The sequence below is a fragment of the Rhinoderma darwinii genome, chromosome 3, assembly GCF_050947455.1.
Source record: "Rhinoderma darwinii isolate aRhiDar2 chromosome 3, aRhiDar2.hap1, whole genome shotgun sequence".
Lineage (NCBI taxonomy): Eukaryota > Metazoa > Chordata > Amphibia > Anura > Rhinodermatidae > Rhinoderma > Rhinoderma darwinii.
The window spans coordinates 360,967,858-361,112,036 of record NC_134689.1 but is presented as its reverse complement, the minus strand read 5'-3'; the positions used below and the strand labels follow the sequence as shown (position 1 = coordinate 361,112,036).

The window sequence follows — 144,179 nt, the reverse complement described above, 5'->3', positions numbered from 1 at the left end:
TGCGGCCTCGCTGGCCATGTCGTGCGTCTGTGTCCCCAGAGGCCTAAGAAACCCCAATGTCTGGGATTGGTTGGAGAGACAATCCTGGGCGCTACTGCACTTGATAGAGAATTCTCGTCCAAGCTGTTCATTCCGGTGACCATTGTCGCTGGCGGGAGACCTCATCCAGTCTCTGCCTACCTGGACTCTGGCTCCGCAGCCAATTTCATCCGTCAAGACCTTGCGGATCTTCTTCAGTTGCCCACTGTTTTGCTGGAGAGACCATTGATCGTTGCCTCGGTAGATAGACTGCCTTTGCCTGACCCAGTATTGTCTGTGACCAAGCCGTTGAGACTCCAGGTGGGAGCTCTTCATTCCGAGCTGATCTCTCTGTATGTCCTGTCCAAGGCCGTCAACCCCGTGCTGCTGGGCTTGCCTTGGCTCCGTCTTCACGCCCCAGTCCTGAATTGGAACTCTGGAGAGGTTCTTCAGTGGGGTCCCAAGTGTCTAGACCGCTGTCTGGGTCATGTCCTTCCATCCCAGCCTTCTTCGCCTCAGTCATCGTCTGGGCTACCTCCTTGTTACTCTCAGTTCGCTGATGTCTTCGACAAAAAGGAGGCAGAGATATTGCCACCACATCGTGAATACGACTGTCCTATCGACTTGGTTCCTGACTCTTCTCCTCCTCGCGGTAGAGTATACCCTCTTTCCTTGCCAGAGACCCAGTCTATGTCGGCCTACATTAAAGAGAATCTAGAGAGGGGCTTCATACGAAAGTCTTCATCCCCGGCCGGAGCCGGGTTTTTCTTTGTCAAAAAGAAGGTTGGATCCCTTCGACCTTGCATTGACTACCGGGGTCTCAATCAGATCACGGTGAAGAACAGGTACCCCTTGCCGTTGATTTCTGAGCTCTTTGATCGTATACGGGGGGCGAAAATTTTTTCCAAGCTTCACATGCGGGGGGCCTACAATCTAATCCGGATCCGTCAGGGAGACGAGTGGAAGACTGCCTTTAACACACGTGATGGACACTATGAATATTTGGTCATGCCCTTCGGCCTGTGTAACGCTCCCGCAGTATTTCAAGAATTTGTGAATGACATATTTCATGACCTCCTCTATGTCTGTGTTGTGGTGTACCTTGATGATATCTTGATTTTTTTCCCCAGATCTTGTGACTCATCAGGGCCATGTCTGCCAGGTGTTGTCTAGATTAAGAGAGAATCATCTCTACGCCAAGTTGGAGAAGTGTGTGTTCCAAGAAAAGTCTCTTCCCTTCCTGGGCTACATTATCTCTGATCAGGGTCTCAAGATGGATCCTGAGAAGGTCAAGGCTGTCCTGGAGTGGCCACGTCCCCAAGGCTTAGGGGCCATACAACGCTTCCTGGGATTCGCCAACTTCTACAGACTATTCATCCCCAACTTCTCTTCTCTGACAGCTCCCATCTCCACCCTTACTAAAAAAGGGTATGAATGCCAAAGTATGGACTCCAGAGGCGGAGATCGCATTTGAAACCTTAAAGAAAGCCTTCACGTCTGCCTCCATTCTGCACCATCCTGATGTGTCTCTGCAGTTTTCGTTAGAAGTGGACGCCTCCTCTATTGGTGCCGGGGCTCTATTGTACCAGAGGGGTTCGAAAGGCAAGACGGTGGTATGTGGTTACTACTCCAAGCTGTTTTCTTCTGCAGAGCGCAACTACTCGATTGGGGACCGGGAGTTACTGGCCATCAAGATGGCTCTGCAGGAATGGAGACACCTACTGGAAGGCGCAGCTCATCCTATCCTGGTCTTCACGGACCACAAGAACTTGACCTATCTACAGACGGCTCAACGACTGAATCCTCGTCAAGCCAGATGGTCATTGTTTTTTGCACGGTTCCAGTTCGAACTCCACTACCGACCTGCCGACAAGAATGTGAGGGCCGATGCCTTGTCTAGGTCTTTTGAAACAGAGGACACTGTGGAGCCCCCACAGAATATTATCGATCCCTACTGCATCTACCCTGTCAACCCTCTGCAGGTTAGAGGCATTCCCCCAGGAAAAACTTTCGTACGGCTGGCAGACAGAGGAAGAATCCTTCGCTGGGGTCACTGTTCCAAGCTGGCAGGACATGCGAGTGCCCGTAAGACCCGAGACCTGATTGCCCGTCAGTTCTGGTGGCCCACGCTGCCCAAAGACGTCATAGACTTTGTCTCCTCCTGTACGGTGTGTGCAGCCAACAAGGGTTCCCACTCCAGACCAGCCGGTCTGCTCCAACCACTGCCGGTGCCCGAGGCCCCCTGGCGGCATATTGCTATGGATTTTGTTACGGATCTGCCTCCCTCTGCAAGATGCAGTGTGATCTGGGTGGTGGTGGATCGTTTTTCAAAGATGGCTCATTTTGTTCCCCTGACTGGCCTGCCTTCTGCTGCTCGACTGGCTGACCTCTTCATGCAACACATCTTCCGTCTGCATGGATTACCTCTGCATATTGTCTCGGATCGAGGGGTCCAGTTCACCTCTAAGTTCTGGAGAGCACTCTGTGGCCTACTCGGGGTAAAATTGGACTTCTCCTCAGCTTATCACCCTCAGTCTAATGGGCAAGTTGAGAGGATTAATCAAATTATGGAGAACTACCTACGGCACTTTGTTTCCAGAAGACATGATGACTGGGTGCAGCTGCTGCCGTGGGCGGAGTTCTCTTATGATAACCATACCAGTGAGACCACCACTTCCAGTCCGTTCTTTATAGTCTATGGCCAACATCCTCGAATACCCCTGCCCGACTCTACTATGTCTCAGGTGCCTGCAGCCGATTCTACCTTCAGGAACTTTCTGCAAATATGGCAGCAGACACGGTCTTCTATTCTGCTGGCGGTGGACCGCATGAAGAGAAAGGCAGACACTAGAAGACGAGAACCTCCCCAGTTTCTTCCAGGTACAAAGGTCTGGCTGTCTTCCAGGAATATCCGGCTAAAGGTGCCATCTTGCAAATTTGCCCCCAGGTTCCTTGGACCCTTCGAGATTCTGCTGCAGATCAATCCCGTGTCGTACAAGCTTCGACTGCCTCCTACCCTCAAGATCCCTAATTCCTTCCACGTCTCCTTGCTAAAACCCGTGGTTCTAAACCGCTACTCCAGGATTCCCAGTTCCGCAGTGGCTCCTGGCAGTTCATCCGGAACTTTTGAAGTGAGGGAGATCCTGGCCACCAAGAAAGTAGGAGGCAGGACATTTTACTTGGTGGATTGGAGGGGATTTGGCCCAGAGGAGAGGTCTTGGGAGCCAGAGGAGAATATCGATGCCCCGGTCCTCGTGAAGAAATTTCTTTCCCGCTCTGGTCCCAAGAGGAGGGGGCGTAAGAGGGGGGATACTGTTACGTCCATGGCCGTGGATCGCCGTTCTAACTCACCCCCTGACGATCTCGGCCATGGACACCTCTCTGCTCGGCGTCCTCCTCCCTCTTGCAGGCGCCGGCACTGTCTTCCGGGTCCTCGCGCTGTTCCCAGCAGGGCGCGCGCGCCCGCGCGTGCACGGCCTTAAAGGGCCAGTACGCGTCCAGCTGCCAGTAATCAGTTATTAGCCCAAATGGCTGCTGGACTATAAAAAGGAGCTCTGCCCACTGGTTCCTTGCCTGAGCGTTGTTGTATACCCTAGTCTGTCTTGCTAAAGGTCTCCCAGTGTTTTCCAGTTCCCAGTGTTGCCCGTTCCTGCTGCCTGTACCCTGTATCCCGTACTATCGTTACCAGCTGTGAAAGCCAAGTCGTGTCTTCCGCCGCATCCGCGGCATCACCAGCTGTGAAAGCCAAGTCGTGTCTTCCGCCGCATCCGCGGCATCACCAGCTGTGAAAGCCAAGTCGTGTCTTCCGCCGCATCCGCGGCATCACCTGCTGTGAAAGCCAAGTCGTGTCTTCCGCCGCATCCGCGGCATCACCTGCTGTGAAAGCCAAGTCGTGTCTTCCGCCGCATCCGCGGCATCACCAGCTGTGAAAGCCAAGTCGTGTCTTCCGCCGCATCCGCGGCATCACCTGCTGTGAAAGCCAAGTCGTGTCTTCCGCCGCATCCGCGGCATCACCTGCTGTGAAAGCCAAGTTGTGTCTTCCGCCGCATCCGCGGCATCACCAGCTGTGAAAGCCAAGTCGTGTCTTCCGCCGCATCCGCGGCATCACCTGCTGTGAAAGCCAAGTCGTGTCTTCCGCCGCATCCGCGGCATCACCTGCTGTGAAAGCCAAGTCGTGCCTCTCCGCGGCGTCACCTGCTGTGAAAGCCAAGTCGTGATCCTGCCACTGTCTACTATTGCCTCAGGTACCCGTTTTGAACTATAGACATTGTTTTGTACCTAGTTGGCCAGCTGCTACCCTGCTACGCGGTACGGCCCAGTGGGTCCACACCCCGCGTCGTGACACACATAAAGTGACATATGTGAGATTTTAAAAATGGGCTCTGAGCCTTAAGGCCCAAAATAGGCTCGGTCCTTAAGAGGTTAAGGGACTATTTCAGGCTTATACCATATTATTTGGTGTGTTTCTTGGGAGGGGGATAGAAGATTCATTCACTTCTCTTCTTAGGGGTTAAACCACCATCGACGTTCTGCTATATGATAGCGGGCAGCGGTGGGCCTAACAATGGCCTCTGGCTATGCCATCTACGGAAGCCTAGTGGATCCTGACAAAGTCACGACGCACTATGCTTCCTGTCAGCGAGTAGATGACAGCTCTAATATCTCTCTCATTGTTAGGCCCAGTGTATTAGAATTGTGATCAGGGCCTCCTGCCTTCAAGTCCCCTAGTGGGACAAAATAAAAAAGTTGTCTAAAAATAATTTTAAAAAAAGTTTGAAAGTATTAAAAGTTAAAAATTGCCCTTTTTCCCTTATCTGTCCTTTATTATTAAAAAAATTACATAGATAAATAAACTATACATAATTGGTTTCGCGGTATTCGTAACGGCGGTGAACACCATAAAAGATAATAATAATAAACCATACCAGAATCACAATTTTTTGGTCATGTAACCTCCCGAAAAATGGAATGAGAAGAGATCAAAAAGTCGCATGTACCTAAAAATACTGATCAAAACTTCAGTTCGTTACACAAAAAACAAGCCCTCGCACCACTTTCTTGATGGAAAAATAAGAAAGTTATGGCTCTTAGAATAAGGCAACACAAAAAGTAAATTATTTTTTATAAAAAGTATTTTATACTTTAACGCCATAAGACATAAAAAAAAACTATAAACATCTGGTATCGCCGTAACCATATTGACCCGCAGAATGAAGTGAACATGTCATTTTTGGCGCACGGTGAACGCTGTAAAAAAAGGAATAAATATCAATAGTAGAATTGATGTTTTTTAGTCACCACGTGTAACGTCTATGGCCACGGTCCATCGTTCGGTCATTAACCTCGACGGCTGTGGCCATGGACAGCTTACCTCGTTGCAGCGTCGTCCTCCTGTCAGGCGCCGGCACTCACTTCCGGATTCCGAGTGTCTCCGGCGGGCGCGCGCGCACGGCCTTAAAGGGCCAGTGCTCGCATTTTTGCAGGAACTCTGCAATCTAGCCCAGAATGCCCTGGGCTATAAAAAGGGCTCTGCCCTCTTGCTCTTCGCCAGAGCGTTGTTTGTTACCCATTGTTTGATAACCCCTGCCTCTGGTCCCGGAGACATGCTCGGGACCTAATTGGTTCAGGTCCCGGTCATGTGATCGCAGGGAAAGTTTGTTGTAGCAACGAACTGGAAAGTTTGTTACTATAACAAACTGGAAAGTTTGTTGCTACAACAAACTTTCCCAGGGACCGATTGCGGGTGCTGCAGTCGGTTACAAGGTAAAACCGGGGGCCATATAACAGCCCCGGGTCTGCCATGCACGGCAGCCTATGAGAAACAACCGGATGCTGGTTCTCATAAGCTTCCTGTCAGTGTGACTCTCAGCGTCACACTGACAGTTTATAATACGTTACACTACCTAGGTAGTGTAATGTATTATGGCAGCGATCAGTGCTGCAGGTCTTCAAGTAAAACAAGTAAAAAAAAAAGTAATAAAAATGTTTTATAAAAGTGTAAAAACAAGTTATAAAAGTTACAAAAACAAAAAATGCTTTTTTTCCTATAAGTCTTTTATTATAGGAAAAAAATGAAAATGTTAAAAAAAAGTACACATATTTGGTATCACCGCGTTCGTAACGACCCAAACTATAAAACTATAATATTATTTTTCCCGCACGGTGAACACCGCAAAAAAATTATTAAAAAACAATGTCAGAATCACTATTTTTTGGTCATCAACCCTCCCAAAATATAGAATAAAAAATTATCAAAAAGTCGCATGTACCCCAAAATAGTACCAATAAAAACTACAACCCGTCCCGCAAAAAACAAGCCCTTATACAGCTTTTTTTTACTGAAAAATAAAAAAGTTATGGCTCTCAGAATATGGTGACACAAAAAATAAATAATTTTATCGAAAAGTGATTTTATTGCGCAAACGCCACAAAACATAAAAAAAGATATACATATGATATCGCCGTAATCGTATCGACCCGCAGAATAAAGTAAAATGTCATTTATAGCGCACGGTGAACACTGTAAAAAGAAAAAACAAAAAACATTGTCAGATTTTATGTTTTTTTGTCACTTTGCTTGCCAAAAAAATCTAATAAAAAATGATAAAAAAAATCACATGTACCCTAAAATGGTACCAATGAAAACTACAGATTGTCCCGCAAAAAATAAGCCCTCGCACGGCTCCGGTGAAGAAAAATAAAAAAAGTTCTGGCTCTCAGAATATAGCGATAGAAATTGTGCAGTGTCCAAAAGCAGATAAGATCGGGCGCCATTTATCAGTGCGACATCGGCCACATATCTGCGGATTATTTATTTACCAAATTATTATACCCTCTTATTATGTCCTGATGTACTCCGCACAGGTTACATATGCCACCACATTATAAACCGAAATACCAGCAAAACCCCAAACAGAACAGTTACCAAGCAAAATCTGCGCTCCAAAAGCCAAATGGCGTTCCCTCCCTTCTGAGCCCCACAGCGTGCCCATACACCAGCTTACGTCCACATATATGATATTTTATATCCGGGAGAACCCGCTCAACATTGTATGAGGTATTTGTCTTCAGTGGCACAAACTGGGCACAACATATTGTGCATTAAAATGGCATATCAGTGAAAAATGTTAATTTTCACTTTGCACCAGCCGCTGCGCATTAACGCCTTCGCGCACCACAACTTAATGGCATGTCGTGGTGCGGTGGGGTTATATATGGAGCGGGCTCATGCGCTGCGCCCGCTCCATATTCTGCAGGTGTCAGCTGTGTATTACAGCTGACACCCGGAACTAATGGACAGGATCGCGCTGTTAAAAATGATATTATACTAGTGTATTGTACCAGCGACCTAATGATCACTCGTTCCAGTACCCTAAAGGGACTTTTAGGAGGTTTCCACTGTTTTGGTACCTCAGGGGCTTTGCAAATGCGACATGACACCCAAAAACCATTCCAGCTAAATTTAAGCTAAAAAAGCCAAATATTGTTCCTTCCCTTCTGAGTCCTGCCGTGGGTCTAAACAGCAGTTTATTACCACATATGGCATATTGCTGTAATCAGGACAAATTGCTTTACAAATTTTGGGGTGATTTTTCTCCTTTATCCATTGTAAAAATTAGACATTTCTATGTTTTTTCAGAAAAAAAGTAGATTTTCATTTTCACTGCCTAATTCCACTAAATTCAGCAAAGAAACTGTGGGGTAAAAATGCTAACTATAGCCCTAGAAAAATTCCTTGAGGGGTGTAGTGTTCAAAATGGGGTCACTTTTGGGCGGTTTCCACTGTCTTGTTCCCTCCAGGGCATTGCAAACGCGACATGGCGCTGAAAACCAATCCAGCAAAATCTGCGCTCCAAAATCCAAATGGCGCTCCTTCCCTTCTGAGCTCTGCCGAGGGTCCAAACAGCAGTTTAGTACCACATATCAGGTATTTCCGTAATCGGGAGAAGTAGCTTTACAAGTTTTGGGGTTCTTTTTATTCTTTATTCCTTGCAAATATTATTTTTTTTAATATTTTTTCAGAAATAAAAGTAGATTTTCACTTTCACAGACAAACTCCAATAAATATAGCAAAAGACCTGTGGGGTCAAGATACTTACTGTACCCCTAGATAAATTCCTTGAGGTCTGTAATTTCCAAAAACGTGTCACTTTTGGGGGATTTCCACTGTTTCGGCACTACAAGACCTCTTCAAACCTGACATGGAGCCTAAAATATATTCTAAAAAAAGGAGGCCCCAAAACCCACTAGGTGCTCCTTTGCTTCTGAGGCCGGTGTTTCAGTCCATTATCACACTAGAGCCACATGTGGGATATTTCTAAAAACTGCAGAATCTGGGCAATAAATATTGAGTTACATTTCTCTGGTAAAACCTTCTGTGTTACAGAAAAAAATGTATTACAAATTAATTTCAGCAAAAAAAAAATAAATTGTCAAATTCCCCTTTACTTTGCTTTAATTCCTGTGAAGCGCCTAAAGGGTTAATAAACTTTCTGAATGCTGTTTTAAATACTTTGAGGGGTGCAGTTTTTAATGTGGGGTGATTTATGGGGTCTATCTAGTACATAAGGCCCTCAAAGCCGCTTTAGAACTGAACTGGTCCCTGTAATAATCGCCTTTTGAAATTTTCTTGAAAATGTGAGAAATTGCTGCTAAAGTTTTAAGCCTAGTAACGTCCTAGAAAAATAAAATAATGTTCAAAAAACGATGCAAACATAAAGTAGACATGGAATATGTGAAATAGTAACTATTTTGTGTGGTATTACTATCTGTTTTACAAGCAGATACATTTTAAATTAGAAAAATCATAATTTTTGCAAATTTTCTCTAAATTTTGGTGTTTTTCACAAATAAGGAATGAATTTATTGACCAAATTTTTCCACTAACATAAAGTACAATATGTCACGAGAAAACAATCTCAGAATCGCTTGGATAGGCGAAACCATTCCAGAGTTATTACCACATAAATTGACACATGTCAGATTTGAAAAAATGGGGCTGGTCCTGAAGGCCAAAATGAGCCCGGTCCTGAAAGGGTTAAGTGAAATGTATAGACATATGAGAAACAATTAGATGCCTAGAGTCCGCCTGCTTCTCATGTGGTAAAATGCTGAATATTATAGGGTGAGATGGTGCTCGCTGCAGATGCCAGTGTCCTATTTCACCAGCAGTAACTTGTACTATTTACCCACTGTCCTCTACAAGCCATTAGTATATTATTTCTGTCACGTCGGTGGGTATGTGGACTCACTAGGCCACACCACCGTAGCGATGAGGCAGCTGGCCAAACAACAGAGCAGCCCAGCAATACAAAGTCCCGCACTAGGGTACCTGAATAGTCCAGACAGTGGCCGAGGCTTTGGCACGGATGGAGGTGGGTGCAGCGGGTTACGCCAGACGTTGTGGATGACAGCAGGTGCCACAGGTTGCGCCAGACGTGGCCGATCACACTGGACGTGGAAGATGACACTGGACGTGGCAGACGACACTGGACGTGGCAGACTACACAGGACGTGGCAGACACTGGGCATGGCAGAAGACACTGGACGTGGCAAACGACAGCATGAGCAGTAGGACACAACTCCAACACTAATAGGCTCAGGAACAAGAACACAGCACGGGATACAGGATACGGGTAACAGGGCACGGGTAACAACTGGAACGGGATAACACTAAGGAACCATTTGCAAGACTGAAATGGGATAAACTAACAACACTCAGGCATGGATCAGAAGAGCAGGGCCCTTTTTAGAGCCCAGGAAATCATGTGCAATTGATGATGATGATTCTCCACATGTGCGTAAGATGGCCCTTTAAGACCAGGCACGAGTGTACGCGCTACGGGACACGGAACGGAGCGGAAGTGAGCTCTGGCGTCTCCTAGGAAGGAGATGCAAGCCAGCGCTCACAGATCCATGGCTGTGGCCATGGACGCTACAGTATCCCCCCTCTTACGCACTCTCTTCTTGGGGCCAGAGCAAGAGAGGAATTTCTTAATGAGAGAAGGGGCACTGAGGTTCTCTTCTGGCTCCCAGGACCAAGCCCTCTCCAGTCCACCAAATAGAAAGTTCTTTCTCCTACCCTTTTGTAGTCCAGGATCTCCCTCACCTCAAACACATCAGATGAACCACTGGGAGCAACTGTGGAACTGGAAGTCTTACTGTATCGGTTCAGGACCACTGGTTTCAGGAGGGACACATGAAAGGAGTTGGGGATTCTGAGGGTAGGAGGCAGCCAAAGCTTATAGGAGACAGGATTTATCTGTTGCAAAATCTCAAAAGGTCCGAGGAACCTGGGAGCAAACTTGTATTAAGGCACCTTTAAAGGGAAGGTGTCACGAAAAAAAATGTTTTATATGTTTTTGATTTTAGTATGTTATTAAAATTAATTTTATTTATTTGTGTTTTTGTGTTTTTCCTTTTTTCTTTTTTCTGACTTTTACTTCTGTATGGGGGCTGCCATTTTTTTTTAAATCTCTGTATGTGTCGATTAACAACACATACAGAGATGGAATACGGCACATACATCCCCATAGTGAATGCGAACGGGAGCCGTTCCATTCACTATAGTGTATGCCGTCTGTGTGGGAACGGCGCATGCACAGTCCATTTTCCCACACAGTCAATTTTCACGTGGACCGGAAGCTGCGGCCGGACAGTAAGATGACTACTTCCGGTCACGGCTTCCGTCCATATGTTCCGAAGAAAGAACTAGGAGCGGAGGCAGCGGACGGAGCGGAGGCAACGGCGGCGACAGGAGCTGGTAAGTCAAGTTTGTGTATGTTCGTGTAATAACCACTGTATCTAATCCTCCTACACTGTGCATTCGCTCAAAAAATGGCGGCACGCAGTGTAGGAGGTTTGAACATTCGACCCCCTCCTTTCTCCTGGCACTAGCCAGGATAAAGGAGGGGGCATTGTTTGAGCACACTAGAGCGAGTGTGTCTTCTCCAATTTTGCAGCATAAAGCAATGAGGTTGCTTTACCACATGCCAATGCTGCAATTTAAACGAATGTTCCGTGAGGACAGCCAGACTTTGGTTCCTGGAAGATACTGAGGCGGCTCTCCTCTTTTTATATCCACTTTTTGCTTCATGCGATCGACTGCCAGCAAAATAGAGGACCAGGTCTGTTGCCAGATTTGCAAAATGTCCCCAAATGCAGAGTCAGCAGAGGGTACCTGAGATGTAGTCGACACAGGAAGAGGGACTCTAGGATGTTGATTGTACTCAATGTAGAATGGAGAGGAAGTGGTGGACTCACTTGTGTGGTTATTATACGAGAACTCGGCCCATGGAAGAAGCTGTACCCAGTTATCATGCTGCTGATGAAGTGGCAGAGATAATTCTACATGATCTGGTTGATCATCTCAACTTGCCCATTGGACTTGGGGTGAAAGGCTGAGGAAAAGTCCAATCTCACATCCAGGAGTTTACAGAGGGCTCTCCAGAATTTTGAGGTAAATTGAACCCCCCGATCGGACACAATGTGAAGGGGCAAGCCATGCAAGCGGAAGATGTACTGAATGAAGAGACTCGCCAGTCGGGGAGCAGAAGGCGGCTGGTGAGTGGGATAAAATTTTCTGTCTTAGAGACAAAGTCCACATCTTTGGGTAGCGTGGGCCACCAGACGTGACGAGCAATCAGGTCTTGGGTCTTACGAACACCAGCATGCCCAGCCAGTTTAGAGCTGTGTCCCCAGCGGAGAATTCTTCTCCTGTCTGCCAACCGAACAAAAGTCCTCCCCAGAGGGATGTCTCTAACCTGCAAAGGATTGGCAGTGACAATGCAGGATGGGTCAGGATGATGGAGGATCGGGGCTGAAGTGAAGGCTTTCTTGAGGCTAATAAATGCGGATTCTGCCTCTGGAGTCCACACCTTGGCGTTCACACCCTTGTTGGTAAGAGTAGAGATGGAAGCCGACAGTGATGAAAAGTTTGGGATAACTGCCGGTAGAAATTGGCAAATCCCAGGAAATGCTGTATGGACTTCAGGCCTTGAGGATGTGGCCATTCCAGGACAGCTTTTACTTTCTCAGGATCCATCTTGAGACCTTGATCTGAGATGATGTAGCCCAGGAAGGGCAAAGAATTATTTTCAAAGATGCTTTTCTCCAGCTTGGCATATAAGCGATTCTCCCTTAATCGTAGTAAAACTTGATGGACATGCCTCCGATGAGTCATCGGATCTGGGGAGAAAATTAAAATATCATCGAGATAAATGACAACACAGACATAGAGGAGGTCTCGAAAGATATAATTGACGAATTCCTGGTAGACCGCTGGGGAGCGTTACACAGTCTGAATGGCATCACCAAGTAGTCGTAGTGCCCGTCTCAGATGTTGAACGCCGTCTTCCACTCGTCCCCTTGACGGATTCGGAGCAAATTATAATCCCCACGCAAGTCTGATTTTGAAAAAATTCTGGCATCTCATATACAGTCAAACAGTTCAGATATAAGAGGCAATGGGTATTTGTTCTTGACCGTGATCTGGTTGAGACAACGGTAGTCAATGCAGGGTCGAAGAGATCCGTCTTTCTTTTTAACGAAGAAGAACCCAGCCCCGGCTGGGGAGGAAGACTTTTGTATGAAACCCCTCTCCAAATTCACCTTGATATAGGCCGACATAGATAGAGACTCTGGCAAGGAGAGAGGATATACCCGTCCACGGGTGAGAGAGGCAATATGAACCAGTTCAATGGGGCAGTCATAAGTCCGATGTGGAGGCAGCATCTCAGCCTCCCTCTTGCTGAAGACATCTGCAAAATGGGGGGGGGGCAGTCCCGCCAATGACTGAGGCAGAGGAGGCTGGACAGGGTGGATCTGTAACAGACAATGACCCAGGCACTTGGAGCCCCATTAGAGAACCTCTCCAGAACTCCAGTCCAGGACTGGGGCATGCAGTCAAAGCCAAGGAAGGCCCAGCAGAACAGGATTGATGGCTTTGGGCAAAACAAGAAATGAAATTAGTTCGGAATGAAGGGCTCCAACTTGGAGCTTCAGCTGCTTGGTTTTAGATACGATCAGATCGGGCAGAGGCAGTCCATTCACTGAGGCAACATCCAAAGATGTCTCCAGGGGAACTGTGGGAAACTGGAGATGATCCACTAGTTCCTTTTGGCTGAAGTTTGCCGCGGACCCAGAGTCCAAATAGGCAGAAACCCGATGCATCCTCTCGCCGGATACTATGGTCACAGGAATAGTCAACTTGGAACAGAATGCTTTATTTGGTACCGTTCCACCTAGGGTTGTCCCTCCAACCAATTCTAGGCACTGGGGTCTCTCTGGCCTCCGAGGCCGCAATACAGACCAAGTCCTGAAGTGCGTCTGCGTTGTCTCTCCTGGGTAGACAATTTGACTCGGTTCATCTGCATAGGATCCTCTGGTAGGACGACTGAGGAGGATAGTAGGAATTGCTGGAAAGTAGAATCCAGCCTAGGAAATCCTCTCTCCTGGGGAACCTCTTGGGAACACTCCCGGATCCTCATGTCAACCAGGGTGGCAAGTAGGATGAGATTGTCCAGGTTAGGTGGCAGATCGCGAGCGGCCAGCTCGTCCTTAATCCCAGAAGACAGTCCCTGCCAGAATGTGGCCACCAAAGCCTTGTTGTTCCAAGTTAATTCAGCAGCCAGGGTACAGAACTGAATGGCATACTCGCCCACGGAGTTGTCTCCCTGGTGTAGGGTCAGCAGGGATGCAGCAGCCAAAGAAACTCTCCCAGGTTTCTCAAATATCGAGCGTAAAGTCCGTAAGAAGCACTGCAAGTCACAGGTCTCTGTTGTTCCCACAGAGGATTTGCCCATGCCAGGGCTTTGCCAGTAAGGAGAGAGATAATGAAGGTGAACCTGGCGTCATCAGAAGAGAAGGCCCTGGCATGTAGTCTGAAGTGGATCTGGCATGGATTCAGAAATCCCCTGCAGGTCCTTGTGTCTCCGTCATAGCGAGGAGGTAGCGGCAAGAAGCATAGGGGATCGGCACTGGTACAGACAGGAAGTGTAGCAGGAGGAACAGCAGAAATGGGTGAGGTGACGACTGTGGTTGGAGCAACGAGCCAATGAGCAATAGCGTTCACTGATAGGAGGAGTTGGTCTTGCCATCTCAGTCAGCTTGGCATGTGTCATCAAGGTCTCAGGTTAACCAGCGGGGTCCATGGCCTGAGCGTACTGTCACGGTCTGTGGGTATGTGGACCCACTAGGCCGCACCACCGTAGCGGGGAGGCAGCTGGCCAAACAACAGAGCACCTCAGCAATACAAAGTCCCGCACTAGGGTACCTGAATAGTCCAGACAGTGGCCAAGGCTTTGGCACGGATGGAGGTGGGTGCAGCAGGTTACGCCAGACATGGCGGATGACAGCAGGTGCCGCAGGTTGCGCCAGGCGTGGCAGATCACACTGGATGTGGAAGATGACACTGGACGTGGCAGACGACACAGGACGTGGCAGACGACACTGGACGTGGTAGAAGACACTGGACGTGGCAAACGACAGCAGGTGCAGTAAGACATGACTCCAACACTAATAGGCTCAGGAACAAGAACACAGCACGGGATACAGGATACGGGTAACAGGGCACGGGTAACAACTGGAACGAGATAACACTAAGGGACCATTTGCAACACTGACTTGGGATAAACTAACAATGCTCAGGCAAGGATCAGAAGGGCAGGGCCCTTCTTATAGTCCAGGATATCATGTGTAGTTGATGATGATGACTCTCCACATGTGCGCGCGCTGGCCCAGGAGACTGCGGACCGGAGCGGAAGTGAGCGCTGGCGTCTCCTAGGAAGGAGATGCGAGCCAGCGCTCACAGATACATGGCTGCTGCCATTGGGGGGTGGGTAACCCCGATGGCCCGTGGCCATGGATGCTACAATTTCCTCTGAGTCATATATTCCAGATTTAATAAAGAATATACTCCTTTTGTTTTTCCACTGTGTATACATTCAATGTACTTACAATGACTTCCAAATGTATTCACTACTCTAACAAGTACTACAGTTCTGGAACACATTTTATGTGTATGGCAAAATCTGGACTTTATTGTATTCCTATTATAGAAGCTGTTCCCTACATGAATACAACTCATGTAATTTCCTTTTTATGCCAACTCTTAATTTCTCACTCACACCTCTCTTTCCCTTAATAAAACCAAGAGCCTTTTCCAAATACTATCTATCTCTGTATTGCCATTGACATTTCACTAAGTAAATAGAGGGGTAAGGTTGAACAGGAGTTGGGGAAACCTCTTAAAACATTAAAGACCATTGCAGTGTATTTCTGGGGATTTGAACAAGAACTGTTCAGGATCTGTGTCTATAAACTCTTAATTTCAATTGAAACCCAAGTAAGAAGAGAAGCTAGCTACTTCCTCCCTCACTGATGTCAAAATTAAACTATACTTCCCAGCATTCCTTATTTTTTTAATTTGTTGTAATAACCTTTTATCTCCTTAGGTTATCAATAAGGATGGCACATTTGGTCACGGTAACCATTTCATGTTTCACACTCTCATACACACTTTAGTGATGTGAGGGGGAGGATTCTCTCACATTGAGTGACTACCGGGAAAAAAATGAGTGAAGGATGAAGATAGTGCTTTGGATAACCCGGTAACATTACAAAGAGCAGCAGCTACTTTCTGTCCCAGGCACAGTTACTACATGTAAGAATTGTGGAGCAAAGTAAAGTTTTCATCGTTGGTCGGAGGTATAAATTAAAACACAATTTGGATTTTATTAATAATTCAGGCCAGATACATTGGACTTTTTCGGCATTTTCTAATTAATAAGGGACAACTCTTCTAATTATACAGCTGTGTTAGCCACACCCTTTGCAAACAGGTGTTTAAATTCAAGCACACAGCCATGCAATCTTCATTGACAAACATTGGTGGTAGTAGTATCGGTCATACTTCGGTGCTCAGTGACTTTAAATGTGGCACCATCATAGGATGCTACCATTGTTGCAAATAGGTTTTTCTTAAATTTCTGATCAGCTAGATCTTCACCTAGGAATAACAACAGCTCAAAGAGTGCATGTGGTGTAAAAATCACCTATCCTCTGTTATATGACTCACTAGAGTTACAAACTGCCTTAAGAAGAACAGTGCGTCTGGAGCTACATGAAATGGGTTTCCATGGTCGCTGGCACAAGCCTAAGATCATCATGCACAATGCCAAGCATCGGCTGGAGTGGTCTAAAGCATGCCGCAACTATACTCTGGAGCAGTGGAAAAGTGTTCTCTGGAGTGATGAATTACGTTTCACTATCTGGCAGTCTGATGAATGAAACTGGGTTTGGCAGATGCCAAGAGAACGCTACCTCCTGGAATGCATAGTGCCTACTGCAAAATCTGGTGGAGGAGGGACAATGGTCTGGGGCTTCTTTTCAGGGTTTGGGCTATGCCCCTTGTATCCAAAGAAGGGTAAGGTAATGCTACAGAATACAAAGATATTTTAGCCAATTGTATTCTTCCTACTGTGGGACATAAATTTTGCCATTGTTCTTTTTTTTGTTTTTACAGCGTGCGTTATGACATGTTAACTTTATTCTGTGGCCATAGCAAATGTAGTTAATGTACGTAGTAATGTTGCTATAGGGAGGGGGCTGCATGGGCGACGTATCCTTCTATATACCTATAGAGGTGGAATAAATTGCAGCCTTCCGTCGAAAGGTATATGTCAGAGGTAAATGTGAGGGATTGTTTTTGTAGGACAAGTTGTGTTTTTTTAATGGCCCCATGTTAGGGAACACATAATTTATTTATTAACGTTTAACTTTTTTAAGGGGTAATGACAAAAAACAACTGAAATTTCGCCATTCTTTTTTGTGTGTATACATAACATAATAACTTTGTTCTGCGGGTCGTTACGATTACAGCGATACTCAATATTTAGAAAAAAAAAGGTATTTGTTTTTGTGTCGCCATATTCTAAGAGACTTTTTATTTTTCCACCAAGGTGGCTGTATGAGGACTTATTTTTTACAGGATGACTTGTAGTTTTTATTGGTAACATTCTGGGGTAAATATGAATTTTGAGCTGTTTATTGCATTTTTTGGAAGGCAGGATGAACGGAAAACAGCAATTCTGGATTGTTTTTTTAGTTTTTTTTTTACGGGTTATGTAACATAATAAAACCTATTGGTACATTCAGGATAAATCTTGCCAACGTACATAGAATAAAGTGTCCATTATTAACCACATGGAGGCAAGAACATATTCAAACCAAGTATGACTTGGTGCATTGTCCCACAATAATCCGTATATGACCTACAAAAACAGGGTACAATTAACACAAGAAGTATAGAAAAATGCTAACTTTATTGGAATACAAACAATTAAAAGAGGCAAGCACATCTTATTTGTTATACCCTCCCACATTTGCCCGATTGGACAGACTCATCTTAAATTGAGGCCTCCGCTGGAGAGACGCCACCCCTGGACGAAGGCATTCCGCCGAAACGCGCGTCGGGTCTGACGTCTCTCTCTGCAGGAGCATCATCATGGGTATGTTTCCATCCTCTTTATGCATATCTGTTTAGGCCCTTGCTTCCATGTTACAGTTGCTCACACTTGATTGTCAATTATATACTACATTTGTATTTCCATATGTGGGTTTAACCTTTATCTAGGCTCTCCCATGGCCTTGCAGATACACACATACGTGTTTTGTCTCCATTTGCTGTGTATTTTATGCCCCTGTTGCATTATTGCTTATACATGCTCTCTGCATAGACAGACGTCTTTTTCATGCTTTGCATGACTCATCTTTTAATTGTTTGTATTCCAATAAAGTTTGCATTTTTCTATACCTCTTGTGTTAATTGTACCCCGTGTTTGTAGGCAGGGTTTCCAATCGTCCGTAAATTTACGGACAGTCCGCAAAAATGGGTGCTTTTTTCTGCCATCCGTAGCACCGTCCGGGATTTTCGGCAGTCTCCCGGAATTTTGTACTGCGCATGTGCCAAAATTCACATGCACAGTGCAAAGGAATAGTAGGCCGCGGCCGGGCATATTTTCATATTCTGTGGAATCTGAAAATATGAAGGCCGGCTGCTGCCAAGTGAGGTCGGTGCTGGGAGTGGACCAATCCAGTCACCTGACATGAGGTCAGGTGACTCGGGTCAGGTGACTGATCTGGTCCAGTCCTGTGCCGTCGCTGACCCTATTCAAAGTGATCCTCCGCCGCTTTGCTTCGCTGCATGACCACCTCCTCCTCCTGACGGTGAGTGGTGTCAGGCAGAGCGGAGAGTGGTAGCGTTAGGCTACCGCTCTCCGCTCTGTTTGCACGAAGTACAAGGGAAGGGGGGGGGGCACTGTGTGTGGCTACAAGGGGGAGCTGTGTGGCTATCTACAAGGAGGAACTGCGTGGCTATCTACAAGTTGGGCGCTGTGTGTGGCTACAAGGGGGAGCAGTGTAGCTATCTACAAGGGGGGCGCTGTGTGTGGCTACAAGGGGGCGCTGTGTGTGGCTATCTACAAGGGAGAGCAGTGTGGCTATCTACAAGGTGGGCGCTGTGTGTGGCTACAAGGGGGAGCAGTGTGGCTATCTACAAGGGGGGCACTGTGTGGCTATCTACATTGGGGGAGCTGTGTGGCTATCTACAAGGGGGAGCTGTGTGGCTATCTACAAGGGGGAGCTGTGTGGCTATCTACAAGGTGGGATGTGTGGCTATCTGCAAGGGGGAGCTGTGTGGCTATCTACAAGGGGGTAGCTGTGTGGCTATCTACAAGGGGGGAGCTGTGTGTAGCTATCTACAAGGGGGAGCTGTGTGGGGCTATCTACAAGGGGGGAGCTGTGTGTAGCTATCTACAAGGGGGAGCTGTGTGGCTATCTACAAGTGGGGAGCTGTGTGGCTATCTATATTGGGGGAGCTGTGTGGCTATCTACAAGGGGGGAGCTGTGTGTAGCTATCTACAAGGGGGAGCTGTGTGGGGCTATCTACAAGGGGGAGCTATGTGGCTATCTACAAGTGGGGAGCTGTGTGGCTATCTATATTGGGGGAGCTGTGTGGCTATCTACAAGGGGGGAGCTGTATGGCTATCTACAAGGGGGAGCTGTGTGGCTATCTACAAGGGGGAGCTGTGTGGCGCTATCTACAAGGGGGGACCTGTGTGGCTATCTACAAGGGGGAGCTGTGTGACACTATATACAAGGAGGCTATTTGTGGCGCTATATACAGGAGGGGCTGTGTGTGGCGCTATATACAGGGGGGCTGTGTGTGGCGCTATATAAAGGGGGCTGTGTGTGGCACTATATACAGGGGGCTGTGTGTGGCGCTATATACAGGGGGCTGTGTGTGGTGCTATATACAGGGGGGCTGTGTGTGGCGCTATATGCAGGGGGGCTGTGTGTGGTGCTATATACAGGGGGGGCTGTGTGTTACGCTATGTACAGGGGGGCTGTCTGTGGTGCTATATACAGGGGGGCTGTGTGTGGCGCTATCTACAGGGTGGCTGTGTGTGGCGCTATGTACAGGGGGCTGTGTGTGGCGCTATATACAAGGGGGGGCTGTGTGTGGCGTTATTTACAAGGGGGATCTGTGTGGCTATCTACAAGAGGGACTGTGTGTGGTGTTATCTGCAGGGGGCATGGTTACTGATGAGGCACTTTTATTGTGTCAAGCACTGAGGGATCATTATTACCATCTGGGGCACTGTGGATTAGGAGTTTGTTTATAGGATGGTTATAGGTAGGAGGTGCTGGAAAAACGAGAAACCAACACGTCTGTGTGTCACATTCTGCAGAGATGAGCCGCGGCTGGAATAAGTTGTCACAGTGGTCTGGGCCGGATGGAGAAACAAAGGGAAAGTGAACGACTAATCAGAGAAAATATCACCTAAGTTAGCGGGGGAAAGCTACAAGTGGAGCTGTGATTGGTGAGCCACTCCTAGAACACTGCACAGGCAACAATTTTGTAATGTGTCCGTAAACATTTTGGTCTGTCCGTGAATTTTAGCTGTTGTCCAGAAATTTCTGAAGTGGAGGTTGGCAACCCTGTTTGTAGGTCATATATATGTAACATAATAGTTTTATAATTCAGATCGTTATGGATGTGAGGATACCAATTATGTGTAGCTTTTTTAATTGTTTTACGTTTTTTTTTCATAATAAATCATTTTGGAAGGTGGAAAAATTTGTTTTTAATTTTTTTTCATTTGGGAATTTTTCATTTATTTATTAGTAACTTTAATAAATTATTTGTAACTTTTTTTTAGTCCCAATATGGGACTTTACTATGTGATCATTTGATTGCTATTATAATACACTGCAATACCTCTGCTGCACCGGAAGTCAATTTTCGCACTTCTTTTCTGTTTATTTTGCTTCTGCAGCTTTCGGATGAGAATTGTTTTCAAATCTCATCCACTTTACTGCTACAGTAATGAAAAAATCAACAGAAAAAAAGGGGGGAACTGAACTGCAGTGCGAATTCTAAATCAGCAGCATGTCAATTTCTGTTGCAAAAAACAAAAACGCTGCATAATTTCCGTACAGAAAATCCGGTCGGAAATTCCACAGTGTTTATTGAACATGTGAACATACCCTAAAAATGTGTGAAACCAAGCAGTGGTTTTATTAGGAGTAGAAGGTTTATTAGTGCTTCCAGTGTAATTTGGAGGATTACTGTGTTGTCTTAAAGTGTACCTATAATTACATTTTCTAATGAATCAGCAGTACATATTTATTAATGATATAGTTGATGAGATTAAAAGCACAGTTTCTATTTTTGCAGAGGACATCAAGCTATGTAATATAGTACAGTCTATGGGAGATGTTCAGAAATTACCAGCCGACTTGGATACACTGGAACAGATTTATTAATAATGTATTAAAGATATACTGTATAACCTAAAGCTAGACGTGTCAGACTGAAGATGGGCCAATTTTTTTTAATGATGTGCACGCTATTTTATAGATTTGGCGCTTCTTGCCGTATCTTTAATTCATTTTCCTTCTTTAAACCACCTATTGGGTGGCATATTATTGACCAGTATTTAGAGCAACAAAAGTAGGGCATGCAACTGATAAATCTAGGTGCACACATTAATAAATTCGGCCAACAATATATGCACCAAGCATAATGGCGCACGAAGCGCCGGTACCGAGGCACAAAGATAATAAAAAATCTGCCCCACTGAGTGTTTTGGCATCAACTTGCCAAATTAAGTTTAATTTGGATAAATGTAAAGTTATGCATCTGGATACTAATAATCTGGACGCATCATATCTCCTAGGGGAGCTACACTGGGGGAGTCACTTGTTGAGAAGGATCTGGGTGTACTTGTAGATCATAGACTAAATAACAGCATGCAATGTCAATCAGCTGCTTTAAAGGCCAGCAGGATATTGTCGTGTATTAAAAGAGGCATGGACTCGCGGGACAGGGATGTAATATTACCACTTTACAATGCATTAGTGAGGCCTCATCTAGAATATGTAGTTCAGTTCTCGGCTCCCGTTCATAGAAAGGATGCCCTGGAGTTTGAAAAAATACAAAGAAGAGCAACTAAACTAATAAGGGGCATGGAGAATCTAAGTTATGAGGAAAGATTAAAATAATTCAATTTATTAAGTCTTGAAAAGAGACGTGTAAGGGGGGCATAATTGGTTTGTATAAAAATATGAATGGCTCATACAAGAAATATAGTTAAAAGCGGTTTCATGTAAAATACCCTCAAAAAGACAAGGGGGCACTCCCTCTGCCTGGAGAAAAAAATAATCAATTTCCCCAGGCGAAAAGATTTCTTTACCTTTAGAACTGTGAATCTGTAAAATAGCCGACCGCAGGAGCTGTCACAGCAGGGACAGTAGATGGCTTTAAAAAATGCTTAGATAATTTCCTAGAATATCAGTGTCTATATAATGTATAGAATTCTTGTTTGAATGTTGATCCAGTCTGATCACCACTTGGGATCAGGGGAGAATTTTTTTCCTTTTTAGGGCAGATTGATTCATATCCTCAGGACGCAGATACAATTAAATATTATGGCAGAGCGGACACTGCCATCTAATTTTTGTTTGCCCTTCAGGCTGGAAAGGGAGCAATGCGGGATGACTGGAGCGCTTGGTTGAATGGTGTGTGCGCGTGTGTTCTTTTAGTTGTTCTTAGGCATTTACTGTGGTCAATTATTCTGATCCTGATTAACAGCAAAGTATATCCTATGTTGTGATACTCCTTTATTTGTTCACTGCCTTCTCTGAACTTTGAATGTCTTGTATACCATGGTGCCTTGTTGTTACCAACTAGTTTTCGGGTTGGTGATTATGTTGTATTTGTATTTACTTGTAAAATTAAAAAATAAAACCTTTTAAAAAAAAAATATTATGGCAGAGCAGGAAACTATCTGCTCTCTGCTCTGCTATTCCCTCTTTCTGGATCGGAATCCCCGGTCAGAGTGTTGCCAACACACTGCCGGGTATTCTGCTCCTAGAGGGAGCCACTGACGTTCCTTTCTATATGTGTGGCGCTATTTACAGGGGGCTGTGTGGCATTATCTACATGAGGAGGTTGTTCATTATGTCACCATATAGTCTCATTAGCCTCAGTTATACAATCTATTTGTCAGGCACACTGAACTCTTTATTTTCTTTTGATTTATTTTTATGTTAACTCCCTTATACAACTATTTTACTTTGAAATTTGTACAAATGGTTTTATGTTGGGAAAGCAGTTGGGGAGGGGCAAGCTGAATCATTGCCCCGGGTGCAGGAGAACCTAGCTAAGCCTCTGTATTAAGGAAAAGTGACATATTCATCCAAAAGCTCTCCTTTCCCTTCCAGCAAGCTCTGTTAATGTTCATAAACCTAAATGTGATTAATAACACAGTATATAGTGGACAGGGAGGAGGGGGATGCAGCTGCAGTTTTTATCTTTCTCTGTCAGACTTCACGCTGTAAGAATGCAGAGGGAACAGAAGTGGAATTAAATCTGATTGGTGCAGAATGCTGAGCACAATAGGAGCTTTACACAAGTAAGAGCCAAACCTGCATGCAGAGGGATGGAAAAAGAGAGACCTAAAAATAAATCATTGGTTAAACACATCATTTCTGACTGCCTAATTATTATTATTTTTTACAATGCTTTAAAAATAAACAGTGGTTAATAAAACGACGTATTTCCTGGCTACTGTCCAGAATAGGAATACTGTATAAATTTAAGAAGTCATTTTCCCTTTTGAGGGACTAAATTGTGACATAAAGTATATTAGTAATTAAATCATTTCCAGTTTTGTGACTGAGGCACCTGCAAGACAATAAACCATTTGGTTTCTTAGTCACCACCTTGTATTTCTCTGAAATGTCACATACGATAGTCATAGCGTCTATAAAATAAGCACTATGACTAATATGACTCGTGAAGATGTTTTAGCATTGTCATTTAGTTACTATAAAGTTCAAGAGCCTTTCCTCAAAAATAAAATGTGAAAAAAAATATATCACCTGTCACGATCCTACTTATATATCAATATATAACAGCTCTCATATTAGTCTGTGATGAGATAACCTTTTAAGAGGCTGGTCATTTGCATATGTTGCGGGTATTATTTAGGAGGGTATACACATTGTGCGGTTTTCCTGTGGTTTTTGCCACACGGCCAAAAACCATTTAGGTCCTCTAGCAGACTATGTCAACTTGTACATGGATATGATTGCACCCAATGGGAGACAGACGGTTTCTTAGGAGGTTTCCCGTTTGAGAGAATAGTATAGAACATGAAAATCCTATACAAAATATTGTATATTTAGTAGGAAGAAGATCCATTACTAGGCCCAAAAGGCTAGTCTCTGGAGAGCACACTCTAGGGAAATCCAATGTACGTCAGACCAGTAGGACCTAATAACTGGGGATTCCCAGACCATGTCAATTAGGGTACCCCTTAGACTATTACATCGAGTGCAGAGGTTACAAGCAAGTCTACACATCCGTACCAGTTTTACAGGCGTCAGATGCACTCCATGGAGACACTTACCCAATATAAGGGTGAAGCCACATATGGCCCATTTGATATGTATTTCCGCAGCGTAAAGATAAAACTTTACAATGTAAGTCTATAGCAAAAATATTACGCAACTCCGTTTTCTCAATTGAAGAATATCTTTCCCATAGGATTGTGCTGCGGAAAGACAAAGGGAATATGCCAAGTGAGACTGCACCCTAAGCTGATCTCCAGCACTGATCACATTAGATCTCTAAGCGGTAATCAGTTTCTCCACCTGGTGATCCTTCAGGGCTAGAATATCTATTTTCCATTTGTTGAATTACCTTTCCAGTACGGACACCTGTTTCACAATAATAGCTTTATAATAGGAAGACAGAGGTTTTTGGAGGTCTTCCAATCCAGCAACCCATTTCAAATTGCCACGATATAGTGTAATAGGGCTCTTGCCAAGTTTTTAATTGCAGACATGCCGCAACTGGATATAACTAAATAAACCAGTCTGCAGAAGATTAACCTCCTACCTAAGATCAGCAAATGACCTAAAAGATACCTTTGACATACGGTTGGGACAGTATTTGATGCCCCTTTGAGGCCAGAACTCATAGTCCGGTAGATGTAGAAATTCTGGGAGTTTGGGGTTTCTCCAGAGGTATATAAATTGGCCATTCCCCTCCTCCGACCCTTCTCTCCATAAAACATGCAGACAATGTCATTAAGAACTATCTTCAGCGTAAAGAAGAACAAGGAGCCCCGGAAGTGATGATATGGCCCCTACAGAGCCCTGATCTCAACATCATCGAGTCTGTCTGTTATTACATGAAGAGACAGAATGAGTTGAGGAAGCCTAAATCCACTGATGATCTGTGGTTAGTTCTCCAAGGTGTTTGGAACAACCTCCCTGCCGAACTCCTTCAAAAACTGTGCAAGTGTACCCAGAAGAATTGATGCTGTATTGAAGGCAAAGGGTGGTCACACCAAATATTGATTTTATTTAGATTTATCTTCTGTTCATTTACTGTGTATTTTGTAAATTGATTAAAAAAAAAAACAATTAACACTACTTTTTTTGAAAGCATTATTACTTTTCAGCATTTTTCCACAACTGCCTACAACTTTTGCACAGTACTGTATATATTCGACGGAAGGCTGTGACGTATGCCACTTTACAGGCATAAGTTGTCAATAGGCTCCAATTTAAAAAAAAACAAAAACAAAACATATGCTGCACCGTATACTCTTTTTTTATAATGTATACCTCTCTTTAGAATAGCAGAGTCTGCTACGCTACTCTGAATAGGGGGGAAAAAAAGGTATGTTAACGCCTAACGGCTCAAGGTTGTTCTTTTGGCATATACTGGATGAATGTGGCCCTATGGATATGTTTGAAGCTATCCCGGCGTAACAGAATACACAAACGTGATGCAACAGAGCCTAAATGCTGTGGTTTCCAAGCTGTGTTTTTGCGCAAATGTCTGAACAGAGCTCTTAAGGTGGCCAAACCCTTTAGATAGCTGTCGTTCAGCCAACAGCTGTTTTCCCCAACACCCCCATACGCACGCACACTCGTCCGAGCATGAATGTGTATGTAATGGGGAGGAATAAGCTGCCGTTAAACACCTTTGGCGAAGGCTCCGCAAGTGAAAACAAAGGATTAGACATGTTGAATATCAACATGCCCATCAATATGCCTTTTATTTTTCCAGGACTTCTGCTGCTGGGGTACAATTGGGACGCCCCTGTACACATTAGATCGTCTGACAGTCCCACTGAAATACGGGAGTTCGGTCAACGTTGTTTAAGGCCCCATGCACACAACCGTAATTTTCGTCCGTAATTACGGACCATTTATTTCAATTGGTCACAGACACCTTTCCGTATATTTACGGGCCATAGAAATGATCTGCAGAATATAGAACATGTCCTATTTTTGTCCGCAATTGCGCAGACTCACCCATAGAAGTATTTAGGCGCTTGGCTACGGATGTGTATCCATATTTGCGGCCATTTAAAACCCTTACGGTCGTGTGCATGAAGCCTTAATGTGCATGGGCACCTTGACGGTGTATATGTCACAAAGCTTCACATGATTACTTATACATTAGTGTCTTAAAGCCAGCAAATAACTAGAATGCCTGTAAAAAAATATTTTTTTTGGGGGGGGGGGGGGGTAGTTTCTTAGCTTCATTAATTGTTTATTAGTTTTATTTTGAGGTGATTCTTATGAAATCTGTACTTTCAAATGTGAAATGTTTTCTACTTCAAAAATAATAAAAAGTGTGAATATTTCCACATTTGTATGCTTTATTATAGATCTGTCTTTTCCTTGGTAATTTCGGGATAAAGTGTTATATACTCCGTAAAACAAACACATATAGCTGTTTTTCCTTTTACAATTGTACACGTAGGCTAAAGACATTGTAGTATCGTATATTTATTTGCGTTGAAGTAGAAACGGACTATATATTTTGTTGGCATTAAGAACACCGCAGGACGCATTCCCGCACGATCTATCGCTAAAGATTAGGCGCCATTTTAGCTTTTTCCTAAAGCAAACAAGGCAATGAGGGCGGGAAATTAATGAATCCGACCCTCTCTATAAGCCATTCATCCTATTGGTTTCTCATCCTATCAAGCTCACGAGCCGTCCGCCTACTGGACGTTTCCTCATATGATTGGTGAACGTACCTATCAGTCAACGATAAACGTCTGTTATGATTGGCTATGGTTCTCCCGCTGACGCGGTGTGATCACACCCACTCATTAGCGGGCCGTGTGCAAAAGCAAGCTGAGGGGCCTTGGGAGGGAAACAGCCGTTAAGTGAAATGGGCGGGATTACACAGGCACCAGGAGAAGAAGACATCACCCAATTGGTGAAGACGCGGTTTCAAACCAGGAAGGCATGCCGTGATTGGTTGTACTGCGTCCTCTCGATCGGGCCTGACGGGCAGGGGGGGGTTATTGTGTGTGTGTTTGAGACTGAGAGTACGCGGTACCGGCACCAGTGAAGAGCGTAGGCAAGGGGGCAACGGTATCCGGATTCTCTAACGGCGACGCTTCAAGTTCCGCAACATGGTAATTATCTTAGATTACCTTAGTCGGGAATATTAAGAGGCTGTAGAAATTCCCGGTAGGGTGAAAAGGCGGGAAGAGCGATATGCTCCAACATATTAGTGAGATTATATAGTGTCGTCCGAAAGGCTTCTCGGTGTACTGAGCCGACCGTGCCACCCCTGCCGAGCGAGCCTTCGTGTATGTACTACCCACAACACAGGCTCACCTCGGGGCAATGTCAGTGGTATTGTTCTGCCCATAGCCGCTGTCTTTATGTAGACCGGGAAAGTAGCGTCCTGCTCGGTGGAGATAATAAACCGCTCCAGCTGCTGTATGTGAAGCTTGTAGTTTACTTATAACCGCCACGAAAACAAACAACGCCACTGCTGAGCGAGGATTACATTATTTATAAAGCGCAAAACACAAACTAGACTCGTAGGAAAAGGGAAAAAAAAATAGTCTGAAGCCCCCCCCTGTAGGGAAGAATTCTCGGCTTAACCACAATTGCATGAAATGTCGCACTGTGAATGGGAATATATCGCACGATCCCACCTCTGACATTCCTATAAATATCACTGTACAGGACGAGCAGATCTAGATTTTGCCTGGAGTTCTACGATACATGTTTACATATTACTAGGTGTCAAGCAGATGACAGGCAGATGTGACAGTAGAATAGACACGTCCCGCACCAATGACAACTTTATCCATTACCGCTGTATGTTTACAGAAACAAGTCACGTCCAGCCATACCCAAAAAATAATCATTTGTATTATAAAGATCCTACCAAAGACTAAATACCTTTACTTCTTCCCCCTTATTAGGACATGTAATACATCATCATTCATTTGTCTAAGAATTATCTTCTGCATTGTCACGATTACCCCCATGATAAAGATTGTCCCGTTTGTTTAGCTCTAAGTGGATTGTATAAAGGGGTCAACATCCTTCTGCACTCCAGCTGTTTTGAAACTACAACTCCCAGCCTGCCCTGACAGCTGAAGGTTTTATTATTCCAGGCGAAGGCTGTCCGGACATGCTAGGAATTGTAGTTTACCAGCAGGCATGCCAGGAGGTTGCTGACCCCTGCTATAGCCTGGCTACTGTCATCCTTGTGATCAGCTGACATTGACAGGTAGATGTCGTTTCCTATGACAGAGCATCCACCGAAAACTATGAGAACACAGGGAGTCTTCAGATCCCTAAACACTTGCAAGTTGCCCAAGATGTAAAAATAAAACTAAAAACATTCTAATGTACTAAACATTTAATTCAGTGATGTTCCCATGCGGGCCCCCCACCGCTTCCTGTTATCATGTGGAAAAGGCAGCCAATCACTACACAGCAGCCACATTACATTCAATTGTGGTAAACATCAGATGTATCAGAAATCACTTTACAGCTCCTAGTCTCAATGTAAAAAAAATGTAATAGCCAACTGTGTTTTACCAGAAGTATTTCAATACTACAATACATTTGTCTATTGCTAGAAAGTCAAGCTGATGACACAGTTAGATGTGGCCCCCCCCCCAGCTTTTCTCCATTACTGCTCTATGTTTACAGGATGGTCATGGGTAGGTTCAGAATAAAATGCACTATGATTGGTAGATTTTACTATATAGAGTTTACGGTCAGGGACAAGGGTTTGTGACGGGCCAGTATTAGCAGTGTCTGCACCGAAGGATATTCTTGTAGTTGAAAATGACATCCCCATATACAGGCATAGTAGGATTGTACAGCAGATGTAGCACAGTATGCTTACTATTAACCCCTTCCCTCCATAGCAGTTTTTCATCCAAGCCATACATTTATTTTTTTTAATTTCAGTCGATAAAGCCATGAGGGATTGTTTTTTGTGCAGGACAAGTTGTATTTTTTTTTTTACATCACCGTTTATTGCACCATATAATGTATTCGGAAACTGGAAAACAGTTTTTTTTGTGGGGCAGAATGGGATAAAACAGATTTCTCCTGTTTTTTTTTTTTTTTTTGCCGTTCACATTGCGTTAAAAACGACGTTAACCATATTCTGCAGGGCAAGATTACGGCGATACTAAATTTATAGTTTATTGCTCTCACAATATGGCAACACAAAACAAATTATTTACAAGGGAAAAACCTAATTGTTCATAAAATTTGTTTTTTGTCACTATATTGTGAGAGCCATAACTTATTTTTCCTTTTTATTGAGCAGTATGTGATCCTTTTTTTGCAGGATGAGCTGTAGTTGTTAATGGTATCATTTTGAGGTACATATGACTTTTTATTCCATTTTTGGGGGGAGATGTGACCAAAAAACTGATTCCGGCATTTTTAAATTTACTTTTTTTTTTAATTTTTTTTACTGCATTTACTGTGCGGATTAAAAGTGTTATACTGTGTATATATATCTCTATATATCTTATGAAACAGCACACGTGTAATAAAGTGATGGGTGCAAAGCAACTAGGGCTAAATCCACAGTTCAAGCTACCATACAAGAAAAAAAAGATTGCAGCACTCCAGCAAGATCCAGTAAGAATCTGTGGTTTTATTCGAACATGTTTCTCGAAAACCTAGCGAACGGAGGCAAATAGAATCCAACTGAAAGAAAAGAATTACCATTTAAATAAATGGAAATTCAAACGGAAGCGATGATTTTAGTGTGGATTTTCGGGCAATTCTTCCTCTGAGGGAAGAACCCTAAACAGGAGACAACGGTAGTGTGAACTTCGCCTAAGTTGATAGAAGTCAAATGAAAAAACGTTTGCCAGTCACATCATTTGATAAAAAAAAAAAAATTACATATCCTTTAAACCATACACAAAATTTTCATCAGCCAGAATGTGTCCAATCAATCCCACCAGCAACAAGACAGACTTAAAGGGAATGTGTCGCTAAAATGTTTTGTTTTTTTTTAGTTAAACAATTAGTATTTAAATGATTACACATTGTTTTAATTTTTTCATAAGTCAGGAAATAATATAAATTAGATTCTAATTTATAACATTTCCATGTGCTGGCCACTAGAGGGAGCAGTTCCCAAAATTGCAGCATGGTCAATGTGGTAAAGCAACCTCATTGCTTTATGCTGCAAATTTGGGGTAGACACTCTCTCTAGTGTCCTCACACAATCCCCCCTCCCTTATTCTGGCTAGTGCCGGGAGAAGGAAGGGTTTGAATGTCTTCAAACCTCCTACACTGTGTGCCCCCATTTCCTGAGTGACTGCACAGTGTAGGAGGATTAGATACAGGGCTCAGTAGACAGTATAACACGAACATAATAAACACATCACATACACAAACATAAATTACCTGCACCTGCCGCCGCCTCCACTCCTATTCCTTGCGCCTTCGCTTCCTTGACCATATGGCCGAAAGCCACGGCCGGCAGTCATCTTACTGGCCGGCAGCGGCTTCCAGTCCACAAGAAAATGGCGCCGGATTTCGCTCTGCGAACGAGCTTTGTTTTGGGCTGTGTGAGAGCGGCGCATGCGCTGTTCCCACACACACAGTGTACGCTGCAGAGAATGGAACGGCTCCCGTTCGCATGCTCTATGGGGATGTATGTGCCGTATTCAATCTCTGTATTTGTCATTAATCAACACACAGATGAAAAAAAAAATTGCAGCCCCCATAGAGAAGTAAAAGTAAGTAAAGAGTAGAACACAAGAACACAAAATGTATGTTAATATCATATTAAAAGCAATATGATATAAAAAATAATTTCATGACCCCTTTCCTTTAACCAACCTATCAGGAGTCTTTTTTTAAAAAAAAACAAAAAAAAACAGTTTGTTTGCGCAAAGTAGCCTATCATGCTATATACACTTGTATTTTCAGCCAACCATGGCTGAAATAATCCAACCTGACAGATCACATAGGCTACGGTCAGGCATTGCAAACAATCATTTGCATATAAATTTTCAAACAATTGTCAGCCGAAATAGCCAAAATCGGCCAACGTTTATCTTGTGTGTATGGGCAGTTTTAGGCTGGGTTCACATGGAGTTTTTAGCAGGCGGAAAAACTGCCTCAAAATGCCACTTGGAATTTTGAGGCAGATTTTCCTCTACCTGCATGTTGATTTTCACAGCGTTTTTCGCCCACGGCCATTGAGCGCCGCAGGCATAAAACGCCGCGAAATACGCATTCTCTGCCTCCCATTGATGTCAATGGGAGGTCAGAGGCGTAAACGCCCGAAAATAGTGCATGACCCGTCTTTTTCCCGCGAGCCATTGAAATCAATGGGAGGCATTTTCGGCCGTTTTACCGCGCTGTTTCCACATAAAAAAACCTCCCCCTTAGGGTATAGACACGGGTGGCAGATTTTTTCGACGGTCACTCATTTGAATGGGGCCTGCAGAATTCCATGCGCACGATGCAAAAACAACCCCATTCAGATACATGGAATAGGCCTTCAGTTGCACAAAACTCTGCAACAAATCTGCCGTGTGTATCCTTTTTATTTTTAATAGATGTGCTCCACATAAGAAAAAAAACAAAAACTATAGGATGTTAAAAAGGTTTGCCCTGATCAGCGCTTCATGTAAATGTACTGCAACAAATTCCAGCAGTCATATGAAGCCATTCTCTAATGCTAGGTACCACTGGACAAAACGGGATGATGTCTCGGCAAACCTCTTCACATAGGATATATGGAAAGGGGTTGTCGTCATGAGACCTATTAAGATCATATCCAGAAAATAGTTCCTAGTTCAGACCTTTTTTTTTTTTAAATATGGATGTCTGTGGGAGTCAGTAGCCAAACATAAAAAAAAGTGACTGCTCCTGCCTTTAATACAGTAGATGGCACGAAATTAGGGTTCAAGAGTGAAAACTTCTTGGTAGCTATACATAGGGACTTTCTACATGCACTACCACCATAATGTACGCAAGATAACGGTGTCAAGGTGGGTCATCCCCTTACATTTGCTGCCAACCCTGCAGGCAACGCTGTGAAAGTCACTAATGTACCTCTAGCTAAATACACCTGAAAAAACACCAGCTTTGTAACCCAATATCACATGTGAATCCAAACATATAGGGGGTAAAGTAGGAAGAAAAAAAAAATAATATGCCCCAGGTTAGCCTATGTTCACATCTGCATCAGGGCTCCATTTCTTCAGAGCTTTCTGTCGGAAAGGAGCCCTGACTGACACAAACTGAAACCATAGGTTTCCGTCACCATTTATTTCAATGGTGACGGATCCGGTGCCAATGGTTTCAGTTTGTCTCCGTTGTGCAAGCAGTTCCGTCGTTTTGACAGTACGGTATTCATTACGTCAAAACGATGGAACCCTTGCACAACGGAGACAAACTGAAACCATTGGCACCGGATCCGTCACCATTGAAATCAATGGTGATAGAAACAATAGGTTTTAGTTTCAGTCAGGGTATGTTCACACGAGGGCGTCCGTTACGGCTGAAATTACGGGGATGTTTCAGCCTGAAAACACGGGGATGTTTCAGCCTGAAAACATCCCCGTAATTTCAGCCGTACCGGCATGTGCAGGCGCTTGAACGCCGCGTCGATTACGGCCGTAATTAGCGCTGCTATTCATTGGAGTCAATGAATAACGGCTCCAATTACGGCCAAAGAAGTGACAGGTCACTTCTTTGACGCGGGCGTCTATTTACGCGCCGTCATTTGACAGCGGCGCGTAAATATACGCCTCGTGTGAACAGACAAACGTCTGCCCATTGCTTTCAATGGGCAGATGTTTGTCAGCGCTATTGAGGCGCTATTTTCAGACGTAATTCGGGGCAAAAACGCCCGAATTACGTCCGTAAATAGGGCGTGTGAACATACCCTCAGGGCTCCGTTCCGACAGAAAGCTCTGAAGGAATGGAGCCCTGATGCAGATGTGAACGAAGCCTATTGCATTAAATAACACGCTTAAGCCCCATGCACGCGACCTTATTTTTCATCCATAATTACGTACCCATTCATTTCTATTGGCCACAGACGCCTTTCTGTATTTTTACTGATAAGTGTCTGTGCTGAAAAAAATGATAGAACAGGTCCTTTTCTTGTCCGTAATTATGTCACGGACTCTCCCATAGAAGCCTATGGGCGCTTCCGATTTGCACCCATAAACCATCTGTATTTAAGGAAGCGTTGCTATGCGACATGTTGGTGACATAATTTGCAGCCACTACGGACCGTATTTGCGGATACCGTTCCGTATACTCGGATAAGTTATGGATGACTACGGATCCGTATTTCCGTATAGATGAAAATACGGTCGTGTGCATGGAGCCTTAGCCTGTTGGCTTCATATTTGGAACAGTGGGGAAAAAAACATGGGATGGAAGCAGATATGCAGCAAGTTGTTTTTGATAGGATTAGATAGTTGGGTGAAGATTTCAAGCCATTGTTTTATTGGAAATAATAGAACACTCCAGGCAAAATTGGTGTTACTCAGCACCCCCTTGGGCCCTGCACTAGGCACAGTATCATTTATGCCTGGAGTGTTCCTTTAATATTAAACATTTTCACCAACCACATTGAGAACACTAAATAATATAGGGAAATCTTAAAGTGTAGCTAAACGTTCAACAAACGTCTGACATGTCAGAAGTTTGGATTGGTGGGGGTCCGAGCACGGAGATCCCACCAATCGCTAGAACGAAGCAGCTGAAGTTCTCGTGAGCGCTCAGCTGATTAGTTTCTCTTCGGCTTTTTCCGGAAAGCCGATGTATTGGAGTACGGGCTCGTTGAGTCCGTACAACAATAAATTTATTTCCAGAAAAAGCCAAACAGACACGAAGCGGCTCAGCGCTCACACGAGACCTTCAGCTGCTTCATTCTAGCGATTGGTGGGGGTCTCCGTTCTCGGACCCCCACCAATCCAAACTTCTGACATGTCAGACGTTTAGCTACACTTTAGGAATTTTAAATGATAACTTCCACCAACTGAACTGGAAAAGCATGAAAGGTGTACAGATAATATTTTGTAGACGATACCAAAAAAAGCGGTCATCAACAACGTGTGTGTGTGTGTGTGTGTGTGTGTGTGTGTGTGTGTGTGTGTGTGTGTGTGTGTGTGTGTGTCTTTTTCACATGCCAAATATAACATTATTTGAAAAGTCACAGATAGCTTTGATTCAGAATAATCCTCCACATTTGTCTTGTATCACGCTTTGATGGTTACAATACCCATGTCCTTGGTCCTCATCTGAAAAAAAATGTAAAAAAAAAAAGACAGACAAAACACAGGAACCAGGATTCCACTGTAAGTTTCAAAACAAATGCATACAAACCATAAAAAAGTAGGGCTTTATGTAGTAAAACATGCACACAGCATAGGGATTTGACTGCATTTTTTAGACTCCATAATTCTTTAGCGGGAAACTACAGTACTAATACAGACTAGGAATAAAACATACTGCATATTTGTAATACAGACATTTCACTAACCATAGCTCCTAATTCAGCAACCTCCAACCACGGAACTAATACAAACATAAAAAGATGCTTGTGTGATGGATGTCTTATGATTAGATCAGAGAATTATGGAATCATATGAGGCCCGTGCACGCGGGACAGAAAAGCAGCAGAATTTCCGCAGTGTATTACAGTAGCAGCAAACTGTATGAGATTTGATCAAATATCATCCAAACGCTGCAGGAAAAATCCACAGAAAACAAGTGCACAAATTGGCCTGGGATTCTCATTCTGCAGTATGTGCATTTATTTTGCTTAAACGCTGCAGAATTTCTGCCAATGCAGTAGGCCTTAGGGCGTGTTCACACATCGTGGTCAAATGTTATTTTTTGTTTTATCTACACCGCAGTGTGTGAACGGTGTACACCCTAAGTTAAGTTGAATTTCACATTTTCTGCTACTGCCCTGCAGGTGCTGTTAGCAAAACACAGGTAATGGTATAAGCAGCCTGTATTCTCTATTCAATGCTGACAGAGAATGACATGATGCTCCTCGGTGGGTCAAAGGGACTTGTGTCACCACAGCATAGCAGCAATAGTTTATATGAAAGTTACAACAGCCATGTATAGTTTGAGATTTTACCATTTACAAAAGGGAACAATATCACAATTAGGAAAGTCCTAGTCATGTAATTCCCTAAAGCGGTGGATTCACACGCATCAGATTTTGTTGCAGAAATTTCTGCAACTGAATATCCATTCCATTCATGCAGATTTTTGAGCCAAAGCCGGAAGAAGTTTCAAAAGGAATGGGAAATATAAAAGGAAGAACTTGTACATCTCCTGGATCAACATCTGGCCAAAAAATCTGCAACACATACGCGATATGCGAGTCCAGCCTTACGAAGAAACAAATTATAACTAGTCGTCCCCTTGCAACTGGTAGGACCACAGTCCGTACCACACGCACCAACCACGGGATCACCTGTGCACAATATTGATGGCCATTTTGCAGATCCTGGCTCTAAACCAGAGAGGTAAAAGGTAGTTTAGTATTAAATTTCAACAGGTCATACGAGTTAAAGAAGAGCTGTCACCTCTCCAGACATGCCTGTTGAAGTAAATAATTATATTCCCCATGAAATAATTCTGCGGAGTCTTTTCTTAGAACTTTGCACTGTACCGTTCTTTTGTTATTCCTTCTACAAATTATGAGTAAGGGCTTGTTCACATCAGCGTTGGCCACCTGTTCCGTCAGAGTTGCCGTTTGCAATACCATTGGTTTCAATGGGATTTTTTGTTTGTTTGCCTCAGTTCTGCTAGGTTTCTCTTTTTTTTATCGGAAACAATAGTGTAGTGTAGTGTAGTGTGCTGCGCTATTGTCTCCATGAAAAAAACAACACAGAAACCTAGTGGAACGGGCAATCTGAAACCAAGAAAATACCATTGAAACTATAGTTTCCATTTGTCTTTCTCGTGCATCTGTTCCTCTGACAAGAACAGATAAACAGAAGGCCAACACGGATATGAACAGGCCCTAAATTGACAACAGGGTGTGACCAGTTGGGGGGGGGGGGGGGGGTGTCCCGAGTTAACAGATATTGTAATCAGGGCAGACCAGGTGAAACTAAGGACACACCAATTTGACATGGGGAATTGTAACACCCAGTTGTAGATTCATTCATATATTTCTAGATGGAATAACAGAGAAATGGCAACAATGTAGAGCTCTTAGAAAAGAGGTTCCAAAATTGTTGTTTCATGGAGAATACAAGTATATAATATTTACTAAAGCAGACATGTCAGGAGAGGTGACAGGTCCTATTTAAGGCTTAGACCTCATGCACACGGCTGTACTGTAGCTGTGTGCAGAGTCAGTGATTGCGGCACGGACGAGCAGCGGAGTCATCCGCGGCCCGTCCGCCATCACAGGCCATACACACACAAAATGTGCATGGTTTTCAAGGAGCGCAGACTGTATGATGACGTCCTAATTTTTTTTGCATGGACGTGTGCATTGGCACATAGGTTAGCGTGTGTTTTATACTATCCGCAATTGCAGATATTATATGGCTGCAAATGCACGGTCGTGTGCATGAGGCCTAAGGCTCCAGGATTTTGCTGCAACTTTAATATTTCTCTCTGGGGGGAAAGTTACAAGTGACCCTTTGAAACTTTTTCCCCATGGGGAAACATTGAGGTTGCAACATGGTAATACCAAGAGCGATACTGTGGAGTCCTATGCTAATAGCAGTCAGACTTTTTAAAGGACATATTAAAATTATGCATACTCACTAAGGCCCCATGCAGACGAAGGTGCTTTTGTGGCCGCAACTCCCCTGAAAATACACGGGAGAATTGCAGCCCCATTCATTCCTATGGGGCCATGCAGACGACCATGGTTTTCACGGTCCGTGCATGGCCCGGGAGACTGAACCGCAGAAAGAACGGGCATGTCTTATTACGGCCGTGTTCTGCGGTCCAGGCTCATAGCAAATAATGGCCAACCCGAAAATCACGGCCGTGCACAATGCTACGGTCAGGTGCAGGAGGCCTAATACAGGACTTTCCAGAATATAGTACACCTGTAAAGCGAAGTTAAGATGCACTCCCTCGCTGAAGTTTTGAATGCCGGTAAAGCTGCATCATAGGTTATATAACTTTCATTTTCTTTTATATAGGCTGGTGGTAAGGCTGGGAAAGACAGTGGGAAGGCGAAGGCCAAGGCTGTATCTCGCTCACAGAGAGCAGGACTGCAGGTAAGATCTTATTTGCTTAGGATTTGGACTGAAGAATCTTTTGAAGTTATTCTTCAGTAATGTTAAGCTACAGCCTTGACATTAACTCTGAACTACAAAATAAAAACACAGATTTAGTATTACTTTTTAAGAATGAACTTTACCTTTCCATATATACATGAATGTTTATCACCTCTTGTATTATAAACTTGCTACAACTTACCATTAGTATTTAGTGCCATCTTAAAAGGGTATTCCCGTCTGACATTTATGGCATAGCCACAGGATACCGATAGATTTGGGTTCCACTCTGGGAACCGCACCTCTAGAACGGAGTCCCATGACTCCGGTCCTACACTCTGGTGCTGGGCCTTTTACAGAAACACTTGAGCCCGTTTTGCTATGCTTTTTCTGGAACTCCATAGAAGTGAATGGTAGTTCAGGAAATGGCACACTACACTGTATCTACAGAGTTCCTGAAACGGCGTAGCTCGCTGTGCCTCGCGGTTTCCGCAACTTTTATTCACTTCTATAACCGTTCCGTGAACGGAGCTTAGCAGCAGTAGAGCTAGGTGTGGCTCCCAGAGGTGCTAAAGATGTGATTTGACAGTGGCGCAGGTGGCTTATATGGCATCAGTACATCTTATATGGCATCAGTACATGCTTTATAACATATCTGTTATAGTTCCCAGTGGGTCGTATCCACAGACACTTGAAGACACGCACTACAAGCCACGGAAGAGTTGGTGCTACCGCAGCAGTGTACAGTGCTGCCATTCTGGAATACCTTACTGCTGAAGTAAGTTTCTCTTTTATACAGTAGATACCAAACAAGTTTAATATTCTAGTCATGAAGCATTTGTGACTCTTGAGATTACTCAAACACTTTCTATCTGAAATTGTATAAACAGGTGTTGGAGTTAGCAGGAAACGCCTCTAAAGATTTGAAGGTGAAGCGTATTACTCCTCGTCACTTGCAGCTAGCCATTCGTGGTGATGAAGAGTTGGACTCCCTCATCAAGGCCACCATTGCAGGAGGAGGTAGATTTCATGATATATTAGATATGCTTATTGCACTGGTATAAAGCGCAGCATCGAGTATTTTACACATTGGGGAAGATTTATCACAACTAGTGAAGCAGAAGTTTTCCATATCGATCAGATTTTAATTCTTATTTCCTTTAAGGAAATAAAAGTATCTGCCCGATCTGTAGCTATATGCAAATCTTCCACTCTGCCGTTGCGCTACTAACTGCATTTATTACATTTCCTAAGATGCTCTATCAAACCACATTATTGTTCTGACTAAGAGACAGAAGAAACTATATTGAACAATCTGTAGCAGTTTTGTTGTGTTATATGCTTAGTATACAATAGACAAACACCTCAGTGGACATGCACCTGGTATAAATTCTCAACTAGACAAATAATAAAGGCTCATTATTGAATTATAATAATTGAAGGCCCTCCTACATTAGCGTAGATTCCTGCCTTTTAATATTAAAGGGATCTGTTAGAATTTTATATGTGGCATGTTGATGGACTGTACAGATAAGTGATTTTCTGCCTCTTTTTTTTGCAGGTGTTATTCCCCACATCCACAAATCTCTCATTGGAAAGAAGGGACAGCAGAAAACTGCATAAAGTACATAACTTGCTGCCCTTTACCATTGTACTGTAACTGGGACAGAAGAAAATGGGGATATGTGGAATTTGTTTTGTTTATTTTCGTTGAAAATTTTACTTTTTCTAAAAGAAATAGATAAATGGAGGGTAATAGAGTGTAGACTTAAAGGAAAACCTTTGTATGTTCTTTAGGTTCAAAGTTTCACAAAAAAAAAAAAAAAAGTTCCTGAAGTCTTGTAAATGAAATCTGTGTGTTGATTGGCTTAGGTTTCTCCCGTGTGTTTTATACAAAAATGGAACCGATAAACCATTTTTTACATAAGCTCGAGTCTGTGTGATAACTCTTATCTGGGCCATGGGTCCTCTTCGTCGAATAAAGTTTTTAAGCCACAATTTCTTCACAATCTGCTTATTCCAGTGGCCTTTTTATATAAAACCATAATTAAAGATGTAATATTGTAATTGGCAGCATTGGAACAGAAACAAGAGCTGTGTAAAAGCTTCATAAATCACCTTTATCTCCATAAAGTTTGCATGTGTTTGTTCAGATGAGGAATCAATAAGGGTGCCCACATACAGATAAGTACTGTGCCATGCGGCAAACTGCACGCGGTTCTACTGCAAATTGCTGTTGTTTCGCAATGTGTTTTGTCCGTGCTGCAACCTTTAAAGGAAATCTGTCATTGGGTAGTTAAAGACATCACTACAATCATCAAAGCTAAAGCTGGCAATAACATTATATAAGTGTCGGGCAAACCATCAGATTTCGGTGGGATCGGCCAACCATCTAATGTGTATGGTAACATCCCGACTCTCCCCTGGTGGCAGATGTATAGGGAGAGAAGGGTCGGGCATGTTGAATTTCAACATGCCAAATCCTTTTGTTCAATAGTAGACAAGCCACTGCCATAGAAGTCTGGCAGCGGCTTTCGTTCTTCTCATGGAAAACACATGTATTTTTGGCATGAGCATGCATGAGAATGGGGGTCAGGTGGAGTAGCGGTCAGCCTCACAATCATTCAGCCGACTGCTATCTACAGTGTATGGCCACCTTAAAGAGGCTCTGTCACCACATTATAAGTGGCTTATCTTGTACGTGATGTGATCGGCGATGTAATGTAGATTACAGCAGTGGTTTTTGTTTAGAAAAGAGTTATAACCTATATTAGCTTTATGCTAATGAGTTTCTCAATGGACAACTGGGAGTGTTTTACTTTTTGGCCAAGTGGGCATTGTACAGAGGAGTGTATGACGCTGACCAATCAGTGGCCAATCAGCGTCATACACTTCTCCCCATTCATTTACACTGCAGATAGCGATATAGCTATATCGCTATGTGTAGCCACATAAACACACTATAACATTACTGCAGTGTCCTGACAATGAATAGACATTACCTCCAGCCAGGACGTGATGTGTGTTCAGAATCCTGACCACTTCTGTAGCGTCTCTGTGATTTACAGCAAGGCACAAGCGAGATCTCGCTGTAAATGACAGTTTACAGCGTAATCTCGCGAGACTACGCCTGCTATGCTGTAACTCACAGAGACGCTACAGAAGTGGTCAGGATTCTGAACACACATCACGTCCTGGCTGGAGGTAATGTATATTCATTGTCAGGACACTGCAGTAATGTTAGTGTATGTGGCAGCACATAGCGATATAACTATATCGCTATGTGCTGTGTAAATGAATGGAGAGAAGTGTATGACACCGATTGGTCAGCGTCATACACTCCTCTGTACAATGCCCACTTGGTCAAAAAGTAAAACACGCCCAGTTGTCCATTGAGAAACTCATTAGCATAAAGCTAAAATAGGTCATAACTCAGTCAAAAATTATAGTTTTTCTTAATAAAAAACACTGCTGTAATCTACAGTACAGCGTCGATCACATCATGTACAATATAGGCCACTTGTAATGTGGCGACAAAGCCTCTTTAATTAAAGGGGTTTTCGAGATAAAATGACAATGTTTGGAATTTATTAATGTAAATAAATTTGTAATATACTTACATTTTCCAAATTGGCCCCGTTTCCAGTTGCTGCCGTGGGGTACTTGATGGGTGACGTCACTCTCTGGCTGCTGTGTTGATCTTCAATTATTTTCCGGGTATACGACATCACTTGTAACATGCTGTGTATGGGCTATTCTGTTGTACGGCCCGTAACGCGCATGCGCGGTCCCTGCTGTTATCTCGCATGCGCGTTACAGGCGGTACAACAGAACAGCTCATACACGGCACGTCACAAGTGACGTGTCTTATACCTGGAAAAGAATTAAAGATCAATACAGCGGCCAGAGAGTGACGTCACCCATTAAGTACCCCACGGCAGCATCCGGAAACGGGGCCATATTACAAATGTAGCATTAACAAAGTCATTTTTATCTCGGAAAACCCCTTTAAGGTCATGGGAAAATAGCACCCTCTAAAGCAGGGGTCTCAAACTCGGCAGGGTAAGTGGGCCGCATATAGAAAAAATGGGAAGTTAACGGGCCGCATTACTTTCAAATTTGATACAATACAAAATTATTGTTAATAAATGACTTATTTGAACTACGATACCAATACTACATTACTATAAAATAAATACTACATTACTATAATAATACCGCTAGGTTTAAAATGAGATATTTCTCCACGTGCTTATTTCAACAATCCAGTTTAAGTGTCGCTAAATGCAGTCCGGCGGCTCAGTTAGCAGCGTTTGGCAGACACACGTCTAGATTGGGCAGCCCCTTTTTGGATGCTGCCGCAGTGCCCTCTGCGGATGCTGCCGCAGTGCCCTCTGCGGATGCTGCCGCAGTGCCCTCTGCGGATGCTGCCGCAGTGCCCTCTGCGGATGCTGCCGCAGTGCCCTCTGCGGATGCTGCCGCAGTGCCCTCCGCGGATGCTGCCGCAGTGCCCTCCGCGGATGCTGCCGCAGTGATGTCAGGGGCTTGCCCAGAGCTGGAGTCCCGGAGCAGAGCCGCTTCTAGCACTCTGCCTGGGATTCCAGCTCTGCTCCTGACATCACTGTCCATATATGGACAGTGTGTCAGGGTCTTCCCCAGAGCTGGAGTCCCGGGCACAGCGCTAGTAGGCTCTTCCTGGGACTCCAGCGGTGGTCCTGACATCACTGGGACTCCTGCTCTGGGGAAGCCCGACATTGTTGATGTATGGACAGTGATGTCAGGGAATTCCACAGAGTGCCGGAGCAGAGCTTATACTAGCGCTCTGCACTGGACTCCGGCTCTGGGGAAGCCGCAGACATCGCGCGTCCAAACATGGACACCGATGTCGGAATTCTACAGAGTCCCGGAGCAGAGCAGAGCCGATACTAGCTCTCTGCCCGGGTCTCCGCTCTGGGGAAGACCCTGACACACAGTCCATATATGGACAGCGATGTCAGGGAATTCCACAGAGTTCTGGAGCAGAGCCTGTACTAGCGCTCTGCCCGTGACTCCGCTCTGGGGAAGACCCTGACACACTGTCCATATATGGACAGCAATGTCACGGAATTGCACAGAGTCCTGGAGCTAAGCCTGTACTAGCGCTCTGAACGGGACTCCGGCTCTGGGGAAGCCCCAGACATCGCTGTTCATACGTGGACAGCGATGTCAGGGTATTCCAGAGTCTCGGAGTAGAGCCCATACTTGCGGCTCTGTGTCCCACGGGCCGCAGATGACAGCCCCGGGGGCCGCATGCGGCCCGCCGGCTGCGTGCTTGAGACCCCTGCTCTAAAGGGTCCCCTGAGAACTTTTAGGTTGTATTGTCATTTGACCCCTCTTGGCACTTTGTGGTGAGGCTATTTAGTTGCTACCATTACACAAATTAGTTCAGTATTGTTTGGTCATCCAGTCCAGTCCCCAGGGCCACAACACTTTGCAGCGCGATCGCTCCATTTAAAATTGAGACAAGTTGCAGTCTATAGAAATACATTGAGTTGCATTTACATGCAAATGACATTCTCTATGGACTGGATTGAAATATCTGCCATTGGCTGTCAGTCCTATAGAGAATGAATAGAAGGGTAGTGCACATGCATGACCACCGCTCCTTTCGAATGGGGGACGCGGGACTTGTGATCACAGGGGGTTCCAGCAGTTGGGCCTGCAGCGATCACACATTTATCACCTATCCTGTGGATAGGTGAGAAGTAATTTTTGCGTGACAATCCCTTTCAAGAGGTTATCAGGGATTTTAAAATGAATGGTCTATTCTTGGTATAGGCCATTAATATTGGATCGGTGGGGGTCCGAACCAGATTGAAACCGATGTAAACAATGAAGAGGCTGCAGCTATTGCATGAGCACTGCGGCCCGTTCAAACAGCTGATTGGTGGGGGTGCAGACAATCAGACCATCACCCATCTAATATTGATGGCCAATCCTAATAACCCCTTTAAAAGGACAGTATTGCGGAATCATCATCTGACTGCAATAGTTACAGGTCAAGCATGATGAATGCCCAATTGTGGCAGTTACTGTTACATAGTCTTGGTCTACGCTACAAGCAATATTTTACTCAGAAACCAAATTTTAAAAATAATTTAATAAAACGTTTTTTTTCAGTGCACATTGATACAAACTGGTACCTTGACAAGGACACATTCTGCTACAATCTTAACAGAGATAATCAGGCATTTCTGTATGAAGGAGGCACATACTGCAAACCCAGAAGTTCAAATATGTCTTCCTCAGAAGTCGCTGGGATGGAGCATTTCTACAACATAAACATTGCATGTTAGGACAGATCCCCTCTGGCACAGGGTTTTTCTTATTACTATTGGGGTATTCTTATAAAACTTCTGACCACTTGCTGTATGAATTCCTCAAAGTTTTTACGACCTCTGCTTGCAGTTATTGAATAGGACCCTTTATTGTTTACTCCGTGTGGATAAAATCTGTCTTGGTTATGGGATAGAAAAAAATAGATCCGGAGTTTGTATATATAAAATATAACTTTTACGGTGTTTCCTTTTTTTTAAAAAAATAGAAAACTACTAACAAACATCAAATGATTCCATATGCCGTGTATTCATACATCATCATAGGTCACATTGTATCTCGTATAACGTGTATCTAGAACATTATTTTTCGAGACTTTTGATCAAACTAGACAGCAAGATATTCACCCAATAAAGGGTTATTTAAACATGTTGCTTTTTAAGAGAGACGTTCACAGACCTTTATTTTTGTGTTCCCTTAATACGGTTGACTATTGGTCATGGAATATGGGGGAGGGGGTCACCCGTTTAGATGCTGGATAATATCCACTGTTTACTCAGTACAAGGGGATCGGGGAACCTCTCTCCATAAAAAAATCCTCCCGACGCATAATACACATACACAGTGTCAGACGCCAGGAACAGGCGCCGATATTTGAAACCCAAAGACTATGGGTAAGACTAAGTGTGCGCTCTTTGAAAAGACAGCCATAATAACCTTTTCCAGCGCCTATGGAATCTGGGTAAAGCTGGTATTGGCCCATCTCCCCTGAGGAATCGTTTGGCCGAGAGGAATCGTGTCGGGAGGATTTTCTTTTATGGAGAGAGGTTCCCCGATCCCCTTGTACTGATTAAACAGTGGGTGAATATCTTGCTGTCTAGCTTGATCAAAAGTCTTGAAAAATAATGTTCTAGATACACGTTATACGAGATACAATGTGACCTATGATGATGTATGAATACACGGCATATGGAATCATTTTATATGCATGTTAGTACTTTTTATATTTTATATATGCAAACTCCGGATCTATTTTTTTGTCTTTATATAATATGGAGGACTGTTAAATCTAAGTCTGGGTGGTGGACGTCTAAAGGACACCAATATTTATTGGTTATATGATACACAGGTGTTCGCGTAGTTAGTTATAGCACATTTAGGCGGTGTTCACACGTTGCGCTCAATCTGCCTTTTTTTCTGCAAAACAGCGGCAAAAAAAATCTAATTGACCACGATGTGTCAATAGGGTAATAACACATGTAGCAGTTGAAAACCGCATGACCGCATGGTTTTTGACTGAAGTGCAGCCACTTTGTATCCTTCACCTTATTAGAGTTGCGTCTTGTAACAAGCAAGCACCTGTGTCCATCACATGACCAGGACAGATCTTTATCCACTGAAAGTACACTATGAAACTTCCCATTGCATGACAGCAAGCAGACTTCTTGAAAACTCAGAAATTACAGAAAGTATATTGGAAAAAATAAAAAAAATAAAACATTTTAATATATACGAAGAATAAATTTTTTTGTCTCTAAAAAGGTATTCTGGTTTCAAAGGAAAGATCCACCTAAAATGAAATATTACACTGAATAGACAGAAGTTTTTTTGTTTTTTTTACTAAGAAAAGATCATATGAAGAAAACAAGTTACCAGATCATAAACAGTGGATGATGCCAAATGCACTATTTTAGATTATGTATATAGATGTAAGGTTATGTATCAAGGACATGAGAACAAATTCCACCACTAGACCGTAATTACGAACATTACTGGGCAAAACCAACATAAAAAGGACTTGGCAGTATTAGTGAATGGAAAAATCATCTTTAGCAAAATCAGAGCCAGGCTGCTGCGGTCAGAGCAAGTTAAGTCATACGATGCTTTAAAAAGGAAAATCCACGGCAGGTAACAAGAGAGAAGCAAAAAACGTTGATCCAGCGCTGATGCAGTGTTTTAAAAGGGAATCGGAGTTCCCATGTTTATTGTAATCAATACGTTAAAAGTAGAATGAGCTGAAGACGCGTTTCGAACACTCTCGGTCTCTTAGTCATGGCTATTATCTTGCTAGATGTAGCAGCCTCTAGGCGTTACATTTGATATGTAGAATTATTGGCAGCCAAGATAAATGGTTATCCATGTAATGTATAGATATGCCATGTCCACCAGAGTGGCGCAAAGAGGGGGTTCCCAAGCAGGGGGGTCCTCCGCTCCCTCTAGGAAATCGATATGGAAGGGACTTCTCATTGTGAGACAAGCCATTAGCGGGCTGAGAAGTACTCAGCGGAGCTACTCTATTTAGATGAATGCCAGTTCGTAAAAGTATTATAGGAAAAAGTAAAAAGAAATTCAAACATTCAGACAATTCCAAATGCAGCAGATCAGGGGGCGTGCACCTTGTAATAAATTAGGTGCAAATCTCACCAACTACGCATCATTGTTAATAAATGTGGGCCATTGTTTTGCCTGATTTTTGACTAACAATGCAGGATAACAGATTGTACTAGATGGATGTTGTGTCTTTTTTCACTCTTCATAACCAGGTAGCTTCTATCAATTTAAAACAATTACCAAACGGTCTACTGTTTAAAAGGGGTTGTCCACTACCGGACAACTCCGTATATGATCTGTGGGTGTCCGACACCCGGATCCTGCACCGATCAGCTGCTCCGGTGGCCTGTGGTACCGGATGTCGTTGCACAGTATGCAATGTACAGAGCCGGAAGCAGTTGGCTCTGTACATTGCATAGCGGCCTTGCTGCAGGTCTGCTCCTGTTCACTGCAGCTCGGCCGCTATTCTGTGACCGGAGCCAACTGCTTCCGGCATAGACGTCTTGTGAATGGAGGCCACCGGAGCAGCTAATTGGTGCGGGGTCCATGTGTCGGACCTCCACAGATCATATACCGTTGACCTATCCGGTGGATAGGTTATCAGTTGTCTGGTAGTGGACAAGCCCTTTAACTTCGAATTTACTTTTTATGGACTGAAGAGATTAGTTCACAATTGACCGTAACGTGGTAGAAATTAAGGCTGCTCTTAAAGGGACCATGTCAAGTTGAACTTGGAGGTCCTATCGGCAGGCAGCATGGTATATAGTGGAGGAGCTAAGCAGATTGATGTATAGTCTGGTGGAAAAAAGATAGTCAACTTATTTATTAATCTAAATCCCTGCTTATTCCAGGCTTAGGAGTCCAGTGGGCGGTCCTACTCAGTGATTGACAGTTCTCTTTTTATTCACACTGATATAAGGAAAGCCTTCAAGCATTGCAAGGATCTAAATCAATAAATGACAAAATATACTGAACTATTTCCAACAAAACTTGATATTAATCTGCTCAACTCCTGCTCTATACAAAAACATGGTACCATTTAATGGGGAGTTATTTGAAGCCATGACAGCCTCCTTGGAGAGACAGCGTACCCCTGTAGAATATAAAAACCTCCTCAAGTCATGGCTTCAAGAAAATCCCATTACCAGTACTAGTCAACTTTTTTCCTTCTAATTTGTGACACCACCCCTGAAGCGTTAACGTAAAACATTTTTTTTAGGAAGGACTACTGCTTGAAGAACTTTCCTCATAAAAGCTTCAATCTACACTATAGGGTGACTCTAGTGACTGGCTTACACATCAACTCAATAGAGACATGTGCCTCCCATGGGGGAAGCTGTAATACAGTGCCCCACTGCTATGAATAATACAGCGTTGTACAGTATGGAGTGTAAGAAATGGAGGAAGCAGACGGCAGCCCTTTCAAACAGCTGATCGTCGGGCATGCCGAGCATCGGAACCCCACCAATCACATATTAAATAGGCCATCAATTGTTTTTCAGTGGACAACCCCTTCAATACATCTGGTTATGGCATGTTTGCGCGCTCTCATACCTTTGTTAGAACCCTGGAACGGTTCAAGAAGATTAGCCAATTCCCAACAAATTTTAGCGACATTTAGGTGCTGTAAAACACAACTCAGAAGAACAATTGTTGTACTATCTGTATTTCTCCGGTGCATTTTCCACTACTCTAGTCATAGTAAGATCTAGATAGGGAATACTGCAGAGAGAAAAACCAGAGCAGGCCCCACTGTACAAAGTGTCCATGTGTGATCAGATTCTATAAATTCCCATTCATACAATCTGCATTTTGCCAGTCCGTGCCCCAACATAGTGTAAATATTTACTTTGTATTTGGGTGCAGGAAGTTCTTTATTCTGGTAGCTTCTTACCTTCTCTGTATTATAAAGTCCATGACTGTTTAAAGACAGATTTTTCTCATGCCAAGAAAAGCGGCGCAGTTCCCTTTCAAAATGCTGCAAGAGAGGTTATAGAGTTAGTGCAACTTCACACCCTTGGACTAAATTCACACTCTTGGATTACTGCACACAATCACATAGCATGGAAGAAAGACCAGAATTATCACATCTCTGTGGCAAAACAAGACGTAGAACGCAGGAATCAATCACTTTACAATATTAAAGGGGTTCTATAGGATTTAGAAAGGAGGTAAGCAGCTTTACCAGACAAAACACTTGGACAAGAACAACTCGGTCTCTTTAAATCTCATTACATTTTTGTTGCGGAAATATTGTAAGTAAAACCATAACCAAAGTCCAGTTTTTTTCCCAAAACTTCCAAAATAACCTAAGAATGAATTATAATATCTTAGGCTAAATTCACACCACATTTGTGCTCTAAGTCCAGCTTATACACCATTCAGCCATATCATTAAAACCACCTTCCTCATGCCGCGAAAACATCTGACCCATCGAGGCATGGGCTCCACAAGATGCCTGAAGGTGTGCAGTGGTATCTGGCACCAATCATTCAAGTCCTGTAGGCTGCAAGGTGGGATCATCATGGATCATACATGCTTTTCCACTACATCCCAAAGATTCTCAAACAGATTGCCCATTTTCCTGCTTCCTATACATCAACTTTAAGGCTGGATTCACACGAGGTCATTACGTCCGTAATTGACGGACGTATTTCGGCCGCAAGTCCCGGACCAAACACAGTGCAGGGAGCCGGGCTCCTAGCATCATACTTATGTACGACGCTAGGAGTCCCTGCCTCGCTGCCGGACAAATTGTCCCGTACTGTAATCATGTTTTCAGTACGGGACAGTTGTCCTGCAGCGAGGCAGGGACTCCTAGCGTCGTACATAACTATGATGCTAGGAGCCCGGCTCCCTGCAGTGTGTTCGGTCCGGCACTTGCGGCCGAAATACGTCCGTCAATTACAGACGTAATGACCTCGTGTGAATCCAGCCTAAGACCTGACTGTTCACTTGCTGCCTAATATAGCCCTCTCCTTAACGGGTTCCATTGTCACCATATAATCAATGTTATTCACTTCACCGGTCAGTGGTTTTAGGGTATGGTCTAACATAGCGGCCAGCTGAAAACCGCGCTGACATGCTGAGTGGAACATCTTGGCCACTAGGAGCCCGTACCCTTAATGTTATGGCTAAATTATGTATTTTTACAAGCCAAACATATACAGTACCAAGAGAGTGTGTGTGTTTTTGATATAGGTTTGGCCAACAGGAGCATTTCCCAATGTATACGTCTAATATGCCTATAGAGCTTCACTGGTTTTGTAAAGTGTGTGGTTTTGATATGCCTTTTTTCAACTGTATTAAAAAGCATAAATCAGTACACATTTTTCAATAAACGGGATCCCCCTGTCATTCAATCCTTACATAGGGTTGTATGATCTTAAGCACTTCTTGCATATCCCTGTACTTGTAGCATCTCGTGTGAGAATGGTCTGAAGTACAGATGTGTCCACCCTTACTTCTTCTTGAATTGCGTTAAGTTATACAATTATGCTGAACAAATATGGTCGGCACTCCGTCTTTTTAAAAACCGTGGTGAATGTGGATAGGGAGGAACCCAACTTCAATAGTAAAACGAAATCCCAACACTCACAACGTTGCTTTCAATCTGTTTTTTTCATTTTACGTATAACCGCACATAAGACGCGTTTCGGCCTGTCCTGAGACTCAACTGTGAAAATTGAGAAAGGCTCAGGACGGGCCGAAATGCGTCTTATATGCAGTTATACGCAAAAAATTTAAAAAAAAAAAGTCATGATACGGATTTAATACAATCTCGCGCCGTCCATTAAAAAAAAAAAGAAAAGTACGATTTTTTTTTTTAACTGGTTCCTGACCGCTGGCTGTGTTTTTACGGCCAGCGGTCAGGGTCCTTAAAACCCGAGCCATAGACTTTTTACGGCTCGGGTTTTAACTTGCTGCAGCGGGCAGCTGAATGTCAGGTCTCCGGCTGTCAGTGACTGCCGGGGACCCTGAGGAGAAGATAGAAGAAGCTTTCGCTGCTTCTGTCTTCTCTGGTCACTTGTACACAGCGCTCAATGAGCGCTGTGTATATGAATAGAGGCAGCGGCTGCACCGCTGTCTCTATTCCTCCCAGTGTTCATGTGACTGGTCACATAATCGCCGGGTGCCGTTACTGACAGACTGCTGCTGGGTCTTACTAGACCCAGCACAGCCCAGTTAGTGACAATCGTCACTATGAGAGGGCTGATTTCTGTGCAGCTCTTGTTACAGTGGAAAAACATGGTGTAAAAGAAAGAAAAAATATATATAAAGTTCCCCAAAGGTCTTTTTTGGCCTTTGAGGGACAGACCATAGTAATAAAAAAATAGTAAAGTAAAGTGCAAAAAAATAATGATAATAAATACACATAAAATACCCACCGCGAAAAAAAAACGTTTCCCCCCCCCCCCCCCCCAATCATTGTTGTAACGCTAGCGCTGACCCAATTACCCTAATATAGACATGTAATATATTGAAATTTACGGTAGACAATGACGATCACAAATAAAAGGTCTATTTTAGGGTTGAACTATGTTATTACCAAAAAAAATTGCTGAAAAGTTAAAAAAACAACTTATTTTTTTACTATTTTCAAACTTTATGAATAAAAATTCTAAAATAGCAAAAAGGATGTGTATAAAAACTAATATATATATATATATATATATATATATATATATATATATATAAAAAAAAAAGAAACCTGCATTGTCTACGAAAAGAAACGTTGCAAAAATCACGTTGTTAGCCCAACAAATAAAAAAGTTATAGCCATTTAACTAATGCATGCTAAAAAGAGCTAAACGGTGTCTGGTCCTGAAGGCTCAAAATAGCCCAGGCCTGAACTGGTTAACATGGGAGCCTATAGGTGACGGATGCCTTTGATGGATACCATCCATTGCTCATAGACTCGCATGTTATAAAAAAAAACGTATACATGTAACATATATGCTTTTTTTAGTGGATGGCTGTAACATTTTATTTTATTTTTTTAACATGGAAGTCTGTGGGCGTCAGATGGCATCCGAGGGCATACTTTCTTTTTACACGGTTAACATCTCATGCGGGAAGTAATGGACACATCTGTTGAAGAAAACATGGGCATCACCCAGATATTTTATAATGAATGAAAACTATTTGACCTTGTTGTAGGCACAAGTCTGTAGGACATAGAAAACCGCTTTATGGCCTGATGCAAAGTTGCATGAAGGCTGCCGTGAGTGTAAAGTGCTGGTGGCAATTTCACAATGTGCCGGATGTTGGTTTTCAGAAAAGATATGGATATGGGAGTAGAATGTTTTTATTTTATAATTTAGGTTTGTCATGTCAAAAGTGTAAAAATCGTTCCAAGACCGACATACAGTGAAACGTGCACAGCAATCTCCACGACATGTAATTCTCCAGCCATTTCATCTTATGATAGATTCCATTATAATCTAAAAATAGAGCTTATCACTGCTGACCTTCGATCCTGTCCAGCCCAGGAGGGCAAAGGGATATTCATCATACGGAGTGACTACTAAATCCACCCTGACAGCCCTCCATGTACGGGGACCAGGGGATGGAAAATCACCATCAGGCACAACAGAGACACCAGCTTCAGAATCCAAAGAATCAAGGTTTGGTAGAGCGAATATAGCATAACAGGTTTCATGGCCATCCATGTGCGTGCTGCGTCTCCGAGGCTGCACATGAGAGCGCACCTTTGTATGGTGGTACAACAAGAAGCCCTGCAATGACACCATTTTATTAAACAAACAGCAGAAAAATCATTGTTATTATCGTTTCTTTTCCCGTATTCCGGCATACACAAACCCTCAAAGGGTTTTCCCGGACAATAGGAAAATCCCATAACCTTGTTGAAAAAAAATATATATACTTTTCAATATATTGGCCTTTCAAGTTTTTCATTCTTACCCTGCCGCCTGCATTACTTTCACATTGTGTTAAGACAAGATAACGGGACCTCCATAGTGAGATTAGGGATATACCGAAGTTGGCAGGAGGGGGAAGAATTTGAAAGACAAGTATACTGAAAAGTTTGTTTTTTATTGGGGGACACGTTTATGGGGGTTTTCTATTGTCAGAAGAGGGGAATGTCTCAATGATCTATTAAAATCAGGGGTTTGTTTAATCTTTGGTGGAAAGACAAATTGGCAAACCATAATGAAGCAAAGATTATAAGTAATAGGTGTATAGCTTAGAAATAGAAAACGGAGGAGCAGCACTTCAGCAGATAAAGTGAAGTCACAGGTTTATTGTGGGTCAATGAAAGAGGTTTGAGCTCCTTAATAGAGCAAATTCAAACAGTGCTACTACATATAGTCACTACCCACCTACAACAATCAATTCACCTATACATGTACGCTACAATCAATACATCTATCACCTATCCACATAGGTGCTATAGGGCCAACAGAAACAGCAGACTACAGAGCTCGGCTGTTTGTCACCCTGTAGACATTGAATGGAGAAGAGGTGCACATGCGTGACCACTGCTAAACTCAAACTCCTCCTCACTCTGATACTTGCTGTTTAACCACTTGGATGCTGTGGTCAATGACGACCGCCGCATATAAATACTTAGATGGCATGATGCAGATGGGTTGCCATCTCAACCAGGGGCCCTTGTTAGTAATTCTATTAAAACATAGTTGGAGTAAAAAGTGGTCAAGTCATATGTAGCTCAAAATGACACCAATAAAAGCTACAGCTCACACTGCAAAAAACGAGCCCTCTCACAGCTCCATCGACAGAAAAATAAAAAAACGTTCTGGGTCTCAAAACAAATAAAAAATGTATGCGTTGCCGTTTTTTAACGATGTGTTATCTTTTTATAAAAGTAGTCAAACAGAAAAAAAAACAAAAAACCTCTATAAATTTGTTGTCGTTTTATTCTTCATCTGTACATGTAATTTTTACCGCTCTGATCGCTGTAAATTCAAAACCCAAAAAACAATGGAGGAATAGCTGTTTTTCCCACTTCACAAAATAATGTTTAAAAAGTTTCAGTACATTATATGGTACCTTTAAAAAAAAAAATACAACTCGTTCTGCAAAAAAAGCCCTCACATAGCTTTGTAGACAGAAAAATAATAAAACGTATGGCTCTTGTTGGAAGGCGGGGATGAAGAAACAAAAATGAAAACTGGCTGTGGTGGGAAGGGGTTAAGTAATAATATTATAAATACAGTTATAAGCATCATTTCTATTAAAATAGGTTGTCCCAGAATCTACAATTATCACCTGTCCACAGGATAGGCTTGGGACCCCCACGTTCCTCCTCACTGAGATTAAACTTTTAGTGGAGTGTTAGGTCCTATTCACACGACAAGGTTACCCGGCCATGTGACCGTCGTTAAAAAAAACAAAAAAACAAACAAGCGTCACACGGCCGCAGTAGGAATAGACCCCAAATGGGGCTATTCACATGACCGATTTTTTGACAGCCCGGGAAACCTGGCCGTCAAAATGGGACATGCCCTCTTTTCGGCCGTTCTCCCGGCCCCCATAGAAGTCTATGGGGCCAGGTAATACACGGCCATCACTGGAATGTGTTCAGAGTGACGGCCGTGTCTTCAGTCACTCGCTCTCTCCTCCTCCTAGTGCGTGTGAGGAGGAGATTCTTTTGCTCCCTGTAAGAGCGGAATTCCCAATGCCCAGCCACAGAATCGGCAACACTGTGGCCGGGGATTGGGGATTCCGCTCCAGAAGTAGTCCCTGACTTCACCTGCCATATATGGGACACAGTGACGTCAGGGACTTCTGAAGCGGAATCCCCGACGCTGTGGATGGTGTTTCCGCTCCAGGAGAAGTCCCTGACATATATGGACAGTGAAGTCAGGGACTTCTCCTGGAACGGTGGCGCTATGTAAAACGGTCCTGTGTGGCCTTACCTACAGGGGGGGGGGGTGTGGCCCTAACCCTGGGGGGGCTGTGGCAGTATTTACAGAGGGCAGTGTGTGGAGAAAAAATTACAAATTAAATTCATCAGTTTTTAAAATGGACAGGCCGTTAAAAATGGAGACACGGCCCGGAAGAGAAACAGAACGGATGCAAAATGGCAGAGAAAACCGACCGAAACGGCCGTTTTTATCGTCCGACACTCGGACCCTGTCGTGTGAATAGAGCCTAAGGCTGGGTTCACACGACCCATTTCCAGGCGTAAACGAGGCGTATTATGCCTCGTTTTACGCCTGAAAATAGGGCTACAATACGTCGGCAAACATCTGCCCATTCATTTGAATGGGTTTGCCGACGTACTGTGCAGACAACCTGTAATTTACGCGTCGTCGTTTGACAGCTGTCAAACGATGACGCGTAAATGGACTGCCTCGGCAAAGAAGTGCAGGGCACTTCTTTGCCACGTAATTTGAGCTGTTCTTCATTGAACTCAATGAAGCACAGCTCAAGATTTACGAGCGTCTCAGACGGCTCGCAAAATGCGAGGAGGAGCATTTACGTGTGAAACGAGGCAGCTGTTAACAGTCTGTCTTTTCACACGTAAATGCCTCTCATCGTGTGAACATACCCTTACTCACTTTCACTTGGAGCAACAGTTGAGCATGTGCGCTGCCACTACATTCAAAGTTTATGGGAATTACGGAAACAGCCCAGTAGAGCGCTTGGCTGTTTCTGTCAGTCACAGAGCCAATTGAATGGAACGGCAGCGCGCATGCATGACTGCCGCTCCATTTAAGCTCCTCTTTAATTTAGGGGGTGCAATGAAGAGGAATGGTGGGTTCGTGGGGGTCCCAGCGATCAGACAATTATCACCTATCCTGTGGACAGGCGATAATCGTGATTAAAATGGGTATTCCCAGAATCGACAAAGTGACCAATGCAATATGTAGTGAATATTATAAATGAAGTGCAAGAATTCCTAATAATTGATCCAGTGCATTCATCAAAACATACTGCACATCAAGTCCCGCCTCAGCGGGGGAATTAAACATCATCGCTGCAGTCATGAAACTTTCATGACCGTTAAAAATAGCGAAGTTTAATATGAAATCCCCCAGTCAGCAGTATTGAGACCTCAAAACTTCTGACAGGTTCCCTTTACATACACAGTATATGTCTTCATGAATGCACTATATAAATTACCATGAATTTTAGCCCTTCATTTATAATATACAATAGATAATGCAATGGTCACTTTGTGTTTAATAGAAATGACAAATGTATTTGTGATATTCACTTTGCTGGAAAATTGAGGAACTGAAAATGTCACTTGTGAACATGGCTGAATAAATCTGTCACTTCATCTACTATCATTTTCTATTTTGCTACATGAATTGAAGACGTTGTAGTTCGGTCTCGAGGCAATTCCACCCATAGATTTTAAAAAGTTGCTGCTGTGATTTTGCCAATCTGTTGTCTATGGCTCAGAACAGGGATAGAACCACGTTAGCAGCATGTGCTATGACCTCTAAAATTAAAAGAAGTACAATCCCAAAAACCTGTACAAGATCCTCCACTTATAAAATCATAGGACGCATCCATTTTTTTAATGGACACTGGAAAAAAGTTCCCAAATTTTACGGACTGTTCAGGAATTGATGGACAACTGGAAACGCCGTACTGCGCTTAATCACTTCCCGGTGACTATTAGTCTATTCAGTTTCTGACCATTAACTCCCCTTCATTGCGGCTGCCATAAAGCGCACCCCCCCTGCTGTACTGTCTATATGGGAAAGATGTACATATTTGTTGCCCAGGACCGTTTGTAGAAATATTTGTATTTATTTTTATAAACATTCAATTAATGAAACTACGAGACATTCCCTTTAAATTGACATTTAGGGGGTCATCAAAAAGCATAATTTATAACATATTACATTGCGATGACAATAAAAATTCTGCCAATTAATATGGCGACTCCTTTAACTGCAACATTTTCTCCACAGATGTCGTGTGACATTTACAGAAACCCCATCACGCACTCTAGACATCGCACCAGGTTAATCTGCATGGGTCGTCTTGCTTTTTGATTTGTAAGGCTTCGTTCACATCTGCGTCAGGCTTCCATTCATTGGTTCCGTCAGACCTTTCAGTCAGGTCAACCCATGAACGGAAACCAAACAGAAACCATAGCTTTAGTTTCCATTACCATTGATTTCAAGGATAACGCTTCCATTGCTAATGGTTTCCATTTGTCTCCATTCCGTAAGGTTTCCGTTTTTCTGGTGGAAACAACAGCGCAGTTGACTACACTATTGATTCGCCAACCTTGCGGAAACCTTACGGAACGGAGACAAACGGAAACAATTTAAAACAGAAGCATTTTCTGTAACAGAAGGTTTTTCTGGAACGCCATTAATACACCAATCATGAAGAGATTAATGCCAGACATCTGATGGTCAAACAGACTCTAGTACAAGCCAATAGGATTTCTGGTTTGCCTACCTGGCCATCCATCCAGTCCACAACTTTTTTCAGCACCCCACTCAGTGCCCCTTCATCAGGATGAGTTATGAGGAAATCCACATCATGCCCCTGCTGCTTTCCCCTGTTAGGTGCCAGGAAAAAATACAAATAAATAGATAATCTGGGCACAGACCAGCAGAGTTTGCACATGGCAACTAATAAATTGATTTCCCAGCCCCTCTATTTTCAGAGAAGTAGTAAAGCAGTAGCTGTCTGAGGTTCTTGACACATTTTTGTATAATTCACAAACTAACCAGAGAACAATTACTTGAAAATCTTTTAATAACCGTTCTTGTAATCATTATAGCTCTACTGCAATGGAAATAGCAGATAATCTGTATTAGCAGGGCTGCAGTATAAAGCATGGGAGAAGGATAAAGTGGATTTTAGGTTATTTCTGGTTCCCATTAGACAATGTAGCTTAACTGCAGTCACTGATCAAAGTTGTGGCTTAATAAAAAGCCAACGCTGATGAAAATAAATAGTATGTAAGCACTGCCCATAGGTAGTCATCATTAAGACCGCATGCGCTTTCATTTTAGTTAGTTCATTGTGACAGCCGCTGCACATCCTCTTTTAAGCTTCATGTAAATCCTGGCTGACCGGCATGAAGTTACACTTGGTTTGGCGAAAAATTCTGCTTTATTTCCCTACCGACGAAATCCACCAGTCATTGTCATTTTGAGGTCTGGGGTAAATCCGTGCAGAGCATCTTTTATCAAGCGTTCCACACGTTCGGCCTCCTCTCGGGTTACTGGCTGCTTAAGATCTGAGTAATGGTCTATCCCTGTGTGAAAAGTACCATTAGTTTATATACGGACAATGACGGCACATCCTCCCACACACACTCATCAGCCTCTACCTGCTCGCTGCTCTGCAGTCAATTTAAGCTTCGGGTCCTCCAAGTCACTAAGTTTCCGCACACCATCTTTGTACCAACGTTCTGCTGTGCGCACACCAACACCAAAAATGCTGGTCAGGAGCTATAGAATGGAGAGTAGATCAATCATCATCCATGCAAAGTATATTTGTGTAAAATGACAACTAAATCAAAGACCACTTGTACCTAGGATTGTATTTAAAGGGGTTATCCAAGATTAGAGGAACATGGCTGCTTTCTTCCAGCAACAGCGCCACACCTGTTCATGGGTTGTTATCTGGTACTGCAGCTCAGCTCCATTTACGTGAATGAAGTGGAGTTACGATACCACACACAAAAGCTGGACAGGCGTGGTGCTGGTTTTGGAAGAAAGCAGCCGAATTAGTATAATCTTGAACGAACCCTTTAAGATACTGCATGGTCTATACTAGATTATGGTGGACATCTCGTAGATGTGGATGTTCCGACAACCCCCATAGACAGGCATTTTGAGCCCCTAAACTTTGTCCCTTATATACAGTACAATATTTGGCCATCAGTAGAAAAAAAAAAAAAGTTATCCAGGTGTAAATCTGCCAAAATGGACACATCTGCCCCATAGAGGTCTATAGATACCGTGCAGTATACTTATGTATACTTTTATTACCAACTGTATGGCCAAACGTGTTGTAAGCCATGGTAGTCAACAGCTCAGCCCAAAAAAGGTGAAAAAAAAACTGGACTGCTGAATAATAAAATAAGTAATGCCTAAGAATTCTTGCAAGTTTCAAACAGCCCACCTTTTTCCATTAACTAATGTAAAAAATAAATGGAATTAGTTACGCCGTGTCCGCAAAGATAACGTTATTTAACCGCCCTTGTAAACGGCAAAAATAAATTATAAAAAGTGATAAAGTGGTACCCCAAAATAAAAAAATTATGGGTTTCCAAATATGACTAGACAATTTTTTTTTTTTAAACAAATACTTATACAAAATAAAAAACGAATAGATCATAAAAAGAACTATATAAACTCCGCATCACCGTGATCACAATAACATGTCATTCAGCGCACGGTGAACGCTGTGAAAACAAATCCCAAAAAACAATGGAGGAATCACTGGTTTTTTTTTGTATTCTACCTCACAAAGGATTTGTTTTCCGTTATTTAGGACATTACATAGTAAAATCATAGTAGCGGCAGCGTGTATGTACGTTGCCCACACCTCCATACACTGGTACTGTTCCCTGATCTGAAGCCCCTCCGCTTCATGGCATCTTCCATCCTCCAGGATCTCCTGCAAAAGAAGAAAGTAGTGAACATTAGTTGTAGTGAAATCCTCAGGGTGAGAGGCGTTCCCTAATCCTATGTTCTACAAGTCTGGCCGCAGGCTCGCCATTACTTTATCCTGTAGCATCTGCTCTGCGTACGCACGACTGTCACGTTAGATGTTGTAATTGGTCTTTGACTTCGTATTTATTAGTTGCAATTTAGTCTATTTTTGGAACATGAATTGGCACAAGAAAGGCAGACATACCCATATGTGTCACATTTGCACTGCCACCTTAAAAGCATTGAGAATTATCAACGATCCACAAGATGGGTGATAATGGTCTGATCGCTGGGACCCTCGTCTCTCCTCACTACTCAAATGCAGCGAGGACCACATTGAATGGAGCGGTGGTCGAGCATGCGCGTTGCCTCTTCATTCTAAGTCTACGGGAATGATGGAAACAGCCGAGTACAGCACTCAACTACTATTAGATAGCAGAACTGACTGCAGTAATGATTGCCATGGCTCACATTTAGGCTACATTCACACGAGCGGATCAGATTCACACGCGTGGGAAAAATGCGTGTGAATCTGGTCCGTTATGCATCAGTGAGCTTTGCGAGTGGCATGCGTTATTCCCACACTCGCAGAGCACAACTTTTTTTTTGGACATTTTAAAATTGAATTGATGCGCTAATCACGCATCGCACACGGATGTGCATCTATGTGCGGTGCGTGGTTTTCACGCACCCATCGACTTGGGCGCGTTGGTGCGTAATATAGGAAACACACTGAGTTTCACACAACGGACTCTCGCTGCATGAAAACTCCTGCATGTGTGAACGGCCCCATTGAAATTAATGGGTCCGTGTGCTGCACGCGATTTCCATGCGCAGCACACGGACGTTATTCACGTTCATCTGAATGAGGCCTTAGTGAATGACTGGCACACCGGAGAGGGATTTTTTTTATAGACACCCATGGGTAGGTACTCTTAGCAGGAAAGAAAGGAATCTACATACAGTTCTCGTACAGGGACTTTATGCTGACTCGGTCTTTCCCCTGTTTGTCACATTACCTGGATAACGGCCTGGCAGTGGCCCCCACACCACACAAGGTTTTTTGCTTCTTGAGTAGACTGTAGCTTGAACGGTAGAGACTTGAGAACGGATGACGCTCTTGTGAAACCCAGACATCGGGCTTCAGAGCCCTGAAAAGCAGCTGCTTTTCCTAATATCTCCAGGACATCCTGAAAATTAGGAAAACCACAGCCCAAATCACACAGAGACTCACATGATGCCAACTAGTCTATGCTCTAGCTGGTCAATCATATAAGAAAGAAACGGACACTCCAATATTGACCATGAATAAACTCTCTCCTTGCTAGGGCTCCTAACTTTTACCTTATGATCATTGGTGTAAAGATGCCAATGCACGTAGTAGTAGTAGTAATAATAATAATAATAATAATAATAATATAAAATAAAAAAAAGATAATGGTTTAAACCCTTAAGCACACGGCCAATTTTGGCCTTGAGGACAGCAATTTTTTTTAGATTTCCCGCTTTGCATCCCGACGCTCATAACACTCTTATTTTTTGTACGACGTAGTTGTAGGAGACTTTGTTTTTTGCGGGACGAGTTGTACTTTATGTAGGTACCATTTTTTGGTACAAATACATTCTCGTTTAATTTCTATAAATTTTTATTTTGGCGAAATTGTAGAAAAAAAAAGCAGTTCCGCAGCAGTTTTAATATTTTTTTTTTTACACCATACACTGATCATCATAAATAATGTTATACATTTGTTGTTTAGGTTGTTACGGTCGTGGCGATACCAAATATGTCTATATTATTTCATGTTTTGGGACTTATATTTTAAAATGTTTATTTATTATAAAAAAATGTATTTGTGTATTTTTTTTACTTTTTATTTATTTATCATTATTTTTTTTTACATTCATGTAACTTTTTTTTTAAATCCCATAAAGGGATTTATCATTTTGATTTTGTAACTGCAATGTACTGGCATAGATCTGTATGCCAGTACATTAGCCTGTTACTGATTGTACACAGGCAGTTGTTTGGGCATACCTCAGTATGCCCTAACAGGAAATATGTTCAGACAGCCCTGGTGTCCTTCAATGGACCCTGGGCTGTCTGGCCATATGAGTTATGGGCTTTGATCGCGTCACAGTTATCTTCTGTGACGCGATAAATGTGCAGTCCCCTCTCCTTGAACGCCGCGATCAGCTTTCATCGCGGCGTTCAAAGGGTTAACGGCGGAGAGAAGAGGTTTCTCTCCTCTCCACTGTCAGAGCGGGGCCGTGGCTGTGTATTACAGCCGTTGCCCCACTCTCGATCGCCCGCAGAGACGGCTGTCACACAGGACGAGAATGCTTGTCCTAATGCGCGAAGTTACTCGCCGATCAGGACGAGCATTCTCGTCCTGTGTCGGCAACCAGTTAAGGGCTTCTCCCTCAATACGAATTGAAATCACTTGCATATAAAGTGACTAATTCTGGCACTAGGTAAATATAATTATACAATTCCCCAATATAGTAGTGGATGTCACTAAATTTTCTGGGGGTGGTAATGACTGTACGAACATCGCTGACTAGTACATTTACATTTTAGTTAAAGAGGCTCTGTCACCACATTATAAGTGCCCTGTCTCCTATATAAGGAGATCGGCGCTGTAATGTAGGTGACAGTAATGCTTTTTATTTCGAAAAACGATCTATTTTAAACCACTTTATGAGCGATTTTTAGCTTTATGCTAAGGAGTTTCTTAATGCCCAAGTGGGCGTGTTTTTACTTTAGACCAAGTGAGCGTTGTACAGAGGAGTGTATGACGCTGACCAATCAGCATCATACACTTCTCTCCATTCCTTTACAAAGCACTAGCGATATAGTTATATCGCTATGTTCAGGCATATACATAAACAGTAACATTACTGTAGTGTCCGGATAATGAATATACATTACCTCCAGCCAGGACGTGATGTGTATTCAGAATCCGGACACGACTGTAGGGTCTCTGAGATTTACAGCAAGGCAAACGTAATCTCACGAGATTACGCTGTAAACCGTCATTTCAAACGAGATTACGCTTGCTTTGCTCGAATCTCACAGAAAAGATTCAGAAGTGTCAGGATTCTGAGTACACATGACGTCCAGGCTGGTAGTGATGTATATTCATTATCAGGACACTGAAGTAATGTTAGTCTTTGTGTATGTAGCTGCACATTACGATATAACTATATCGCTAGTGCAGTGTAAATGAATGGAGAGAAGTGTATGAGGCTGATTGGTCACTGACTGGTCAGCGTCATACACTCCTCTGTACAACACCCACTTGGTCTAAAGTAAAAAACACGCCCACTTGGGCATTAAGAAACTCATTAGCATAAAGCTAAAAATCGCTCATACAGTAGTTTAAAATAGATCGTTTTTCTAAATAAAAACCACTGCTGTCACCTACATTACAGCGCCGATCTCCTTATGTAGGAGACAGGGCACTTATAATGTGGTGACAGAGCCTCTTTACGGGTAGTGTTGTAATGGCTCATCAAGTTCACATCTGAATTGGGGGTTAAAGTTAGGAGCCTTTGTCACAATCCTGTCCTAGATGCAGAACAAAATAGCGCTATTTTGTCTAATAAATCAGGAACACCTTGGTGGAAACCCAGCGGATCCGATTACAGTCAGCGTGGTCTGTCATGCGATGGATCGGTCACTGCCGTCATTTGCGTTGTTCTGCTACTATGACGGAACAGAACAAGGGAAACGAAGAACGCAAACGTGAGCAGAGCCGAATACAGTGAACCTTTATTAAAGAAAAGTTCTGCGACTTCCTAATGTACTTTGTGCTTCATTTCCAAAGATATTTGTTTGCCATCTGGGCAATGATCTGTGAGCTAAACAGCCTGGACTACAGACTGATACATTGTAGCAAAGTAGCAGACAGATGTGCGCTACTGCGGATGACCTAGACACGATACAATTGTATTCACTTCTCTGCATCTCCATATATTGAAAATGGTGAGGGAATGAAATAAGGTATATCAGAAAGTTGTCAACATTTTTATTTATACAGTGAATACGCTTTATTTACATAAAACCAGAAAAACTGCCCTCAAAGCAGGGAGAACAGCGGAGAGGAAACACTTCTCTTTTTTGATCTTTTGGCAGAAAAAGGGATAAAATCTAAAGCACCATCGAAATATTAGCATTAACATTTACAAGGCTTATTTTAGCGCAATTTGTTTTGTCAATAGAGGTTATCCAGTGACATAAAATTGATGGCCTATCCTCAGGATTGGCCATCAATATCTGATCAGTGGGGGTCTGACTCTTGGCACCCCTGCCGATCAGCTGTTTGAAGGGGCTGCTGTGCTTTCCCTTAATGTCCTACACTGCACAACGCAGTCACATTTAAGTGAATGGGAGGAAGCTGCAATACGGTCCACAGCTGCTACGAATGTCATGGCGTTGTGCAGTACAGAGCGGTGTAAGAAATTAAGGGGAAGCAGCACTCACCAGAGCGCCGTGTAATTGTAGAATTGAGAGAATTGTACGTGTACTACACATTTGGTTTACTTTATAAGGAGAAAACCAATGTGCATTAATAATAAGGAGCTGCTTCGGACGAAGGAAATTCTGCTTTACCCTCAGATGACATCCACACATAAGTCACTTACTGTAATCTCTGAATTATGATGGGTTAACGGTGTTTGCCGTTGGCAGGCGTAGGGTGCTACACTTAAAAGTACATCTTTTTCATTTGATTCCGGAGGTTCTAAACTCTACAATTAAACAAAAAAGAATATTTGAGAGTAGCGAATCATTATTGTGCTGTCAAATTTTATTACATTAGCACCTCAATTTTAATGTATTGAACAAAATATATAACAAACCATGGGTGTCTCAGTGCTCAGACGCCCACCAATCAAATCTTCTGACATGTCAAAAGTTTTTTAAAAGTTTAGATACCCTTTAAAAAACAAACTTATTTTTTGCATTACATATAATGTGCAAAGTATTATGGCAGACCACACAAAAGTTATACTTCAGCTGGCCATACACATTAGATAAACGTTTGCCGGACATATGAGTTATGGTGGGATCGGCTGGACACTCCACTGACAGCAGATGCCAAGAGAAAGAAAGATTGGGCATGGGGAACTTCATTTTGGTTCCCTGGGAGATAAGCCACTGACTGGTGTCCGGCAGAGGCTCATACCCCTCTCTCCATTTAAATAAACATGCACGCTCAGCAAATCCAGCATGGATGTTCATTGGGAGAGATAGCGAATGGCCGAATGAGCGTTCAGCTGACAGATATAACGTAAAGGCGCTCGGCTGTTTTCATAGAATTTGAATGGAGCAGTATGATATGCACAGTCTATTTCTAAAAGAGCACTCTCTGAGGCCCCATGCACACGACAGTAAAAATGCCCGTAATTACGGGCCCATAGACTTCTATTGGCCACGGGTACCTTTCCGTTTGCTTACGGGAAGGTGCCCGGGCCGTTGAAAAATATGGACCATGTCCTATTTCAGGCCGTAATAACGGCACGGGCAGGCCCATAGAAGTTTATGGGGCTCCCGTAATTAGGCGAGCATTGCTAGGCGACGTCAGGGGATAGTCACTGTCCAGGGTGCTGAAAGAGTTAACTGATCGGCAGTAACTCTTTCAGCACCCGGGACAGTGACTACCGCTGGAGTTAATAGTATTAAAAGTTAACTTACCCAGAACTCCCTGCATCTTCCTCCAGTCCGGTCTCACAGGATGACGTTTCATCCCATGTGACCGCTGCAGCCAATCACAGGCTGCAAAGGTCACATGGACTGCCGCGTCATCCAGGGAGGTCGGACTGGATGTCAAAAGAGGGACGCGTCACCAAGACAACGGCCGGGGGAATGTATGAACTTCTTTTACTTTCAATCGCTGCGGAAACTCTGCCGATTAGTGCAGAGAAAACGGGTCCGTAAATACGGGTGGAATACTGGTGACAATGGACCCATATTTACGGGAGGAAAAAAATATGTTTGTGTGCATGGGGCCTAAATCAGGACAGGTTTTCAGCTTCTGATCAAGGCTGCGCGTTCCTTTGGTGTCTGCATAAAGCGATTTATAAAAAATGATGGAAGATTACATAAAGAAAATAAGACGCTTACCCCTAAACGGTGTCTGGCCTCCACTGACACGGGTTTTCCTAAACTCATGCTCTCTGTAAACCAGCTGATGTCCAAGATATGTGGAGACTCCTGATCTTCAGGACTTTGTGTTGGCTTCCCAGTTTTCCTTTCAATCCAGCTCAGGACGTCAGTGAGAGAGTTCTGTTCTGACACAACATGTGTCACATCACCGCTGAAATAAGAACAACGCCTCTAATGTCTATACAAACAGATATGGGTTACAGGAGTCACAGGTTCATCAGAAGATATTGGGATCTAGTCAGTAATGCAATTACACTAGCTTTCTGGTGCAAATGCCTTGAAAAGGATGGCACTCAGGACACTTTTTCTGACAGAATTTTTCCGCACACCAGTATTAGTAAATGTGCCCCACTGTCTGTTAAAAACATCACCGGATGTTATCAGTTTAACCCTTTCCCGCTCCGTGACCTAATAGTCATGGGAATAACCGCCCTTCCGTCCCCCACTCCCGACACTTTTATGAGCTGTGACAACTGCTGTCTCGTACAGCAGTTGCCGCAGCTCCTTCTCCTGGGACCGCACCATGTAGTGCAGTGTATTAGAATAGCGATCAGGGCCTCCTGCCCTCAAGTCCCCTAGTGGGACAAAGTAATAAAATAAAAAAAGTTGTGTAACACTAAGAAAATAAAAGTTTTAAAAGTAATAAGTAAAAATCCCCCTTTTTCCCTTATCAGTCCTTTATTATTAATACAAATATATAAACAAATAAATAAACTATACATAATTGGTATCGCCGCGTCCGTAACGGCCTGAACTACAAAATATTTAGTTATTTATCCCGCGCGGTGAACGCCGTAAAAGAAAATAATAATAAACCGAACCACAATCACAATTCTTTGGTCACTTCACCTCCCAAAAAAATTGAATAAAAAGAGATCAAAAAGTCGCATGTACCGAAAAATGGTACTGATCGAAACTACAGTTTGTTACGCAAAAAATAAGCCCTCGCACGGCTTTCTTGATGGAAAAATAAAAAAGTTCTGGCTCTTAGAATAAGGTAACACAAAAAGTGAATGATTGTTTACAAAACGTATTTTATTGTGCAAACGCCATAAGACATAAAATAAACTATCAACATCTGGTATCGCCGTAATCGTATCGCCCCGCAGAACAAAGTGAATATGTCATTTATAGCGCACGGTGCACGCTGTAAAAAAAATAGAATAAAAAAACAATAGTAGAATTGCTGTTTTTTAGTCACCACGCCACCTAAAAATAGAATAAAAACTGATCAAAAAGCCGCATGCACCCCAAGAAAACTACAATGGATTCCTCAAGGGGTCTAGTTTCCAAATTGGGGTCACTTTTGGGGGTTTCCACTGTTTTGGCACCACAAGACCTCTTCAAACCGGACATGGTGCCTAATAAAAAGGAGGCCTCATAATGCTCTAGGTGCTCCTTTGCTTCGGAGGCCGGTGCTTCAGTCCATTACCGCACTAGGGCCACATGTGGGATATTTCTCAAAACTGCAGAATCTGGGCAATAAATATTGAGTTGAGTTTCTCTGGTAAAACCTTCAGTTTTACAGAAAAAAATGGAATAAAAAGGATTTTCTGACAAAAAATATACGTAAATTTCACCTCTACGTTGCTTTAAATTCCTGTGAAACACCTAAAGAGTTCATAAACTTTCTAAATGCTGTTGTGAATACTTTGAGGGGACTAGTTTCTAAAATGGGGTGTTTGATAGGGGTTTCTAATATATGGGCCCCTCAAAGCAACTTCAGAACTGAAACCTAAAAAAGTGAGGCAATACTTCGCTTCTTACATTATACTGATAATGAGCCGTGCCCACCCCGAGATGACCGTTTGTATAAACGGAGACCCACTGCTGGACCAGGGTTACCACCTCTACCTGGATAATGTTTATACCAGCGTCCCACTCTACAACTGCCTCACTTCCAGAAGGCATGCGGCACTGCTAGAAGAAATCTGAGAGGCCTCCCTAAGACTCTGCTTGGGCAAACAAGAAGGGGTGAGAGCAGGGCACAATCCAGCAGCAACATATTGAGAGATGTCCTCGTATTGACAACAATACATGCCCACACCAGTACCCATGTACCTGTACGAGGTACCAGTACAGAGACCCTCAAACCAGACCATCCTGGACTACAATAGGTACATGGGAGGGGTGGACTTGTCAGATCAAGTCCTGAATCCCTACAGCGCTATGCGGTGTGGTATAAGAAGCTGGCCGGGCACATCATACAGATGGCTTTGTACAATGCGTACGTGCTACGTCGATGTACAGGCCAGATGGGAACTTTACTTTAATTTCAAGAGGTGGTTATCAAGAACCTAATCTTTAGGGACCAAGAAGGGGGGCACCCAGTACTTCTGGAAGTGGGGCCACACGAATCGTACCAGGGCAACACTTTCCAGGAGAAGTTCCCCAAATTGGCAAGAAGGGAAAAGGTCAAAAGAGGTGCAAAGTCTGTTATAAGAGGGCGATAAGGGATGACACAATATATCAATGCGACACGTGTCCCAAATAACTAAGGCTCCGTATGAAAGAGTGTTTTAAAATGTATCATACATTCCTTAGATTTTCAATCTACCCCAGTTTTATTTATCCTGATGCACTCCGTACAGCTTATCCCCCTCATCTTTCCCCTCTGGGCCCTGCTGTGTGCCCAGGCAGTTGATAACAGCCACATGTAAGGCATTGCAGTACCCGTGAGAACCCACATTACAGTTTATGGGGTGTATATCCCCGGTGGCACATGCTGGGAACAAAATATCAGACACTGAAATGGCATATATGTATAGCAAATTGCAAATCTCACTCTGCACCATCTGCTGCGCACTATCTTGTACACAATACGTGTAGTCAAAATGCTCACTACACCTCTAGATGAATGCCTTAAGGGGTGCAGTTTTTAAAACGGGGTCACTTCTTGGGGGTTTCAACTGTACTGGTACCTCAGGGGCTTCTGCATACATGACTTCGCACCAGAAAATCCCCAGTAGGCCAAATGGTGGTCCTTTCCTTCTGAGCCCTCCCATGGGCCCAAACGGCAGTTTATCACCACAAATTGGGCATTGCCGCACTCAGGACAAATTGGGCAACAAAATGGGGTATTTTATTCCTTGTCAAAATAAGAAATTTTGAGCCAAAACTACATCTTATTGGAAAAAAATATATATATTTTTTTTAATTCACAGCCCCATTCAAATAAATTCTGTGAAAAAAACTGCGGTCTGGATGGTCACAACACCCATAAATGAATTCCTTCAGGGGTGTAGTTTCCAAAATGGGGTCACTTCTGGTGGGTTTTCATTGCTTTGATACCTCTGGGGCTCTGCAAATGCGACATGGCACCCGAAAACCAATCCAGCAAAATCTGGACTCCAAAGAACACACAGCGCTCCTTCCCTTCTGAGGCCACCCATGGGCCCAAACGGCAGTTTATCGCCACAAATGGGGTATTGCTGCACTCAGGACAAATTGGGCAACAAAATGGGGCAAAGAAATTTTGATCAAAAATGACATCTTATTGGAAAAAATTTTCATTTTTTAAAATTTCACAGCCCAATTCAAATACGTGCTGTGAAAAAGCTATGGGGTCAAAATGGTAACAACAACCATAAATGAATTCCTTGAGGGCTGCAGTTTCCAAAATGGGGGATTCCTACTTTTTTGGCACCTCAACACCTCTTCAAACCTGGCATGCTGCCTAAAATATATTCTAATTAAAAAAAAAAAAAAAAAAAAAAAAAAAAAGGCCTCAAAATGTACTAGGTCCTTCTTTGCTTCTAGGGCTTGTGTTTTATTCCACGAGCGCACTAGAGCCACATGTGGGACATTTCTAAAAACTGCAGAATCTGGACAATACATATTTAGTAGTATTTCTCTGGTAAAACCTTCTGTGTTACAGAAAAAAAATAGAATAAAATTGAAATTCAGCAAGAAAAATTAAATTTGCAAATTTCACCTCCACTTTGCTTTAATTCCTGTGAAATGCCTAAAGGGTTAAAAAACGTTCTAAATGCTGTTTTGAATACTTTCAGGGGTCTAGTTTTTAAAATGGGGTGTTTTATGGGGGTTTCTAATACATAGGCCCCTCAAAGCCACTTCAGAACTCAAGAGGTACCTTAAAAAAAGGCTTTTGAAATTTACTTAAAAATATGAGAAATTGCTGTTTATGTTCTAAGCCTTGTAACGTCCAAGAAAAATAAAGGAATGTTCAAAAAACGATGCCAATCTAAAGTAGACATATGGGAAATGTAAACTAGTAACTATTTTGGGTGGTATAACCGTCTGTTTTACAAGCAGATGCATTTAAATTCAGAAAAATTTAATTTTTTCTAAATTTTCTCTAAATTTTGCAATTTTTCACAAATAAACACTGAATAGATCGACCAAATTTTACCACTAACATAAAGCCCAATGTCTCACGAGAAAATCTCAGAATCGCTTGGATAGGTTTAAGCATTCCGACGTTATTACCACATAAAGTGAAATATGTCAGATTTAAAAAAATAGGCTCTGAGCCTTAAGGCCAAAACTAGGCTGCGTTCTTAAGGGGTTAAAAAATAGGATAAATGCTCAAAAAGTCGGATGCATGAAAACTACAATAAATTCCTCAAGTGGTCTAGTTTCCAAAATGGGGTCACTTTTAAGGGGTTTCCCCTGTACTGGTACCTCAGAAGCTCTGCAAATGCGACATGGTGCCCAGAAACCAATCCAGCAAAATCTACATGCCAAATAAAGCTTCTGCCTTTCTAAGCCCTGCTGTTTGACCAACCAGCAGTTTATGACCACATATGGGGTATTGCCATAATAGGGAGAAATTGCTTTTCAAATGTTGGGGCGTTTTTTCTCCTGTATTCCTTGTAAAAATTAAAAATTTGTACCTTTTATCGGAAAAATATGTGATTTTCAATTCTACAGCCTAATTACACAAAATGTAGCAAAAAAAACGTATGGTCCTGTTTTTCACAATTAAACACTGAATATATTGACCAAATTTTACCACTAACATCAAGTCCAATGTGTCACAAGAAAACAATCTTAGAATCGCTTGGATAGGTATAAGCATTTCAGAGTTATTACCAAATAAAGTGACACGTCAGATTTGAAAAATGAGCTCTGAGCCTTAAGGCTAAAACTAGGCTGGGTCCTTAAAGGGGTTTTCCAGCTTCTGAGAACTGATGACCTATCCACCGGATAGGTCATCAGTACATGATTTGTGGGGGTCTGACACCCGGGCCCCGCACATATCAGCTGGTCCGGTGCCTCTGAGCACCGGACGTACAAGCCGGAAGCAGTTCGCTCCGGCCACGGAATAGTGTCCGAGCTGCAGCTCTGCCGCTATGCTATGTACGGAGCCAACTGCTTCCGGGCTCTGTACATAGCATTATGTGCCACAACATCCGGTGCCCGCAGGCCACCAGAGCGGCTTATCGGTGAGGGGTCCGGGTGTCGGACCCGCGCCAATGACATATTTATGACCTATCCGGTGGACAACCCCTTTAAGGAGTTAAAGAGAACCTGCCAACTCTCCTGAAATATCGGTTTTAGTAAAAAGATGTATTTCCGATAGAAATAACTATTCTGGGACATCTTTTCTTAGAACTCTACATTGTGCCGTTCCTGTTATTCCTCCTGGAAATGTATGTATACATTGACAACCGATTGTCACCATTCCACTTGTCAATGGACGCATCCCTACACACACGGACACTATGGACTTTCTGGAAGAACACGACAGCATCCACCCAGGTGTAGAAATATATCAAAAGGGTATTTATTCCAGCATGACAAAAAAGCAGCAACGTTTCAACCAACACAGGGATCATTTTCATGCATTGCCACTGTTCAATCATCACTGGCAGAGACTGTAAAGGGACGCCCCCTATTGTCAAGGGGTACATAATGCCCAAATGTCACCGTCCAGGGGTGCCGCGACACTTCGCTCATCCACTGCAGAAAAAAAACGCGAGTGGGGGGGGGCGATGGTCACCCTACCGTGAGTGGGGGGCAGATGGTCATTTTACTGTGAGTGGGGGCTGATGGTCTTTGAGTGGTTTCCGCCTCTGACCTTCCATTGATATTAATAGGTGGCAGAAAATACCTGCGGCGCTCGTTTGGAGCTTTTTTGCCTGCGGTATTTGCATTAGTTTCAACGGCTTAAAAAAAAAGTGGGCAAAATAATAGTGAAAAAAAAAAAAGTGTCAAATAAAGCTGTCAATTCAAAATCCCTAAAGGAATATTGAGGCAGGTTTTTTTTTTCTGCCTTACAAAAAAACGCAGTGTGAACATACCCTAAGAGAGTAGTGCTTGTTTTTAGCCTTTTTTTGACGTTTTGTAAACAATTTTTGGTAGGCGTGCCCTGAGGAAATGTTTTTCCAGGGTTGCTTCGAGCCTGAAAAGGTTGGGAAACTATGGTGTAGACAAACAATTCTCTATTCCAGCCACACTCTCTAAAGCTGGGCAAATGCATTAGATTCATTCTCTATGGAACTGCCGGAGATAGCCGAGCGCTGTAATGAGCCATCTCCAGCAGTGGGACCCCAGCGTTTAAACTCTTATCACCCATCTTGAGAGGAGTTGTTGTGGTGGGACAACCACTTAAAATCTAGATTGGAGGTCAGGGGTATTGAATTAATGCTTGGCTGGGTGGTTGATCTATGTGTAACTATGCCACTTGAAACCGAACATCAGTGCTGCATCACGATCTCTAAAGGTCCTCTTACAAGCCCAACATGGGGCGTGTAAACGAGCGATCGATCAACGAGACTGCTCGTTTTCTCGTTTCACAATGATCAATGCATGGGGACGAGCTACGATCATTACTGCGATCGCTTGTCCCCATGCATGTCGGCAGCACATCTCCATGTTTACACAGGGAGATGTGCTGCCGACACCGATATTTTCTGCTGCATAAACGATACAATTAGCCGATGAACGAGCATTTGCTTATTCATTGGCTGATTATTGCCGTGTTTAAACAGGGCAATGATCGGGAACGAGCGTTCATATGAACGCTTGTTTTCCCGGTTATTGGATGTAAAACAGCCCTAAGGGTAGTTGGCAGATTTCACCTAAGAAAACCTTACTAATACCTGTACTCGTGTGCCACGCTGAATCCTTTCCTCTGTGCCAGTGATGTGAGGAAGCCCCTTCGTGCAGTCCCCATTCTGCGCTCCACCAAGAAAATACGGACATCAGGAAATAAGGATGATGGGGCTACGGATTCAGTGGGAGATGCAGCTTCTCTCTTCCTCCTTTTAAGAGGTAACGGGAACATCATAACACCTGGGCAGCTGAGGGACAAACGACAAAATCATTGTAGTTATTCACCAGTCTGTATACAAACATCAGAGAGAACTCAAGTTGGCAACTATGAATAAGAAGGTCACAGGAACGCTGCTAATCTCAGTCATACAGATGTACAGTGTAGATGTTTCTAGAGCAGGGGTCAGCAACCTGTGGCCCCAGTGCCACACCCAGCATGTGGGGCATGGTTTGCTGGCACACTTCACTCTCCGGGTGCCCAGCAGTGTTGGGTAATTGTCAGCGCTGAACACACGGAGAGGGAGCTGCATCATTATGCACTTGGCAGCGCTGATCAGCAGGAGAGAGAGCGGTTCTTCATTGTGTTTGTCACTGCTAAACACTTGGCAAACACTGCTCCCTCTCCTCATGTTCAGCGCTGCAAATATGGAGTTCAGTAACCGGTACGCAAAAGACAGAGTTAGCAAAAGTTGGTAACTCTCTCTCCCTATGTTCACCCCCAAGCTGGTGTTCAGTAGTCACTCTTTCCTGTTTGCAGCCACCCTAACCTGGTATTTAGTAGCCGCAATCTCTCCTGCGTTTCCTTTCCCCTCCCCCAGCTGGTGTTCAGTAGCCGCGGTCTCTCCTGTGTTTCCTTCCCCCTCCCAAAGCTGGTCTTCAGTAACCTTGTATGCACCACAGATGGATCATCTTTGCAAAGATAGTCAGGGAGAAGGATAACACTGAAATGTAAGTTTAGCTGATTAATTGGTTTATGTCACATACGTGATAACAGTTTGTATTATATGACTTTCACGTTTGCATGGCACACTGAGTAGTTCATCATAGATTTTTTTTTTATCGGCACGCCATACCAATAAAAAAAATAAAATAAAAAAAAGGAGGATTGCCTACCCCTGTTCTAGAGGCTACAGGATAAAATAGTGATCATGAGGACAGACATTTCTCTGCTCAGGAACTCCAACGATCGGAAACCCATGAATTCACTGACCAAATATGGACGTCGGGAACAAAGCTGCTCGGGGACTCAAGCAATAGGCAATGTGACTGCCCCTTGCGGTCATGTTTTAATAACACGCCGACACAAACAGCACAGGACGCAAGCCCTCCGTCACGTGGGGCCGTGTAGGTGCATCATTATTCGAAAAGCGACTTCCTGGAATAATTCACAAGGCTTTGAACTGCACAATTTAGTACAGAATTTTAAATTCAAGTACATTAGTAAGTTACTTCTTTTCACATAAATATATTATTGCAATGCAACTTTTGGTCCCTGGATAACCCCTTTAAAAGGTACAGTGTCATGATTTCTTTATTTTTTTCATTCATTTATGTGTTTTTATTTAAATATTATATTGACTTTATTTAATTTTTCACACCAAGTTTTTTTTTATTTACACTTTCTTACTGTACTGGGGGCTGCCATGTTTCTTTTCATCTGTGTATGTGTCTCTTAACGACACATACACAGATGGAATACGGCAGTACAGTGCATAGGACACAATAAACGGGAGCCGTTCATTGCATCTGGCTCTATACGGCGCAGTTAAGAGCCACACAGCAGAGAAGCTGGTTTGTAGGGAGATAGCAGGTGAAGACTGGTTGCACTGCAGGTGTGTGTGTCTCTGTCAGTCTCTCTCAGACCCCTTCTCACGTGACCCGAACAAAAACACTGGCATGCCGCAAATGAGTTGCACGCGACTTACATTACGATATATGCAGGCAAAGTTGCGTGCAATAAATTTTTAAAAAAAAAAAGCAAGCAGCAGGTTTGGATTTTTCTGAATCTGTTGCTTCGTGGTAAGTCGCGTTCCCAATCATTATCCGCGATTTCGTATTGCGAACAAAGTCACCCTAGCCTCAGTGTAACTCCGGTTGGATTTTGAACAACCGCACTTCCAATACATGTGACTAAGGACAAAGGCAGTGACAGCCGTTCTACGGCTTTTCCTATTCACTTTTATAGCGTAGGGCCCTGTTCACGCAGTTTTTTTGCACTGATTTTGACGCGGAAAAAACATCGGAATCAGCGCCAAAAAACGGCTGAAACCATCCCCCATGGATTTCAATGGCAGGCGAAAAAAAATAAGTCATGTCCTCATGTCGTTTCCAAGCGTTTTTCGCAGCAGTTTTTGCCAACGGTCCTTGCATTATCTAAAATGACCGCAGGCGAAAAACGTGGCAAAAAAAAACCAAAAAAAAAAAAAACACCGGTAGGTCAAAATCTGCCTCAAAATTCCTGGAGGGACCTGCCTGCACTCTTTGCCACGTTTTTCGGCCACGGCCATTGAGCACCGTGGGCAAGAACCGCCACAAAAGCCGCTTCCTCCGCCCCCCTTAATGTCAACGGGACGTCAGAGATGGAGATGCCGGAAGAAAGGGCATGACGCTATTTTTTCCAGCGAGCGTTTTTTGGCGCGGTTTCCAAGTCAAAAACAGCACCAAAAAACTGTGTGAACAGGGCCTAAGGCAAAGAGAAGTTGTCTGTTTTGTGTGACTCATCTCTGGCTTGGATCAACAAATCCTGAAGTTACTTTTCAATTTCCTTCATTCCAAAAAATTGGAGGGCGGACCTTCATCTGTCCCTATGTATATATTTATATAACATTGCGATCTATAAATTATTCTGACTTACTTGTATCGATCAATATAACTTCTGTTCTACATCTCATTTCCGCCCTCAAACCACAGATTATCTGATAAGAAAAAATATGGAACCAAAGTCACAGCAAGAAAAACAGAAATTGTGAAATGTTCGTTACATACATAATATCCATATGCAGTCCGCCTTTCTACCGTGAAAGATTGTATTCAGTTATATAGTCGTCTGTTTGGCCACATGCACATAATGCTTATTACGGGATTTGCCTCGCAGCTTTTCCAGTGTTAGGCTGGGATCACACTGAGTTTTTTTCACGGGGAAACCACGCCGCAAAACTCGTCAAAAACGGCCTGAATATGCCTCCCATTGATTCCAATGGGAGGCATATTTTTTCCACGAGCGGTAAAACCGTCTCGCGGGAGAAAGGGACATGCCCTATCTTCGGCCGTTTACGCCTCTGACCTCCCATTGACATCAATGGGAGGCAGAGAAAGCGTATTTCGGAGTTTAATGCCCGCAGCGCTCAATGGCCGCAGGCAAAAAACGCAGTGAAAATCGGCGTGCAGGGAGAGGAAAATCTGCCTCAAACTTCCAAACGGAATTTTGAGGCAGAATTTCCACCTGCAAAAAAACTCAGTGTGAACATAGCCTTAGGGTTTGTCCGTACAACACATAGCGGAATTGCTGCGTATTTTCCATCCGGAATTGCGGACGGAAAGTACGCAACCGAATACAGTAGCGGCAAAGTGGGTGAGATTTAACAAATCTCATCCACGCGCTGGTTAAAAATTCAGATCAAAAATTCACCGGCGGAAAGTGGACAGAATTGCTGCGTTTTTCAGAAGAGATATCACCATCTCCCAGCATTGAGGAAAGACGCAGCAAAACCCGCACCATTTTCTGCAGCGGAAAGTCTGCTATTTTCATCAGAATTGCTGGAGAAATATTCTGCAGCAACTCCATTACATGTAGACAAGCCCTAATACAGTAACAGCAAAGTAAATGAGACTCCAAGTAATCTCATCTACACGTGGCAGAATTTTTCTGAACAAAAATGGCCCTGCGATGCGGATCTTAAAGAGGCTCTGTCACCACATTATAAGTGGCCTATATTATACATGATGTGATTGGCGCTGTAACGTAGATTACAGCAGTGTTTTTTATTTAGAAAAACGCTCATTTTTGACGGAGTTATGACCTATATTAGCTTTATGCTAATGAGTTTCTCAATGGACAACTGGGCGTGTTTTACTTTTTGGCCAAGTGGGCGTTGTACAGAGGAGAGTATGACGCTGACCAATCAGTGACCAATCAGCGTCATACACTTCTCTCCATTCATTTATTCAGCACATTGTGATCTTGCTAGATCACTATGTGCAGCCACATACACACACATTAACGTTACTTAAGTGTCTTGAGAGTGAATAGACATCACTACCAGCCAGGACGCGATGTCTATTCACAATTCCGACGTTTATGTGTGACTTACAGCACAGTAAGAGTGATCTCGCTGTAAGCTGCCATTTACAGCATGATCTCGCGAGATTACACTTGCTGTGCTGTAAGTCCGACACAAACGTTACCAAAGTGTCGATATTGTGAATAGACATCGCGTCCTGGCTGGTAGTGATGTCTATTCACTCTCAAGACACTTCAGTAATGTTAATGTGTGTGTATGCGGCTGCACATGGTGATCTAGTAAGATCACAATGTGCTGTGTAAATGAATGGAGAGAAGTGTATGACGCCGATTGGTCAGCGTCATACACTTCTCCACAAGCCCCCTTGGTCATATAGTAAAACACGCCCAGTTGTCCATTGAGAAACTCATTAGCATAAATCTAATATAGGTCATAACTCCGTCAAAAATGATCGTTTTCCTAAATAAAAACCACTGCTGTTATCTGCATTACAGCGCCGATCACATTATGTACAAGATAGGGCACTTATAATCTGGTGACAGAGCCTCTTTAAGATCTGCATGATGTCAATTTATCTTGCATTTCCGTCTCAGAATTGTAGCAGACAAGTTTTTTTTTTTATAAACACCTATTTCCGAATCAAAACGTAAAACCGCACCTAAAAACGTATCAAAAATAGCATTATTAAAAGGGGTTGTTTTTTATAGTGATGATCTACCCACAGGAACCTATATACCAGTATATGATCAATCCATGGGATAGGTCCTCAGTATACAATTGTGGGGGTCTGACCCCCGCACCACTCAGCTGTTTTCCAGCTGCCTACGGGCACTATAAGTAGAAGGCTCCAGTCACAGTATAGCGGCCAGGCTGTGAATAGGGGCAGAGATGCCGCACGGCCGCGATACAGTGGTCGAGGCCTTCTGCTTCCGGCACAGACTCTGCATTATTTCTGGTGCCCTGAGGCAGTCGGAACAGATGACCAGGCGTTAGACCCCCACCGATCACATACCGATGACCTATCCGGTCATCAGTTTCGAAAACAGCCCCGAGCCTGGATTTTTCTTGCGGAATTACCGGTGTTTACCTGCGGCTTTGATGCGGTTTTCTGCACCAAATAGAAAATGCAGCGTGTGCACGTAGGCTCGGAAAGCTGGGTGACAACCAGTATGGCCGCTGTTACTAAAGCTTCCACAGGGGGGGATAATAACCAGATTTCTTATAGTCCTGAATGGTAAAAAAGCCTACATTTACAAGGTACATTACAAGAATATACCAAGGAACAGATAGAAAAAAAACACCTTCATGGAAATTTGACACAAGACAATATTTCTACATCACGGCGCCATATTACAACTTTATCGCAATCCTCATTTACACAGGGGAAGAGTCTGTAAGATCAATACAAAAAAAACAACTCCATGTAAATAGGCCTTTCACCCAACATTGCTGCACCCTGCCCCCCACCAAGGTGTAATCCTCTCTATGCAGGTCTATAGCCCCAAACACCTGTATACACATGAACCCCACCTTACCACTAGTTTTACTAGAACATCACTTGGCTTATCCCACTTAATCCACCCCAACATTATTAACCCCCCCGTGGTCTGCTAAGACCACCTTCCCTCCAAACTTGCCCTTCTCTTCATACAACCTACTGTGCAGCTAGAGTGACTTCCGGTTATACAGCCACGCCCCTTATGCAAATGACACGCACTACGAAGACGTCTCTAACCGAGACATTCCCCGCCCCTTTACTTAAATATCCCTAGTCGGCTCTCTAGACAGGCGATAAGTTCAGCTGTCCATCATAGGAATCCCCGCCCACTAGAAGGGTGTGTCCCGTTATCGGCATCAAGGGTTTGCAACCTGTGGCTCTTCTTATACTCCCAACATGTCGCTGTTAGGGCATGCTGGGAGTTGTAGTATCACAACAACCAGGGGACCTCAGAGTGCCGACCACTGATAGCTGCAAACATGTAGTAGTGTGCCGTGTGTGAGAGAAGAGCTGTGCGAGTCTATATTCAAAATAGGGCTGAATTATATCGGATTTTTGCTGCTTCCTCTTTGTTAAAACTGAAATATGCAAATAAAATACAAATAATGTGAACAAGGCTCATTGTACAGAGGGAGCTGAGCACAGATACACAGCCGGCTGAAAGGTACAGTAATATACGACTAGACATTTTATATATATTTCTTATGCACTAATATATGCACACATGTACAGTACACAAATATCTATACATATACAGTACAAAGATCAACAAACATCTATACACAATACACAAACATACACATCTATACGCATACAGTGCGCACATCTATACACAAACATGTATATGTACACAGAGAATTGCAGAGAAAGCTATATACACAGATAATATATGCATACATACATGCTCGATAGATAGATAGAAGAAGATGATAATAGATAGATAGATAGATAGATAGATAGAAGAAGATGATAATAGATAGATAGATAGATAGATAGATAGATAGATAGATAGATAGATAGATAGATAGATAGATAGATAGATAGATAGATAGATAGATAGAAGAAGATGATAATAGATAGATAGATAGATAGATAGATAGATAGATAGATAGATAGATAGATAGATAGATAGATAGATAGATAGAAGAAGATGATAATAGATAGATAGATAGATAGATAGATAGATAGATAGATAGATAGATAGATAGATAGATAGAAGAAGATGATAATAGATAGATAGATAGATAGATAGATAGATAGATAGATAGATAGATAGATAGATAGATAGATAGATAGATAGATAGATAGAATAGCTCATATATATACACCTATTACATTCTTGCACTGATCTGTCTTGTCTATCCCATTGTTAAAATTTCTATTCAGTTGCTTAGTTGTATCTGCTTCTGGGAAAGCTGGGTGAGAGGCAATATTAAAGCTCCCATAGAAATGGTCACCCAGCTTTCCTGCAAATCTACCTTGTTGTGCAGTATTAAAGGACTGGGATGTGTTGCTGTCTAATAGGCAGTTTATTCCAGCTGGATGACGGGTGGATATTGGTTGTTGACCAGTTTCCCAGAAACAGATACAACTTAGAAGTCACGTATATGGCAAAGCCGTCTAGATGGACCATATATTGCAACACATGGAGTCCAGTTTCTTATAATAGACCCGTAGGCGCTCAGTATGCCACCGTATTGTGCCCCGTACTGCACCACATTCGCCACTAAAGATCATGTCTTTTGTAATGGGAAGTTCCTCCTTAGGGCGAGTTCACATTTATAATTTGCGTCAGTTCTTTATAGCCTAAAGCCGGACACAACTGATGCCATTTTTCCCACGTTGTGCACCGGTCCCACGTCTATAGCCGGACAGGAAAGCACTGCATGCAACGTTCTTCTGTCTGGCAATGGTAGACATCCGGCATAAAAACGCAATCAACTGATGCCAAGAACGATCCCATAGGAAAGCATGGTTTCTGTACTACACCGGATATATGGGAAGGGGGCATTAAAGTGTACGTCCAAATGTAGCTATATTCTGATATATCACTGAGACAGGCTGGAGGATCGCATCAATACTAATCGTGGGCTCCCCACCCCCCTCCCAACCCCTAGATCAAAGTGGTCTCTGGAGCTCATAGCTTGGTATATGTTGACAGCGGCTTTATGGAATTATGTGGAGCTGTAATATTAGGTTTTTAGCAGTTTGGGGAATTCTTTCTAGAACTAAAAAGTTTCTAGAACATATATAATTAGACAAAGGAACAGGAATTATAGCAGTTTTGCGATGTGCAACAGCAAGGTAGCACCGACAGTGAACCCAAGCAGGGTACAACAATGCCCTTTAAGAGAAACTCCTGAAGAAAACGCCAAGATGAACGGTTTGGCAGTAGTGGGGCTTTAAAGTTCATATGTTGAATGCAACTTGGTCTTGATCACGAAGTCCATGCATATTATACATAAAGCAGGAAATTGGGTGTCAAAATAGAGTTCAGGATGGTCAGAATCCAGAGATGAGGTTGTACAGCTTCTAAAGGGGAACTCCAGAGTAAAGGCAGAGCATCGGTGGGATAAATAAGGGGGCAAAGATGAGCATGAAGGACATAGTTGCTATGATGGCTTCATCCAGTGCCAATGAATCAGGACTAACCTTGGAGGTGGTGTGAAGGTGGCATTGCATGGTGGGGAATGTAGGGTATCCATAAAAGATTTTCCCAACAAAAATGTATTTTTGAGCTTGGCATTGCCCTGGAACTTGTATGGTTCTGTGCCACATTGTGTGTAGAGGATTATTTAAAGTCCTGCTAATTCCAATGTCACATCTGGCCCTTGTGGCAGAATACAGAAACAGCCAGGCTGGTTGATGAGAACCCGGCCTTACTGAGCCAATGTTTCTGAAAGGACTTAATATTATCAGGCAACTATTATTCGAGCACTGTATGGCATTCTCAGTTGTACAGTGTGGCGGTGAAATGAGCGGCCCGGGCGGTGTAATGAGTGGCCCGGGTGGTGTAAGGCCACCGTGCAGGGTAGTCGCAGAAAAAAGGGAATGACGGCCCAGGACCATGGCAAGCAGAGGCTTTTACTTAGACCGGTTACTAAACATCCGGCCAGCAGCAATAAGACAGAACACTTCTCAACAGTAAAGAGCGGCACAGTTCCTTAAAGGGAACCTGTCAACAGCATTTCACCTATTGAACTCTACTCACCCCTCGCTGGCCGCTGCTGTCAAAAGTTCATTGCCGTTATCCTCTCTCCAAAACTCCTCCTCCGCCCATCCTGAATGCTGTCAATCAAAAGTGAGCTATCAATCAAAAGTAAGGAGGCGGGGTTAACTCGGAAAGGCTTGAGCAATAAGGATTTGACTATTTTCAACTGAAGATTTGACTCTTTTATGCTCATTAGCATACAGCGTGGGAACACTAAAAAATGGTATGCTAAAGGTACAGAGCCAAATTAGAAGATAACCATAGGTTACATAAAAATGATTTTTCACCCACTACCACCAGGTAATGCTGGTTGTAAGTGAAATGCTGATGACAGGTTCCCTTTAACTTAATTAGAACTTCACAACTTGGCTCAGACAGGCAATGATGGCTGGCTAACCACAGATAGGGCAAAGTCCAGGGTACTCCTCCCTGATACAGGGGTAACTTCCTCTTTAAAGGGAATGTGTCGCTAGAAAAATATATATATTTTTTTAGTTAAACTGTTAGTCAATAAATGATTACACATTGTTCTAATTTTTTCACAAGTCAGGAAATATTATAAATTAGATTCTAATTTATAACATTTCCATGTGCTGGTCACTAGAGGGAGCAATTCCCAAAATTGCAGCATTGCAATGTGGTAAAGCAACTTCATTGCTTTATGCTGCAAATTTGGTGTAGACACACACGCTCTAGTGTCTTCACACAATCCCCCCTCCTTTATCCTGGCTAGTGCCAGGAGAAATGAGGGGGTTGAATGTTCAAACCTCCTACACTGTGTGCCGCCATTTTTTGAGCGAATGCACAGTGTAGGAGGATTAGATACAGTGTAATCACACAGTATAACACGAACATACACAAAAATAACTTACCTGCTCCTGCCTTCGCCGCTGCCCCCGCTCCCTACGCTCCTAGTGCTTGCATCTGAACATATGGACGGAAGCCGCGACCGGAAGTAGTCTTCTTACTGTCCGGCCGCGGCTTCCGGTCCACATGAAAATGGCGCCGGATGTCGCTCGGCCGAAGACCTTCCTTTTGGACTGTGTGGGAGCGGTTCATGCGCCGTTCCCACACAGACGGCTTACGCTATAATGAATGGAACGGCTTCCGTTCGCATTCACTATGGGGATGTATGTGCCGTATTCCATCTCTGTATGTGTCGTTAATCGACACATACAGAGATTTTAAAAAAATGGCAGCCCCCATAGAGAAGTAAAAGAAAGAAAAAGTAAAACACAAAAACACAAATAAATAAAATGTATTTTAATAACATACTAAAAGCAAAAACATCTAAAAAAATTTTTTTTCGTGGCACCTTCCCTTTAAAGAGGCTCTGTCACCACATTATAAGTGCCCTATCTCCTGCATAAGGAGATGGGCGCTATAATGTAGGTGACAGCAGTGCTTTTTATTTTTTAAAAAACCGATCTATTTTCACCACTTTAGTAGCGATTTTAGCTTTATGCTAATAGGTTTCTCAATGGACAACTGGGCGTGTTTTACTATTGACCAAGTGGGCGTTGTACAGAGGAGTGTATGACGCTGACCAATCAGCCTCATGCACTTCTCTCCATTCATTTACTCAGCGCATAGGGATCTTTTTAGATCGCTATGTGCTGTCTTATACTAACACATTAACAATACTGAAGTGTTTAGACAGTGAATAGACATTCCACGGGATGTCTATTCACAATCTGTGCACTTCGTTACTTTGTCTGTGGTAGTTACAGCAGAGCAAGTGTAATCTCACTGTAACCTGTCATCTACAGCGTAATCTTGCGGGATTACGCTTGCTCTGCTGTAACTACCACAGAAACAGTAACAAAGCGCAGGGATTGTGGATAGACATCCCGTGGAATGTCTATTCACTGTCTAAACACTTCAGTATCGTTAATGTGTTAGTATAAGACAGCACATACTGATCTAAAAGAATCCCTATGTGCTGACTAAATGAATGGAGAGAAGTGCATGACGCTGATTGGTCACTGATTGGTCAGCGTCATACACTCCTCTGTACAATGCCCACTTGGCCAAAAAGTAAAACACGCCCAGTTGGTCAATAGTAAAACACGCCCAGTTGTCCATTGAGAAACTCATTAGCATAAATCTAAAATCGCTAATAATGTGGTGAAAACAGATTGTTTTTTTAAATAAAAAGCACTGCTGTCACCTACATTACAGCGCCCATCTCCTTATGTAGGAGATAGGGCACTTATAATGTGGTGACAGAGCCTCTTTAAAGCGTACCTACACTTTGAAATAACTTTTAAGAATAAGCTGTCATATGTGTGTACTTGAGGAATAACACTTTTATGCAGTTTTCCCCTCTGCAGGCTCTATCTCTGGTTCAGTTTTCTCTGAGCTAGTGGGTGGAGCCTAACAGCTATCATGTCTTCTATACACGGCACACATAGAAGAGGAGAATCCTGCGGTCCTATCTCTATCCGTCACACACACACACACACACACACATATATATATATATATGTATATATATATATATTTATATATATATATATATCCGCATCATGGAGGCTATTATACAGCAGATATCCAGCACTGGGGTGAGATATAACACTTACCAGGAAGCTGCAGCACTTCTGTGTCTTTTTTTTTCTCTCTCTCTCACTCTGCTCTTACTCCTTCCTCCCCTTGCCCATAGACTTCTATGGGCAGCAGATCCTGATATGAGCTGACAGTCCGTCATGTCAGACAAAAAAAAAGCAGTAAATTCAGAATGAGGAGGGGGGACAGGAGCCGGATAAGTAGAGAAAGAGATAATAAGTACGATATATTACAAAGTTTCATATATTCGCTTATACTATTGATTTATGTTTGATTTATGTTCATAGTGTAGTGCCTATTTACATTTCAAGCCGTTCACAAGGCCTGTACAGCTTGCTGGCTCACTTGCGGGGAGGCTCTTCCTTCTGTCACCAGCCAATACCGTGCACTGTCTCTTACAGGGAGGCCCCAGGCAACTTCCACCCGATCACAGCATATACGCGGGGAGGTTTTGCCCGTCACCCACTGATTTTCCAGACCCACTCTGGCTTTGTTTGGGCCCTCTCATGCTGCTCAGCACCACTGAGTTGCTCCACTGCCACATAGGCACATCAGCAGCACTTCCATTTCCATGGGCCATAGCTCACGCAATTAACTCTGCTAGGCGGGACCAGCTGCCCTTAATAGACAAAGCCACGCTACCTGCATGAGGACGCAGCGTAGCCACGCTTGTCTCATCCTACCTGCTGTAATGGCGCACCAATACTCCTAACCAAAATGGCGTCCAGACATAGAAGACAGAACATGGGGGTGTTTTGCAGTGCGCCTGCCATGTTCTCTGTCTTCAGTGCCAGAACTCATTAGCGCAGCGCCGGCCACGTCACATCATGATGACCGCGCGCGCACAACTCTTGTCAGGAGCGGGGCAATGGCGGTATTACACAGCCGCAGCCCCGCTCTGACTAAATTAATGTGTTACAATACTAAGCTGTACGGCTGCACACCTTAGTATCGCAATACATTAATTAACGGTATTGACCCGTTTGAGGGTGCACGGTATTGAAATAGTATTGATATTTCGATGCATCGTGCAACACTAAAACAGATGTCATAAAAACCACTGAATGGCATCGATCACAGCCTCCGTTTATTGCAAACCTCTGGTATTTTTCTTGACGTATATGTTAAACGTAAGCCAAAAAACGTTATGTGAATGGAGCCTAATATTCATTGTACAGGTGAATACAATCTATTGTTCCCTATTATTAGTCACGCCAGGAAGCCGAGAAGCTGACTGTAGGATTCTTCAATAGGATTACTGACAATAATACAGTGAAGGAAATAAGTATTTGATCCCTTGCTGATTTTGTAAGTTTGCCCACTGTCAAAGACATGAACAGTCTAGAATTTTTAGGCTAGGTTAATTTTACCAGTGAGAGATAGATTTTTAAAAAAAAAAAAAAAACAGAAAATCACATTGTCACAATTATATATATTTATTTGCATTGTGCACAGAGAAATAAGTATTTGATCCCCTACCAACCATTAAGAGTTCAGCCTCCTCCAGACCAGTTACACGCTCCAAATCAACTTGGTGCCTGCATTAAAGACAGCTGTCTTAAATGGTCACCTGTATAAAAGACTCCTGTCCACAGACTCAATTAATTAGTCTGACTCTAACCTCTACAACATGGGCAAGACCAAAGAGCTTTCTAAGGATGTCAGGGACAAGATCATAGACCTGCACAAGGCTGGAATGGGCTACAAAACCATAAGTAAGACGCTGGGTGATAAGGAGACAACTGTTGGTGCAATAGTAAGAAAATGGAAGACATACAAAATGACTGTCAATCGACATCGATCTGGGGCTCCATGCAAAATCTCACCTCGTGGGGTATCCTTGATCCCGAGGAAGGTGAGAGCTCAGCCGAAAACTACACGGGGGGAACTTGTTAATGATCTCAAGGCAGCTGGGACCACAGTCACCAAGAAAACCATTGGTAACACATTACGTCGTAATGGATTAAAATCCTGCAGTGCCCGCAAGGTCCCCCTGCTCAAGAAGGCACATGTACAGGCCCGTCTGAAGTTTGCAAATGAACATCTGGATGATTCTGAGGGTGATTGGGAGAAGGTGCTGTGGTCAGATGAGACTAAAATTGAGCTCTTTGGCATTAACTCAACTCGCCGTGTTTGGAGGAAGAGAAATGCTGCCTATGACCCAAAGAACACCGTCCCCACTGTCAAGCATGGAGGTGGAAACATTATGTTTTGGGGGTGTTTCTCTGCTAAGGGCACAGGACTACTTCACCGCATCAATGGGAGAATGGATGGAGCCATGTACCGTGTAATACTGAGTGACAACCTCCTTCCCTCCACCAGGACATTAAAAATGGCTCGTGGCTGGGTCTTCCAGCACGACAATGACCCGAAACACACAGCCAAGGCAACAAAGGAGTGGCTTAAAAAGAAGCACATTAAGGTCATGGAGTGGCCTAGCCAGTCTCCAGACCTTAATCCCATCGAAAACTTATGGAGGGAGCTGAAAATCCGAGTTGCCAAGCGACAGCCTCGAAATCTTAATGATTTACAGATGATCTGCAAAGAGGAGTGGGCCAAAATTCCATCTAACATGTGTGCAAACCTCATCATCAACTACAAAAAACGTCTGACTGCTGTGCTTGCCAACAAGGGTTTTGCCACCAAGTATTAAGTCTTGTTTGCCAAAGGGATCAAATACTTATTTCTCTGTGCACAATGCAAATAAATATATATAATTGTGATTTTCTGTTTTGTTTTTTTATATAATCTATCTCTCACTGGTAAAATTAACCTAGTGTAATGATGGGGGTAGGGAAACAGACAAGTGAGCCCTAATCTACCCGCCACTCAGTCCCTGCCTACTTGCAACGACCCGCCCTAGGCGACGGGGTACAACTGGGCGACGGTCCCTACGCTCAGTAAGTGAACGACAGACAAACAGACAGGGGTACACAAAGCTAAGGGAAATGGGGCAGTTTCCCACGGCAACACCGTGACCAACAAGAGTGGTGAACGAGCCGAGTCAAACCAGGAGTGTATGAGGTACCAAACGCTGAGCAGGAGAGTAGTGAACAAGCCGAGTCAAACCAGGAGTGTACATGGTACCAAACGCAGAGCAGGAGAGTAGTCAGTAAGCCAGGGTCAGTATGAAGCAGGGTCAAATAGTTCAGTAGCTGCAGCAGGGCCAGGAAACCACACGAGAAGAATCACAAGCAAAGAGGAACAGGAAAGGCAGGTATAAATAGACAGAGGGCGGGAGCTAGCTCCGTCTGGCCAGGCTGTGATAGGCTCTCCCACTCCTAAGCCTGCCATCCTGAGTGGTGGAAGATGGAGTCAGTCTCACAGACATAGAAGCAGGTGCAGACTGATTACCTATGGGCGTATACACAGAAGCTGTGCCTGGCAGATCCTTTACAGTACCCCCCCCCTTTTATGAGGGGCCACCGGACCCTTTCTAGGTGGACCTGGTTTATTGGGGAAACGAAGGTGGAACTTCCTGACCAATACCCCAGCGTGAACATCCCGGGCGGGTACCCAAGTCCTCTCCTCAGGCCGGTATCCTCTCCAATGGACCAGGTACTGGAGGGAGCCTTGGACCATCTTGCTGTCCACAATCTTGGCCACCTCGAATTCCACCCCCTCAGGGGTGAGAACAGGACAGGAGGGACAGGAGGTTTCCTCGAGGGAGCCAAGGACGGGGAGCAGCGTTTAAGGAGGGAGGCATGAAACATGTGTATTCAAAAAGATGGGGGCAACTCCAGTCGGAAGGAGACAGGATTGAGGACTTCAATGACCTTATACGGCCCTATAAACCGGGGAGCAAACTTCTTGGACGGGACCTTAAGGAGCAAGTACTTAGACGATAACCACACCAGATCCCCGACCATAAACAAGGGGTTAGCAGAACGTCTTCTATCTGCCTGGGTTTTTTGTATGCTCTGGGACGCCCCTAGGTTCTTCTGAACCTGGGCCCAGACTGTGCACAGTTCCCGATGAACGACCTCTACCTCGGGATTGTTGGAACTACCAGGTGAAACGGAGGAGAACCGTGGATTAAACCCAAAATTACAGAAAAAGGGGGAGACCCCTGATGAGTTACTGACCCGGTTATTAAGGGAAAATTCGGCGAGGGGAATGAATGAGACCCAATCATATTGACAGTCAGAGATAAAACACCTTAAATATTGTTCTAGAGACTGATTAGTCCTCTCGGTTTGGCCATTAGTTTCAGGATGGAAGGCAGAGGAGAAGGACAGATCAATCTCCAAATTTTTACAGAAGGCTCTCCAAAACAATGAAACAAATTGTACCCCTCTGTCCAAAACAATATTGACAGGGACCCCATGGAGACGCAGGATGTGTTTGACAAACAAGGTAGCTAACGTCTTAGCATTGGGTAGTTTCTTGAGGGGCACAAAGTGGCACATCTTACTGAACCGGTCTACTACAACCCACACCACCGACTTGCCTTGAGATGGAGGCAAATCGGTGATAAAATCCATGGAGATATGGGTCCAAGGTCTCTGGGGAATGGGCATAGAACGTAGTAAGCCCGCTGGTCGGGACCTGGGAGTCTTGGACCTAGCACAAACCTCACAAGCGGCGACGTAGGCCTTAACGTCTTTAGGCAACCCAGGCCACCAATAGTTTCTGGCAATGAGGTGCTTGGTACCCAGGATGCCTGAATGACCAGATAGTGCAGAGTCATGATTTTCCCTAAGTACCCTTAGCCGGAATTGCAGGGGAACAAACAGCTTGTTCTCAGGAAGGTTCCCGGGAGCTGAACCTTGATCAGCCGCAATTTCAAAGACTAAATCAGAATCAATAGAAGAAATGATTATACCTGGAGGCAAAATACAAGCAGGATCTTCCTCCGAAGGAGGGCTGGCCATGAAGCTACGCGACAGTGCATCAGCCTTAATATTTTTAGACCCAGCCCTATAGGTAACCAAAAAGTTGAATCTGGTAAAAAATAGCGCCCATCGAGCTTGTCTCGGGTTTAGCCTCTGGGCAGATTCTAGGAAAACCAGATTCTTGTGGTCGGTAAGGACCGTTACCTGGTGCCTAGCCCCCTCCAGGAAGTGGCGCCACTCTTCAAATGCCCATTTAATGGCTAAGAGTTCGCGGTTGCCAATATCATAGTTACTCTCAGTGGGCGAAAACTTCCTGGAGAAGTAGGCACAGGGACGGAGATGGGTGAGGGACCTGGTACCCTGGGACAAGACAGCCCCCACTCCCACCTCGGATGTGTCAACCTCCACGATAAATGGCTCCATTTGGTTGGGCTGAACCAGCACCGGGGCCGAGATAAAGCACTTCTTAAGGACCTCAAAAGCCTGGACAGCCTCAGGAGGCCAGTGGAGGAGATCAGCACCTTTGCGAGTGAGGTCCGTAAGAGGCTTAGCGATGACCGAGAAGTTAGCAATAAATCTCCTGTAATAATTAGCGAACCCCAAGAAACACTGTAACGCCTTCAGGGAGGCAGGTTGGACCCATTCCGCCACAGCCTGGACCTTGGCGGGGTCCATGCGGAATTCATCAGGAGTGAGGATTTGACCCAAAAATGGTATCTCCTGCACCCCAAACACACATTTTTCGGTCTTCGCAAACAGTTTGTTTTCCCGAAGGACCTGGAGCACCTTCCTGACATGCTCAATGTGGGAGGACCAGTCCTTGGAAAACACAAGTATGTCATCAAGGTACACTACAAGAAATACCCCCAGGTAATCTCTTAAAATCTAATTTATGAAATTCTGGAAGACCGCGGGAGCATTACACAACCCAAAGGGCATGACGAGGTATTCGAAATGACCTTCGGGCGTGTTAAACGCAGTCTTCCACTCATCCCCCTCCTTGATGCGGATAAGGTTATACGCCCCCCGTAGATCAAACTTAGAGAACCATTGGGCCCCCTGAACCTGATTAAAGAGATCAGGAATCAAAGGAAGGGGATACTGGTTCCTTACAGTGACCTTATTGAAGTTACGGTAGTCAATGCATGGCCTAAGACCACCATCCTTCTTCCCTACGAAGAAGAAGCCAGCACCTACCGGAGAAGTAGAAGGGCGAATGTAACCCTTGGCCAGGCATTCCTGGATATACTCTCTCATGGCTTCACGTTCGGGACAAGAGAGATTAAATATCCTACCCTTAGGGAGTTTAGCTCCTGGTACCAAATCGATAGCGCAATCGTATTCTCTATGAGGAGGTAACACTTCGGAGGCCTCCTTAGAGAAAACATCAGCGAAGTCCTGAACAAACTCAGGTAGCGTGTTCACCTCCTCAGGGGGAGAAATAGAATTAACAGAAAAACATGACGTCAAGCATTCATTACCCCATTTGGTAAGCTCCCCAGTATTCCAGTCAAACGTGGGATTATGCAACTGCAACCAGGGAAGGCCTAAAACCAAATCGGACGATAATCCCTGCATCAACAGTACAGAGCACTGCTCCAAATGCATGGAGCCAACAAGGAGTTCAAAAACAGGGGTATGCTGTGTAAAATAACCATTAGCAAGAGGAGTGGAGTCGATACCCACTACCGGGACAGGTTTAGGCAAATCAATCAAAGGCATAGCTAGAGACATAGCAAATTCCACAGACATGATATTAGCAGAAGACCCTGAATCCACGAAGGCACTGCCGGTAGCAGACCTACCACCAAAAGAGACCTGAAAGGGAAGCAAGATTTTATTATGTTTCATATTTACGGGAAATACCTGTGCGCCCAAGTGACCTCCCCGATGATCACTTAGGCGCGGAAGTTTTCCGGCTGCTTATTCTTACGCCTAGGACAGGTGTTCACTTGATGCTTGTCATTCCCACAATAGAAGCAGAGACCATTCGTCCTGCGGAACTCTCTACGTTGTCGGGGGGACACGGAGGCCCCGAGTTGCATAGGTACCTCCGAGTCTTCCGTGGAAGAGCGAAGCAACGGGACCTTGGGAGGCATCATGTGGGAGTCAGAGGGGAAAACACAAAAACGTTCTAGTTGTCAATCCCTGAGACGTCGGTCAAGTCGTACCGCTAAAGCCATAACCTGGTCTAGGGAGTCAGAAGAGGGATAGCTAACTAGCAGGTCTTTCAGGGCGTTCGACAGACACAACCTAAACTGGTACCTTAAGGCAGGGTCATTCCACCGAGAAGCTACGCACCACTTCCTAAAGTCAGAACAATACTCCTCAACAGGTCTCTTACCCTGACGTAAGGTCACCAGCTGACTATCGGCAAAGGCAGTCCTGTCAGTCTCGTCATAAATGAGTCCGAGAGCAGAAAAGAAAAGATCAACGGAGGAAAGTTCAGGGGCGTCAGGAGCCAAGGAGAAGGCCCATTCTTGGGGCCTTTCCTGGAGCCGGGACATAGTTATACCCACCCGCTGGCTCTCAGAACCTGAGGAGTGAGGCTTTAAGCGAAAGTAGAGCCTACAACTCTCCCGAAAGGAGAGAAAAGTCCTCTGGTCCCCTGAGAACCGGTCAGGCAACTTGAGGTGGGGTTCAAGAGGTGAGGTGAGGGGCACTACCATGGTAGCGTCAGGCTGGTTGACCCTCTGAGCCAGCGCCTGGACCTATAGGGAGAGACCCTGCATTTGCTGAGCCAGGGTCTCAAGGGGGTCCATAGTAGTGTGAGGGACCAGGGTAGCCTAGGTATATGCGCTTGTGATTATGTAATGATGGGGGTAGGGAAACAGACAAGTGAGCCCTAATCTACCCGCCACTCAGTCCCTGCCTACTTGCAACGACCCGCCCTAGGCGACGGGGTACAACTGGGCGACGGTCCCTACGCTCAGTAAGTGCACGACAGACAAACAGACAAGGGTACACAAAGCTAAGGGAAATGGGGCAGTTGCCCACGGCAACACCGTGAGCAACAAGAGTGGTGAACGAGCCGAGTCAAACCAGGAGTGTATGAGGTACCAAACGCTGAGCAGGAGAGTAGTGAACAAGCCGATTCAAACCAGGAGTGTACGAGGTACCAAACGCAGAGCAGGAGAGTAGTCAGTAAGCCAGGGTCAGTATGAAGCAGGGTCAAATAGTTCAGAAGCTGCAGCAGGGCCAGGAAACCACACGAGAAGAATCACAAGCAAGGAGGAACAGTAAAGGCAGGTATAAATAGACAGAGGGCGGGAGCTAGCTCCGTCTGGCCAGGCTGCGATAGGCTCTCCCACTCCTAAGCCTGCCATCCTGAGTGGTGGAAGATGGAGTCAGTCTCACAGACATAGAAGCAGGTGCAGACTGATTGTAAAGGACCTGCCAGGCACAGCTTCGGGGTTAACTCCCAGAACTAATCAGTCAGCACCTGAGAATACATCCCTGAGACTGACTCCTGCTTCCACCATTCAGGCTGGCAGGCTTAGGAGTGGGAGAGCCTATCGTAACCTGGCCAGACTCAGCTAGCTCCCGCCCTCGGTCTATTTAAGCCTGCACTTCCTGTCCCTCGGTGCTTGTTATTGCTTGTGTTTCTTTCCTTGTGGTTTCCTGGCCCAGCTACAGCTCCTGCTATTTTTGATCCTGCTCCATACAGACCCTGGCTTACCGACTACTCTTCTGCTTTTCGTTTTGTACCTCGCACACTCCTGGCTTGACTCGGCTCGTTCACCACTCTGGTTGCTCACGGTGTTGTCGTGGGCAACGGCCCCTTTACCTTGCTTGTGTTCCTTTGTATGTTTGTCGTGTTTGTCGTGCACTTACTGAGCGCAGGGACCGCCGCCCAGTTGTACCCCGTCGCCTAGGGCGGGTCGTTGCAAGTAGGCAGGGTCAGAGTGGCGGGTAGATTAGGGATCACTTGTCCGTTTCCCTACCCCCTGCCATTACACTGATTATCTATTGGCGTATACACAGAAGCTGTGCCTGGCAGATCCTTTACACCTAGCCTAAAAATTATAGGCTGTTCATGTCTTTGACAGTGGGCAAACTTACAAAATCAGCAAGGGATCAAATACTTATTTCCTTCACTGTATGTATTTTTGACTATGAGCTCTGGGTTGCAGGTCCCCTTGTATCAGTACGTAATTGTAAGTCATTTACAGCTAGGTAAAATCCTTGTTGTAGCTGTGAGGGTATATTTATACGTAAGATGAGAAGAAACAAGTGGACAGAAGAGGACAACACAAGTGATGAAATTTACTGATGATTGGTTTTATTTTGGGGGACATGATGTTTAGAAGGGGCTGTCCCATCAGGATACGCTATGACCATATCTCTTTACTTGTCTTTTGTGCGATATCTGAATAGTATATTTTTGAGCAGTTATTTTATTCCCTTTTCCTTCAGAATATGAACGGAAGCAACAGGAAGCAGTACGTATAACATACGTCATAATTATTACCATGTATATTGCTTTAATGGCATCCTGTATTCTAATGTATGTCTACATGGCTTTGCTTTCAGGTTCTCCGCGACTCCTCGACCTCTCTATCAATATGGTAACATAAAATCTAGTATAACGCATTAAAGGCGTTTTCCTACACTATATTAATAGGAAATGCCATAAATGTCGGATTGATGGGGTCTGACCACTGGAACTTTACCATGTGCCGAAAGAAGGAGCTACAAAGTTTTTCCAAGCACCATGCCCCTTTCGCTCCCATAAGCCACGCTTGGATTCTTTGGGCCTATTAACTCCTAGCAGCAGTTTCTAACGTTATATTAGGGAATTACTATATTAATAATTAATTACATTGTGCTCTTTGCTAAGAACAGGCCAAATATGTTCACCCTGTTGCTTTGATAAAGAGGAAATAGCCAGCCGGATCTCCACACTCTTCTAAAGAGCCGTCATTGTCATTAACATTGAGTCTAAAGATTAATGACATATTCTGAACTTCCAAATCCCAGTTTACAGACAGGGTAGGGGGCTAGAAGGGAAATGTTTCCCTGCTGGGGCTTCTCCAAAAGTTCACCTTCGTAATCACTTCTTTCAATGCATCTAAAATTAAAAACTAAGCAACTTTGCAAATAGTCTTTAAAAAAAACAACAATCGTTTTGTGTCTACGGTTTATAGGCAGAGCTGTATGTTTCCATAGTAACAGACTACAAACAAACTGTGTAGTCTGATTCTACAGTCATAGTGCCTTCTATCCGACTCTAATTGTTACTTACATTTGGTAGGTTAGTAAGAAGTAGGGGACAAAGGGAAGAGTATGGCTGCAAGATCTGACTACACAAAGTCAACAGTTTTATGGAGCATAAACTGTTATCAAATCTTGATAACCTAAAGCCGACCATGGGCATGGAATAAATGCCATCCAAAAGATGTTCCTCCCCTGTGGATGTGTGGGAGACCCTTTGTATATATGGTGGAGTTGCCCAAGGGTATGCCGATTCTGGTGACGAATCTTTAATATGTTATTTTCTATAACTCAGATTAACTTGAAATTGTCCCTGTCACAGGCATTACTGAATGAGGCTGTCCCTGTATTATCTAAAGCCTCTCATAAATTTGTATCCTTTCTTTTTCTGGTAGCCAAATTATTATAGCTACATCCTGGAAAAGCCCAGTGATTCCTATTCATCTAGTTAAAGAGGCTCTGTCACCACATTATAATTTCCTTATATTGTACATGACAGTTTACAGTGTAATCTCACGAGACTACGCCTGCTATGCTGTAAATCGCAGAGAAGTGGTCAGGATTCTGAATACACATGACGTCCTGGCTGGGGGTAATGTATATTCATTATCAGGACACTGCAGTAATGTTATAGTGTGTGTATGAGGATGCAGATAGCGATATAGCTATATCGCTATCTGCAGTGTAAATGAATGGGGAGAAGTGTATGACGCTGATTGGTCACTGATTGGTCAGCGTCATACACTCCTCTGTACAACGCCCACTTGGCCAAAAAGTAAAACACGCCCAGTTGTCCATTGAGAAACTCATTAGCATAAAGCTAATATAGGTCATAACTCCGTCAAAAATGATCGTTTTTCTAAATAAAAAACACTGCTGTAATCTACATTACAGCGCCGATCACATCATGTACAATATAGGGAACTTATAATGTGGTGACAGAGCCTCTTTAAGACTAAATTGAATTGGATTATGGTTAATGATCGGTTGCATTGTATGGTCTCAGATAAAGAAGAACTCTTTCTTTAAGTTTGGCAGCTTTGGCTCGGATACCTTGGGATGATCTCTTAGGTTAATTTTGCCTAAAAGACACTTGACCCTCATTTTCCTGTCCTTCCCCCCTCTTTTCCCAATTTCTCTCCCTCCCCCTTTTATTCCTTTCTTACCTTTTATGTGATATGTAGCAAGTCTTGAATTATAATTGTATGTTATGATTTGATCTACGGGGACTGCCCCCGACTAGATATTTTCTTTTGTATTGCTTGATGTACTGTTTACCTCTCCTTGTAAAACTTCAATAAAAATTATTGAAACACACAAAAGATGTTCCTCCCCAGTTATCATCCGCACTCCAGTAATATTAGTTGTAAACTTTTGGCCATTTTATCATTATGTAATAACTCGTATTCTGTCTTTTTTGCAGATAATAACCTGGCAGAAGTAAGTGCCGCTGTATTCTCCTTCATGTACAGTTTTTTTTGTGATTTTGCTACGTCACATTTCTTTCATTTCTTCACCAGGAAGAAGAGGACGATGACTTGTACGAGCCCCCACCATGTGACCTCCAGAGTAGGACCTTGCCATATGTCTGGACAGCACAGGAGAACCACAGTACATATTTAGGTAATAAGACAATGGTACTGAGACTTATTGAAGCATTTGGCCCCCAGTACACAAACACTATTCTCTTTTCATGCTTCATTATATACTAAGACCAGGGCCAGATTAAGGTCGGTGGAAGTATCTGGGCAATAATTTTTTAGGCCTGGACCCCACCTGAAACCCTATCGTAGTCACATTCAGGGTAGGTGGTCGGGCATGTGCATGGCCCTTTCCACTGAAGTCTATGTGAATTACAGAGACAGCCGAGCGCCTGCTTTAGACTTCAGAGGAGAGAGACACATGAATGCATGGCTACCTCTCATCGCCAAGGTGGTGGAAGCCCCAGGACGTTCCCTATGTCGCTCCCTATAATTGGGCCCTTACTGGTAGAATATTTTGTGAGTCTCCTGTAGGGATCACTTATTATTTCATAGTCTTTTTATGGTATCATGTCACATACACACTCACATTTATTTCTAAGCCTGGATGCATGGGAAAAATAATTTATAGACTAGGGTTGCATGTGCAAAAAGGCAACGTGTAAAGGTATCGTGGATTGTGGCAATATATGAACTTAGTAAGTATTGCATCAAATACAATAGTGTACATATGAGGAGCCTTTATGGGGCACTCAGGTTGGCCCACGCCCTTCCTTATATGAATGATACCACATAAGGGAGGGGGCACTGGCTCCAGAATGACACCAAGGGATGGACACAGTACAGAGGTGAAATAATTGGGCTCTCCTGTCCTGGGAAGGGGGGTGGTTTGGAGAAATGTGATGGTGTGATCCAGCACCATCAGGGGCCTTATTTTAAGTTTGTGGCAACCTATAGAGAGTCCATAGTTATTGTATTATTAGTTTGCACACTATAAAGAGTTTTTTGCATAATTTCCACTTAGGTCGCTCTGCCGTTGGTCCTCCTCCTCAAAAACCTCCCATACCAGACAGGAACCAGGTAAGTGATCATATTGCAGATCCCAGAGGTCTGTGGACTTTTTACTCATCGTTATAATAACAATAGTTTTATTTCAGTGAGTAGGTTCATTGAGAAGCCTACAAAAATGTTCCTGTAAAAACACCACCAGCAAAAATATCCTAACTAGAATTCATTACAACATCATCAGGTATAAAAGCATCACAAAAAAATGTGGGGTCAAAAAAGCTCATGTGCACCAATGTACACCCTTAAACAAGAAGCACCAATGCATAATAGGTAATAATCATAATTAGTCAGTGACTGCTCTTGCCACCAGACAAAGGAGCCTCTTTTTCACATTCCATTGCCCCCATGACATATCTAGTCAAAGTGCCTCCTTTACATTAGCAGCCATAGTGGCTCAAAATAGTGCTAGTCATTGAAGCCTCAACAAATGGCAGCCACAGTGCTCAATTGAAGAGGATCTGTTAGCTCTCCTGACATGTCTGTTTTAGCAAATACTCATATTCCCCATAATATAACAATTCTAGAATATCTTTTCTTAGAACTCTGCTTTGTGCCATTCCTCTGTTATTCTTCCTAGAAATTTACGAATAAATTGACAACTGGGCGTTTCTACTTGGGTTGTGTCCCTATACCGTTTGACATTGTCCAATAAAGTGCTGACAGTGCTAGACTTTGTAGGGACACCCCGAGTTGTTACTTTATTCATACCGTTCCAGGAGAAATGACGCAATTCAGAGTTTTAAGAAAAGATGATTCAGAATTTTTATTTCATGAGGAATATAAGTATTTACTAAAACAGACATGTCAGGAGAGCTGACTGGTTTTCTATGACAGAGCTAGTCACGATGCTGCCCTATAAGTTCCCCAAGCACAGAGCCAGACAAAAGAAGTGCCCCCATAAAATTGCTAGATGTAGTAATTGACTAGCAATGCATTAAAGCATTTTTTTTTACCCCCTAAACTAAATTGGTATCGCTAGGAATAATACCCCCATACTGTTACTGAATAACACCACCACACCATAACAACAGTGACTGAATAATACCCCCATACTGTTACTTAATAATACCACCATACCATAACCACATAGTGACTGACTAATACCCCAATACTGATACTGAATAATACTGCCACACCATAACCAAATAGTGACTGAATAATACCCCCATACTGTTACTGAATAATACCACCACACCATAACCACATAATGACTACTGAATAATACCCTCATACTGATACTGAATAATACCCCATATTCTTACTGAATGATTTCGCCACACCATAACCACATAGTGACTAAATAATACCCCAGTACTGTTACTGAATAATACCGCCACACCATAACCACATAGTGACCGAATTATACCCCCATACTGTTACTGAATAATACCGCCACACCATAACCACATAGTGACTGACTAATACCCCAATACTGAGACTGAATAATACTGCCACACCATAACCACGTAGTGACTGAATAATACCCCATACTCTTACTGAATGATTTCGCCACACCATAACCACATAGTGACTAAATAATACCCCAGTACTGTTACTGAATAATACAGCCACACCATAACCACATAGTGACTGAATAATACCCCCATACTGTTACTGAATAATACCGCCACACCATAACCAAATAGTGACTGAATAATACCCCCATACTGTTACTGAATAATACCACCACACTATAACCACATAGTGACTACTGAATAATACCCTCATACTGATACTGAATAATACCCCATACTCTTACTGAATGATTTCGCCACACCATAACCACATAGTGACTAAATAATACCCCAGTACTGTTACTGAATAATACCGCCACCCTATAACCGCATAGTGACTGAATTATACCCCCATACTGTTACTGAATAATACCGCCACACCATAACCACATAGTGACTGAATAATACCACCATACTGTTACTGAATAATACTGCCACACCATAACCACGTAGTGACTGAATAATACCCCCATACTGTTACTGAATACCACCACACCATAACCACATAGTGGCTGAATAATACCCCCATACTGTTACTGAATAATACCACCACACCATAACCACATCATGACTAAATAATACCCCCATACTGTTACTGAATAATATCACCACACCATAACCACATAGTGACTGAATAATACCACCATACTGTTACTGAATAATACTGCCACACCATAACCACATAGTGACTGAATAATACCACCATACTGTTACTGAATAATACTGCCACACCATAACCACGTAGTGACTGAATAATACCCCCATACTGTTACTGAATAATACCACCACACCATAACCACATAGTGACTGAATAATACCCCCATACTGTTACTGAATAATACCACCACACCATAACCACATCATGACTAAATAATACCCCCATACTGTTACTGAATAATATCACCACACCATAACCACATAGTGACTGAATAATACCACCATACTGTTACTGAATAATACTGCCACACCATAACCACATAGTGACTGAATAATACCACCATACTGTTACTGAATAATACTGCCACACCATAACCACGTAGTGACTGAATAATACCCCCATACTGTTACTGAATAATACCACCACACCATAACCACATAGTGACTGAATAATACCCCCATACTGTTACTGAATAATACCACCACACCATAACCACATCATGACTAAATAATACCCCCATACTGTTACTGAATAATATCACCACACCATAACCACATAGTGACTGAATAATACCACCATACTGTTACTGAATAATACTGCCACACCTTAACCACATAGTAACTGAATAATACCACGATACTGTTACTGAATAATACTGCCACACCATAACCACATAGTGACTGAATAATACCCCCATACTATTACTGAATAATACTGCTACACCAGATCTACATAGTGACTGAATAATACCCCCACACTGTTACTGAATAAAAAACACTATACAGAGACCAATATTACCGCCATATAGTGACCATATAGTGGTCGATGCCAGTTCTATGCAGGAGCTCTGCAGACCATATAAGCGATTACAGAACATTTATATCCAGTATCTCACAGGTGATGTTTTCTCCGATTAGTCGTTCACATTCGGTTTTTTTCTGCATCCGGCCCAGACCACTGTGACAACTTATTCCAGTCATGAATCTTCGCTGCAGAATTTGACAAACAGACATGTTGGTTTCTTAATAATGATCCCTTAGTGCTCGACACAATAAAAGTGCCCCATCAGTAACCACGCCCCCACACAGTAATAATGCCCCCTGTATATAGTGCCACACACAGCCCCCTGTAGATAGTGCCACACACAGCCCCCCTTGTACTTAGTGCCACACAGCCCCCCCATGTATTTAGTGCCAAACAGCCCCCCTCTGTATTTAGTGGCACACAGCCTCCCTTGTACTTAGTGCCATGCAGCCCCCCCTTGTACTTAGTGCCACACAGCCCTCCTTGCACTCACTGCCACACAGCCCCCCCTCCCGACACTTAGTGCCACACAGCCCCCCTTGTGGATACTGCCACACAGCCCTCCTTGTACTTCGTGCCACACAGCCCCCCTTGTACTTCGTGCCACACAGCCCCCCTTGTACTTCGTGCCACACAGCCCCCCTTGTACTTAGTGCCACACAACCCCTTGTACTTAGTGCCACACAGACCCCTTTTGTACTTAGTGCCACACAGCCCCCCTTGTACTTAGTGCCACACAGCCCCCTTGTAGATAGTGCCACACAGCCCCCCTTGCACTTAGTGCCACAAAGCCCGCCCCCCTTGTAGATACCACCACACAGCCCCCAGAGCGGAGAGCAGTAGCGGTAGCCTACCGCTACCACTCTTCGCTCTCCCTGACGTGACTCACCATCATGATATCACTGACTTTTATTGCTAGCATTGTCTTGTAGATTTCAAATGACCAAAACCCATTAATCAGAGCCAAAGGGATGAGGCAGTATGGGATCCTTTCATTCTGGGAATCCATGGAGGATCCTGTTAACATATCCTGATGACTTCTGACTCCAGGAATCCGACTTGTGAATCCCTCAAATGTAGACAATTCAAAATGCATCCTCTTCACATATGGGTGAATAAAAAACGCTTTTTGAGACCTTCTATTTGGAGTGCTGCCTCATTCTTTTGAATGATCCTATCCTCTCATTAATACACACAAATGCATTTACCAATATTACAAAATACATATTGGACAAACTTGTGCTTCAAGTTCAATATTCCTGGATACACGTTAAACTTTTATACCGCCACAAGGTGTCATAGTCTGAGCGTACTTTGTAAAGAGAAAGTTTCGCTGTTTTGTGTATATACCCAGTTCACTTCCCCATGACAGATCCACATACACTCGGATTATAGACAATACGTTTTTTTCTGATGAGAGGACTCTTGGCTGTTTCCATATCTCCCATAGACTTTAATTGATAGTGATCAAATATGTGAGACCACTTATCTGCCAGAAAAAGGCACTAGGTACCTCCATTCTCAGGATTGCTGGTAGTCCCAGTAATCTGACTCCCTCCTTTGAGATTATTATGGCACATCCACGATGGGGTTTGCTACTTCCTTTTTGGAAAACCTGAATCTAATGTCTCATGTATTTAATTTTAGTTCCATTAATTAGATGTTTGTCTGTCGAAGAGAAATAATGTGTTTGTTCTTTTTAGTAAAAAAATCTGTGTGTATAGTTTTGCTACCCTACCTTATCTTTGCCTCTAGTAGTACAATAGAGTAGTTATTAACTCACCCAGCCGTTAATGATAATGAGATGACTCTGCTCATATTGTCCCAATCTTTTCAGCAAAACTGCAAGTAAGCTGCAGAAAACAGGAAGCGTTAACCTAATGTGACTGCACTATGTGTATAGTCACATAGAAAATATTTAAAAAACACAAAAAATGTGTTTATATATAGACAAATTGGAAAACCATAATGAATCATAAAATAAGTGATTTATGTCTTTAGGTCAGATTACTATATTACTAATATGAATGCATTAGCTGCATCTACTGTGAACTGTAAAATGATGATCATTACAACCACAATATCCTAAACAAGCTCCTCCACCAGCAAAAACATCACGGTCGCATCAATTATTTAGTACGCACACTAGAAAAAAAAGTCTCCTATTTTTAAAGGACTGTTCGTGAATTTATGGAATTTTGGCAACCCTGTATATCTAGTGGATATGCCATGAAAGTCCTTCCGCGAAAGTCCCTTTATCAATTAGTATTTACGTTTTTAAGAACCATATTTATAATAATGTTTATCGGTAAAAAATTATGGCCGATAGCAATTGATATGCAAAATACTGATAAATGATCCAGTTATCACCGAAGGTAACAAGTTGGATTTCTAATTATCCTATATCCTTGTTTTGATCCCAGGGTCATCGGCAGCAGAGACCATGTGAGTTTTCATATATCTTGTGTTTTAGGGGATTCTTGATAAAAAGCCAGGCCTTTGCAATCGTCTCTATGGTGGACATAATCCTTGAGGGGAATGAAGTTAAGTTTTGCTGGTTTGGTATAATAATAAACCCCCCATATCAGTGCTAGAAATACATAGATACACAAGAGTATGGTATATTTTGTATAAATGTTGACTTGTTGTGTGGCAGTATATATGGACATTGCTGGCTTGGAGAAATGGTTGGCACTATATTTTTCTCTTATCTTGTAGTACCAAAGCAGACCAGACCAGTGCCACCTACAAAGCGTGGAACCCCCCTCCCTCCTCCTGACCGCAGGTTGTCTCTTCCCTGTACAGCCCTTCGTTCACCGCCACCATGCAACAACTTTCCACGAGGGACGGATGGTGAGAAGAATTTATGCCATAAAATTTAATAATTCCTTTATTTATTTATTTCTATAAAGATCAAATTCCTTTTTGCTGATATAGAGCTCTAAACCTCCCAGAATAAACATAGGTGATAAAATTCTGGATGCCTGCAGCTGCCACTAGAGGGAGCTTATGAGCTTCCGGTATACGGTTTATACATGGAGCTCAAAAGTAACAGGATGCAATAAATCCCTAAGCTTCCCTTCATTTTAGCCAGAATTGTATAATTTATGTCTCTGTAGGGGATTTGGAGCTCAGTATCTGAAAAATGGAGCACCTACCACCACAAAGATATATTGAGAAATGAATAAACACAAAATTATGAACAAAAAAACAACATGATGATAAAGGTAGAGACTGTTATTAAAGAGTATATATATATATATAAAAGACACTGTTTTACTCTCCACTATAAGGCCTTATTCAGACGGACGTATTTTACGACCGTGTGCTGTCTGTTGTTATAACTGACACACGGACCCATGCAAATCAATGGGGCTATTCAGACATGCGTGATTTTTCATGCAACGTGTCTGTTGCGTGAAACTCACTGCATGTCATATTTTAGTCCGTTTTTGTGGACCACGTTGCCCATTGAAGTCTATGGGTGTGTGAAAACACTGAAGTATAGACTTTTTTCCCAAACACTGGTTTCCGCAGCGGAGATTCCGTCCGAACAAATTGGACCACAATTTGGTGTGGTTTTTCGTGCAGAATTTCTACGTGTTCTAGGTTGGATACGCTGCATACTTTAACACAGCGTATCCGACCTGTGGAAACCCAGTAAGTCATCATCTTTTTGTCCCCAGCTTTCCCAGACATCTGAATGTAACATCGCTAGTGCAGTATTACATGCATCGCTAGCTCCCACGTCCTCATGCGTTCTATCATGTGTACGTTTCTACCTCAGTGTTAGTGTCCCTTCTTCTTGAGTACTAATCCAAGTAGGCACATAAGGCATAAGGGTTATAACTATGGGAGTAACATACACAATCTTGGCAGGAATGGAGAGGGGGAAGGGTGATGAGGCAGAAAACACAAGGGAAGAAGTGCATGTATACTTGTATGAGGGGGTGACTTCGTTGGTGACCAGAATACTGTTCCCCAATTACAATAGAGAACACATTGCTGCTCCAACAAGTAAAGTGCTCCACAAACTAAGAGAACAGCAACAATCATCAACACATGAAGAAGAGTGCCTTAAAAGACATGGCTGCTTTCTTCCAAAAACAGTGCCACTGCTGTCCAAAGGTTGTGTGTGGTATTACAGCTCAGCCCCCTTCACTTTAATGAAGCTGAGCTGCAATACCAGACACAACCAATAGACAGGTGTGGCACCCTTTCTGGAAGAAAGCAGTCATGGTTTTCTACTCCTGTATAACCCTGCAAGCTTTATGCACAGAAATAAACTACAATTATGAATATTTATCTTTAGTGCATGTTTTTTTTATTTGACCATGAAATATTGTTGTTTTTTTTGGGGGTGGGGGGTCCTATTTAACAACATTTATACAGTGTATATTTTCAGACTGAGTCTTCAGCATGTATGGAAGGCATTTTTGGGCAACTATATGAGTGGTTAATTGTATATTTTATATTTATTATTCTTGTAGTTGACATTACTGTTATATTCTTTCTTCCAGACCTGTATTTGACGTTATTAGAGACACAGGTATTAAAATTACATTTATATATATATATATATATATATTAGGCTCATAGACAATAAACCTCTATATATGAGACTCTCCACCATAAACCTCCAGCCCTGCACTTGGCTTCATCCATTCTCTTGGCCTCTCAGAGGACAGAACTCCGGAAGATTTGTCCATAACGGTGACAAATCGGTGATCAGAGGGAGACCTCATGCCCAGGGGCAGACACAGACAGCAGAGGGTCCATGTGCAAGAAGATTATATCCGCAAAGATAACATGTACCCTGATGTACCCCACACAGATTACATATGCCCCCACATTATAAGCTGAAACACCAGTAAAACCCCAAACAGAACTACTACCAAGCTACATCTGCGCCCCAAAAGCCAAATGGCGTCCCTCCCTTCTGAGCCCTGCAGCGTGCCTAAACACCAATTTACGTCCACAGATATGGCATCGCCATACCCGGGAGAACCCGGTTAATATTTTATGAGGTATGTGTCTTCAGTGGCACAAACTGGGCATAACATGTAGTGCACTAAAATGGCATATCAGTGGAAAATTGTAATTTTCACTCTGCACCATGCGCTGCGCATTAACCCCTTTGCGCACCATGACATAGCATGTCTTAGTGTGGGGGGTGATGTATGGAGCGTCTCACGTAAAAAATAAAGAATTAAAAATGGCAAAATCGCTGTTTTTTCGGTCACCTTGGCTCTACCTAAAAATGTAATAAAAAGTGCTCAAAAAGTTGTATGTACCAAAAAATGGTACCAATAAAAACGACCGCTCGTCCCTCAATAAATAAGCCCTCATACCGCTCTATTGGCTGAAAAATAAAAAAGTTGTGGCTCTTGGAACGCGGGGAGGAAAAAACTAAAAAGGAAAAGAAAAAAATGGATCAGTCCAGAAAGGGTTAATTACTTTCTAATGAAAAAACATTTATGACTACACGTGGGGTATTGCCGTACTCGGAAGAAATTGCTTTACAAATGTTGGGCAGCTTTTTCCCCCTTTATGCTTTGTAAAATTGAAAAAAATGCAACATTTTAGTGGAAGAAATGTTGATATTCATTTTCACGGCCTAATTCTAATAAATCCTGCAAAAGACTTGTGGGGTCTAAATGCCCACTATACCCCTAGATAGATTCTTTAAGTGGTGTAATTTCCACTTTTGGGGGGTTTCCACTGTTTTCGCCTCTCAGGGGCTTTGCAAATGCGACATGGCACCCAAAAACCATTTCAGCTAAATTTGAGCTCCAAAAGCCAAATAGCGCTCCTTCCCCTCTAAGCCCTGCTGTGGGTCCAAACAGCAGTTTATTACCACATATGGCATATTTCCGTAATCGGCAGAAATTGTTTTACAAATGTTGGGGTGCTTTTTCTCCTTTTTTCCTTGTAAAAATAAAAAATGGCTACCTTTTTTCAGAAAAAAAAGTCAATTTTTAACTTTACAGAATAATTCCAATGAATTCAGCAAAACAACCGTGGGGTCAAAATGCTAACTTGACCCCTAGAAAAATTCCTTGATGAGTGTAGTTTCCAAAATGGGGTCACTTTCCAGGGGTTTCCACTATTTTGGTCCCTCCAGTGCATTTCAAACGCGACACGGCACTGAAAACTATTCCAGCAAAATCAGAATTTCACAATCCAAATGGTGCTCCTTCCCTTCTGAGTCCTGCTGTGTGTCCAAACAGCAGTTTATTACAAGATATGGGGTATTACTATAATCAGGAGAAATTGCTTTACATATGTTGGGGTGTTTTTTCTCTTTTATTCCTTGAAAAAATTAAAAATTTCTAATTTTTTTCAGAAAAAAAGTTGATTTTCATCTTCACAAACTAATTCAAATAAATTTAGCAAAAAAACTGTGGGTTCAAAATGCTAACTATACCCCTAGATAAATTCCCTGAGGGGTGTAGTTTCCAAAATGAGGTCACTTTTGGGGATCTTTATTGCTTTGGCCCCACAAGACCTCTTCAAACCTGACATGGTACCTAAAATATATGCTAAAAAAAAAGGAGGCCCACTAGATGCTCCTTTGCTTCTGATTCCTGTATTTCAGTAAATTAGGACACTAGGGCCACATGTGGGGTATTTCTAAAAACTGCAGAATCTGGGCAATAAATAATAAGTTACATTTCTCTGGTAAAACCTTCTGTGGTACAGAAAATTTTTTATTACAAATGAATTTTGTAAAAAAAAAAATAAATTTGTAACTTTCACCTCTACTTTGCTTTAATTCCTGTGAAACGCCTAAAGGGTTAATACACTTTCTGAATGCTGTTTTGAATACTTTGAGGGGTGCAGTTTTAAAAATGGGGTGATTTATGGGGACTTTCTAATATATAAGGCCCTCAAAGCCGCTTCAGAACTGAACTGGTCCCTGAAAAAATCGCCTTTTGAAATTTTCTTGAAAATATGAGAAATCGCTGCTAAAGTTCTAAGTCTTGTAACGTCCTAGAAAAATAAAAGAATGTTCAAAAAACGATGCCAAACTACAGTAGACATATGGGAAATGTTAACTAGTAACTATTTTGTGTGGTATTACTATTACTATTACATTTAAATTTAGAAAAATGCTAATTTTTGCAAATTTTCTCCAAATCTTGGTGTTTTTTACAAATAAATATTGAATTTATCGACCAAATTTTTTCACTAACATAAAGTACAATATGTCACGAGAAAACAGTCTCAGAATCGCTTGGATAAGTTAAAGCATTCCGGAGTTATTACCACATAAAGTGACACATGTCAGATTTGAAAAATCGGCTTCGTGCTGAAGGGGTTAAAAACACTGTATACTGATAAACAAAACAATGATCCACAATAGGATACACCATTAACCCCTTCCCGACATCCGCCGTATATATACGGCGCTGTCGGGAGGTGCTTCCCTTAAGCGCCGTATATGTACGGCGCAGTGATGGTGCGGGCTCAGAAGCAGAGCCGGCACCATCACCGCGGGGTGACAGCTGTATTATACAGCTGGCACCCACCTGTAACTGCCGGGACCGGAGCTATTCTCCGATCCGGCAGATTAACCCCTCAGATGCTGCGCTCAATAGAGCGCAGCATCTGATAGGTTTTCACCCTTTTGGCAACCCAGTGATGCAATCGCTGGGTTGCTGTGGCAATCGGACGCCAGAAAATGGCGTCCGAGTCTGCCTGCGGCGTGTCCTCATAGGCTTGCTGTCAGTGAATAACTGACAGCGTTAATACACTGCACTACGTATGTAGTGCAGTGTATTAGAGTAGCGATCGGGGCATCAGGCCCTCATGTCCCCTAGTGGGACAAGTAAAAAAAGTAAAAAAAAGTAAATAAAAATGTGGTAAAACAATAAAAACACACACTTTTCAAATAAAAATAAAGCTGAACTGACTTTTTTCCCATAGTAAGTCTTTTATTATGGGAAAACCGTAAAAATCTAAAAAACTATACATAATTGGTATCGCCGCGTCCGTAACGACCCAAACTACAAAACTATTATGTAATTTAAAAAAACATGAAAAACTGCGCCAGAATCTTTGTTTTTCGGCCACATCTCCTTCCAAAAAATGCTATAAACAGTGATCAAAAAGTCACATTTACTCCAAAATAGTACTAATAAAAAACGACAATCCGTCCCGCAAAAAATAATCCCTGACACAGTTTCGTGCACGCAAAAATAAAAAAGTTATGGGTCTTAGAATATGGCGACACAGAAAACAAATGATTTTATAAAAAGTGATTTTATTGTGCAAAAGCCGCAATACATAAAAAAAACTATACATAATTGGTATCGCCGCGTACGTAACGACCCAAACTACAAAACAATTATGTAATTTATCCCGCACGGTGAACGCCGTAAAAAAAAACCATGAAAAACAACGCCAGAATCTTTGTTTTTAGGTCACATCTCCTTCCAAAAAATGCTATAAAAAGTGATCAAAAAGTCACATTTACTCCAAAATAGTACTAATAAAAAACGACAATCCGTGCCGCAAAAAATAATCCCTGACACCGCTTTGTGCACGCAAAAATAATAAAGTTATGGGTCTTAGAATATGGCGACAGAAAACAAATGATTTTATAAAAAAAGTGATTTTATTGTGCAAAAGCTGCAATACATAAAAAAAACTATATAAATTTGGTATCGCCGTAATCGTATCGACCCGCAGAATAAAGCTAACATGTAATTTAGGGCACACTGTGGATGCCGATAAAAAAAACAATAAAAAACTATTCCAGAATTGCTTGTTTTTGGTAATTTCCTTTACCAAAAAATGAAATAAAAAGTGATCAAAAAGTGGTATGTGTTCTAAAATGGTACCAATAAAATCTACAGCCCGTCTCGCAAAAAACAAGCCCGCACACCGCTCAATCAACTGAAAAATAAAAAAGTTACGGCACTAGTAATGCGGTGATGAAAAAACATCTCAATGCGCAGGCCGGAGGGGAACATTTCTTCAGTTTCAGGGCCCTAGTATTGAGGAACTAGGAAAGGGAAGGGACATCGCACATCCGCTGGAAGCGAGGGCGCCCGTATTATACCAGCGCAAAACTTTCCCAGCAATATTTCCCAAACTACGAAGGAGAAAAAGTCCCCAAAAGGTGCAGAGCGTTACAGAAGGGGAGTGAGAAAGAAAACCGTTTATCAGTGTGACACCGGCCTGTGCATAACGGATCGCTTCACAGCGTAACACACATCTATGGATAATTGCATTATTTACCCCATTATTATACCCTCTTATTATGCCCTGATGTACTCCGCACAGATTACATATACCCCTGATATACTCCGCACAGATTACATATGCCACCACATTATAAACGGAAATACCAGCAAAACCCCAAACAGAACTATTACCAAGCAAAATCCATGCTCAAAATGGCGGTCTTTCCCTTCTTAGCCCTACAGTGGGCCCAAACAGCAATTTATGGCCACAAGTAAGGCATTACCATACCCGGGAGAACCCGCTTAACAATTTATGGGGTAACATTCTCCAGGGGCACAACATCTTGTGCGATGAATGGGCAGATCAGTGGAGAAATTGCAATTTTCACTTTGCACAATCCACTGCGTATTCATTTCTGAAAAACACCTGTGGAGTCTAAATTCTCACTACACCCCTTGATAAATGCCTTTAGGGGTATAGTTTATAAAACGGGGTCACTTTTGTTTGGTACATCAGGGGTTTTGCAAATGCAACATGGTGTCCGCAAACCATTCCAGCAAAATCTACGCTCCAAAAGATAAATACCGCTCCTTTTCTTCTGAATGCTCCCATATATGTAAACAGCTGATTATAACCACATATGGGGTGTTACCGTACTCGGGAGAAATTACTTTACAAATGTTGGGGTGCTTTTTCTTCTCTATTCCTTGCAAAAATGAAAAATGTGTATCTAAAACTACATCTTGTTGGAAAAAAAAATTATTTTTCATTTTCATGGCTTAATTCTAATTAATTCAGCAAAAAACCTTTGGGATCAAAATTTTCACTATACCCCTAGATGATTCCTCAAGGGGTGCAGTTTCCCAAATGGAGTCACTTTTGGGGTGTTTCCACTGTACTAGTACTACAGGGGCTCAGCAAATGTGACATGGCGCCCAGAAACTATTCCAAAATCCAAATGTTGCTAGTTCCATTCTGAGCCCTACCGTGTGTCCAAACAGATGTTTGTGACCACATGTCGGGTATTGTTTTACTCGGGAGAAATTGCTTTACAAATGTTGCGGTGCTTTTTCTCCTTCAGTCCTTGTGGAAATGAAAAAAAAATTAGCTAAACCTACATTTTATTTGAAAAAATGTAGATTTTCATTTTCACAGCCTACTTGCAAAAATTTCTGCAAAAAACCTGTGGGGTCAAAATGCTCACTATACCCCTAGATAATTTCCTCAAGGGGTATAGTTTCCAAAATGGGGTCACTTGTTGGGGGTTTCCACTGTTTTGTCACCTCAGGGGCTTTGCAAATGTGACATGGCCTCCGCAAACCATTCCTGCTAAATTTGAGCTCCAAGAGCCAAATGGCGCTCTTTCCCTTCTACCGTTTATTACCACATGTGGGGTATTGTTTTACTCGGGAGAAATTGCTCTACAAATGTTGTGGTGCTTTTTCTACTTTAGTTCTTTTGGAAATGAAAAAAAATTAGCTAAACCTACATTTTATTTGAAAAAATGTAGATTTTCATTTTCATGGCCTAGTTCCAAAAAATTTTGCAAAAAAACTGGCCAGTCAAAATGCTTGCTACACCCCTAGATAAATTCCTCGAGGGGTGTAGTTTCCCAAATGGGGTCACTTTTGGGGGGTTTCCACTGTTTTAGTTCCACTAGACCTGTTCAAACCTGACATGGTGCCTAAATCTATTCTAATAAAAAGGAGGCCCAAAATCCACCAGGTGCTCCTTTGCTTCTGAGGCCGGTGCTTCAGTCCAGTAGCGCACTAGGGCCACATGTGGGATATTTCCTAAAACTGCAGAACCTGGGAAATAAATATGGAGTTGCATTTCTTGGGTAAAACATTCTGTGGTACAAAAAAAATGGATTCAAAATGAATTTCTGGAAAAAAATAATGAACTTTGTAAATTTCACCTCTACTATGCCTTAATTCCTGCGCAATGTCTAAAGGGTTAAGAAACTTTCTAACTGCTGTTTTGAATATTTTGTGGGGTGCAGTTTTCAAAATGGGGTGACTTATTGGGGGTTTCTAATATCTAAGGACCTCAAAGCCATTTCACAACTGAACTGGCCCCTGTAAAAATAGCATTTTGAAATTTTCTTGAAAATGTCAGAAATTGCTGCTAAAGTTCTAAGCCTTGTAACGTCCTAGAAAAATAAAATGATGATCAAAAAACGATGCCAATCTAAAGTAGACATATGGGGGATGTTAGTTAGCAACATTTTTGTGTGGTATAACTGCCTGTCTTACAAGCAGATACATTTAAATTGAGAAAAATGCTAATTTTTGCAATTTTTCGCTAAATTTTGGTTTTTTTCACAATTAAATACTGAATGTATCGGGCAAATTTTGCCAGTAACATAAAGTCCAATGTGTCACGAGAAAACAATCTCAGAATTGCTTGGATAGGTAAAAGCATTCCGGAGTTATTACCACATAAAGTGAAACATGTCAGATTTGAAAAATGAGGCTCTGTCAGGAAGGTCAAAAGCGGCCAAAGAGGGAAGGGGTTAAAGGAAACTGCTTTCTTTCAAAAATAGTGCCAACCTGTCAATGGTCTGTGTCTGATATTGCAGTTCAGCTCTATTGAAGTGAATGGGGCTGAGCTGCAATACAATGCACAACCAGTGGAGAAGTATGGCGCTGTTTCTATAAGAAAGCAACCACGTTTTTCTAATCCTGTACAACCACTTTAAGGTGTGTGTATAAAGCCCCCTAGTATTATATATCCAATAAATAATTTTAGTCAAAGCATAGAAATGGTACGAAGTTAAATATTAAACAATACATGAATATGACATCCAATGAAAACTATCGCATATGTTGCAAAGATACACATGGTATCAAAGTAACACAACTATGCAGCATGAGGGCACTCAAAAATCTTGCCCCACGAATATCGTTGGCAAAAAACATGGCTTCCTCAGGGGTCAACCTGGATCCGGGACGGTGGGAGGCAGGAATTTGCTACCAAGAAAGAGTGTAGATAAATAGGAATTAGCCTGGAACTCATGCGGTTTAGCTCACAGGATTCCCTACATTAGATAAAATTGAAGCAAACTCTCAGGATCAAGTAAGGACTGAATTTCTGCCTCTGGATGTAAACAGGAATGTTCCTATCACAACGCAAATCTTGGAAATGTTGAGGAAGTGGAACACAAGTATATTAGAACGTTTCATAACTTCCTATTACACAAGGATTAAATTGGTTTCCCGGTTATAGGTAAATAAATCTTAATCCCGGTATAAATAAAAGTTCTACAATTTTCCAGTAGACGTGGGGGAATTTATTAAAAGCTTTACATCACAAATTTTAGCACACGCTTTATTGGCACTTAAATATGCAAATTTTTACTCTTAAGCTACTTTTCGAAAAGGAGCGAAGGTAAGCAGGGGCCGAGCATTCCATGGACCGCCAGATTTATCATAAATTATGCCTGAAACTGTTGTAAATTATGGCACAAATCTACACCTGCTGATATTAGATATACAATTCTGTCACATGGACAGCCAAAGATGCACCGACCACAGTTGTAGAATTTTAAATTTATACAGCGATTAAAGGGAATCATCAGAACATCACTCAAATTAAATCAAGTTTTTATAACATCTTTATTTGCACGTTTAGATATATTTTGTATTTTTTATGTGACTATCCACAAAAATTTTTTTACCAATATTCCTGTTTTCACACTGGCCCCTAGAGCAGTCACAATAAGCTGCTATTTCCTGTTTTCTGTAACTCACTGTCAGCTTTGCTGTATAGTCTGGGAGAGGGAGAACAAAGTCATAACACTTTCATTAGAGGGCAGGGGATTTAATGACATCTGTATTGTACTGTATTGTCTCTATACATGGGATGGGATGGAACTGCTGTTTATGACTAAGGCCTTATTTACACGAGCGTATTTAACGTCCGTGATTTTCACGCGTGTCGCACGGACCTATCTTAGTCAATGGGGCCGTTCAGACAGTCCGTGATTTTCACGCAGCCTATGTCCGCTGCGTAAAACTCACGACATGTCCTATACTTGCCCGTTTTTCGAGTATTACGCACCCATTGAAGTCAATGGGTACGTGAAAATCGCGCATGGCACACGGAAGCACTTCCGTGTGTCGCGCGTGATTCGTGCAACAGTAGATAAAGAAATAAAGGAAAAATTAAAAGCACTTCCTTCATTTCTTTTTCTAAACAGCAAAACCGCGTGTCATAAGGATGGCATATGCGTGAAAATCACGCAGCCACGCACCAAACACTTATGACACAAGGAACTACAACGCGTGCAAAACGAAAATACTCAACTTGGTTTAAAGAGATATTACAGTTTCAACAATAAGGGTATGTGCACACACAAACTCAAAAACGTCTGAAAATACTGAACTTTTTCTTAAAGGAAAACAGCTCCTGATTTCAGACGTTTTTTAAGCCACTCGCGTTTTTCACTGTGTTTTTTATGGCCGTTTTTGGAGCTATAGAGTCTATGGAAAACCGGCTCCAAAAATGGCTGAAGAAGTGACCTGCACCATTTTTACCATTGAAATGAATGGTCAGATGTTTGGAGGCGTTCTGCTTCCGATTTTTCAGCCGTTTTTCGGGATGTTTACGGCTGGAAAAACGGCTGAAAATAAGCCGTGTGAACATACCCTAAAAGTGTGCTACGGTATAGATATTAGAGCTGTGTCTTGTAACAAACAAAGCACCTGTGAGCCCATTACATGACCAGGACAGATTTGTATCCACTGGCAGTGAGTTTTACATTTCTTATTGAATGACAGCAAACAGAGATCTTGAAAACAATTAAGAATTGATACAGAAAGTATACTGAAAAATAAGTTTTCATTATACAAAGAATAAGCATTATTTGTTGAAACTGTAATACCCCTTGAAAGAAAATTTCCTCTAGACCAAAAAAAGGTGACAACTAGTACTGTCATCTATGGTAGTTCCCACATGGGGTTGTTACCTAGCTTTCCAAATATCCTGAATGGCATATGAGCTTGTATTGAAGAGTTACATTTCTCCAATTCTGCTACTGCTACGTCTGTGTAAATGTCGTATTACGTAACGCCTCCTTCATTAATGCAGGATCTGGGAGTGATGGGCAGACCTTGGTACGGGGGTGAGATGGAGCGGAGAGAAGCAGAGAGAGCTCTTCGCAGAATTAATAAGGTACAGATTATTAAGGGCTTACATAAAGATTCTTGGAAACACGTCATTTGTATCTCCACCTTTTTCCAATGCATGGCTTACCCATTGCACAACTACCTGGTGCATATATAACATTGTCAAGTTTAGACAATACTAATGTATGTTTGTTATTGCCTCTGCCCATGTTACCTTCACATTATGTACAATGCCCCAAAAGCCAGCCGTAGACATTACAAAGTTGTTATAAGGGCCTACTGCTAACAGTCTATGGGGGGTCTCAGACACTCTTTTTAAGGTGTATTTTTCCAGTCCATATTTATGGCCCCATCCCCCATCAAAGATAAATGGTTGCAGAAGTGTATGGCAGTAATTCTGACTCTTCCATCTTAGTGGAGCTGGCTACACTGCCCCCATAAATGTCAGTTTGAACATTAGTAGATTTGGCTTCCAGTACCATCTCTACGCTGATGACACCCCATTATATGCCTCTTCCTGCGACATTACCACCGCTCTAATACAAAACACCGGTGACTGTCTATCCGCTGTCTCTAACATCATGTCCTCTCTCTATCTGAAACTGAATCTTTCTCAAACGGAGCTCCTTGTTTTCCCACCATCTACTAACCTCCGTAAACCTGATGTCTCCATCTCCGTGTGTGGCACTATCATAACTCCTAAGCAGCACGCCCGCTGTCTCAGGGTTATTTTCGACTCAGATATTTCCTTTACTCCTCACATTCAATCACTTTCACGTTCCTGTCACTTTCACCTCAAAAACGTCTCCAGAATCCCCCCTTTTCTTACAAAGGAAACAGCCAAAACTCTCATTGTCGCTCTGATTCACTCTCGTCTTGACTACTGTAACTCATTACTAATCAATCTTCCCCTCAATAAACTCTCCCCTCTCCAATCTATCCTGAATGCAGCAGCCAGGCTCATCTTTCTGACCAACCGCTACACCAATGCCTTTGCCCTGTCCCAGTCACTGCCCTGGGTGCCCATTCCCTTTAGAATAAATTGTAAACTTATTACTGTCTCCCACAAAGCTCTCCACAGTGCTGCACCTCCTCACATCTCCTCCCTCACTTCTGTCTACCACCCTACCCATGCTCTATGTTCTGCCAGCGATCTAAGATTGATATCCACCATAATCCGAACCTCCCACTCCTGTCTCCGAAGCATTTATTGTGCTCCCCATAAATGCTATCCACAGTGCCTTCATAAGAGCCAGCCAGATAACTTACCTATTCTCTGCACCCAAAATCATTCGATGGAAAAGAGCCCAAAGCTCCCCAGGCTACGGAAACTCATCTGTGCCAATGCCTGAAGCTCATAGAACATCTGGTGCTCAGGCAGTTCTTCATGTAAGCCAATCATAGCGAAGAAATTGATACAAGTTTCTGGGTACATACCAAACATAAATGAGTACTTTGCCTACCAAATAGTTACAGATAAACACCAGGACCTAGATATAACCCACAGAGACCTCCTGCAAGCATATAAATAAAGAGCTTACTGCTGTAGTCTCATCTCCCGAGATCAGTTCGTAGGGACAAGATTTTACCATGGCGTTTATTAGCAAGTGTATGGTTTCATATAAATAGGGCGCCAATAACAAAGCATTTGTTGTACCCACATTTGCTAATACAGTATATACTGCTAACCCGGTGGAGATTGCTTATTTCCATGCTACTTTTTCCATATACTTTGACCTGTGCACAGGATTTATCTATGTAGGTCTCCACGGACACATCACATATATGGATGAGCAGCAAGTCACTAAACAATCCTCTTCTGCACCTGTGGACTCAATGTTAATGCCGAATATATTAGTTGTGTAAGGTGAAGATCGCTTTACAAAATACATTTATCAATAGCACGTTACAGACTTCTGTGGCTGTATCTTATATTATCCATGGAAACCACTTATATCGATAACCTGCATACAAAACAATCAGAAGGAGCCAAAGTTCCCAAAACCAAATCTCAGAGACTAGAATTTAAAGTCGGCCAGCAATCTCATGTCTCTGGTGCCTGTCCGATGGTCCCCCAACATCTGCCCTCCCCGGAAAGCACGGTGTGGACAGGTTCTAAGCTAGCCTAGTTTTCGAGATGTCTGGCAGACACTTATTCCCTGTCCCTATGGAAATATACATGCATGCTTGGCTTATCCGAACATGCATGTTTATGGTTGAATCGTGCACGTTATCTTATAACACAGTATAAACAGTAATACTGGGTGCATGGTGGTTTCATATAAAAATGACTCACTTTTGCTAGTATATAAATCTGTTCATGGTTTTATATATGGGATGTATCTAAAGGTGTCTATAGACCAAGAGTGAACAACGAATCACAGAAAATACAGAGCTCTGCCAAAGAAACTACGCCATTATTAAAGTTAATCTCCATTATTCTATTTTTAGGTCCTAAATTCCGCACAGATTAATTTTATAATATATCGATAAAAGGCAGCTCTGATTTTTGAAATTGATAAATTATATTATTCTGGCTGCAAGTTGCCACCACTAGGGGGAGCTCAGTGCATTTAGATTTATGCAGCTGATATTGAGTTGAATGGAAGCTGTGTAACTAAATACAGTGAGGTCCCCGGTATGATAGTGTCCCAGTAAGCAGGTGAAACAGTTCTGTGAAGGTCCCTCCTCCAGGGGCCCTATAGGAATTGCATGCCCTACTTGTATGGCAGATACAGAACTGCTATAGACTTATCCTACATGAGTTGTCCATAGGACCTCCTATATGTGCATGAGACCTGTAAATACATAGTCACCCCACTGCAGGTGCAATTTCTATTTTTATGAAACCCTAAAACCCATTAAATGTATCCATATTAATATTATTATTTTGTATTTCCTGACAAGTAACCAGAGGATGTAATTATTGCTATTTCCAAATCCTTTTATAAACCCATTCTTCAATATTCTTTATAATGTATTCAAGAACTCTGCATAACCTGCCCTGTAACATACACCATTTCTGTACGTCGCCTACATGTCTAGCATCAGGTCGTGTTTCCATTGATACTTGGGGGCTTCTATGACACCCTGTATTCTGTATATCACACAGGATGGCTGTTTCTTGGTCCGGCTGAGCTCTTCACAAAATCAGACGCAGCCATATACCCTGGCAGTTCTCTACCACGACCACATTTACAATATTCCTATAAGAGCTGTGGGCAACTGTGGGTTCTCATTGGGGAAGGAGGGCAAGCGGCATGAGGAGGTAAGTAGCTTATCAATAGAGGAATAAAGTGTACTTTTAAAGGGCAAAGAAACCTAAAGTCCACTTATTATAGAAAAAGCTGCTAAAATAAGTCACACATATGACTAAAAATATTTCTGGCGATTCTTCAGGATTTTACAGATTTAAGTAACCAATGTCCCACTCCTGAGACTGTTCTCTTAGGGTATGTGCACACACACTAATTACGTCCGTAATTGACGGACGTATTTCGGCCGCAAGTAGTGGACCGAACACAGTGCAGGGAGCCGGGCTCCTAGCATCATACTTATGTACGATGCTAGGAGTCCCTGCCTCTCCGTGGAACTGCTGTCCCGTACTGAAAACATGATTACAGTACGGGACAGTTGTCCTGCAGCGAGGCAGGGACTCCTAGCATCGTACATAAGTATGATGCTAGGAGCCCGGCTCCCTGCACTGTGTTCGGTCCGGGACTTGCGGCCGAAATACGTCCGTCAATTACGGACGTAATTAGTGTGTGTGCACATACCCTTAAAACCGCTGAGCTGTAGTACCAGACACAGCCACACGTGAATTGATGTCACTGTGTCATGTACCACAATGGACACCACTGCCCCTTCGTTCTGCTTAATAGTGGGGGTTCTGGGTGTGGGACCCCATCAATCATACATTGATGGCCTATCCCAAGGATAATGCTAGGTTTACATGTATCCATAGGGCTCCATTAGCCCAACATAGGCCAAAAAAGTGCCCTTTTGACCTTTGCCGTGCTGGTATACATTGGTAGAGCAAAAAAAAAAGTATGGAATAGCGTATGGAGCCCATAAAAAAAAGTATGTAGCGCAGCCTGTGATTTTTTTTAATCATAGGAGACCACGGGTGACATATGCCACTATATGGCATATGCCAGGGGAATTTGCTTAAGGTTTACGTCATGAGCTTTTTATGACGTCCCATTAAAGGGAAGCCATAATAGTCTATGGGTGATGATTGACACTGTTAAGGTATCTGTCACATCCTCCGTTTAACGTATACATCGGGAGCTTTTCCCAGCGTATAGGCTAAACGTAGGGAAAAACGTGATGTAAACTGGGCCTAAGATATGACTGTGTAATTTAGGTCAGTATGTTTATTATTGCTGTGTGGTGAGTATACAGGGTGAAAGCTAATGTGACAGTACAATGCTAAGTGATGCCACATTGTGCCGTCAGCTTCACCATAGAAAACAACCTGAGCCGGCATTTTGGTGTTTTTTTCTTGTAACAGAATTTTGCTCTTCCACTCCTTCACATTACTCAACATGCGAATACACTGGCCTGAAGGCTTTTATCAGCCATACGGAGCTATCTGTAGACATTTACTAGTACCTGCATGTGTGTGCGGGTTATATAACTTCTTATATCACAAGACGTTGTGTAACTGATGCATAACCAAGTACATTGTTTCTCAGGAGACAGACACGTCTTTGTGTTTGCAACTATCAAGTATTGGATCCGTAATCCAAAAAGTTACAAATACTATAAAGACAAAATCATAAATATATATTTCTTCCCTACCATTAGTTAGTTCATCATGACAGAATATAATCTCCTATGGTCATTTTGAGGAGCGGTGATCAGGAGTTGAAAGGGCACCCCCCCCCCCCCCATGTAAGACCTCGATGTGTCATCTTTCTTAGTTGTCTTGGTCTGCTACATTGCTAAAGACTTTTTTAGATGTTATGTAAAAGCAAATTTAAATTATACAGCTTTGCGTTTCAATTCTTCACTCATTTCAAGAATTACGCTTGCTGCCAGTGAATGGATTTTTTTTTTTGTTTACATTCAAAGGATGAAAATCTATACAGACCTGGTCCTGCTCACACAATTGCGGGATTTATCACAATATATCAGAGTTCTACTGTAATGAGCTCTGTCGACTGGACATCACCAGGCCAGGTTTTCAGTAACGCTGACCATTCTAGCCACATTCTGAAACAGTGACCACTCTGAGCACATTTTCTAGTCAGGGCACAAGTCCCTACATCCCTAGAAAATGTGCTCAGAGTGGTCTTGCTGTTAGTCCGGGTCAATAGATCTGGCCGGTATTTGCAGCCATAATACTGGGCACAAAAATGTGCCCATATCACACTCGTGTGAAGCCTGTATATACCACTTATATGTCAGTCCATTGCTATGACTTCATAATATGTCTTCTGTCTTCTTCTCTTCTCAGGTATTCCCTACCGTTGTTCACTTGATTGAACATTACCAGCATGAATCACTGAACCTGGTGAATCGCCAGACATCAGAGAGAGAGTGCACTGCCCTCTTATACCCTGCCATCTTATGAGACACCTGTGTTAACCCTTTAAACCGTCTCTTCTCTATGTCCAATATCCTAGATGGACAATGAATCATTTATCTTCTACTTTATGTTATACTATGACATTTCCATTTTTATTGAGTTGGTCACTGATACAGCAGGAGTGCCAAGTTGTCACCCATACACAGCTATAAATATAGAAGTGACAAGTGCATTGTGGGAAATAAAAATGCACAGGATGGGGGGCTTCATATATAGAGGACTTCTACTTTCCCTTTTCCTCCTTTTTAGTATGTTCTCATATAGTATTTAAGTTTCAATGTTAAACAAATGTGGCTACCTATAGAAGGGCTTATTCAGACAAACGTTGGGAAAATTGTACGTAAAAAACGGCAGTGGTCACAATCTACAATAAATACGCGATGTGTGAATCCAGTCTAACACTCCTGTGTATATCACTAATGACAAGCGGTTATTCATCTTAGGCCTTATTCAGACAAACTTAGAATACGCCCATGTGACGGCCGTTAAAACAACGGCCGTCACACGGACTAATGTATTTCAATGAGGCCGTTCACACTGCCGTTGTTTCAACGGAGCGTGTGGAGGGTCCGTTGAAAAATAGTCCCTTTATGTTTTTTCCTTGTGTTTCTAGATTGTAAAACAACAGGATCAGTTTCTAAAGACTTATTCAATAGAAACATTAACCATAACAACCAGTGTTCCGCTTTCCAATCAGCCCTAAAATAAATTCTAGAGCTGCAGTCTGATTGGTTGCCATAGGGAATGTCACTACTTTTACTTATTTACTTTACTTATTAATAATAATAATAATAATAATAATAATAATAATAATAATAATAATAATAATAATCATTATACACTTTTATTTTACAATTGATATACAGGCTGCAGTTCCACTTTTGGCCACAGTGTGGCATGAACCGTACATTTCTATGTAGCTTGCTAGTCAGGTCTCTACTAATATTCACCAAAAAATATTTATTTCATTTATTTCCTGTTGCTTATAGAGTGCCAACATATTCCATAGCGCTGTAAAGAGATTGTTTCACATCATTTGTAACTGATACAGAAAATGATATACATTTCAATAAATAATGCAGACAAGTTTCCCTACAGACTAGGACAGTGAATAAATCATTAGGCCTCGTAAATGTCAAATTGACTGTAAATAAGAATATCCTGCAAATCCACAATCCAGCAATGGGTCGAGACCACCATCGACAAGGGTCAACAAGACGAATTGAATCAGGGGCAGATCTTCCCATCTACGGCCAACTTTGCTTGCACTTTCGCTAACCACTAATTCACTGTGAACGTAAATTTGCTTTTATTTTAATGACTACGCAAAAAAAAACAGCAAATAAAATGCATTCCTATTTTTGCAATGTGTTACTTGCCTGTGGAGAATAAGACCGTGTTTATGAAAGGGTTAAAATATCTTGGAAGAGGCTCTACGCTGAATAATGTAGGAGTCCGTATCATTTGCATATTGCTTCTCGTATAGTAAATGCATGACGTTTCTTAAGCGCCAATTGTAAAGCAAGATGTTGAGAAACATGACATTTATAGAAATACTAGTGACATATATATGGCTCTCATATACCCCCATCATTCTGATATTAACCTATATGCCATATGCCTCCCCTCTATACTGGGAAAATCACAATCGATATGTGCCCCACAGCACTCTATGTCAAGATATTCATATGCCACAACGTGCCCACATAGATCCGCTGCCACTTACAGATTTCCCATAGATGCCAGCCACAGAAGCTCCCATAGAAAACCCAGCCACACACTTACCTCCTGCTGTAACTTGCACAGGATGTCTGAGGACACGTTGCCAGGTGGCACTATGAAAAAAAAATCCCCCCTAAATAAAAAAAAATCATCCGAAAGTAATAAATCCTTTAGTTGTCCTGCTCTGTCACGTTAGCAATAATTCTTTTCAGCAGCAGTTTCTTCATTTTGTCTGTTCTTGGAAAGACGAGTGACAACCAATATGGTTATACCCGCAGAGCTGGTCTCCCAGCTTTTCCAGAATTATGAATGATAAATCCGCCAGCTTTACGGTGGATTTGTTATTGTTTGTTTTTTTTGGGCATCTGTGCTGATTTATTTCTTAATATATGCCAGAGCTCAGTGTTTCTGATACAGAGCTAAATGGAGTTAAATGATACAATTCTGACTGCCTGCAGCCGCCACTAGAGGGAGCTTAGTAACTTACAGCAACTCTTAAGCTCCCTCTAGTGGTGGATGCAGACAGCTTAAAGTTTATCATTTAACCATGTTTTTATGCAGGGGATTTGTCACTCTGTATCAGAATAAAATGTTCTGACTGCTATTAAGATATATTAGGATAATAATCAGCGCAGAATTTTGAACCTTACTGGATTAAATAACAAAGTATTTGTGTGTGGTTTTTGCAGAAATAATCAGTTATTTAAAGAAATGTTGCAAAAACTGTTTCCATATTTGTATTGCTGCGTAAAGTCTATGGCCTCATTCACACGGCAGGGTTTCCCGGCCGGGTGCCGGCCGTTCATAAATCGGCCGGCACCCGGCTGCATTAGGAATAATAGACCCCTAATGGGGCTATTCACACGACCGATTTTTTGACGGCCGGGAAAACCGCCCGTCAAAAAATAGGACATGCTCTATTTTCGCCCGGGTACCCGGCCGCCCGGCTCCCATAGAAGTCTATGGGGCCGGGTAATACCCGGCCATCACCGGGATGTGTCCCGAGTGACGGCCGGGTTTTCCGGCTCTTGCGCTCTATCTCCTCCTCCTCACAGCGCAGAGTGCATGTGAGGAGGAGAAGTTGATGCCATTCTGACGAATGGCATCGCTGTACACGGTGTGGCAGGGCCGGGGTGTACAGCAGGTGGAGGGAGCGCTGCGCTGGCTCCCTTTCCCTGCTTGTTAAAATCACCCTGGCCCGGCGACACCTTAGATGGCGCTGCTAGCAGCTGCAGCTGCTGCTGCTGCGGCTGCTACTACTGTAGCGACCCCACTATAGCAGAGCAGGGAGGTATCTCCCCGCTCTGCTATGTGCTAGCCGCACTTTAGCTCCTTGAAGGAGCGGAATCCCCGTGTGTTCGGGGATTCCGCTCCTGGACAGAGCGCTTGATGTCTCTGTCCATATCTGGGCAGTGACATCAGGGGAAACTCCTGAAGCGGAATCCCCGAACACATGGGGATTCCCCTTCAGGAGTTGCCGCTGATGTCACTGTCCGGATCTGCCCGGCCCGGCACGGATGCATAACTTTATGCAAACCGGCCGGGCAGAATGGCCGATTTTACCGGCCGGCACTCGGGCTCGGACGCGACCCGGTCGTGTGAATCCCGCCTATGGGAAAAATGGTACAAATAATGACGGGGATAGGGCGTAGTTTGATTTTTGCAAAACACGGACACATCAGAATTATTCCACATAGGAGCCTTGGGTGATAGTGGCATAATAGGCCACCATTACTATAAGTGAAGTTGTGACTGGGAAATTGCTGGATATTAGCAGGTGCCACATCACTCTAATCGTTTCCCCCTGCAGATACTTATAATTTATTTGATATTGTCAGGGATCATTACCATGTATATTTTTGCAAAAATATTATCCTTACATATATATGTATGTATGTATATATCAGTATATTACACAAAGAACTGGAATGTAACAAAATGGACCATGTCTCAGGAACACGCCTATGGAAGACACCGCCCCTGGAATGCAAGAGGAGTGTACAGAAGAACTTACAGCAGAGGAGCCAATGGGGCTTAAGCACGTCCCACATCTCTAGGGAGGAAACTTGTGATTCTTTCTTTGTTCAATAAAAAAGTTCAGTACTGATTTCCTACTTAACTGAGGGAGGATGTCTACCAACATTTGTCTGTCTGGTGTACTTTTTCCCCGCATGCTCTCAGTTTTCAATTTACAGAGGTGGCTATTCGGTGTGAAATAACAGGGAAAAGGAAGTTTAACCCTGACAATATTATCTACCTTTATCCCTCTCCTGGTGACAAAATCCTCTCTGTATACTGAGTCCTGACCTTCAGTAACTGCCTGTATTTACCTCCATTTCTGCTCCTCCACTTCATCTGGGCAAATTAGTCTTTTTAGAATCTATTAATCTGAGACAAAAATCCTAATATAGAGCATTGTCCTAGATCCATAAGTGTAAACTTCTATAGGTGACCCGTATAACACATAGGTTATAGGGAGATCTTGGCTATTGTTTAACTGAAAGGACCCACATACAGTATGAGTGGGATCAGGGGGGAATTCTAGTTACGGAACTGGGCCTGCCTGCGGCTACCCGCCGACAACACAGGCCACAGAGTAAGTGTGGGGCAGGGATCTGACAGCTTCTGGCTCCACCATAGTATTCAACTGTATCTACATCATTAGGATGAAGATTTAGAAAAAAATGGGGACTCTTGGAGAGAGGGGGTCCAGCCTTATTGCTCCCGTCTCCTTTGCTATTGGGTAGTGAGAACAGATAGTTCCCCAGATAATAATAATAGTGCTCCAGAGGCAGCATTCAATCTTCAGTTTGAGAGATATGTTATTATTATTTATCAGGAACAGGGGGAAGATGCTAAACATTTCCAATTTTTATCTATCTATCTATCTATCTATCTATCTATCTATCTATCTATCTATCTATCTATCTATCTATCTATCTATCTATCTATCTATCTATCTATCTATCTATCTATCTATCTCATATCTATCTATCTGTCTGTCTATCTATCTATCTATCTGTCTGTCTGTCTGTCTGTCTATCTATCTATCTATCTATCTATCTATCTATCTATCTATCTATCTATCTATCTATCTATCTATCTATCTATCTATCTATCTATCTATCTATCGATCTATCTATCTATCTATCTATTTATATCTATCTATCTCATATCTATCTATCTATCTATCTATCTATCTATCTATCTATCTATCTATCTATCTATCTATCTATCTATCTATCTATCTATCTATCTATCTATCTATCTATCTATCTATCTCATATCTATCTATCTGTCTATCTATCTATCTGTCTGTCTGTCTGTCTATCTATCTATCTATCTATCTATTTATCTATCTATCTATCTATCTATCTATCTATCTATCTATCTATCTATCTATCTATCTATCTATCGATCTATCTATCTATCTATCTATCTATCTATCTATCTATCTATCTATCTATCTATCTATCTATCTATCTATCTATCTATCTATCTATCTATCTATCTCATATCTATCTATCTATCTATCTATCTATCTATCTATCTATCTATCTATCTATCTATCTCATATCTATCTATCTATCTATCTATCTATCTCATATCTATCTATCTGTCTATCTATCTATCTGTCTGTCTGTCTGTCTATCTATCTATCTATCTATTTATCTATCTATCTATCTATCTATCTATCTATCTATCTATCTATCTATCTATCTATCTATCTATCTATCTATCTATCTATCGATCTATCTATCTATCTATCTATCTATCTATCTATCTATCTCATATCTATCTATCTATCTATCTATCTATCTATCTATCTATCTATCTATCTATCTATCTCATATCTATCTATCTATCTATCTATCTATCTATCTATCTATCTATCTATCTATCTATCTATCTATCTATCTATCTATCTATCTATCTATCTATCTATTTATATCTATCTATCTCATATCTATCTATCTATCTATCTATCTATCTATCTATCTATCTATCTATCTATCTATCTATCTATCTATCTATCTATCTATCTATCTATCTATCTATCTCATATCTATCTATCTATCTCATATCTATCTATCTATCTATCTATCTATCTATCTATCTATCTATCTATCTATCTATCTATCTATCTATCTATCTATCTATCTATCTATCTATCTATCTATCTATCTATCTATCTCATATCTATCTATCTATCTATCTATCTATCTATCTATCTATCTATCTATCTATCTATCTATCTATCTATCTATCTATCTATCTATCTATCTATCTATCTATCTATCTATCTATCTAGATAAACAAATATATCTAGCAGCACCGGTGTATGGTGGGTGCAAATCCTCAGGAACAGACCACGCTCCAAACTTGATAATATTCAAAAAATAGGCAGCACTCCGCAGTAAATGTGAAAATAGGGTACTTTTATTGCCCCCTGTGCAACGTTTCAGCTCTGTCCTCTAGAGCCTTTCTCAAGCAAATAACATGTGATACATTCCAAGTATATAACATAGTGACAATCAAGTGTGTGAATCAAACATAATCAGAGAAAAAGTATATAACAGCATCACAAAAATAGCGTAGTAAAAAGTGACACATCAGAATTAAACATATAGTGTCAAAGTAAGATGGATAAGCAACAGTTAATGTGCATATAACTCACAATACAGTTAAAGTATCCAATTAAGAGTAGTGTTCACATGTGTGTGAATCATGTGTGAAACATAAAAACAAATTAAAATTGAAAATCACCTCATAGGACGTGTTATCACGGCGCCACCATAGCGGTAAGCGAAAAAACGCTATTGCGCATGCGTTGGAATATTGCCATGTTCTAAATATTGCGGATATCCGGTATGCATTCGCGCATGCGCAATGAAGCGCAGACGCGATGCGGCCATCTTTAAATAGGGAAAAGTCCCATTTGTTTAGGGTTATATCAAAAGGTATGTGTATATATATCTTAAATAACCGAATCAACCGAATTATTTGCTTGAGAAAGGCTCTAGAGGACAGAGCTGAAACGTTGCACAGGGGGCAATAAAAGTACCCTATTTTCACATTTACTGCGGAGTGCTGCCTATTTTTTGAATATTATCTATCTATCTATCTATAATCTATCTATCTATCTATAATCTATCTATCTATCTATAATCTATCTAGCTATCTATCTATCTATCTATCTATCTATCTATCTATCTATCTATCTATCTATCTCATATCTATCTATCTATCTATCTATCTATCTATCTATCTATCTATCTATCTATCTATCTATCTATCTATCTATCTATCTATCTATCTATCTATCTATCTATCTATCTATCTATCGATCTATCTATCTCATCTATCTATCTAATTATCTATCTCATATCTATCTATCTATCTATCTATCTATCTATCTATCTATCTATCTATCTATCTATCTATCTATCTATCTATCTATCTATCTATCTCATATCTATCTATCTATCTATCTATCTATCTATCTATCTATCTATCTATCTATCTATCTATCTATCTATCTATCTCATATCTATCTATCTATCTATCTATCTATCTATCTATCTATCTATCTATCTATCTATCTATCTATCTATCTATCTATCTATCTATCTATCTATCTATCTCATATCTATCTATCTATCTATCTATCTATCTATCTATCTATCTATCTATCTATCTATCTATCTATCTATCTATCTATCTATCTATCTATCTATCTATCTATCTATCTATCTCATATCTATCATCTATCTATCTATCAAAGAAGAAGCTTTATTGGCAGGACCAAATACATATTAGCATTGCCAAAGCAAGTAAGAAGTAAGGGAATGAGGGATAGGGACTGAGGGCTTGGGGATAGGGACACATCTAGGGTCGGGGTTATACGAGTCCATGGCATATCATGTCTCTCTCAGTTTATGGCATGCAGTGACATATTGTGCCGCTGTGCCCACTGTGGTTTCCTCTTCACCCAGCAGGATGTAGAGTTTCTCTTCCTCTTCCATGGAGCTGAAGTCCGGTAAGAGATCAGAGAGTTTCCTGAAGTGAGTGTCCCTCACTGCTGAGTATTTGGAGCAGTGTAGCAGGAAGTGGGCCTCATCCTCCACGGCCTCCTGGTCGCACTGTTGGCACAGTCGGCTCTCCCTGGGCTTGTAGGTCTGTCTGTGACGCCCGGATTCGATGAGCAGGTTGTGGGCGCTCAGTCTGTAGCGGCTCAGGATCTGTCTGTCTCTGGGGTTTGGCAGTTTCTCCAGATATGGCGCCAGTTTATATTCTCGCTGTAGACTCCGGTATATTGTCAGTTTCTGGGATGTCTTTATGTCGTTCCTCCAGTCACTGATATATTCCTCTTGGTTCTCGTTTATTGTCTTCTTGATTTCGGCTTTTGTGAGGCCGCGCTGAGTGACATTTTCTTCAGGCCGGCTCAGGGTGAGATGTTCTGCGGGGCCTGGTTTACCTGGGACCCCTTGGTGTAGCAGGGCTTTATGGTGATAGGAACTTTGCCTGCTGCTGTGTAGATGGGCCCAGAATGATAGCGCCCTCTTCTGGATTGTGAGGTGTAGTGGGAATCTGCCCAGTTCTGCCCGACAGGCACTATTTGAGGTGCTCCGATGGACTTGGAGAAGGTGTTTGCAGAATTCTAGGTGGAAGATTTCTGTTGGGCTGGAATCCCACCTTGACCAGTCTGGGTATGTGTCCGGACCCCAGACTTCACTGGCATACAGGAGGACTGGGGAGATGATGGAGTCAAAGATTTTCAGCCAGACCGTCACTGGTGGTTTGAGATGATAGAGTATCTATCTATCTATCTATCTATCTATCTATCTATCTATCTATCTATCTATCTATCTATCTATCTATCTATCTATCTATCTATCTCATATCTATCTATCTATCTATCTATCTATCTATCTATCTATCTATCTATCTATCTATCTATCTATCTATCTATCTATCTATCTATCTCATATCTATCTATCTATCTATCTATCTATCTATCTATCTATCTATCTATCTATCTATCTATCTATCTATCTATCTCATATCTATCTATCTATCTATCTATCTATCTATCTATCTATCTATCTATCTATCTATCTATCTATCTCATATCTATCTATCTATCTATCTATCTATCTATCTATCTATCTATCTATCTATCTATCTATCTATCTATCTATCTATCTATCTATCTATCTATCTATCTCATATCTATCTATCTCATATCTATCTATCTCATATCTATCTATCTATCTATCTATCTATCTATCTATCTATCTATCTATCTATCTATCTATCTATCTATCTATCTATCTATCTCATATCTATCATCTATCTATCTATCTATCTATCTATCTATCTATCTATCTATCTATCTATCTATCTATCTATCTATCTATCTATCTCATATCTATCTATCTCATATCTATCTATCTATCTATCTATCTATCTATCTATCTATCTATCTATCTATCTATCTATCTATCTATCTATCTATCTATCTATCTATCTATCTATCTATCTCATTATGTATCTCATATCTATCTATCTATCTATCTATCTATCTATCTATCTATCTATCTATCTATCTATCTATCTATCTCATATCTATCTATCTATCTATCTATCTATCTATCTATCTATCTATAATCTATCTATCTATCTATAATCTATCTATCTATCTATCTATCTATCTATCGATCTATCGATCGATCGATCGATCTATCGATCTATTTATATCTATCTATCTATCTATCTATCTATCTATCTATCTATCTATCTATCTATCTATCTATCTATCTATCTATCTATCTATCTATCTATAATCTATCTATCTATCTATCTATCTATCTATCTATCTATCTATCTATCTATCTATCTATCTATCTATCTCATATCTATCTATCTATCTATCTATCTATCTATCTATCTATCTATCTATCTATCTATCTATCTATCTATAATCTATCTATCTATCTATCTATAATCTATCTATCTATCTATCTATCTATCTATCTATCTATCTATCTATCTATCTATCTATCTATCTATCTATCTATCTATCTATCTATCTATCTATCTCATATCTATCTATCTATCTATCTATCTATCTATCTATCTATCTATCTATCTATCTATCGATCGATCGATCGATCGATCGATCTATCGATCTATCGATCTATTTATATCTATCTATCTCATATCTATCTATCTATCTATCTATCTATCTATCTATCTATCAATTCAATTCAATTCAAAGAAGCTTTATTGGCAGGACCAAATACATATTAGCATTGCCAAAGCAAGTAAGAAGTAAGGGAATGAGGGATAGGGACTGAGGGCTTGGGGATAGGGACACATCTAGGGTCGGGGTTATACGAGTCCATGGCATATCATGTCTCTCTCAGTTTATGGCATGCAGTGACATATTGTGCCGCTGTGCCCACTGTGGTTTCCTCTTCACCCAGCAGGATGTAGAGTTTCTCTTCCTCTTCCATGGAGCTGAAGTCCGGTAAGAGATCAGAGAGTTTCCTGAAGTGAGTGTCCCTCACTGCTGAGTATTTGGAGCAGTGCAGCAGGAAGTGGGTCTCATCCTCCACGGCCTCCTGGTGGCACTGTTGGCACAGTCGGCTCTCCCTGGGCTTGTACGTCTGTCTGTGGCGCCCGGATTCGATGAGCAGGTTGTGGGCGCTCAGTCTGTAGCGGCTCAGGATCTGTCTGTCTCTGGGGTTTGGCAGTTTCTCCGGATATGGCGCCAGTTTATATTCCCGCTGTAGACTCCGGTATATTGTCAGTTTCTGGGATGTCTTTATGTCGTTCCTCCAGTCACTGATATATTCCTCTTGGTTCTCGTTTATTGTCTTCTTGATTTCGGCTTTTGTGTGGCCGCGCTGAGTGACATTTTCTTCAGGCCGGGTCAGGGTGAGATGTTCTGGGGGGCCTGGTTTACCTGGGACCCCTTGGTGTAGCAGGGCTTTATGGTGATAGGAACTTTGCCTGCTGCTGTGTAGATGGGCCCAGAATGATAGCGCCCTCTTCTGGATTGTGAGGTGTAGTGGGAATCTGCCCAGTTCTGCCCGACAGGCACTATTTGAGGTGCTCCGATGGACTTGGAGAAGGTGTTTGCAGAATTCTAGGTGGAAGATTTCTGTTGGGCTGGAATCCCACCTTGACCAGTCTGGGTATGTGTCCGGACCCCAGACTTCACTGGCATACAGGAGGATTGGGGAGATGATGGAGTCAAAGATTTTCAGCCAGACCGTCACTGGTGGTTTGAGATGATAGAGTATCTATCTATCTATCTATCTATCTATCTATCTATCTATCTCATATCTATCTATCTATCTATCTATCTATCTATCGATCGATCGATCGATCGATCGATCGATCGATCTATCGATCTATTTATATCTATCTATCTCATATCTATCTATCTATCTATCTATCTATCTATCTATCTATCTATCTATCTATCTATCTATCTATCTATCTATCGATCTATCTATCTATTTATATCTATCTATCTCATATCTATCTATCTATCTATCTATCTATCTATCTATCTATCTATCTATCTATCTATCTATCTATCTATCTCATATCTATCTATCTATCTATCTATCTATCTATCTATCTATCTATCTATCTATCTATCTATCTATCTATCTATCTCATATCTATCTATCTATCTATCTATCTATCTATCTATCTATCTATCTATCTATCTATCTATCTATCTATCTATCTATCTATCTATCTATCTATCTATCTCATTATCTATCTCATATCTATCTATCTATCTATCTATCTCATATCTATCTATCTATCTATCTATCTATCTATCTATCTATCTATCTATCTATCTATCTATCTATCTATCTATCTCATATCTATCTATCTATCTATCTATCTATCTATCTATCTATCTATCTATCTATCTATCTATCTATCTATCTATCTATCTATCTATCTATCTCATTATCTATCTCATATCTATCTATCTATCTATCTATCTATCTATCTATCTATCTATCTATCTATCTATCTCATATCTATCTATCTATCTATCTATCTATCTATCTATCTATCTATCTATCTATCTATCTATCTATCTATCTATCTCATATCTATCTATCTATCTATCTCATATCTATTATCTATCTATCTATCTCATATCTATTATCTATCTATCTATCTATCTATCTATCTATCTATCTATCTATCTATCTATCTATCTATCTATCTATCTATCTATCTATCTATCTATCTATCTATCTATCTATCTCATATCTATCTATCTATCTATCTATCTATCTATCTATCTATCTATCTATCTATCTATCTATCTCATATCTATCTATCTATCTCTCTCATATCTATCATCTATCTATCTATCTCTCTCATATCTATCATCTATCTATCTATCTATCTATCTATCTATCTATCTATCTATCTATCTATCTATCTATCTATCTATCTATCTATCTATCTATCTATCTATCTATCTATCTATCTATCTCATATCTAACTATCTATCTATCTATCTATCTATCTATCTATCTATCTATCTATCTATCTATCTATCTATCTATCTATCTATCTCATATCTATCTATCTCATATCTATCTATCTCATATCTATCTATCTATCTATCTATCTATCTATCTATCTATCTATCTATCTATCTATCTATCTATCTATCTATCTATCTATCTATCTATCTATCTATCTATCTATCTATCTATCAATTCAATTCAAAGAAGCTTTATTGGCAGGACCAAATACATATTAGCATTGCCAAAGCAAGTAAGAAGTAAGGGAATGAGGGATAGGGACTGAGGGCTTGGGGATAGGGACACATCTAGGGTCGGGGTTATACGAGTCCATGGCATATCATGTCTCTCTCAGTTTATGGCATGCAGTGACATATTGTGCCGCTGTGCCCACTGTGGTTTCCTCTTCACCCAGCAGGATGTAGAGTTTCTCTTCCTCTTCCATGGAGCTGAAGTCCGGTAAGAGATCAGAGAGTTTCCTGAAGTGAGTGTCCCTCACTGCTGAGTATTTGGAGCAGTGCAGCAGGAAGTGGGTCTCATCCTCCACGGCCTCCTGGTCGCACTGTTGGCACAGTCGGCTCTCCCTGGGCTTGTACGTCTGTCTGTGGCGCCCGGATTCGATGAGCAGGTTGTGGGCGCTCAGTCTGTAGCGGCTCAGGATCTGTCTGTCTCTGGGGTTTGGCAGTTTCTCCGGATATGGCGCCAGTTTATATTCCCGCTGTAGACTCCGGTATATTGTCAGTTTCTGGGACGTCTTTATGTCGTTCCTCCAGTCACTGATATATTCCTCTTGGTTCTCGTTTATTGTCTTCTTGATTTCGGCTTTTGTGTGGCCGCGCTGAGTGACATTTTCTTCAGGCCGGGTCAGGGTGAGATGTTCTGGGGGGCCTGGTTTACCTGGGACCCCTTGGTGTAGCAGGGCTTTATGGTGATAGGAACTTTGCCTGCTGCTGTGTAGATGGGCCCAGAATGATAGCGCCCTCTTCTGGATTGTGAGGTGTAGTGGGAATCTGCCCAGTTCTGCCCGACAGGCACTATTTGAGGTGCTCCGATGGACTTGGAGAAGGTGTTTGCAGAATTCTAGGTGGAAGATTTCTGTTGGGCTGGAATCCCACCTTGACCAGTCTGGGTATGTGTCCGGACCCCAGACTTCACTGGCATACAGGAGGATTGGGGAGATGATGGAGTCAAAGATTTTCAGCCAGACCGTCACTGGTGGTTTGAGATGATAGAGTATCTATCTATCTATCTATCTATCTATCTATCTATCTATCTATCTATCTATCTATCTATCTATCTATCTATCTATCTCATATCTATCTATCTATCTATCTATCTATCTATCTATCTATCTATCTATCTATCTATCTATCGGTCGATCGATCGATCGATCGATCGATCTATCGATCTATTTATATCTATCTATCTCATATCTATCTATCTATCTATCTATCTATCTATCTATCTATCTATCTATCTATCTATCTATCTATCTATCTATCTATCTATCTATCGATCTATCTATCTATTTATATCTATCTATCTCATATCTATCTATCTATCTATCTATCTATCTATCTATCTATCTATCTATCTATCTATCTATCTATCTATCTATCTATCTATCTATCTATCTATCTATCTATCTCATATCTATCTATCTATCTATCTATCTATCTATCTATCTATCTATCTATCTATCTATCTATCTATCTATCTATCTATCTATCTATCTCATATCTATCTATCTATCTATCTATCTATCTATCTATCTATCTATCTATCTATCTATCTATCTATCTATCTATCTATCTATCTCATTATCTATCTCATATCTATCTATCTATCTATCTCATATCTATCTATCTATCTATCTATCTATCTATCTATCTATCTATCTATCTATCTATCTATCTATCTATCTATCTATCTATCTATCTATCTATCTATCTCATATCTATCTATCTATCTATCTATCTATCTATCTATCTATCTATCTATCTATCTCATATCTATTATCTATCTATCTATCTCATATCTATTATCTATCTATCTATCTATCTATCTATCTATCTATCTATCTATCTATCTATCTATCTATCTATCTATCTATCTCATATCTATCTATCTATCTATCTATCTATCTATCTATCTATCTATCTATCTATCTATCTATCTATCTATCTATCTATCTATCTATCTATCTATCTATCTATCTCATATCTATCTATCTATCTATCTATCTATCTCATATCTATCTATCTATCTCTCTCATATCTATCATCTATCTATCTATCTCTCTCATATCTATCATCTATCTATCTATCTATCTATCTATCTATCTATCTATCTATCTATCTATCTATCTATCTATCTATCTATCTATCTATCTATCTCATATCTAACTATCTATCTATCTATCTATCTATCTATCTATCTATCTATCTATCTATCTATCTATCTATCTATCTATCTATCTATCTATCTATCTATCTATCTATCTCATATCTATCTATCTCATATCTATCTATCTCATATCTATCTATCTCATATCTATCTATCTATCTATCTATCTATCTATCTATCTATCTATCTATCTATCTATCTATCTATCTATCTATCTATCTATCTATCTCATATCTATCTATCTATCTATCTATCTATCTATCTATCTATCTATCTATCTATCTATCTATCTATCTATCTATCTCATCTATCTATCTATCTATCTATCTATCTATCTATCTATCTATCTATCTATCTATCTATCTATCTATCTATCTATCTATCTATCTATCTATCTATCTATCTATCTCATATCTATCTATCTATCTATCTATCTATCTATCTATCTATCTATCTATCTATCTATCTATCTATCTATCTATCTATCTATCGATTTACATTCATACATACACAGTAATACACATAGTATTTAAATGTACACTTTGTAAACACCCCATGTCTCAGGTTCTATTACACCGGTAGTACATACTGTAGTAGGACTGTAATTCAGCACTGCACAATGTAAGGCCGCATGCCTCTATACATCAGGCTGCCGTCTATAGGAAACTAGTACTAGAAACGACTGGGAGCTCTTGCATCATACGAGGTTTCATCATCCTTGCATCAGTTACAGCGGAAGAATCTGCTTTACACTCTGCAGAAGAATAGAGAGGGGATAAGCTGGAATTAGAGGAGGGGGAGACACGCCAGTAACCCCATCATTGCTGAATGCCAGAGCAAAGATGGGTGGGTTTTCAATGAAGATCATGAGCAGTTGAGGGGGGCTGGTAATTTGATGATGCATGAATGAGAAGATGTATATTGCCTTTGCTTCTTTTTTTGAATTACTAAATATAGGACAGAATGGGATCTAAATAGAGGCGAATGTAATGGCAATATCAGTACATATAATTTTTTTTTAACTTTAATGTCACTTTAAAAATATTTTGTATGAATAAACCCAGTATCGACAAATGTAGATGTAAAATGGAGATTCCTGCATAATCTAAGAAGATGATACAACAGCATGTCTGGATCCTGAAGGTCATAAATATACATTGTATAATGTACTTTTTGGATACTGAATTTCCCTGGAATATCCATGTCAGAGTTCAGGTCTAACAACTGTGCGAATAGACCATAATCCTATTATTAGGGGATTTTTCTGTCCAAATGACACCTCTCCTACTTGACCTCTGCTGACCACTTACTGGCCTTTCCTGCTCATCAAGCAGCGGGGTTATCTGTCATTGTGGGTGCACACATCCCCCTCAGACGTATCACATAATCAATGTAGTATTGAAGCATCCAAGGGCTCAGAATAACAATCACTATCATGTTATTTCATGTTATACACCTATATATATCCTGAGCATTACTTGAAAAGCAAGACACGAAAATATTTTCACAAGTAAGACCAAGAAATGTCTCATCTCAAAAAATCCATATACCATACAGACCAATTGCTTCAAAAATTACAATCCCTATTAATTCAAACATTTGGACAAACTACGCCCCTACAAATATATACAAAAAGTTAAAAAACATAATTAAAAACAACCTCATCCAATAACTATCATGGACGAAAATACTCATCATAGGTGGGAGTCAGTTCCTTCCCCATGACAAGCATTATCACCACAATGACCATGTGGGCACTGGCAATGTGCCCTCATGATAGGGTCATGCTCCTGCTTTTGCAGGCCAATATCAGAGAAAACTCCAACTTTTAACTCCTTGTATGCCGCAATTAAATCTCCTAAAGGCATTCAAGTGAACCGACATTGGGGGAACACCCCCCTTTGATCACGTCACAGGGAACCCCTAATAGTCCCCTCTACCATTTGCAGCCTGACAGCCCAGTGTGTGGGCAGCACAGTGGCTTAGTGGGCCGAACCTTTGTCTAACAGCTCTGAGGTCTTTAGGTCGAGTCTGACAAAGGACAGCAACCATACCTACCAAGTTTCAAGTATCGCAAAGAGGGACAACCAATGCATAGCGCAGTGCAGCAATTTTTTTCCTTTTAAGACACGCCTCTAACCCCACCCAATCCCTGCCCATACACACCTGCCCACACAGTAGTATCATGTTTCCATAGAACCCCCACACAGTATAATGCCACTATAGCTACCCCATACAGTATAATGCCCCCGTAGATGCACCCATACAGTATAAAGTCAACACAGATGCCCCCATACAGTGTAATGCCCACACAGATGTCACTATACAGTATAATGCCCCATAGGTGTCCCCATACAGCATAATGCCCCCATTAATGTTCCATACAGTATAATGCCCCCATAGCTGCCGTCATACAGTATAATGCCCACACAGATGCCTCCATACATTATAATGCCCCATAGTGCCACAATGCCCCTGTAGATAGTGCCACAGTGCCCAATGTAGATAATGCCCACATAGATGCTGCCAGTGCCCACATACCACCACAGTGCCCACACATAAAGTGCCAGTGCCCAGATATAAAGTGCCAGTGCTCACAAAGTGCCACAGTGCCCATGTAGATAGTGCCACAGTACCCACATAGTACCACAGTGCCCACATATTGAGTGCCCACAGTGCCCATGTAGATAGTGCCATACCTCCTTGAAAATAGCACCACCCTGCCTGTAGATAGAGCTATCCACCCTGTCTGTAGATAGTGCCCCCCCATCCCTGTAGATAGCTCCATTGGGGCTCCCTCTAAGAGCGGAATCCCCAGCCAGAGCATCGGCCATGCTGTGGCCGGGAATTCCACTACATTAGGAGCCCCTGACATCACTATCCATATATGGATAGTGAAGCCAGGGGTTTCTCCAGAAGCAGAATCCCTCGCCAGAGCGTCAACAAAGCTCTGGCCGGGCATTCTGCTTCAGGAAGATCCCCTGTCGTTACTGTCCATATGTTACTGTCCATATATGGATAGTGACGCCAGGGGCTTCTCCAGGAGGGGAATCCCCGGCCACAGCGTGGCCCATGCTCTGGCTGGGGATTCCACTCTTAGAGGGATATTGCTCACACAGATGCCTCCATACAGTGACAGTGGACACTGGACAGTGATATTAGGGACTTTAAGATGTCAGAATCCCCGGCCGGAGCATCGAAAATGCTTTAGCATTTGATTCAACTGTATCTGCGTCCTAAGGATGCAGATACAGTTGAAACCAGGACATAACACCACCTGCCCGGGACAGCGGGACACCGCCCGGAATCTGGGACTGTTCCGCTGAATCCGGGAAGGTTGGGAGGTATGCAACAACAACTGGATGGCGGCGACTGTGTGGCATGCACAAATATGGTCCGCACATCTAATTTTTCCTCTATGATTGACAATAGAGAGTTCAAGATCCGATACTATATATCCTGCAGTACAACGAACGTCATATACTATGCTACATGTGGTTGTTCAAAGGTATATATCGGCCTGACATCCAGACAACTACGGATCAGAATTAGGGAACATGTGCGCGACATAGTCGCCGCTAGGGAAATTGAAGACCTTACATTGCTGAAAACAATCCCCAGACATTTTAAAACCTATCATGCATGTGACCCAAGATCATTTAAAGCTTGGGGTATAGACAGGGTGATATGTGGTATCAGAGGTGGGGATGTCAAGAAATTGCTAGCTCAGAGGGAGTGCAAGTGGATTATCACCCTTGGAACAATGGCCCCTGTTGGTCTGAATGAGACACTTAGTTTTGCGCCCTTTCTATAATCCCTCTACCATTTTTTTAAATGCTTGTGTTTTTAAACTGTATGTCTATTAATTTTTATATTCTCTCTCCTTCTAGTCTTCTACTTTGGCCATTTTTTGACCTTATGTATTCACATTGGTCCGAGATCGATATTTTTGAAACACCTGTCTTACTGCTTGTGGGACTTTAATTCCCACTATACGGATCTGCTTGAAATCGTGTCAAGTGTCTCTACACGTCGTGGGATAATTCACTGTATTTTATAATTTTTTGTCATTATTGTTGTATATATTTTATTTTATATGTTCTTGTGATGGCCCGGGATACGGTTGGAACAAGTACATAATGTGTTCCACTTTAGAGTGGGACTCTCCTAATTTGTTATTTTTTTCACTGTTGATTAAGCTCAGCATTGTATGCTGATAATATAACATAAACATGCTATTATAACATGGACTGTATTCGTGCACTTTTAATATATTTATATATAAATTTCTCAATTTTTCTAATTATTCTTACTGATGATTCTTTTTCTTTTCATGTATTATATCTATTAACTGATTACAGCACCTTGGGGTTCACTTGTCATTTAGCACTTTTTCTGCGATCCCGGTGTATCGTATCAATTCTTCTACAATCATCTCATTATGATTAATTCCAGTGAGAATCTTCTTGGATCGATGCGTGCTATAACATCTGCACTAAATAAATTACTGTAGTATATAACTTCGCAGCACTAAAATCCGCTTTTTAAACTTACCTTTACTTCATCCTATGATGTTGTATACCGGCCCTGCCTGTCATACGTGTCATCGCTGGCTCTAACTCTGTCTGCCGTTTGTGCTCCTCTGCGCGTGCGCGGTTTCCGGAGCCGCGCATGCGTAGTGGGGACTCGACTGTCAGGTGTGCGAGTCTCGCGATGTTTCGGCCTGACAGGCACGGCCGTGTTGATTTTATTGGCCAACCCGTATCAGCTGACTGGATTAAACAGTGTATTTAAGGTAGAAAGACTAGGTAGAAGATAGTATACCCCTCTGAAAAAGCCATCCACGCGAAACGCGCGTCGGGGTCTCTCCGTACTCGGGAAGTTACTGAACTACAGGAACCATATGGGTTAGTAATACTCTACGCTGTACCCTATACCTTCTTACCTGCTTTTCTTCTTGTGGCTTTACTTGCTGGGAAGAGGTCTTGCTTGATGTGGGCTTATGTAAGCAATTTGTTGTCACTAGTTCAGTCCAGCATATAATTATTTACTTAGAATGTTACTATGAGTCTGGCTGGATATATGTCACAATTCATTCAAATTACACAGTTTGGCTTTTTGCCCTTACTGATATTTAATCATATTTAATTATATTTTTGCTTGAGCCCTAGCTGATATGGCACTATTTGTTACAAAGACCTTTTTCTTCTCATAGCTGCATTTATAAGAGGTGGTTCCTCTATGTTCTTTCATGCCACTTGGGAGGTGTACAGGTCTTGGATTTGCAGTCAAATTTTAAATCGTATGTTATTTGTATTGTCCTAATAAAGTTTATTTTTCTATGCCATTGGCAAACTTCATTCCAATAGTGTATGACTCCTTTGTTCTCAGTGTTTTCCATAATTATTTTGGAGTCTCTATTCTGATAGTAGGGAGGCCTAAATCCGCACTTGCTGGTGGTCTAACCTTGATAACCACTTTCCTGTTGAGACATATGTTTATATCATGGATGGAGTTTTCCCCATCTTTTTTCCAATACTCCGAAATATATAATCATAGGTTCATTGGCTTTCTATGAAACTGGCCCTGATGTATGAGATAGGGAATTTAGATTGTCAGTGCCATTGGGCACAATGAGTTATTATTATCTCTATACAGTGCTGCAGAATATGTTGGCGATATATAAGCGTCAGGAAAGAAATAATATATTGTCTGCAGTAAGGGCATACTTCTGTATGCCCTAACAACTGCCTGTGTACTGTTAGTAATGGATTATTTTGCCCTCATATGTTTGAAAATGATTGTTACATTAGATTGTTAGAAAAAGTCTGTGGCCAGTATAACGCGGGCCAATAAATGGTCTATATTTCTGGACTGCTCTGTATGTGGTATTTTCTTATGTCTGCTCATAGTGAGTGATAAGTGCAGATACTAATAATGAATATGCGGCTCTGTGACCTAAGGGGAAAGACTATTTCTATTTTGCAGCAATTTTTGGCTTATGGTTTCATCACTCGTCTAACAAGATTATACAAAGGCAAATATTTGCCCTCTGGCTCTGTCAGCCAACAGCTTATTACAGCTAAAGTTCTGCAAAGCTGGTACTAGATATTGTGATGTAAGCACCAAAGGAGGAAAATAAATGTCAAGTGAAAGGCACCACATGCAGGCCAGGTGGATGTACGGCCTCCTATGTCATCTCAATGCCTTTATGTGCTCATTATTGCTTATTATTTATACAGCGCTATCTAGCCATACAATGCTAGTATAGTAAATACCACCATACAATGCCCACATAACAGCTCCATATGTAAAGTAATCTAAGACCAGAGCTATATAATGTCTAAATAATACTGCTATACAATGAATGTAATGATTTGTGGTGGCTACAGGTCATGTGTACACAGGTTACACATCCCTAGCGCCAGCCCTGCTGAGCCCCCTTGAGCACATACAGATGCAGTCATCATTAAAAAGGGGTTTTCCCACTAAGAACATTTATCACCTATCCACCACTGGGACCCCCACCGATCACTACAAGGATGCTTTTGAAGGGAGCGGCAGTCATGTGTGCCCTGACGCTCCATTGGATGTCAATGGAGCCAATAGAGTTATTTGGGAACCCCATTCTAGTGATAAATGGGGGTCCCAGTAGTGGGGCCCACAGCAATCATATATTTATCACCTATCCTGCCAAAACTAGGGGTAGGTCCATAAAACAGAAGAAGTGCAAATCTTTCCATTATACTTTTTCTGTTTATTTTCCATTCCTAGTTTTGGCGTCCAAATACGTATGCAAAATACAGGCCAAAATACTGCCATGTGAAAGTGGCCTAAAGGGGTATTTCGATGATCATTCTGGTTACAATGGGATTCCCAGCCAACAGGTAATAACTAGTATCAGAAAACTGTATCACATTTTGGTCTCGGTCTGAAATATACCTCATTCTGTAAAGGGTTAATGGCCACAGACACAAAACAGGATTAGGTTCCTTCTTCTGGATTTCTGGAATAAAGGGAATCTACAAAAGAAATGAAAACATATAAAACTGATATCCAGAAAGCTGTGTATTCTGCGATGTCACACTTGCCTGTCTCACTACACCAGACTATGATGAATCGTCTTTGTCTGCGATCAGCAATGAGCTGAGTCATGATGAGAACATGGCTGCACAATGTCATTCAGCAGTACGGGGTGCGTGCAGCGGGATATTCAGCTGGGTAGAAGGTTTGGTCTTTATCCTTTTTTCTGGTGATACATGTCAGTGAGTGGGATAAGGAAATAGGATGACATTTGGTAGTGCCTGTATCAATCCACCAGGGCGATTCTTGTACAACCTGGTCTTCTCTAATGGGGAAAACTTCTGACATCAGAACCTGGGGTGCAAGAGTCAAGTCGTTCTTAATGACATTTACTATCCTCGTCAACACTTGCCTGGATTGGGCTGTACAAAGGGTCCTGACCACAACTATCCCTTCACTTTGCAGTACTGGCCTGATCAACATAGCGGCTCCTCTTATTTCCTGGCTGGCATCAACATTTCATGGCCAGCCGGAACTTCTAGTGGTTTGGAGAGGGGCAACTTTACACAACCTGCTCTCCCAGGCAAATCTAGTAGCACCTTTTGAATTTGGCATTGATTCAGAGTACTCTGCAGATCAATCTGTGGGGGTTTCTGACTCGGGAAATTCTTCAAGTACTTGGGTCCCATTGGGATCCAATATCCACTAGACAGGGTAGCTCATCTCCGTTTAACATGGCCACCACCACCGGGTTAACTCCCATTAAGTCCTTAGCTTCTAGCAAGGGGCATCATTTCAGGTTTTCGCTTAGGCATCTCCAGCAATTTTGGTAGATGATTCAACAGAGTCCCCACAGGTACCATCCGATGTGCTGGGCAGGAGGATGATGTGTCTCCTTCAGTTGCTACATTTACATCCATCCTCCCAAATAGTGCCAAGTTAAAGGGTACAACAAGTGACTAGGCAGTTGTTGCGATTAACTCTTTCTTTACTGAAGTGCAGCAAACAAACTTTAACAGTATCAGCAAAAGCATGAATATTTACTATATATATATATATATATATATATATATATATATATATATATATATATATATATATATATACACAGTGGAGGAAATAAGTATTTGATCCCTTGCTGATTTTGTAAGTTTGCCTACTGTCAAAGTCATGAACAGTCTAGAATTTTTAGGCTAGGTTAATTTTACCAGTGAGAGATAGATTATATAAAAAAAAAAGAAAATCACATTGTCAAAATTATATGTATTTATTTGCATTGTGCACAGAGAAATAAGTATTTGATCTCCTACCGACCATTAAGAGTTCAGCCTCCTCCAGACCAGTTACACGCTCCGAATCAACTACGTGCCTGCATTAAAGACAGCTGTCTTAAATGGTCACCTGTATAAAAGACTCCTGTCCACACACTCAATTAATCAGTCTGACTCTAACCTCTACAACATGGGCAAGACCAAAGAGCTTTCTAAGGATGTCAGGGACAAGATCATAGACCTGCACAAGGCTGGAATGGGCTACAAAACCATAAGTAAGACGCTGGGTGAGAAGGAGACAACTGTTGGTGCAATAGTAAGAAAATGGAAGACATACAAAATTACTGTCAATCGACATCGATCAGCGGCTCCATGCAAAATCTCACCTCGTGGGGTATCCTTGATCCTGAGGAAGGTGAGAGCTCAGCCGAAAACTACACGGGGGGAACTTGTTAATGATCTCAAGGCAGCTGGGACCACAGTCACCAAGAAAACCATTGGTAACACATTACGCCGTAATGGATTAAAATCCTGCAGTGCCCGCAAGGTCCCCCTGCTCAAGAAGGCACATGTACAGGCCCGTCTGAAGTTTGCAAATGAACATCTGGATGACTCTGAGAGTGATTGGGAGAAGGTGCTGTGTTCAGATGAGACTAAAATTGAGCTCTTTGGCATTAACTCAACTCGCCGTTTTTGGAGGAAGAGAAATGCTGCCTATGACCCAAACAACACCGTCCCCACTGTCAAGCATGGAGGTGGAAACATTATGTTTTGGGGGTGTTTCTCTGCTAAGGGCACAGGACTACTTCACCGCATCAATGGGAGAATGGATGGAGCCATGTACCGTCAAATCCTGAGTGACAACCTCCTTCCCTCCACCAGGACATTAAAAATGGCTCGTGACTGGGTCTTCCAGCACTACAATTACCCGAAACATACAGCCACGGCAACAAAGGAGTGGCTCAAAAAGAAGCACATTAAGGTCATGGAGTGGCCTAGCCAGTCTCCAGACCTTAATCCCATCGAAAACTTATGGAGGGAGCTGAAGATCCGAGTTGCCAAGCGACAGCCTCGAAATCGTAATGATTTACAGATGATCTGCAAAGAGGAGTGGGCCAAAATTCCATCTAACATGTGTGCAAACCTCATCATCAACTACTAAAAATGTCTGACTGCTGTGCTTGCCAACAAGGGTTTTGCCACCAAGTATTAAGTCTTGTCTGCCAAAGGGATCAAATACTTATTTCTCTGTGCACAATGCAAATAAATATATATAATTTTGACAATGTGATTTTATTTTTATTTTTTTTATATAATCTATCTCTCACTGATAAAATTAATCTAGCCTAAAAATTCTAGACTGTTCATGTCTTTGACAGTGGGCAAACTTACAAAATCAGCAAGGGATCAAATACTTATTTCCTTCACTGTATATATATATATATATATATATATATATATATATATATATATATATATATATACTACAGTTCAAAAGTTTAGGGTCACTTAGAAATTTCCTTATTTTTGAAAGAAAAGCACAGTTTTTTTCAATAAAGATAACATTAAATTAATCAGAAATACACTCTATACATTGTTAATGTGCTAAATGACTATTCTAGCTGCAAACGTCTGGTTTTTAATGCAATATCTACATAGGTGTATAGAGGCCCATTTCCAGCAACCATCACTCCAGTGTTCTAATGGTACATTGTGTTTGCTAACTGTGTTAGAAGGCTAATGGATGATTAGAAAACACTTGAAAACCCTTGTGCAATTATGTTAGCACCGCTGTAAACACTTTTGCTGTTTAGAGGAGCTATAAAACTGACCTTCCTTTGAGCTAGTTGAGAATCTGGAGCATTACATTTGTGGGTTCGATTAAACTATCAAAATGGCTAGAAAAAGAGAGCTTTCATGTGAAACTCGACAGTCTATTCTTGTTCTTAGAAATGAAGGCTATTCCATGCGAGAAATTGCCAAGAAACTGAAGAGTTCCTACAACGGTGTGTACTACTCCCTTCAGAGGACAGCACAAACAGGCTCTAACCAGAGTAGAAAGAGAAGTGGGAGGCCCCGCTGCACAACTGAGCAACAAGACAAGTACATTAGAGTCTCTAGTTTGAGAAATAGACGCCTCACAGGTCCTCAACTGGCAGCTTCATTAAATAGTACCCGCAAAACGCCAGTGTCAACATCTACAGTGAAGAGGCGACTCCGAGATGCTGGCCTTCAGGGCAGAGTGGCAAAGAAAAAGCCATATCTGAGACTGGCTAATAAAAGGAAAAGATTAATATGGGCAAAAGCACACAGACATTGGACAGAGGAAGATTGGAAAAAAGTGTTATGGACAGACGAATCGAAGTTTGAGGTGTTTGAATCACACAGAAGAACATTTGTGAGACGCAGAACAACTGAAAAGATGCTGGAAGAGTGCCTGATGCCATCTGTCAAGCATGGTGGAGGTAATGTGATGGTCTGGGGTTGCTTTGGTGCTGGTAAAGTGGGAGATTTGTACAAGGTAAAAGGGTTTGTGAATAAGGAAGGCTATCACTCCATTTTGCAACACCATGCCAT

The 144,179-nt window shown here is 42.2% G+C and overlaps 3 protein-coding genes across 8 annotated transcripts; 2 read left to right on the top strand and 1 right to left on the bottom strand.

Annotated features, from left to right (window-relative positions):
• Positions 1-26,840: 26,840 nt before the first annotated feature.
• On the top strand, positions 26,841-39,069 carry LOC142749949 (histone H2A.V). The gene is made up of 5 exons (XM_075858577.1): positions 26,841-27,035; positions 37,065-37,142; positions 37,807-37,920; positions 38,033-38,162; positions 38,704-39,069. The coding sequence occupies exons 1-5, from the start codon at positions 27,033-27,035 to the stop codon at positions 38,763-38,765; spliced, it is 387 nt and encodes a 128-aa protein (XP_075714692.1). The 5' UTR covers positions 26,841-27,032; the 3' UTR covers positions 38,766-39,069.
• A 4,226-nt stretch (positions 39,070-43,295) lies between these two features.
• On the bottom strand, positions 43,296-77,542 carry LOC142749947 (DNA-directed DNA/RNA polymerase mu-like). 6 transcript variants are annotated; one of them, XM_075858572.1, is made up of 14 exons: positions 77,503-77,542; positions 76,932-77,071; positions 74,458-74,518; positions 71,651-71,851; positions 64,542-64,734; positions 63,062-63,166; positions 59,437-59,607; positions 58,311-58,382; positions 57,088-57,208; positions 56,880-57,012; positions 56,205-56,307; positions 51,260-51,526; positions 47,683-47,766; positions 43,296-43,452 (listed from the first exon to the last, which is right to left on the bottom strand). In XM_075858572.1, the coding sequence occupies exons 4-14, from the start codon at positions 71,836-71,838 to the stop codon at positions 43,366-43,368; spliced, it is 1,524 nt and encodes a 507-aa protein (XP_075714687.1). In that variant the 5' UTR covers positions 71,839-71,851; positions 74,458-74,518; positions 76,932-77,071; positions 77,503-77,542; the 3' UTR covers positions 43,296-43,365. The 6 variants fall into 6 exon arrangements, with proteins under 6 accessions (XP_075714687.1, XP_075714685.1, XP_075714688.1 ...); XM_075858570.1 differs by lacking the exon at positions 77,503-77,542 and adding an exon at positions 77,380-77,493; XM_075858573.1 differs by lacking the exon at positions 76,932-77,071 and having other exon boundaries at positions 77,503-77,528.
• Positions 77,543-77,604: 62 nt separating this feature from the next.
• Positions 77,605-119,995, top strand: SH2D6 (SH2 domain containing 6). Its single transcript, XM_075858576.1, has 12 exons — positions 77,605-78,006; positions 92,370-92,395; positions 92,487-92,521; positions 94,591-94,607; positions 94,688-94,790; positions 95,673-95,728; positions 101,116-101,137; positions 101,411-101,545; positions 103,213-103,241; positions 112,976-113,059; positions 116,126-116,281; positions 118,475-119,995. The coding sequence occupies exons 2-12, from the start codon at positions 92,373-92,375 to the stop codon at positions 118,589-118,591; spliced, it is 777 nt and encodes a 258-aa protein (XP_075714691.1). The 5' UTR covers positions 77,605-78,006; positions 92,370-92,372; the 3' UTR covers positions 118,592-119,995.
• The last annotated feature ends 24,184 nt before the right edge of the window (positions 119,996-144,179 follow it).

Bases quoted from the DNA above. Each gene is read 5' to 3' on its own strand.
- LOC142749949 (XM_075858577.1), top strand. The intron at 37,921-38,032 runs GTAAGTTTCTCT...TTGTATAAACAG, and splicing joins TGGAATACCTTACTGCTGAA to GTGTTGGAGTTAGCAGGAAA. The intron at 38,163-38,703 runs GTAGATTTCATG...TTTTTTTTGCAG, and splicing joins GGCCACCATTGCAGGAGGAG to GTGTTATTCCCCACATCCAC.
- LOC142749947 (XM_075858572.1), bottom strand. From the start codon at position 71,838: ATGATGTTCCCGTTACCTCTTAAAAGGAGGAAGAGAGAAGCTGCATCT. The intron at 57,209-58,310 runs GTGTGGGCAACG...TCCATTCTATAG, and splicing joins AACAGTACCAGTGTATGGAG to CTCCTGACCAGCATTTTTGG. The intron at 47,767-51,259 runs GTCAGCAGTGAT...CCTCTCTTGCAG, and splicing joins TGGGCTGGACAGGATCGAAG to CATTTTGAAAGGGAACTGCG.
- SH2D6 (XM_075858576.1), top strand. From the start codon at position 92,373: ATGAACGGAAGCAACAGGAAGCA. The intron at 92,396-92,486 runs GTACGTATAACA...CTTTGCTTTCAG, and splicing joins AACGGAAGCAACAGGAAGCA to GTTCTCCGCGACTCCTCGAC. The intron at 103,242-112,975 runs GTATTAAAATTA...TCATTAATGCAG, and splicing joins TGACGTTATTAGAGACACAG to GATCTGGGAGTGATGGGCAG.